The sequence below is a fragment of the Haemaphysalis longicornis genome, unplaced genomic scaffold (assembly GCF_048455015.1).
Source record: "Haemaphysalis longicornis isolate Haplotype H1 unplaced genomic scaffold, Haemaphysalis longicornis Haplotype H1 scaffold_5, whole genome shotgun sequence".
Lineage (NCBI taxonomy): Eukaryota > Metazoa > Arthropoda > Arachnida > Ixodida > Ixodidae > Haemaphysalis > Haemaphysalis longicornis.
In genome coordinates, this window is record NW_027526385.1 from 154,315,706 (window position 1) to 154,459,884 (window position 144,179).

Genomic DNA, 144,179 nt, shown 5'->3' on the forward strand with positions numbered 1-144,179 from the left:
ACAAAGTGACGTGCAGAGGCGGGTGTCGGCGAATTGAATGGCGCGGCGCTTACTCTGCGAACACATATATGTCGGTGTCATCTTTCAGGAACAGTCGAATTACATTCAGTACACGTGCGATCATAGAAGAAAGTCCTAATCTACCGAAAACAGGGCCATACGCGCTCCCTATCAAATAAGATAGCCCTCTCGACGTTCAAAAGAAAGGGAAGGAAACACGCGCTTTGCTTTGAACACAGAGAAGACAGCTGAGCGCGGCCCAACGCTGGTAACAAAACACAAAAACAAAACACAAACGTAAAAGAAACATAAGACACAGCTCCTGCCAATATTAATCATCAACACTCCTGGAAACTGTGTACTGTGTATGGCTTTCCACACATCAAGGGACCACGCGCAAGTCCCGTGTTTTGCGTGTAGAAATGTTATTGGTGAAAACCTTCCCGTCAGTTTTGAACGCAGACACATCTCTTGCAGTTATTTGAGAGAGGAATCGAAGAGAGCTAAATTGTAGCTTACAAATGCGGGCAGTATGTCCCATTAGACGAATATCAAATATGCTCCTTCAAACTACCATGATGGCGTCGAGACAAGCTAGAAAGCCTTGACAAAAAGGGAATCCAGAATAGCTCGGAGCTGTTTTCCCGTTCAAAGGCAGAAGCTACCCGCCGCGGTGGCTCAGTGGCTAAGGCGTTGCGCTGCTGAGCACGAGGTCGCGGGTTCGATTCCCGGCCGCGGCGGCCGCTTTTCTGATGGAGGCGAAAAGCAAAAACGCCCGTGTGTACGACATTTCGGCGCACGTTAAAGATCCCCAGGTGGTCAAAATTAATCCGGAGCCCTCCACTACGGCGCGCCTCATCGCCTGCGTTGCGTTGGCGCGTTAAACCCCCACAATCAATCAATCAAGGCAGAAGCTAAAAAGCTTTCGTCTTTTATGGTTTTGCCAGCGCTATCAATGCCGTTGTTTAAAAAAAAACATGCGGTGAACCTACATGCAGATAGTTTAAACAAATGAAGTAGCTCGTCGCAAGGGCCGCCGTAACCGGGCGATTGCAATTTTTTGCGAGGTCATCTATTAAACTCGTTCTAGTTGCTCAGAGGCTAAGAAATACCTTCATAAGAACTGCTACGGAACGAATGAACAAACATTATGTTGCTTAATTGCCGGGACAATAACAAATATGTTTTTTTGTCTTACGCCTATTTTCAGGAACCGAAAGCATGTATTGTTTTCAGGGAGCTACACTGTTGGCCGCAACCGTTATGCTTGCAGGTAAGCGTGACGCAAGATTTGGCTATAAAGCTTTGCTATCTTATCAAGACTTTCTTAAGGCAAATATACTTACATTAGAGTGCGTCATCGCAAAAGAAATACCTACAGGGTTGCTACCTCATCTTTTGTCTGATGCAAGGAATAAAGTTTAGTGAGACGGTGTGGTACATACAAAATGAATGTTACTGAAGGCGAACACATTATTGCCCACATAAGGTGTAAGGCACGACAGTAGTGCGCACTGGGGAAAATGCAAGTTCTACATCCTGCCGGGATGCGTTCCATCAGGGGCAAAGTAAAAGTTTTAAAATTATTTTCCTTGTGCTACGAAGTGGCGGGTCTTAGTAGCGGTTGAAATTTCAAGCAGTAAATGCGGGCACTTGGTTTAACCGCACAAGAAGAACGATTGCGTGAGAATATCTTTGTATGATGTCTTTAAATTAAACTAAATTAAAATAAATAAAATTAAATTAAATAACTTAAACCATGGTTTAAGGCCGCTACCTTTTATCACATTTATCTCTGTGTATATAGGAGGGTCCGGAATATCAAGAAATATTATGTATCGATATAAAAATTATGTTACCCGGTTTAGGAGACATCAGGGCAAAAGAACACGAATCATTTTAAACTCTTTTTTTTGTTTCCAATATACTCCTTCGGTTAGCCTTAATTGAAGAAACTGAAGCTCAGAACGTGCGCGTGAAAATCCGCCCGCCGCGATCCCTGGAGACGGAATAAGAGTAGGCCTAACCGCGGAGATACGATGGGGGGTGTTTCCTTTCGTGGATATCGGAAACTCTCCTTTACAGAGGCGTAATGCTCACGTGTATCATTGGCTGCGCCCGAGCTTATACTGAAACAAAGTTGCATTATTACGACTGGACAAAACCTGGCAATACTTCAAGAAATACCGTTCGTTGGTACCCATCACTATACAAAATCAATCTAAACGGACTACTGAATCATTCATGGGCAAAGGAACACCTAATTTTACAAGCAAAGGAGCTTTCGATTTAGGAAACGTCGATATCCCTTGCCGTTCGAGATTTTTTTTGCGGCTAAATCGGCAGTCTTTTAGGTTATGCGTTTTACTTTGCATGTGCTTGTTTTAACTCAGCTTGAGACGAAAACCGGGTATTTTTGTTGTTTTGTTTCAAGCGCCCTACTTTCAGTTACCAAACCTACGCAAGACACGTTGAATGCAAATATGTCCTCCCAGGTTACGCCCTACACTACTTAATGATTGTCGTTACCAACAAAACAAATTCTGATGATGCTGATAACCATGTAGTAATGATACATGGCTGCACATCACGGCATTCCGTTTCCCAAGAGCACATACTTGGCCCCCCCTGCAAGGTACAGCGGCCTTGCTAAAAGTTGTGATAGTTTGTGCCCCGTACCTAACAGAAGCTTAAAGTTTCTAAAAACCCCCTATGTATGAAATGATCTGAATAGTACGTCCAATTAGGAGAGCCTATGTTCGTTTAACACTCGATATGTAGTAAAAACATTAAAAATTTCGACTTTGCAAACAAGGGCGCTGCTGTCGGAGCCTTCGGCTGCAACAATGCCGTGGATAACAAACAGGTACCTCATTTTACGTGTTGCCCAGTTAAATACGGGAAAGGATTTAAACGAACGAGTCGATAGCGCTTGGTGTACACAGAAAGTGCAGGTGGTGCACGTTCAAATTCCAATTCCAATTCTATGCCCACCCCCCTTTTTTTCATGCGCTTCGTGAAGAAAGAAAGGAAAAAAAGAAAGTGGGAAATGAGACCTGCTCCAGCTATGCTATGGCAGGTTTAAAGCCAATATAAAATAAACTAAAGGGCTAAGAGCCAACTAAATATTCGCAAAGAAAAGACACTTTGACTATTAAAAAGAAAACCTGAAGCACGCAACATCAGGATATCAAAGCAAATTTTACAAAAACAAAACGAAGCGCAAATGAGCATAAAACGAAGCAGAAGAAAGAAAATAAGACAGTCTGTTGGACGCAACAGTTCGGACAAAGCATCTGTTACACTCCAACCAAAAACGTATTTCTATATGCCGGTCACTGTACTGAGTGCGCAATTTACAATGTAATAAAAGGCAACCTGTAAGCATGCAATACCGAGAACCCATAAACACACGACGAAATAAACAAATATTTTTCACACCAAGGTAATCGTGTCAATGACATAAAGTTACACGCACTCCCGAGATAGAGAATTAAGCGCATAAATTCAAATAATCAGAATCCAAGAGAGCAAAATTTGCCTTCACGGCATATCGCGAAAGATGACTATAAACATAATACGTACATTTTTTACAGGAACAGTGCCAGCAGAAAATAAGCGGTTGGAGTTGTGAGTTTTAAAATACCACTAGGGTGGGTAGTACTCTAAAAAAATCACGAGACAGTGCTGAGACTTCACGGCATTATTTACATATTACGGATACCAGGTCACATGTTGTAGCACTGGGACCTTGGGCACAGAGTATCGCGGAGACGCGGTTCATTGGTGGCACGTAACTAGGTGTTATCCAGTTCAACGCACATTGCGGCAAGTGGGGGAAAATACAAAATAAAACCCTGGAAAAACGCCCTCCACAACGCCGACTATACAAATCCGGAAGGTAGGATCTGGCACGGTGTGCACAGCGGGGCTCAGATTCAAACCACGGAAGTCACATAGGCGTCACACATCGGGTATAGATCGATAAATGGAATCGACGAGCTCTGTGAGAATCTTCACGGCTATCGTGGTGTTTCTGGCGGTGACCATGAGAGCCGACAAAATCTCTGAATGTGGCGGGCCGTTTTCGGGCATTTCATAATAGTTCGAAACAGAAGGGGCAGGCGCACAGCAGTAGCAGTGACCGTACGGCATGTAGACGTTAAACGTACGGAGGAAACCAACCGTGTCCGGTTACCAGGCGAGTAAGCCTCTTGGAAGGCGGAATATAGGAGGAAGGTCAAAGACACTGGGGTACATCGATATATTTTGGTGTCGCAGTTGTTGGTACTGCACGTCTCCTGCCATACCAAGCGACGGACCGTCATCAAAAAACAGCACACCCTGGTTTTCGACAACCTTCCACGAGCCTCTTCACCTCTTGTCGCAGCACTTCGGACGTCAGTATACGTAAGCTCATTCCCCACACAACACAGTTAGCTGGCACGTGGTATATAAACACACACAGTGAGCTTGAATCCAGACAGTGGTTCTGTTTTAGGCGATGAGTGGTAGCGCACTGAATAATGGGTTCTTAAGAGCGAATAAAAGCGAAAAGCTGTTTCAGTCGATGCTAACGAAGGAGGAAGGTTCGTCTTCAAAGAGACACTCTAGGAGTTGTTTCATGGCAATCGCTTCGGCATCAAACGACGTGGCTGTACACACCATAGGGAAATGTCGCGAAACATGAACATGGCCTGCTCCATTCAAAATGACAAGGGCTGCTCCTAACGCAGTGAACGTGTGTGATCAGCCTGTGAAGGCATGCAGAGTGGGAAAGTGCACCCTGTGGTTTGAATCCATGCCAGTGAGACGGTCATAATGGACACGAAGTCGTAGAGCAGATGCGTGTCAACTTTGATGGGCAGGTCAGCGTCGGATGGATCGAACGGCGCTGTGTTGAAGATAACGGGTTTCCCGTCATGAAACAACAAAAATATGCGCACTGTGACGTCCAGATGGATGTGAAGCTGTACCGCATTAAGAGTTAATACGGACTTCAAAGGTGGCGCTTCGCGTCGTTGTATAAGCCCTGGTGACGGCGAACAATGAGGATCTGGGTAAGGAGTGGGCCCCGGTTTTCAGTAGATAGTATTCGTTGATGTGCCACCATGCACGCGCTGCGTATGAGACTGCGGGAAGCACTACAGGATGATGTAACTTAAAGTGGCGATGCAGACAAAACACATGTTTGGTTCATTTGAAAAATTGCCTCGTTAGAATCATACTGACACCACTTTTAACGTACACTTCGGTCATATAAGCCATATAATTAGGAAAAAAAATGAAATTTCTATGCCACACCCTACCTCACTTCCTGCAACAGAACCTATGATGTCATATGTGCCAGTTCTGTGATTGGCTGAGGCCGGCAAAAGCAAACGTCAATTAATCAGGGCTTATAAAGTTGCCGAACGAGCTATCTGCACCCAAAGTTACGGCACATTCTTTTATTGCAGTAACAATAATGGCGTAAACAGAGGAAGTTACGGAAGTACGCGTAAACATATTAGTACCGATGCGTTCTGCTGTTAGTACTGCGTGCACTGTGCTTGTTTTACCCGCACAGCACTGCGGTGCTGTGGCGTTGTCTCTGATGACACTGGCTGATTTGCATAAGCGACGGTGTCTTACTTGACCATATTTGTCGAGCGAACATCATATTTCACAAAACGAATATTTTCTACCTTTACAAAACACGCCATGAACAAATATGGCCAAAAACGAAAACGGCCCGCCCCAGTATGGTGGCGCCATCTACGTTGACTAACAGCAAAAAAAGGCTCCGAGTAGCTTGAAGACCCGTTCTTATGATGTCATAAAAGACGTCATGAAAACACGCAATTCGGCGGCAGAATCGATATGTTAAGTTGGATTGATTATTTTCTCAGTGAACAAGCACTGGGGCACTATAAAACAAGAAATCGTTTGAGTAAAACAAACAAATTTTGTCTGCATGACCCCTTAAAGGAGATTAGATCGACTGACTAGTGTATCCATGAGGGCAAGTCATGTATTCGGAACTGCCATCTTCTCAAATATGAATTTAAAGTGGTTTGTTCGCGCTTGCGCCACGAAGGTGAGGTGTCTGTCGAAAATAACTCCGAGGAGTTTCATTTCTGTCACCTCCTTGACTATTTTGCCGTTGAGCTTGATGGTAGGTTTCTTGATTGCCCCGCGGTCACTCCTGGAGACAAGGATGCAGGAGCAATTAAACGCGTTCAATTTTAATTTGGAGTTCCAGCCGAAGCCGTTATCTTAGATAGGGCTACGTCTAATGAAGAGCGAACGGAATGTTACGCGCAACACCAGCTTGACGCTCAGAATGGTTGTTGTTATCTCCTTCAAATCATAACAATTCCCTCCCATGCCAGCCTGCAAAAGCAAGAAGCACTTCAGTGCTGTTTCCAGTATTAGAATGAGCTCCCTTTCAAGTCTACGTTAATTTATATTTGTCTAAGATGAAAAGGCCGTAAGTTATACCGTTTATTTGCCGAGACATAAGGCAAAATTACGTATACTCTTAGAAGGGCAAGAGCGGGTTACATCAGTAAATGTAAGTATTTCGCATGGACACCAACATACCTAATCGGCGATACCAGCTACTTCTTATTTGCAAACGGTTCTGTCTTATTTTTATTGCATACAGAACGTTAATGAGCTCCTACAAATCAGGAGCACCGATGAATTGCACGCATACTAGACAAAAGATATAACCCTAACTCTTTGTGTTTGCACGGTAGCTATCATTTTCATTGTAAGGTGGCCCTCAATGGCGTAATATTTACAGGTTTACTTTATCTCACCTCTTTTCAACTAAAGAATTACCTTACTCCAAAAGACGCTGGCTCATTATAAACCACCATATCATCACGTAAATCAGAAGCTCCCAATAGACAAACCTCGCTGACGCGAATGTGGAGACCTCAGCTCCTTGTACACCTAAGACGAAGAAGTAAGATGGCTTACTTTGGTAAAATCATAGAGCCACCTGATTTTACTAATGATTACAAAGCTGTGACCCGCCGCGGTGGCTCAGTGGCTAAGGCGTTGCGCTGCTGAGCACGAGGTTGCGGGTTCGATTCCCGGCCGTGGCGGCCGCTTTTCTGATGGAGGCGAAAAGCAAGAACGCCCGTGTGTACGAGATTTCGGCGCACGTTAAAGATCCCCAGGTGGTCAAAATTAATCCGGAGCCCCCCACTACAGCGCGCCTCATCGCCTGCGTTGCGTCGGCGCGTTAAACCCTACAATCAATCAATCAATCAATCGATTACAAAGCTGTGCTCCCTTCCGCCTTCGATATTTTTATAGTACGTCAGTTCAATGCACGCGCCATGCATAAGCTACGGCTGTCGTGCCCATTATTGCACCAACTTGTATTTCCGCTACCCTGTTCTGTCCACTCATCTACCAAAATGGCGCGTCAAGAGTGATTATTAGTTCCCATGGCCGGATTGCAGTTTGCCGCAAAACGCAGCTTTTCCTGTGCAATGGCTGATTCCGACATTATCCCTTCAAGCTAAGTTTTCTATGCCTCACTGATGGCGAGCGTCCCATCGCTAAAAGTCGCTGCCAGAGAGCCCACACAATTGGTTCCTCAAAACGATGATGATGATGATAATCGAAGACACTGACAGCGCCTCATTGAATTGATTGATTGATTGATTGGCTCTTTATTGGAGGAGGTCATAGGACCCTGAAGGCGATGAGGGGAGTGCGAAAAGGGAAAAGTTATGAAAATAAAGGTCATCAAAAGCACATTTGTACTTCTTGTCACATTATAAAATCAGTTCGCACTTGTCACAGAATCGCTGACTCATACAGGGCTTAGGCAATCACGAATCAAACTGCTTTATAGAGACCATTCTGGAGGGAGAATTCAACAACTGTCTCTAATAAAGAAGGATTAGCGCGCATTTGACGAATATCGTCCGGTTCATCACACGGGATAGAGTGTAGTCTTAAAAGTTCCGATCGTCCTTGTGAATTGGCAAGCACGTCCAGATAAGATTGTAAAGATTGGAGACGAGTAATTCCCAACAAAATATGCACTTTTGAGTATATGCTGTACGAGGATATGTCCATTTAAAAAGAATGTCGGGAGCATATGCACAGTTTGCGTAGATCTTGTTTGCAAGAACTTATCCTTTTCTGGGGAGATGCTTTAGAGCTGTGAGGAAACCCACGGCGCAGGATTCCTGGAGGCGCTGACGACAGAGGACCTTTGCTTTGCGGTAGTTTTCAGGCCAGGTCGCGTCCTGTGGAAGTGGGTCAGAAGAAACCATGGGAGGATGTGAGAGACTCTCCCGGGCAGCCATGTGGACTAACTGGTTCCCTGTGTCACCCTCGGTGTGCGCCGGAGTCGAAACCTAACGAAAGGATACGAATTCTTGTTGCAGATCCTGAATCTGTGGCGCTTGGGGTGAAAGAAGGATTTAATTCATGAAGTTCCACGTGGCAGTCTGTGATTACGCGTAGTTTGGTTTGAGGACTTGACGGGCGATTCTCTTGGATGCTTTGAAGGGCACCTAGAATTCCGAAAAGTTCGGCTTCTGCTACTAGGCCATGAATTTGGGAGATATTGCAGGACCCATCCAGGGGTGGAAATTCAGGGAAAGTCCAAGCTACCCCCGCGGCATAGTTGGCCACTGCTGCGTCTGTGAAAACATCTAGTTCGTCAATGGCTTTGTCTTGTCTTGCTGTATACGCCTAATGAGATGCTGTCTAACCGCGGGGTTGCAGCGCCGTATAGGCCGTCGTCTGATGAGTTTAAGCGGCGGACATTCGAATTGAGGGAATAGTACTTTGAAAGGGTTCCCCCTCGAAGCCGCTGTTCAACGCGTCCCATTTTAAGACTGCTTGTCCTCGCGGTGAGCATTCCAGCCGCGTTTGAAAACGTAGCTGAGTTTCCTCCATAAGTTGTCGTTGTGGAGGAAGAGAAACTGCCAACTCCAGAATATCATTTCTGGTGTGTACAGTTAGACCCGTGATGGTGGGGATCATAGAACGATTTAGTATTTCCAAATCGCGCAGACGTCGAGGACTAAAGTTATATATTCGGAAACCGTTTGTTAGCCAGCCATGGGCCATTGCTCTGGCGAGAGTTTGACGTGACCGCCGTACTTGTGTGACATGCTAGTAATAAGATGCATCGTAGCACGCCAGGTGGTACAAAGAAACGCTTCCCGTGGTCGCAATCGAAAATGTGTCACTCGCGTTATGACGCCAGTGTCTATCCGATAGTGCAATTTCATGCAGCCTTTGCTGCGTCGAAATGGTTGTCGCAGCTAAGGCTACATAAAATACAAGCTGCGTCAACCACGTCATGTCAGAATTTTACTACCGGATAGACATCAGCTTCATAGTGCGAGAGATCGACGCACCTAAGTCTGCGTGGAAGGAAGCCTCGTCTGGTAAAGATACTCCTCTTTAAAAAATGGCTTCGATTTTTCTCACCAGCGTACGCAAAACCTAATGGATCACACGAACAGGAGTCTGAATATTATTCGTCAACGCATCATGAAAACGAGGAGGCAGCAGTTGCTTGAGTAGCGTAAGCATGCAACACCGACTCAGAACCACAAGGCACAGTGAACTGTTCTTAGTGCGTGTGAACTGTAGTTTCCTGGAAACCATCTTAACAGCCTCTCTTAAGCCTTCTGTTGTGCAGACATGATGATTAGCCATAAGCTTGAAACCAAGTCTACGATTTCTGCAGGCTCGCAATATTTCTTATATTCGCTACAACCGTCGACTCAAGGGTGTGTCGTGCGTCAAGGGTGGCATTAAGGCTTTTAACCCTTCACGTAATCAAAAGCTTTTCAGGCACCTTGTTCTCGTCATATGAACTTGTTTGCAGTGGTTGACTCTTTTAATGCTCGTTCCGACGTTAAAGTGAGTTCCAGAAGTTCTGTGCCCAACGCGGCTTGTCTAAAAAGTATTTTTCATCTACCCGTGAAGTAGCATAGTCGCGGAATACTAGTGACCGCCGTATACAGCCGTTCTCCTGGATGCCAAGTAGTTACTAGATGTCCAGGCCGCCACTCGGTGTCAGGTTCTCCTACAGATCAGAAAACCATTGAGGAAAAGATGTAGGTCTAGATTTTTACAAACAAAATAAATCCGGATAACGGTGCCTGACTTGCTGAAAGAAGATAGTGAAATGGGCGGAAAATTCACTGTGAAGGATGTGGTCTACGTGAATTTAATTATGAAAGATGTTTGTTTGGATTCAGTGGTGCGACAGTTTCGAGAAACATGCCAGCTTGCTACCGCGAATTGCGGGAAGAGTTAGAAAGGTAAGGGACACAATGCACATTTTGAATGCCAAAATTAAATATCCTCAGTGTGCCTATACGTTTTTTCCTCTATTTTTTCCAAATGAGAACGGCTGGTTTGTGAGATTTCAACCAAAACGTTTAAGAAACCATATAGATTTCTATCGTTTATATTTCAAGTTAGAATTAGGTTCAAGACAATTGCATACAGTAAGCAGTGAAAAATAGCGTTGAACCCCAAAATTTGACCTTAAAATGGTAAGCACAAAACGAGCAAGATAGGTAGAAAAGTTTTTGTCGCAACTACGAAAACCACGTGAATGAAATGAAGCTCACTGAAGTACATTATAAAGAATACGCCGACCACCAGAGAAAATAAAACAACTAAAACAATGGCGTTTCGGCACCCCGAACGGGAGCCTTGTTCACACTAAAAGCAGAGACAGAAAGCTAAGAGTTTAAGTAGTATGAAGCACGTGATCTAAACACCTTGCGTAAGCGGGGGGAAGATTGCCGTCAGTGCGGTTCACGGTGTTTTTTTTCGTCTGTATCATTATGGAGTCAAGATACAGCCTAGAGGCGAAGTACTTCTCAATGGCGAAAACACGTGCCTTGCCCCAGTCTATCTCATGGTTAGACGATTGTGCATGTTCCGCGAGGGCATTAGTGGACACTTTTCCTTTCTTTACGTCATTACAATGCTCTTTTAACCGTCTTTCAAAATTTCCAGATTCCCCTATGTATAATCTATCACAGTTCGCGCATGGCACTTCATATACAACACCGGGAAATCGTTCTTTCGGTAATCTATCTTTCACTTTCACAAGAGCGTCCTTTAGCTTCTGGGTAGGAACGTGGGCAACGTGCACGTCATACGTGCGCAGGACTCGGGCCAAAGTCTCATTCACTCCCGGCACATACGGAATGCTGCATCTTTTTGAGCATCTCTGTGAGGCTGTAGAGGCGCGATCCAACTTCTTTTCCACCGAAGTCACGAAGGAATCCGGGTAGCCGCTTGCAGAAAGGTCGCGACGTACATGTTGGACATCAGCCGAGTGGTCGGCAGCCGTAAAGCAGATAGTGCGGGAACGTTGCAATTAAGAAGACACCACGGACCTCGTGTGCGCTGCAGGGTGCACCGACTTGAAGTTCAAGTAACGTCCCGTGTGCGTGCTTTTTCTAAAAACAGCGAAAGATAGTTTAGTACCATCCCGTTTGATTAGAACGTCCAGGAAGGGCAATTCTCTGTTGTTTTCTTTTTCCACTGTGAACTGAATGGAATCTTCAATGCATGGCACTTCATGTATATGAATTGCCATGAGCGAACTGTGATAGATTATACATAGGGGAATCTGGAAATTTTGAAAGACGGTTAAAAGAGCATTGTAATGACGTAAAGAAAGGAAAAGTGTCCACTAATGCCCTCGCGGAACATGCACAATCGTCTAAACATGAGATAGACTGGGGCAAGGCACGTGTTGTCGCCACCGAGAAGGACTTCGCCTCTAGGCTGTATCTTGAATCCATAATGATACAGACGAACAAAACACCCTGAACCGCACTGACGGCAATCTTCCCCCCGCTTACGCAAGGTGTTTAGGTCACGTGCTTCATAGTACTTAAGCTCTTAGCTTTCTGTCTCTGCTTTTAGTGTGAACAAGGCTCCCGTTCGGGGTGCCGAAACGTCATTGTTTTAGTTGTTTTATTTTCTCTGGTGGTCGGCGTATTCTCTATTATGTACTTCAGTGTCATTCCCGGCCAGACGGGCGTCCGTCGAAGCCTCGATTTCTTCAAATGAAGCTCACATTCGATAACCTCGCTCTTTAATATTTATTTTACACTGTTGACAAACACAGCGCTCCAGAAAATGCTGGTGTTAAAGCAAAACATTTGTTTTGGTATTAAAGAGATATATCAAAACGAACAAACATTAATTTAATCCAGGTGGATCTAGGTAACCAAAAAAAATTCGCGTTCCATAAAAGGGGGATCTGTTCCATGGCAAAGTGTTGAATAAACGATCATGCCATTGACCCCTTGGTAACGCTCATCTTTAAGGAGCCGTGAAGAGAAAATACAACTTCGTTTAATTTGAAAGAACTAGGATTCAGTATCTCATTCAGCTCCATTAGAGCCTCAAAAGATGTTTTTTGACGAAAAAAAGCAAGAAGTATTTAAAAACTTTCAAATTTTGCGCCACAGTGACGTGTTGTGAGCAAAAATGACGTCATGCCGGCCAACAATAAAATAGTATTTTCAGTGCGTTGAATGCACGTTAGCATTCAAGTGATGCGATCAAATGAAACTAGAGGCCCCATTACAGACGTCCAGTCATGTGTCGTCGCGACTGGTCAGTTAGGCGGCCGCCAATCACAAACGAGGTTACGTGACGTCATAGAAAAGTGGCAGAAAATTGGCTAGGAGGGTCGCCACGGCTTCACACGTTTTCTTTTATATCTCCGTTATTTGTTCGAAGATTGCGATGATATAGGTATCATTGTTATCGGGACAAAGCAGTCTTTCTAACAAACCCAACTTGTATTTTGTCTTCATGGCTCCTTTAAGTAGATCTCTTAGGGCTGGAGCTCAATTTGATCGCTGGACACCGCTTTGTCTCTCATCCCCTGTTGGGAATCAGCATGTGCAATGTGTAACTGCCCATTTGTCGCACATAGAGAACCTGAACTTGGTAGGAGGCGCTCCAAACATCGTACACTGCGGCGCAGAAACGTTTAGCAGTACGGTGGCGGCTGATCCTGCCTTGAACGTGCATGTCACGGCGTGAAGGCGGATAATCTATGAACGCATTTTCTTTCGCGTTTGCTAGGGGACAAGGGCACCGGTAATTTGGGAATGGATTTGCCAAGGTGCCATCACCAGCAGACTTTCTACGAGAATGTTTGATGGGGTCGGAAGCTGTGCACAGCAAGCTTCACGTGGAGGAATGCGACCCGCAAGATGCCCGCGGTTCTCGGGTGACTGCCAAGTGTAATGCGCACGTGAAGGATATTTACTACAACCTCACAATAAAGCTGCACAGGTAAATAGGGTTTGTTTTGTTGTTGTTGTCAATGAGAAACGGCAATATTAGGTCCCGGTTTTATTGTGTTATTTGGCTGTCGTTTTCTAGCTTGTCGCTTCTCGCTGTCCCACTTAGGTGCATTGGGCTCTTCTGGGCTTGCGCTGTTCCGAGTTCATGTTGCCCACCTGTGCAAGTAGACAGAATAAAATTTCTTCATTCGTAAAAAGCTAACCCGGAAAGGACAAACATAGTCCCAAGTTCATTACACGACTGGATGATGTTTTTGACGGCAATGTCTGCTCCTGGTACAGCGACATGAAGGACTAAATATGGTAATACCGTCGTAATTTAATTTCGAAAACTTCGTCATAACGATGGAAGATCCGGGAAAAATAAAGGGAGGAGAGGTTGGAAGGGTTCGCACAACAGATGGTCACGATAAAAAGTGCGTGCAGACATTATTAACACAACGACTTTATTTATCGCACAAAGAACTTACCTCTCGAATCACTCCACCGACGATGAAGCATTACAAGGCTTTGCACGGTGGTACGCACCGGACACAATAAGCCGTAATGGGAGAAAATGGCTCCCCATAATCCAATCCTAGGTCGGAGTATACGATGCCCCTTCCAGTGGACGTATCGCCGTACTCCTAGTATTTCAGGAGTTTATTTATTGGTGTATAGCAGCAAAGTTTTACTCTCACTAAAATGAGACTATTCAAGAAAAGCATTGGGAGTATGTTATTTTCTTCCACTAGGAGTTTGCAGGAGGCGCGTTCGGAGTATTGTTCTGATGCATTCGGATTATTTTTGCTGTTTGTAGGTGTTTCATAGAAGCGCTGTAAAGGAATCGATGACTGCATTTTGGGAGTTTCTATTAGGCGCACATTCTGTAGTTTATTTTATTTTAGGAGTGTCGCGTAAACGGCTTAGGCTTCATTTCTAGGGGGTTTTTTCGCACAATTCAATGGCACAACGTGAAGCGTTTCTTTTCTACACACAACACTTATGTGTGCAAGCAGTTGCACACATAAAAAATTTCTTCTGAACACGGAAGTAACAAAACAATATAAAAACATTCAATCAACAAACCATGTACATCTAGAATAGAAGATATATTGGTAATAAGTTTGTCTATTACAATTTTCTTCAACTAAAAAAGAAATACAAACCAATTGTATACAATAAAGTCAGGCCAGGCATTGATAGTTGCACTGTTCGCTTGAACTTGCTTCGCAAAAACTGACTTTGCCGCCACAACCTGTCATGTTGCCCACGAAGTCACGGAATCACCGGCCTTACAAGGAAGACAGAGCTCTTTAAATAAACAACAACAAATACAACGTATGTTGTAATGCCGAGCTGAAAAATAAAGAAACAGCTTTGTAATGAGGCGGCACCTTTTTATATAAAGCTATGCAAAGTTGCACTTGCATCCTTGACACCTCCTCCGCTCACTAGGTCGTCAATATGAAGTGTTGTTCCAAAAGGAACGCGACCCTGGTTGCCTTGAACTTCTCAAAATGGTTATCCATCACCCTCTTGTCATCTTATGTAGTGTTGTGGTATAGGGCTTTAGGTTTTAACCCCCGCGCTTTCCCCTCTCATCCCCCTAAAGTGCCGAAAAGGTTCCCATCGTGGGTACGCGTCCACTGAATGAACATGGTTTCCAGTGCTCCCAAACAAAACACGTCCGTCCACCGTACAAGAATGCTCCCGCAAGTTACACCTGTTGGTTCAATTTCTACCGCCTAGCGCACGGAAAAGCTTCCTTTGTCGACTTCACCCGGCGGCGCACCTACATTCGTCATCCCCAGTGAAACCAACGCGGCCCCCAGGTGGGTTTTGATGGTGATAAAAACATTGGGTATCCTAATTGGAATACTCGGGAGTCATGCGGGGACTGCTCCTTAAGGCGACGACCCTTACAAACACTCATGCGACGGTCATCCACCACGTACGAGGCGCGGCCGCCACCGCTCGTACTTCTCAAGAAAATCGGCTCTGCGGCGCTCGCTCGGCCAATTTCAGCGTATCTTGAATATGATGAGCGATAGATACAGCGCAACAAAACCACTATAGCCTTACATCCGTACTTTCTCAATCGCTGTTCACAGTACTGAAACTTCTTTTTCTCGCGACCCGCACACACAAAATTCAGGTTGTGCTGGTGATATTTGCATTGCTTTATCGTTGTGCCTCCCCGATGACATTCCGGGCATGGCGACCTCTCTCACGCCTAACGCTCTCCTCAACAGGCGGAGAATCGCCGGTACGGTGACGCGAGAAACACACTGAGTTTAATCCAACACTAGAAGGGCCACAGTTCACCGAAGATGTTGGTTACAATAAAAAAATGTGCAACGCTTACGTTGAACCGGCTCGCAAAGAAGCAACCACGTTGTTTTCAACGAGCCACACTCCGTTTGCAGTCACTGAATTTAGGCCTCGCGTTGGTCCGCTAGCGTACATCGTCGACTCGAAGGTAGGTGACTCGGAGGAGAAGACTCAATGCGTCCTACGTTAGTCCAGGTTGGTTTGCCTATTTTCACAACGAGCTTCGGTTGGCGGGAAGCACTTCGCGTCCATTCATGTGGTTGCAAGTTTATACGCACAATAAATTTTCGGGAAAGCTAGAGTTCACACTACACACAACTGGCGGCAATTTTGTAAGGAGCCGTTGCGGAGGAAAAGGGGGAGGAGAAAGAGAGAAGTAGGAGCAGGAGAAGGAGGGGCGGGGTGCTTTTCATACTCCTCTCAGGACCAGCGTGGTATTTCCGGTCAGATACTCCCCTTTTGAGCAAGTTACAATAGTGATAAATGTGCCTACTTACGCGATTATTTGCCACCGGAGTAAACTGGTAGTTTTAGCGCAATCACACTACCGAACGTAAGAGTCAGCCTCCGACTGTGAGGAGTTTTAAACCTATATTTCAGCCAAAATGCGTCCATTCAGGCTACTTCGTGTTTTATGTGTACCTCCTGCATTATGCTCCCATCTTACCGTTCTGATAACTCTTTCTAACGGTAATAGCTTTGCCTCAGCCTTCTCACGTTTGTATTAAAGTAACACTAATTCCCATATCATGCCCAAGCGAGCCAACTCGTACTTTATATTTAAATCTTACGTATGTATCCTAGTAGCGTGAAACTTATGAAACAAACACGACTGGACTCCGCTATCTAAGTCCTTCAAAATCGGGCAATAAATAATAACCTTACTAAATTTTAATTCAAGTTTTCACTTTGCAACTTCAACATGCACATGTAAATGCTTAGCCTAAAGGCGGTAGATGCCTTAACAGTTAACGAAATTCATCCACGCAAGATCACGTGAAGCTCCTAGAACCATCGTAATCATGCGCCTTTAAACAACAAGCGTTCTATCGAAAAACGCATTTTAGCCTCAAAAACCCTATTTCGGTTCAAGCACAAACACGTTGTCCTTCCGGACGTAATTTAACATATGAACGACTGTGTTTACGCAAATACCTTTATTTTAATCCGCAAAGGAGGAGCCAGAAAGAGGGGAACATCGAGAGAGCGAACGGTGGGGGGAGGGGGGGGGGGGGCCGGAGAGGGGCCGTGTATCGGGTGTGACGTAGCCGAGAAGTCAGAAAACTTTCGTTTTTTTTTTTTCGAGCTATTTGCAGCGAAGCGAGCGTGTACGCGGCCAGCTTTTTAGATGACGTTTTTGTTTTCTTCCTTCATTTGTTCTTTATGTCTTTAGGTCGTAAAATTAGCTGAAAATTTTAAGATAAGCGCGGAGCTTCGAGTTAAGTCAAATGCAGAAAATTTGTAGCGAGGTCCCTGAAATAACAGCTAGTGGTGCTAACAACAGCACTATTGCACAGGGGAGATTTCGTAATAAAGGCAAAATAATTCGCAGGAAAAAGAAACTTTTATTATTGCAGAACAAAGAGCTGTGTGGTGCTCGGCTGTTTCGCGTTCGCATCTACATCCCAGAAAAGCGTACCCGAGCTTCTCAATGCATCGCATGAATTGGTGCACGTCGACACCGCTACATGCTACCTTGTTACACAGCAGACGCAGCATGTATGTTGTTTCTGGAGTTGTAGGCACGCACTTCTGGACGCTCCTCCTCGTCCGCATGATCCGCTGCATCGTCCACAGCAATGATGTACGCGCCAGACAGCATTCCAGTAACGGGGACGTGTAGTCCACGTAAACTTGCACTTCACGACCGCGTTCGGCGAGTAGTGGGAGTAAGCATTCGAACGGGGACTTTGTCAGCTGCCTGCAGCGGATTTTGCCTTGTGTCCTCTCTGCCAGTATTTCGAGACATCCGTGGTCCTCCGAAAAAACGTTTCGAGATTAAGCGGGCAAATGCGTAGCGCGTATGGGAGGTAAACAAATGGTGAGAAAAAGTTTCGAGAAGATATTTTGAGACATAGCAGAGTTCGAGTTAAAGAGGGATTAATTTGACAGACAGGCACCAGGAATGTTTTTCCCTTCCCCTTGTTGACTCTGCGCATGAAGCAAAAGCGGCGGGGCGCACATTATAAGGCTGCAAAAAGTTTACTGCTTTTTACGTTCCTATTTGGAACAAAAATACCAAGAGCCTTCTTCTGGGATACCCCTACAGTTGATGCTTGTACTGTCGTTAGTGGGCTTTCTTATTTTATTCACCTGCTATGTCGCATATTGCAGGCACTTTGTAAGAAAGTGTGTACTGAAAACGAAGTGCTAAGTCTGCAGGACCAATCCTGCATGCCAGGGGAGGATGCCGCTGTATTTACTACATGACCAACTTTACTTTGGTCGTGGTTTACTACCTCTTGTAATTTGGGGGGACTTTTGAATCCTTCCGTGAATTTTTTAAGGTTTATTAGCGATCCCAACGTCACTTTTACGAGTTGCTTCGACGACAAAGAGCTTCACCATGACAGCGTTATGGATGTGCTGCAGTCCTTATTCACAACAAACACCTTAACGGCGTTGGTTGCGACCAGCATGTGAGACCTTGACAGCAAAAATGGTTGGGTTCTGTATACATTGTGACACGGATCAATTTCTATATAAAAGGTTTAAACAAGTTCCGTGATTACATGCGAATGTGGGAGCAACACCTTAAACTTAGCCGTGGCTAATGACAGAGGGCGAGTTATGAAAATGCGTTGGCCAAAAATGTCAATTTCAATCTCAATGTTAGCGTTATTCCTAAACATTTGCCTGTGTAGACTTTGTGCATAATTTCCCGCGTTACATTTTGTTTGCTGCGCTATTGAAAATGAAAACAAAATATGTATTTAGTTCCAGTTCCGTTTATTTGAACATCCATGTTAGCGTTCTTTAACCTTTACCTCTATATTAGACGTGTTATATTTCCTTGTTGTCACGGTCAATATATTTTCTGATCTATGTTTTGCATTTGTTTTATGTGCGTGTAATTGTACTCTACACATACTTGTGAATTAAATTTGTGTTATTTGATTCAACTCCTTTCTTGACCGAATCAGGTGAAAGGTGGTGCGAATGATAGAACGTTGCAGGAATAGTTCTATGGAAGACCGTCATTCGGACAACTGAGCTAACCGCTGGTCTAACCCAAAGCATCGCATTATCATTATCGGTAAAAATCTAGCCTGCATGCCAGTTCCGTCTAGACCGTCCTTTTTGCCCGTTGACTTTCCGTTCGATGTGGTTTCTGTTTTCTTTCGATGTACCCAGGTTGGTGACCACGTTGCTTCTGACGTGTTCAGATTATCATTCAAACAGCGCCTGCAGCCGTTCAGGTAGCCGCTCAGGTATTTCCGCACTGCTCTATCGGTTAGCGAATGAGCTCCTGTCTTTGGCAAATATTGCTGTCGATCTATGGCTCCGCCATCACCAGTCGAAGTCTTCTGCACATCGTATACGTCTGTGGCCTGAGAAGTCTGGAGTGTTGCCGCTGACCAAGTAAACTCTTTGATAGGCGGATATCATGAGTCCGTCCAGTGCCTTTGCTCCCGCACTTCCTGTGGAGCACTTTGTGACGGATGCAACATCAGGCGATAAGGTAGCAGTACTGCTTTGTCGATCCCTAGGATGCTGCGCAGAGTCCAGTCTTGATTCGTCGTTTAGTGATACTTGGACACTCAGCGCGCAAGTCACTCCCGTCCTCTGAAGCGCAGGACTCGGTTTGCTGACAGGACCTTGTAGCGTCCACCCAAGCGAAGTCTTTATCGCCACCAATCCTTTCTGTTGCTCGCTTCTAATAACTTCTCCTGCCACTACTGTCCACAGTTGGTCGGCTCCTATGAGCAGGTCGATGTCTCGGTCCGCACATCGTTGGGGAACAGTTTGTTCGTCCGCAAGTCGGTTGCCTAACTTCCGTAGATGCTTGACGAAATCAGTGTTCATTTCTGTATTTGGGACGTTTGGGCAAATCGTTGGTACAGAAATTGCCTGGAGAGCATGCTCTGCGTCGCCAAACTGGCTACGCAGTCGCAGTTCAACTGTTCGATATCGTCGTACTTCTGGAGGGACGGCCGACGCAAATGAATTTACAGCTAGGCTCGTCTCTCCCACGACTTTTATTACCAATTCGGCCACGAGGTCTTCCTTAATGAACGCTTGCTGGCTGCCACCATCCAAAATGCCTCGTATGTAACATCTACCTTTAGGACCGATAATCCACGACCAGGAGGTCTGGAGGTAAACGTCTTCGCCCAACTGGCAGCTAGTGAGGGCAGTTGATGCTGACTTAGCGTCCTGCGTCTGCACCGGGACCTTGCATGCAGGGTCAGCGTGCACCTCGTCCGTTTTCACGGCGCATGCATAGTCTGGATTGCACATGACAGTTGCATGCCTTCCCTGACATGTTGTGCATGTTACATTTCTTCGGCACTCCGTCGATCGGTGGCCTGTCCTCGTACATCGGTAGCACCGCGTAGATTTTGCCAGTCGCTTCTTCTTTTCTAAGATGCTCATAGAAGCGTCGCAGGCCTCGCTACTGTGCTTGGCCGATCCGCAAAAAAGCACTCGTTTGGGCATCGAAACATGCCAGACGTGGAGAACTGATGTTGACTGGCCGTTACGTTGGAGTAGGGTCGCTCAATTCGGTAGGAGTCCCTACTGGAGAACATTGCTATCTTGCCTCGAGCTCGATTTGCGTGTAGCGCAAGTTGCTCCAGTTGCCGGCAAGCCGTTACGTTTTCGTCCCCAGACGAAGATGATGTCGTTGGTGTTGATATCTTCTGGAGGCGGACGTGCCTGTGAAACGCCACGACGATCTCTTCCGGCAAAACCTCGAGCAAGATGTCATACAGCATCACGGCCAAGCTACTCGTTGGGACGTCCAACACGTTCAGGCAGCGGCTGTTCAGCTGAACGGAGTCATATAGACTGCGCAGCTCTCTCGTATCAGATGTTGACTGGCCGTTACGTTGGAGTAGGGTCGCTCAATTCGGTAGGAGTCCCTACTGGAGAACATTGCTATCTTGCCTCGAGCTCGATTTGCGTGTAGCGCAAGTTGCTCCAGTTGCCGGCAAGCCGTTACGTTTTCGTCCCCAGACGAAGATGATGTCGTTGGTGTTGATATCTTCTGGAGGCGGACGTGCCTGTGAAACGCCACGACGATCTCTTCCGGCAAAACCTCGAGCAAGATGTCATACAGCATCACGGCCAAGCTACTCGTTGGGACGTCCAACACGTTCAGGCAGCGGCTGTTCAGCTGAACGGAGTCATATAGACTGCGCAGCTCTCTCGTATCAGATGCAGAAGGCACGTGCTGAAGCCCGCGCAGCATTCTCAAATGCCGCTGTACGACCCGGCGCTTGTTCCCGAACCTGTCCTGGAGCTGCTGAATGGCACTCTCATAGCACGCCTCCGTTGTTCGCAGTCCAGCGATGGCAGCTGCAGCGTCACCTTCCAGGTAGTTTCGGAGGTAGTGAAACTTGTCGGTGGTGGTTAGAGCCTGGTTGGTGAGGACTGAGCCGTTAAATTGCTCCCAAAACGACGTCAAGTTACACACGTCTCCATGAAAGGGCTTGATGGTGAGCATGGGCAGACGGGGTCCAGTGATCAGGGATGGAACCGTCGTTGGGGCCTGTGGCGTGCTAATCGCAGCCGAGGGGGTAGGTTGCGCCGTGCTGCTGACGCTGAGTTCCTCGAGCCGGTTCGTAAGTCGAGTCAGACCCTCGAGCGTCTGGTCACTGTAATGCGCCACTGACTCGTAGTCCCTATCCAGCTCCTCGACAGGAATGGCGTCCTCGACCTGGGCGTCGATCTTGCTAAGCTCCTCGCGGCTAGCCATGAGCTTGTCCAGTACCTTTCGCAGCGCGAGCCGGTCAGAGCAGCCGCTCTCGATGAGCGCTCTTGCCTCGGTCGAAAGTTTTGTTGCTTGGGCTCGCCTGGCAGCGCGTTTCGCTTTCAGCCGGTCCATCGTTAAGCGAAAAAGTCCAGCTTACTCGCTTGGCAGGCAGCCCTGTCCGCGCGTTGTCTCGCTGGGTGTGGTTCGGATGAGGGCGAAGTGCTGTGGCGGCCGTTTTTCGGTGAAACTCGGCGTCGCCGTCACCCGTTGTCCACGTCGTTGGGAGCTGCTCGTTTTCCCTTGGGGTTCGGCACCAAATGTTGCGGATAGGCCACCTCGTTGCGGGTGCGCCGCCAGGAAACGAAGCCGTGGGAGCCCTGTTCGAACGACTCTTTAATGGCGATGACTGACTTATGTACAATGATAATGATACTCGTGCCCTCGAGCCAGGCGCCCTACCTTCTTCCTCTTCTTCGCAATTCCCAACACCCTGTTAGGTGGAGATGTAGGGGTACGTTTTGTGCTCTGGGATATGTTGGGCCGAATTCGGGAGTTAGGAAGTTATTTGAACGTTGGCTTTGATATTGTTTTGCTGTCTAGCTGAACTTTAAGCTCTTGATTTTCCTTTCGTATTTGTTGGTTCTCGTTCCGAAGCTGCTGAACAGCCACCCAGAAGACAGGAAGTTGGGAGAGAATGGCTGCCATGCTCGGTTTCTTTTCAGACTTGGCATTTTTTCATTGAGTCATGTTTAGTGTCGACGCATCCGTATGAGCGCCACGGCCCCTATCTGCCGAGGTTACCTCTTTGGTGGCATCCTTTTGTGAGTTGGCTGGGGGGTGTTGGTATCCAGCTGAGACAAGTGGGGTTCAGCGTAATGTGCCCGTATTTTTTACAGGCCACGCAGTATATCCAAGGGCCGAACTTTTAACTCTCGCTGTGTGGTTTGCACCAAGCGTTGCACACGGCTTGCGCGGACAGGAGCGGGTCAACGTTATGGCACTTGTAGCAAACAAGTCGTTTTGTGTGGCAAGACAAAACTTTGATGATGGTCATGTGATATTTAACAGCCTTGGGAAAGGTAGGTGTATCAAATGTGACCACTGCATGGTTGTGCATCCCAAGCCATGGCCTGGGTTTATTTTGGCCTGCTCACATATTAGCCAGCGAAGGGTCTCCTCGTTGGATTCATGTGGTTCGATTGTGATGCCATCCCTCGCCGTGTTTGGGTTGTACGGAGAAAGCTTTATCTCTACTGGTATACTTTGCTTGGCACCTTGACGGACAAAGGAAACTGATCCAATCTGAACGAGCCGAGAGGCATGCGTTTCGTCGTAGGCGCTAATGTAAATGCAGTTGCCAGTTGTGTCGTATTTTTGTTAGGCTAGTTCAGCTAACTGAATAAATTTGAGGCGCTAAACAACGGGGACAAGAAGAAACACGTTGACACAGACAAGGCGTCACTTCCAACTAAACTTTAATAGTGAAAAACGCTGGATTAAATGCACTGTTTTGACGTCATGCAAAAAGGTCACACCAACAATGTGTGCCAACCTACACGTGTCCATCTAAAAACTGGAGTTCTTTGAATGATAATGTAACCGATGGTGTTCTGATGCACTTATCTCCCGCTTTGTGAATGAAGTACGCCTCCATAATTTCTCTTTCTTGCCTATCTCTCACCTATTTTAAAAACGTGGCCTGTTTGAAGAGCGGAGTGCATTTAGTTCCCTGCTGAGTGCACCTTTTGCAGTGCTCAGCCATGTGACCCCCTGCGTTGTTTTTTACAGCCCAACAATGCTCGCCCGCTCTGTCGTTAACACATCTGCCTGTTTGGCCAATATAACTCTTATTACAACTCATGGGAATCTTGTATACAACTCCCATGGTGCATTCCGTGTATAATTCGCCGTGCTTCTTTGAGCACGATTGCCGCTTCCTTTCCTTCATGATAGGACAAACCTTTGCCAACTTGCAGGGCGCGCTAAACACCACATTTATGTCGTACCTTTGAGCAACTTTTTTGAGGTTATGCGAGATCCTGTGCCAATACGGGATAACGTGAACTTTCTTTTTTTCTATTTTCTTCTGCATGTCACCTTCCCTGTGTTTTTGTTTAAATTTTTGCAGCAAAGCTTCGCAAACGGCAGAAGCAACTGCAGAAGAGAATCCGGCAGTGCTCAGCCGGGCAATCTGTTCATTAAATGCGTCTTGTACCTTGTGCGCGCACGACTTGTTTAAGGCTGCCGTAAGGCTGCCACACCCCTTTTGATTAATTTTGAGTGAGCGCTATCAAATGGAATCAGCTGCTTCTTAGCGCGCGGCTTGTATTGCCAACACACGTGCGTGTTCTGAAAAGTCAGGATCAAATCTAGGAACCGCAGGCAGTTATTGTTTGGTAGCTCCCACGTAAACTTAAAGGAGCCATGAAGAGAAAATGCAATTTGGTTTTATTCGAAAGATTTCGTGTTTTATTGTGCCCCCAGCGCTTGTCCGGATACAAACGGTGCTTTATTCACTGAGAAATTAAACAATTTAGGTTAAAATTTTGATTTTCCCGCTCAATCGTGCGTTTTCGTGGTCCCAAGTGTCATCACTGAAACCGACCGCTCTGCAGCCTAGAGTACCTTCATTCACGCATCCGCCGTACAGGGTAGAGACACGTATACGCTGGCGCCGCCATTTTCGGTTGCTCGCTCGCCGCCGAAGCAAGTCATTGTGTCAAAACCGCGCTAAAATTATCGCCGCATTGCGGTTTACTGAAGAAGTTTGAATCATATTGTCTGTTTCGCGTTGCTAGGTCTCGTGGGAAACGAAAAGAATAACGCGTCGAGCCCGTTGGCCCAATTGCGGCGGCACGGGACCGTTCAAAGGTTGGCTCCACCCTGTACAGTGGTGTCGGTTTGTTCCCGCGTTTCTTTACGTTCCGTAACCTAGATGGCGCCACCATACCGTGGCAAGCGTTTGGTTTGTTTTTGCCCGCATTTAAACCTCGCTTGTTTTTGTTCTGAGAGAAAATATTCGTTCCCTGAAACAGTGCTCGCTCGACAAATGGGGTCACGTAAGACACCGTTGCTTGCGTCAATCGGCCACCGTCGTCTGAGACAATCCCAAGCCACGTAGTGCTGTGCAGCGAAACCAAGCATGCTGTGCGCAGTACGAACAGCAGAACGCATCAGTACTTCTATGTTTACATGTGCTTTCGTAACTTCCACTGTTTGTCCCATCATTCTTATTGCTTTGTAAAGAATGTGCCCTAAATTTAAGCGCAAATCGCTCGTTCGTCTAGTTTGTAAGTTCTACCTAATTTGCGTCTGCTTCTGCCAGCCTCCGCCAATCGCAGAGCTTAGCTCATGTGACGACATAGGTTCTGTTGCGGGAAATGAGCTGGTCGGTCGCATGACCATTCCCGTTTTTCCTAATTATGTAGCTTATTTGAGCGAAGTTTACGTTAAAAGTGGTGTCAGTATGATTCTAACGAGACAATCTTTTGAATGAACCAAACTTGTGTTTTCTCTTCATGGCTCCTTTAAGTGATTTTGAAGAGCTGACAAACATTTCAATGACTCCATTTACAACATCATTCAAGCTGGTTCCAGCCACCTGATTAACCACAACAAGATAGTCATCCACATATATCTGTACGGTGAGGTGATGTGCATCTGCCAGTTTTGTCTTTACGCTCTTATCAAAGTCACTCAAATAAATAGCAGAAAGAATGGGGGCTAGCGACGAACCAATGCAAATTCCTCGCCGTTGAACATAAAACCTGTCTTCAAATTTTACAACAGTACTCTGAAGGTAAAAATGAACAAGTTCTAAAAAACTGTCACTGCTAACACCGGTTTTTAGGTTAAATTTGAGTTCACCGAAGTCATCTATTTTGTCTCTCAAGACACTGAACAACCCATCATGTGGAACACTGTAGTATAAGTCTACAACATCTATAGAGAAGGCATGCACTCTATTCCAGCGACCATCTTCCAGTAGTTGTACGACTTCATCGGAACTCCGTACCAGGAAGGGGTCTTGTAGTGGCAAGAGGCGAAGATGCCGCTGCAGGTATAGTCCAACCTGAGCCTGCCACCTCACCTACCAAGCTACCTCTCCTACCAAGCTACCGAGCTACCAAGGAAAAACTGCCTGCTGTTCCTAGATTTGATCCTGACTTTTCAGAACACGCACGTGTGTTGGCAATACAAGCCGCGCGCTAACAAGCAGCTTATTCCATTTGATAGCACTCACTCAAAATTAATCAAAAGGGGTGTGGCCAAGACATGCATCACGGCAGCCTTAAACAAGTCGTGCGCGCACAAGGTACAAGACGCATTTAATGAACAGATTGCCCGACTGAGCACTGCCGGATTCTCTTCTGCAGTTGCTTCTGCCGTTTGCGAAGCTTTGCTGCAAAAATTTAAACAAAAACAGAGGGAAGGTGACATGCAGAAAAAAATAGAAAAAAAGAAAGTTCACGTTATCCCGTATTGACACAGGATCTCGCATAACCTCAAAAAAGTTGCTCAAAGGTACGACATCAATGTGGTGTTTAGCGCGCCCTGCAAATTGGCGAAAGTTTGTCCTATGATGAAGGAAAGGAAGCGGCAATCGTGCTCCAAGAAGCACGGCGAATTATACAAGGAATGCACCATGGGAGTTGTATACGAGATTCCCATGAGCTGTAATAAGAGTTATATTGGCCAAACAGGCAGATGTTTCAACGACAGAGCACGCGAGCATTGTTGGGCTGTAAAAAACAACGCAGGGGGCCACATGGCTGAGCACTGCAAAAGGTGCACTCAGCAGGAACTAAATGCACTCCGCTCTTCAAACAGGCCACGTTTTTAAAATGGGTGAGAGATAGGCAAGAAAGAGAAATTATGGAGGTGTACTCCATTCACAAGGCGGGAGATAAGCGCATCAGTACACCATCGGTTACATTATCATTCAAAGAACTCCAATTTTTAGATGGACACGTGTAGGTTGGCACACATTGTTGGTGTGACGTTTTTGCATGGCGTCACAGCAGTATATTTAATCCAGGGTTTTTCACTATTAAAGTGTAGTTGGAAGTGGCGCCTTGTCTGTGTCTACGTGTTTCTTCTGGTCCCCGTTGTTTAGCGCCTCAAATGTATTCAGTATGTTCAACCAACTAGCCCTGATCAAGCTTTTGTTACTAGTCCAGCTAAATACGATTGTGGGCAGTTGCACCAATTAGATGGGCAAACGTGTGCTTAGGAATGTCATTCACGTTGTACTTAATGAGTGGTCTGAGCACGAGTTGGTACCGAGAGCGACTTACTCTGTCAGAACGGGTCACTTGATCTGGATCCCGCATTGCAGGGCGGTTACACTGGACGTTCGTTGACGCAAGTCGAGGGTTCGTTTGGGGGACCTGTATCTCCGGAGGAGAGGCCGAGGGTGGCATGGAGGTGTCTTCTTCCATTGGAGACACTGTTTCGTTTCGTGACGATTGAAGCACCGATGAATCACTAGGTGACGGGTTGCTCAGAGGCATATATGACCGACTTGAAGGAGCGGCGGTGCCACACAGGGTAGGCATTTCTGACAGTCGTTCTTCACAACGAGGCGGTGTTGGCGTAGTAGCGCATACCTTGGTCGGCACCGATGGTGGCAGCAGCGTCGCCGCTGCGCTGCTTAGGCTGGGCCTCCGTGGGCTGGGCTATTACCGCCCTCTTCGTCGAGGTAGATGGGGCCCTATGCCTGTCCGTCGACCAGGTGAGAACCGAACAATTCACGAGTCCGTTGACAGCGAAAACAAAGAGTTATGTAGTAATTATCTCACGTGCTGAAGCAAATACTGTGCAGACGATGTGGAGCCATGCGGTCGGGTTGGATCGAGAATATGTCGCTTAAGCAGTCAGTAAGCGTCATAAGCAGCCAACATTAGCAATATAACCACGCATTGTAACACTGTCTGCCTACTTTTGACCCATAGCCATGCCTCGTTGTGTTGTCGAGAATTGTCAAAGTATAACATAGGGCCAATAGTAGCAATATAAACCCGCATGAACTATACGAAAAAATATTAATAGGGCTTTTTATTGACTCCATCAATTCATCAAAGTAAGCTGAAGGGGTTGTGAAGAACGACTGAGGGGTAAATCTAAAAACAGAGAAAACAACACTGAGGCCCACTGGGCCTCTTGACGCGTTGTACCTGTTGACGCGTTGTACCTCTTGACACAAATTGGACCTGTTTAATCAAATCTTCTGACAAGTGGGACCGTTGGATTCAGATTGGACCTTTTGACTCGTTGGAACTCATGGCTCGTCTGTAACGTGACTACTGGACCTCTTCCATAAGCGGGGCCAAAGCGAGAGTGTGTTCCGAGACGGGGAAGGCAGAATACTATCTTATTTCGACTACATTTGCAACAAAGCGAACAGATACGTGAGCAAACAAAATAGCGATAGGAGAAATACCCTGTTTTTGGTAGGCATATAAACAGTTTGGTTAGCAGTCAGCGCTGTCTCTTGTGTGTAGCGTCTATCTACACCCCATCCTGAGTGCTGGTTTGTTTCCTTCATATGAACCAATGAGCCCAAACACGGCTCTTAGTTCAGATGCGTCTGCGATTTTTTTAACTTTTCGCTGGATTTAGACTGTTCATTGAATGCAGTTCGAAGTCTGTTTCGAAGCAAACGCATACTGCTAAGCTCTGCGATGCTCTGATGTGTTGACTAAAATGTGCGGTAGCGATATTAATGCATGAGCCTTCAAAACACTGAAATAGTTGCCCCAATTTCCAGCCTATAAATACCTCGGTTGTGGCAGCAGTGTTTTCTGCAGTGGCACGCTGCCCGCGAGCTGAAATAGACTGCAATGGAGGGTGGAAAAACCGGCGCCAGAAACATAAGATACGCGACAGCTGCCGGGGTTTAACAAGGCACTGGTTGCATATAAAATTCACCGAATTTTCTGGTCTTCGTTGTAAACGGCAGGGAAGAGAAATGGAAAACAGTATATTACATCTGAACTGTACTCGGAAAACAAATAAACTTCAACTTCAACTTCAAAAAAAAAACCCGGTGAAGTTCCTTTAGTAGATGAGAGCCCCAGTGTTGCACAGTGTATTTGTGGAAAATAAGCACCCGTTCGATTTCAAACGATCATTGTGCGGGTGAGGTTTGGCTTCAGCAAGGTCAAAAAAGCAGGAGGGGGAGAGAATTCCGTCATGTGTTGTGAAACACGGCCTACAGAAGAGCAGAGCTCCCGCTCACTATCATCGTTTTGGGTCGCATAGGTTTTTCTGTTACCCCGCTAAACGTGCAGGGTAGCTTGACTCAAGTTTGGGTCTATAGACAACTAAATGTGCTTAAGATTATGTCATCTTGTTAAGAAGCCTTCCTTCTGCAGAAATGTTGCACTTCAGTTTCCAGGAGATAATTGCGCGCAAAATGAGCGCGTGGACCCAAAAGCCTTTTTGCGTCGATATGGTGTACCCTCTCAACCTACCATTTCTCCGTAACCAGGCGCGCACCTCACGCGGCCAATCCTTTTCATTCACCAACTCTGCGTTGTGAGGGCACCCTTCACAGTTGCGGCGCACATCGCTTAACACCGGTGTGTCGCCCGTAGCTGGCGCCATAGCTGAACCTCCGTACCAACGAAAGAATTAGCAACATACAACTCTAAATAGTCAATGTGTGTCTCTTTGGCTAGTGGCGTCATGCACTGCATTGCTTGAAGTTTTATCATGCGTTTGGAGTGCTACCATTCAATTTACCATCTACTACACCATCACAACTTGGAGAGTCTACACGAAGCTCATTATAAATCTGAACGTTTCTATCGTGGGTTTCAGGTACGTGAATTTGCCTGTAAAACTGATGTGTTAAAAAATCGTTTTTCCCTTAAACCACTAGGGAGTGGAACCGTCTACCTCGCCAAATTGTTAGTACACAGAAATATATGACGGCTTCTTTTCCATGCTGTTCTGCTCTTAGGTGTGTGATTTGCGCGCTTGCCTGTTTTCTTTCTTCTTTTTGTTTTTCAATGGCTGTCGAAAAGATGTTGCCTTACCCATGCTATGTTATTTTGTTTGCAATACCCCGCTCAATAATAATGCCTCAGGTGCTGCTGGTACTGCATAAACAATTATAAATTAACAGAAACTCCGCTGGTAAACCACCTGCTGAGAGTGTAGTGGCACTGACTTTTTAGTTTCTCCGTACCACTTCCAAACGGGAAAGATTTTTCTTAACTCTTAGGGAGCGGCTCTCCTGGGAAAGCGCGGTGATTGTTTTTCGGCCGCGTGCCTGCATCGCCCCCTTCTTGAGTTCTAAAGGCAGCGTTGTCGAACGTTCGCTTGTCCCGCACGGTGCTCGCCTCCGAGGGAAGTCACACCGCCTTTCAAACACCAGGCTCCCCTTTCTGTGGCAAGAGCGGTTCTGTTCCTTTAGATTCCATTCCCCTCTGGTGGGTAAAATACTGTAGACTCGCGACAATTCAAACTAGGATAATTCACACTTTCAATTATTTGCATTAATTTTTCAAATGTTCATTGGCGGGCTATCTTTTCAATGTACTTTAAAGCCGCCAAATTGAATATACTCCATTGCGCAAATTCGGTTAATTTGTACTTCTTGATTGAACTTCCGGAAAATTTCTGCCTCGTTTGCCGCTTGTAGCTGCACATTTGCGTCCTTACGTCACTAACAGTGACAAATAAAGCCGAGTAATTGCACACAAGTGTCAAAGCGAAAACGCGCGCGCCAACAACAATGAACTGGCTCCCCTTGCTTGCATCGAAAACTTCCTTTTGAACACTCTTGCATAAATAAAGAAGAAGAGGAAGACGAAAGAAGAAGTTCCCTTATCTTTCTTTAGATGTGTGAATAGCACTCCAGTATTGTGTGTGAATCACGTATTATTAAATATATGTGAATATTTTCTTCGCACGCTGAAAGAAGAAGTTGGTATGTTACCCTGAGTGATATTTATGAGAACGTCTTACAATTAAAACTTCTGATAATTTAAAAAAACTTCTGTGGTCTAATCGATATTGAATTATCGCGAGTTGATTGTATCCTGCGCCCAACAGTATTTTCTTGAACGAACTGGAGCCTTCTATTTTAAACTCTGCATTATCTGGCTTTGGTACTTCTTGTGTATTAAGAACGGGCTGAAGCTAAGAAGCCTTCTCGATTGATTGATTGTCGGGTTTAACGCGCCGACGCAACGCAGGCGATAAGGCGCGCCGTAGTGGAGGGCTCCGGATTAATTTGGACCACCTGGGGATCTTTAACGTGCGCCGAAATCTCGTACACACGGGCGTTTTTGCTTTTCGCCTCTATCAGAAAAGCGGCCGCCGCGGCCGGGAATCGAACCCGCGACCTCGTGCTCAGCAGCGCAACGCCTTAGCCACTGAGCCACAGCGGCCGGTTAAGAAGCCTTCTCATAACAGCCCCTAAATCGGAACGCCAGCATGTACTTTTTTTTTTGTCTCCGCGGATGTAAGAACGTCCCTCACTCAATAAACATTTTCTGGCAGTTGTACCGCCACACTCCGGGAGGCCTTCTGTAGTCAGCTTGTTTCCGCCAAATATCCCTGATAGTTGTTCCTTTTGTGTATGTGTTAAATAACACAGAAACGGCAAAGAAAGTATGTGATGTTGGCAGGCCTCGATCTGTGGTAAGATGCACACTATCATTGGTGGTTTCGTGGTCCTGTCCCCCGTGCCTTAGTGGACTTGATAAGGGGTGGTAATCTCGTTCTCTTAATATAACACCACCCACTAAGCCCGGAGGCATATTTTAATCCGCAGAACAAACACTGTAACGTTGAAATGTGTACGTATCAAATGTTAGTGAATGAGACAAGGCATTACAGCAAACTACTGCAACCTTAGAAACTTATGAGGTCTTTATCCCGGGCAGCGACACAAAATCATAGCGGAAATGACCAAACACTCGGCTGCAGTGTGAAAACTTGTGCATACAAAGGCCTTTCAGCCCGCATTTATTCAGCAAAGTGACATTTTGGGGCTCTTATTTCATATGCTGGCAATAGAGTGCCCGCTGACAGCCGTATTGAGCTCTATGTAAAGTATTCTGCTTTACAGCAAGGTTGCTCGATCACATCTGGGGAATGTGGAACCGCATGCAGCTGCTTTATTGCAGGAAGTGTGTCGTTACACTGAAGGACGCCAATGAGTCCCACGAAGCCACATCGCTAGTGTCATCCTCAAAAGCCGTAGTCTCACGGCTTTGGCATAGGCTTGCGGACGACGGCTCTCTCCAGCGCAGACCGAAATGGGCCATTGAGAAAGGCTTCCGTAGACAGCTTTATGGCGCTATGCACGCCTTCCACGAGATGCTTCATTTCATCCGTCTCGAGTACTGCACCACGCAAGAATAAATGCAGTCACGAGTGTTAGAGTGCGGTTGCGTATATAAAACACCGGAAAATGTGGTCGGTAGATGGCTTTACTCCCAACCGGAGGAGCCAAGCCGCAATAAAAACACACAAGTGCCCTATCTAGCGGGAGGGGAAGGAGATTGCAGTTTCCGTTTCTGTGTTTTTCCGCATGTCGTTTAATGTATCACCGCTCGAATGTAGCTGCGGCTCGTTAAAATGGCCGCTAACAAGAAAACTTCTCAATCAGCACACACACGCCTCCCACAAATCAAGTCGCGGAACGTATGAAAAACACCATTCTAACAGCACAGCTGTTATTGCTGGCCGTAATGTGTGCGGCGTAATCACAAAATCTCTGGTAATAGTTACTTGCGTTGTTCACCACATACGTGAGCAGGCGCATTACGAGGAGCGTCCGGCGTCGTCCAGGCTTGAGCGCGGCAAAGAAAATAGTTCACGTGCGTCCGCGCCTCAAAAGGCAGCACAAGACAGTCCGCGCTACAAACGCCCTGTTCCCGGAACCGGTTGCCTCCGTTTCTAGCGCGTGCCGACGCGTTCCACTTTGGAAGAAATGTGAAAGCCTGCGGACTAAACGATCCGAGCTCGACAGTCATGCATGAGGAAGACGATGATATAGATGGATATGACGATGACTACTACTACCACAGTGTAAACCGATGACGGAACCTGTAAATAAACCATTTCAAACCTACCGTAATGCGTGATGGTGGGTCCTTCAGTGCTAAAACAGAAAGAAATCCTCCATCTCCGCTATGGTTCAAGCCCTGCGCGACTTAGTGCGAGCTTCGCCAATGTTTTTTTTTTTTTATCTAACGAGAAAGATGGTTAAAACGCGAAGCTTTCTCCAATGCAACCTGAGTCCGAAATCCAAATTGAATCCGAAGTCAGTCCGAAGTCATTCCGAAGTCAATGCGAAGTCAGTCCGAAATCCAAACTGCTTCTACCGTGTCGGAATGACGCGAACGGATAGTCGTCGGCTTCGTAACGCGCGGAACCCAGGTGCAGTTCCGACAACTGGAAACGTTTTTTTTTTCATGCGCCTTCGCCTATCATCATCAACATTTTGTGAAACCAACTGTGTAAAGTTGGCCTTCCTGCAGTGCGTTTTGACGCAACATCGAACGCCACCCGCGAGGCATACAAAGCGTGGCTTTAACATATCGTAATGATATTCTGTCTCGTTCTCCAGAGCGCAAGGGAAGGCGGCGGAAGGGGAAATGACGACGCCCCGTCCAACGGCTACCAACCTGTTCATCCTCGTATAATCCTCAGAAACTCTTCTAAATTTTGTCCGTGAGGTATTGCATTTGTGGCTCACCCTCGTGCTCACAGGATAGACAAAACCTATACTTATCTTACCAAACTTGTTGTATGGTGTGCTCTGCGCAAGCTTAACCTATTAGCGGAGACACATCCGTCCAATTCTAATGTGGGACATCTAATCATTATGTTTCCGCAGTTATTTCGGTTGATCACTGTTGCTTCCGACTGACTCCACAAGAACTAAAGCACCGAAATAGGAAACGAGACCGTGGAAATCGATTCTGTAGTTACCGCTGGGTTGAGGATTTGTAGGGCCTGTGTGGGTGTGCTAGTTGCATGTGTACCCAAACGAAATTGGCCCAGTTTGCACTAGCGGTACAAGGCTGTAGGAACAGCAGAGCTGGCGGCCCCTCTCCGTTCGTCGGAGACCCGTCTTTGGCACCTCACACGGCTTTCCGAACTCATCGCTGAACGTTCTCCACGACTGGCACACCAGGATCGTTTTGTCCGCAGGGTTCCACCTCTGTCACAGAGACGGGCGCGTTAGCACGCACTAGAACTGGCGGCAACCGGCTTCGCGACCTCGGCGTCTGTAGCGCGACACCGCTCCCTAACTCGGCGATCTCGGCGTCTGCCCTCCCCACATCAGGCGCGAACGCATGTGAACTGGCGAAGAGAAGAGCACACGAGAGATCACGCCACAAACGCTGGGCAGAGTGTTCTCGAATGTGAAGTTAGACGGTGCTGGGCGCTCGTCACAAGGCGCACGCGGACGTCTGCTTGGTATTTTTTCTTTTCTTTTTGCGAGCCCCTCTCTACGACGCCTGGCACTCATCTCTAGGCGCACGCTCACAGGAGCTCGGCATATTCTTGGTATTTGTTTCTGTCAATAGACGGCTAAACCAAGAGATTAAACACCTCTCCTGTTAAAATGAACAAGCAGAAGGTTTGAGTCGCGTAAAGTCAGTGCATTTTGCACGCGAACATAAAATCAGTGCACAAATTGACGTCTAAATGAACCAGTTGCGGATGCAGAACAAAAGGGGGGAGGCATCGCCTTTTTGTCAAAGTGCATCGGAACAAGCAACGCCAAGGCGGCACTAGGAGCCCCCTCTGACAGGGCAGTTTGGAGCCGTCACTACAATATACAATTTTCTGACCTTCAAGGTTATCGGCGAGACCCGGGTGTAGCGGTTGTGAAGTTGAAAAACGGGCGCCAAAATCTCTGTTTTGGTTCCGTCATTATAGGCAAATGGCGCCTTTGTGTGCCTTGCATTGTTCCACGCAGGAGGCATTAAGGTGTATATTATATAATGCGACTTGGTGCTATGGCTCCAGATGACTGGAACGTAAGACCAAACCTTGCGAACTTCGGATTTTCGTCAAACCCTACTACGTTCGCATGACACCGTCCTAGGGCATCATAAGGGCAGAGGGGACAACAAGCTATCAGCGCTATAGGCATACATGGACAGACGCCAACTTCATTCACAGAAACGTACAGCTTTTTGTAGAGATACGTGTGCGGCAGTGTCAGAAAAAAATTGGCCGCGTATCTGCTGCTTTCGTTGCAAATGCCGTCAAAAGACGATAGTCTTTATCGGCTTTTGCAAAGTAAATGCCTCCCTTCGCTTTCCCGCTAACCTCTCATGTTGTTCCTCTTGCGTCGCGCTCCTCCCAAGGTAAAGACGCGAAGGTTTGCTTAAAGCATTTTAAATTTCCCGCGTTCCACTGCTCCAAACCGGCTGTCTCAATGCGAACGCTGCCGTACGGCGAAGACGCGCGTTCTTCGAGGCGCCCTACTTCAACGTTTATAGAACCGCGTTTCCCTACTCCGCGTGCGTTGCAAGCAGAACGTGGAACCTATCTAGTGGAACCTTGCGTAACTGTTGCCGGTTGATTTCTTAAAATGGCGCCAGACGCTATAGTGGCGCGGGCGACAGCAGGCGACGGTGGAGTGAATTCTTTTTCTGCAGTTGATGAAGTATTTAATTTCGCAAAAGTCCAGCATGTTTGATTTTTTTATATAAGAACACTGCAAATATCACTTCTGTATTGATTTGTTGTCTCATATTTGCGTAATGTCTTGTTCTTCTTCAAAAATGTTGACAAGTATGAACATTACACCAGACATAGACGGGTAGATTTAGCTGTGACTATATAAAACTATTGCGCAGGCATTGTTTTGCTTTGGCCGGGTGGCTGAATCGAGTCACAGACAGACAGACGGACAGACAGACGGACAGACAGACAGACAGACAGACATACAGACAGACCAAAATTTCTGGGTTTATGTAGCCCAAGAAAGACTATCGTCTTTAATTCTTTGTTCCTTTTCGTCTCATGGAGCGGCGCAATGTACTGAGGGAAACGCTTCAACCGAACGCAATCGCAACTTTCGGCACAAGGAGAGGAAACAAAATACAATACGCGGTCGTGTGAAGCAGCGCTTAATTTAAGCAATACGGAATTTTAGTTTTCGACTTCCTCAATTGACCGCTTAATGACGCGGCCATATTGAAGCAGAAGCGCTGCTTTGCAGTCGGTTGCCGCCAGGCGCTGGGCTGAAGGATGGATCGCGTTCACTGGTCTTATTCCGCACAGTGTTCCCTATATACAACGAGTTTTATATGCGTTTAGGCACACACCTGGTACCTGGGGTATGACCGCGGTCATGTTGGCGCCTCCGTGCAGAAGCTGGAAGGTGAGCAGGTGTGGGTGTTCAGGCGGGTAGGCCATCACCTCCACCAGCGCCACCGTGTTCTTGAGGAGAAATCGTAGGTCCACGAGCTGCGAGAATTGCGCCCTACAATCGCCAGACAAGTATATAACTGGTCAGTCTAATTTAAGAACGCTTTTTTAATTACTTCTAACAACATGTCGGCCGCCAGAGCAGGAATGATTACATGTAGAATTCAAAAAGCATCGATTATTATTAAGTATGCACATGCTAGAAGAAATACCACAACGTTGGTGACGTTACAAGATCCTAACGGGTAAAAAAAGAAACAAGTTCAGAGGGAAAATTTTAAATTGCTGTGATGGGCACGTGAGATAGTGGAAACGACACTTGAGCTTTGACAATTTGTGTGAGTCAAAAAAGTACATGCAAGTTCACTTAAAATTGTTCTTCAATGTGCAGGTGTACCCTAAGCGGCTATGGAACCCAATATAGAGAAATGCTTGCGGAAAAATTAGGTCGCCGAAAGGTTTTTAACGTGCGTCGAAATCTTGTGCTTTTGTGGTTTAGCCCCGCCGGAAAATATCCTCCCCATCCGGGAATTGCGCCAGCGTTTATTCTGTGCCGCAGCTCGACACCTCTACAATGCGTCGGTATGAAATTCTTATCACGACTTCAAATTTAATGCAAAATGATGGCGAATTCTTTCTTACACTGGTAACTAAACAATAGCGGTACAAACGGAAATGAAAACCGCGGTGAGAAGCACGCGCAGACTAAAGGAAGATGCTTCGATTACGATTTGTTCTTCATATTAGTTGGAAGTGCGTTCCACTTTCGCTTTCGGCAAGAGATGCGGCTGCCATGAGACTGATGTTGAAGGGTTTCGAGCGATTTCACTCTGTTTGTATTCTGTTTAAATCAACGCAGCAAATTGACTATCGAGATGAAGTGCCCACCAGTACTACTGACCGTAAATATGCCACCGTCAAAATCATGTTGAGAGGACCCATCATAAAGGTAGGCTTGCGATAGCTTGAACGGAAAAAAGGCAACTTGCCCTTCCTTCCTGACCCCCCCCCCCTTTTCCCACTACCCCTTTATTCCCTGCCCCTATTTTATTTGAAGGTTGCGAGAAAGAAAGCGAAAAATATTGATTTTGTAGAGAAAATATAAGCTGTAGAATCTTTAGAAGCTGTAGAATAGAGGCTCCTAAGAAAATAGAAGCTGGCTACTCCATACTTGGGAAATTACGGAAAGGGATAGTGGATTTTTTTTAAGATTAAATTAGGTAATAAAAATTACATTAGGACAGGCTACTACTGAACATGTGTGCGCTCACTGAGCTGTATGAGCATGTAAACCAAACATGCATCAACAGTATAGTGCCCGCATATCTTTGTCGATATATAAAGAACTCCCGGGGTCATTGAGGTCCTTGGTCTTGCTTCTTAGATCGCCCCACACGCTCAATAGTTTCTGCAAAGATCGAGTGCCCCACACAATTGGTTACAAACTGCCGGAAAGCGAACTGTTCGCTGATATGTGCTAAACATTGCCTAAGCACGAATCCCGAATGAAAAAACGGACCTGTATCAATGGTGGAAGTGACAGAAGTCGCTTTGACTGCTATTTGCACGCGAGAAATTACGTGAAGAGATAAAAAATACTAAGAGCATTTGAAACTAGAACACGTGAAATAAATGAAGTGTGAAAGAAACCTAAAATATTCATACAAAGAAGTCGGTGTAGAATAGCTTTTGGCTGGTGAAAGGTGGAGCTTCATCAGGTTGCATTCGGCGTGAAAAAATTTTACTATACGCTGTTTCTGTCCAGGTGCGGCTGCTATTTTCCTGGTGGAGGCGAACAATGACCCTGTGACCAGATTTTGGCGCATGTTAGAGGCCACCACGTGGTCGAAATCGATCCACAGCGCGACCACACGGTGCGTCTTAACGGTAGTCATAATCATCATCACCAGCCTATCTACGCCCACTGCAGGGCAAAAGCCTCTCCCATTAATCTCCAATTATCCTGGTCCTGTGTTAAATACGACCAATTTAACCCGCAAACTTCCTGGTCTCATCTGCCCACCTAACTTTCTGCCGCCCCCTGCCACGTTTGCCTGCTGTCCGGATCCACTCTGTTCCTCGTAATGACCAACGGTTATCTTGCCTTCGCATTACTTGACCCCGCGACCATTGCCGGTAACGCACATCCTCACCAGACCAGGATTTGCTACCCTTGTGTAGTAATGACCAAAACCTCCCGTAAATACGCCAATTAACCACGTGTAGTTTCTGGGCCTAAATAAAGTTTGGGAACAAAAATCTATTGTATTCTTCTGCGCCGCCACGACAGCGCGTTAGGATTGTTTCCTATTGCTGCAATCCAGGACAGCCCAATGCAAGTTGAACGCAGAACTGAGATTAGTCGGTAGACCGGTTACAAGCGTAAGTGGCACGTTTTGACTTTGATCAAAAAACTAATTTTTGCACTTGTGCAAATAATTGCGTCTCTTAATATACACCTCCCTGAATGTTTACTCCTCCAAATGCATAGTACTAAATGTACTGCGTGATGAAGTTCTGGTTTTATAACAGAGTAACCTTTCCGTCATCATTCGCCAAACTCAAATTTAATGCATGACCGGTATGGTAGAGCTTTCTGGATTGATGTGTACCAGTTTAGATCGTGATGTCGAGCGCCCACAGCGAGCACCGCAGCCTTCACAGGCAACACGGGTTAATTTCCTGGTTACCGTATTCTGTTGCATTGCCAAACGTGTGTTGGCAGACACGTTAAGGCTATTAAAAGATCCTACCCAGTGGCTCACCGGCTAACGTGTTGCCCTGCTAAGGACGACGTCGCGGATTCTATTCCGAAGAGTGGCGGCTGTTTTCTTTTTCTGGGTGGAGAGGATAAGAGCGCGCTTGGGTATGCACGAAGTTAAAACACTTCCGGGGGTGCAAATTCATCTGTAGGCATCTTGTGGCGCACTCCGCAGACCGCAAGTATATATAGATCATCCGCGTCATGTCCCGAATCTGAAATTTATATTTTGTTAGTTGCTTTAAGGAGACACCGATGACTGCTGTTCTAGCACCAAAGCCAGGGTTACATTGGTGCTACGGAAGCTGATCGCCGCGACCTAGACAGCGGCGGGGGAGCGCATCCAAGCATACTAGCGCTGTGACGGCACTCCGCTTTCCGAGCGAATGCTGCCCTTTGCATTACCGCGACACCATGGCAACAAACGCGGCTCAAAATAGCAATATTCGTAGCATTGACAGTGTTTGAACGGAAAGAACTGCTTTGTTCAAGGGTAAAGGTTTTTTGTACCCGACCTCCTTAAAATTGTTTGTCCTTGACGCAAAAAAAGACTGAGTGAGGTGAGAGTGAACCTTTCTTCGACTTCGAAAAAACCGTATGATAGAGCTCGCCATCGACGCTTACTTTTTAAATTTTCTTGCGTCAACCTACACCCATCCGTGCAAGACTGGATTCGTGGATTCCTAACCAACCGATGTCAAACTGTTTACGCTCACTCTCAGGTATCCTAGCTTTCCCCCGTATCTGCCGGCGTACCTCAAGACAGTGTCTTGGGGCCTCTTCTCTTCCAGGACCTACCTCTCAACATCACATCTAACGTTCTCTTTGTAGGCGGCCGATGAGGCGGTGTGGCCGAGCCCACGTTTATTGAGGTTGCGTTGGCCGTGCCATTGTCAGGACGAGGCGAGTAGAACCGGGGTGCCCTTCCAGACCGGGTGCCGGGCGCTGAGTGTATTCCGTGCCAGCTTGCCAATCTGCTGGTAATGATGGTGGCGCCGAAGAAGATGATGATGGTGGCGCTACAGGGCCCCCCGCCTAGCGCGGAGCGCAATAGAGAGAGCTGAGGTGGGTGTTAATTTGTGCAGTACTGTACGCTAAAGCGGGGGGTCGGCGGAAGGAGCAGCACTTATCGAAGTTCACAGGCACACGTAATGTTTGTCCGTAGCCAGAGAGAGTCCATGGACAGTCAGTGGTGTAGTGGCAGGGGTTCACTAAAGGGCATGGCCCTGGTCGTCGGCGAAGTAGCGTTCGGGGAAGGGGCAACCTCTGGTGGTCGAGGCTGGGAGTGCGGCCGCGGACGCGTTGCGGGGTGCGAAGCGGCTGCTGCAATTGATGGTGGCGCGAACGGCAGGCGTAACTCGAAGGACAGCGACAAGGTGAAGCGTGGTGCAGCAGAATGACGACCGGAATGCGAGCTTGATTGTGCCCCGCTGTGGACTCTGGGGCTTCGTCGCTGTCTGGGCTGCTTTCGCAACCGCGGTGGGAGGTGGCATAGCGGAGCCTTGCAATGATGAGCTGCGCGTGAACTCCAATGACGTCGGATTCTTATCCTGCAAGCTGGTTTCGTCTGTTTGATTTGCAAACAGACGGCTGAGCTCCGGTCACTGCGTCTACCGGGAATCGTACGACGTCTGGGGACCGGCTTTTGACACGTCTGTTGATTGCATGTGGTCGTGGGATACTTCTTTCGGCGACGGTCGTTGGGAGGGGCGTCCCGCAATCTTTGCTCCGGTATCACCATCGTAGCACTGCAGTGTGTGAAGATATATTCAATAGCAAGCTGATGTGCTTCAAAGGTAGCTTCGACTCCCGGAGTCTCCGATCTGTCTTTGGCTGCTGGAGGCTGTTCCACCTGAGGCGAGGAAGACGGCTGTCGTACACCGGGAGTACAGCATTCATAAAGATCCCTCTCACTTGTGCCGTGCAGAGAAGTTTCGCAGCCACGAGCGGCAAAGCAGTCGACAGTTGCTGGGGTCGGTGAAGCCGACGCAACAACCTGTGGCGCTGCGGCATGGTGTTGCGCAGATTCCACTAAGCTGAAGGTCGACTCTGTAGTGCTGCAAGCCGTAGCCGACGCTGGCGTTTCCTGGCAAGGCGAGACTGAACACTGCGGCGAAGTTGTATGCACAGTTGGCGTTGGAAGGTGTGGTGGTGTAGAGGATGGCGTCGACATGGGCGTGATGAAGGTGGGCGTGTCATCACAACCATCGCTGTAGTGTTGAAATAAACTGTCTGAGACGCCATAGTGCTTAAGAACAGCCTTCTTCAAGTCGTCGTAGGTCTGTGGGCCAGGTGGTGGGAGCCGGAGCTTCGCGAGGAGACCGTCAGGTAGCCGTGTCGCTGCGAGGTGGTAGTGCAGTGGTTGGCTCCTTACGTTGTTGATGAAAAATGGGCTCCCGAGCTGAACAAACCATATGTCGCAGCGAGGGGTGTAGAAGTCCGGAAGACCGCTGAGGTGTGGGAGTTTGAGATACGCGCCCATGATCGCAGACCCATCACCTAGTGAGGGTTCGGGTACATGGGCCGAGGGCGGTGTCGGAGGACGACTGGTGGTGGTAACGGCTGCACGTTCTGTTGGGATTGTCGTCTGCCGGGTTTTCATGCCGTAGGGGTCGAGGGAAGTGTCTTTTAAGTCGTCATACGCACTGGGGCCTGGGGTCGGCAGCTGGATCTGCTCAATGGAATCAGCAGGTAGCTTCAGTAATGTCACAAGGTACCTGATTTCCGGGGACCAAATTTCGTTAACATAAAAATGGCTCTCCAGGATGAAGAACCATGCAGCGTGGTTTGTGATGGAGTCAAACGGAATCGGCAAGGGAAGGTCTGGGAGGGCGGGGAACGTTCTTCGCGTGCCGTCGTCCGCGTTGCGGTTGGGGAAGCAGCGTTGCGAAGCCATGGCGAAGCCGCTTGCCTGGGACACCAAATTCTCGGCGGCCGATGAGGTGGTGTGGCCGAGCCCACGTTCATTGTGGTTGCGCTGGCCGTGCCATGGTCATGACGAGGCGAGTAGAACCGGGGGGACGTTCCTGGCCGGGTGCCGAGTGCTGAGTGTCTTCCGTGCCAGCTGGCCAATCTGCTGATGATGATGGTGGCGCTACATCCTATTTGCTAATGATTGCATAATCTACAGCTTAATAACTAATCCATCCGAAGCATCCTCCCTACAAGACTACCTCTTCCGTGTTCAACAATTAATGTATGAAACATCTTCCTTCATATGAATAAAACCGCCCTAATTTGATCCCACCGGCGTCTCAATTTTATAACGCCCACTTACACAATTATTCACTGTCCTGCAACTTCACCGGTCGAACCTATAGTGCACACATGCCGCAGTAGCTTAGTGGCTAAGGCGTTGTGCTGCTCAGCCCAAGGTCACGGGTTTGATCCCGGCCGCGGTGGCTGCTTTTTTGGCGGAGGAAAAAAAGGGAAACGTCCGTGTCTTGGATTTCGAGCACGTTAAAAATCACAGGGGGGTTAAAATTGTCACGAGCACTCCATACGGCGCGCCTCAAGGCCCGGGTCTAACTTAGGCGCGTTAAACCGCACAGTCCATCAATATATAATGCGTTTGGGCGTTCACATTTCTAGTCATTTATTAGGCATTAAAGACGTAAATTGCTTCGCTGTAAAAACGTGCGTTTCATACTTTTTTGTTCTGTGGCTCGTGTCCCACTCCAGTCATGTCCCACACTCACTTCTCGAGTTTGACGTGCCCACCGCAGTCGACGGTGACGTTCGCAAGGCGCACGTTCGCGCCGACCGTCAGATTGCCGCGCAGGAATCCCGGAGCACTGGCGTCTCCCACGCGCTGCAAGCCACCCGCCAAGCCCGTCACCTGCGCGCAGCAATCCCCGGCAGATGATATGGGTCCGCAGCTCATTACACTACATGGCTGCGCTGGTTGATCGAATTAACCGACCGGTCATGGTCATCTCCATCATCCCAGCGAGAAGGGTTAGATGTACTGTTTGATTATTTACACGACATCGGCGTCGCAGAGACAATGTAGAACTATGCGTCGTCATCCTGTGAGACCACCTGGACTTTTACGTGACCCACGGGACACTCCATGTTACATTATTTTTTATCTCTTCCTTTTTTCTCCTCTCTTTCACCCCGCTTCCTTTAGGGCGTTTATTCCCTTAACCCCATCCCCGCAGAGTAGCATGTAGGCGAATACATGCCTGCAGACCTCTCTGCTTTTTTCTAATAAAGAGCTCTCCGTCTCTCTCTCTCTCTCTCTCTCATCGGTTGCACATTCATGTACGAAAATCATAAGGGCCCAGGTGCCATTGTCTCAAAAAATACCGCAGGAAGTAGCGGCGTAGCCTGCCGCACTCCTATGAATGCCCACCAGTATCGGCATGTGTAATTTCGAAAAAATAGAAGATATATTAGAAGGTGTCTGAATTTTGGTTTTCATGTTCTCTTAAAACTTGCGCGCCCATTGCATTTTAACCGTATTTTCTGCAGTTGTGTTACTCGGTGTGTTTGTCTAGACATGTAAGTAGCACCCTTGAGTAAAATTGGAAAGTTGTAACTTCAGTACCATTTGTAAAATCTGGGCTCAAAGTACGAAAATAAATGGGCTCTGAGTCGTATTTTCAATTTTATATGAAAATATTATATTCTTGTCAGCAAGAAATTTTTCTCAGAAATTTACGCAAAGCGTAAATTGAGGGTAAAATTTACTAATTGCCCCTCATGAATATTATCGCGAATAGGCGTCGATAAAGTTGGCCGAGGCTCATGGGCGGCTAGCGACGGTCGTCCACCTTGTCGCGTTCCAAAATCTCTTTCAGCTAGACAAAATATTTCCAGGCAAAATACTTGGGATTCAGAACGCTTCTATAATCAGGGAATGTCGTAAAAAAAAGAAAATTGAAGAGGTCGACCATCCACGCTTTGTTCGATCTTCTTTGAAATCACCCACGTACAGCCTGGAGAGAAGGAGCCCGTCTCGCATCCCAGATGGTTCAACCCGCCCGTGTGAAAGGCAGACACGTCATTTATCTGGGTAAATTCCCCGCACAGGCTCACGTGTGCAGAGCCACCAACAAATCAAGGAAGATGCACCAAAGCAGATCGCCGCCCGGTACATCAAATGGAAATGAACCATTCGTGTGAGCCCGCCAGCCAGCAAGCAAGCAAAGTAGCAAGCAATATAACCGACCCTCCCAGCTTGGTGATAGGTGAGATTCCGTACCCCTGTAGATACACGCCCGGCAACGTGTTTCCAATCATTGCGCTGCACAGAGCACTCACGTGACATGCATGATGTCACTGCGCGCGTTATTCTTTTGAGCAGCTGCTAAAACGAGCCCACCGTTCGCGCTTGTAGAATACCGAGTACTGGCTCTGACTTCCTGGGTTCGAGCTCCGACAGGTCTATATCTTAGTTTGTTTTTTCGTTGCCTAATTTTTTTCTAAATTTAATTTTCTTTTTTAAACTGAAATCTACGCGTTCGTTTTGTTAATATTGGTGATTTGGTATGTTTTAGGTCACTTTAGGTTAGGGGCGCAGCCGAGAACTACGTTGAATTTCCATACATTAATCTTAAGCGCAGAAAAAAAAGGACACAGTAACAAGGACAAGCGCTTGTCCTTTTCTACTGTGTCCCTGTTTTTTTCTGCGCTTAAGATGAACGTTATGGAATACCAACTAGCCCGAACGCAAGCCCTTCTTCATGTTCAATTTCCGTTGTCCATCGCGCGAACAGGCACGTCAGGGGGGTGCTCTGTACCGCGAAGCGTTTGGAAATACGTAGTCCGGCACTTTCTGTGCACAGCCAGCGTCATCTACTGGTACAGTTGGGACATCCTATTCTTTTGAGCAATTGCTAAAAGAACCCCGCTACTCGGCCTCAGTAGCCTAGGGCACAATCGCGGGTTTCGGAGCGAGCGTCCGGTTTCGAGCCCCAGCAATGTGAACACATTTTTTCCAAGACCCGCGATTTTGTTAGCGTACAGTGTTCCCAGTCGTTTATTCCCACGGACATCATTAGAATGGAATCGCCTTCCCTCACCAACAGCAGCCATTGTTAACCATACGCTTTACAAAAATGCCCTACCAACAATGCATAAACCATGCCTTGTTGTGTGCTATAATGCTTGCTTGCTGCGTTTCTTTTCTTTTCTTCTGGCTAATTTTGTGTAAGGTGTATGCTTTTTGTGTATTACCTGTGCTGCAGTTTTGTTGTACTCATGATTGTAAACACTCCCCTCTATAATGCCATTGGCTTTGAGGTTATTACTAATAAATAATAAATAAATAAATACATAAATAAATAAATGTTCCCTCAACCAAATGCTGCACAAAAGTTTGTAAATAATTATCCTCCCGTATCTTTTACTTCGGTTTATAGGGGAAGCACGGCATATCAACACGTTTGACACGTGGGAACCGAGCGCGAACTAAAGGGTCCAGAATAGGACGCACACTCACAGTGTTGAGTGCGTGTGCCTCCTACTCTGCATCCCGCTAGTTTGCGCTGTGTCCTCGCGTGTTAACGTACACCAACCAGCCCACTTTCTTCCTATTTCAAGCTTAAAGGAGCATTCACACCAATTTTCGGCGTTAATATTATTGCACAGTTCGCTTCCTTCACTCAAAAGAATACCCTGGCTGAAATATGAGCGGCCTGTGACGCGAAGAACATAGTTCAATTGGATCTCATTTGTCGCGCCGACTGAGTAGCGCGCGGAGCGGCACTCAGCAAATGGACATCAGCGTGACATCACTCCAGGAGAGGAAAAAGAAGTGACGCAACAGCGCTCGTCAAAAACTCGTGACGTCAGTTCACGCGCGTGGCCCCACGAGCGGCGAGCGGGCACAACACCCTCTCAAGCGGGCGCCGGTGACGTCCGCACAAAGCGGTGAGGTCAGGCAGGGAGTGTGTGATATGCGCCGTGCGGGATGAAAGCGCGGGAATTTGAAACAAACGACTTTCAGGCCGTTCAATGTAATTATCTACCGCGCGCTGAAGTATTTGAAGTGCTGCTTCAGGTTGGCCAGATCATTAAGCACCGATGAAAGCAATAAAAGTGTAACATAAATTTTTCGTGTCAGTGCTCCTTTAATTAACGTTCTGCATCGCTCCGAGAGTGCCGGACCTGTACTGACCTTGGAATGGAATACCGCGGTGGACAAAGCTTTTAATGACTCATGGTAAATCGGGCGCGTACGCTTAGTTTTTCTTTTGGAAGTGGGAACCAGTGTTAAGACGTTACACAGGGAGAGAAGACAGACACGCTTAACCCTCATCTTCAGAAGCGTGGTTGCCTTCATGTTATTACGATCACCAAGGCTAAGCAGCGCTCAAAAAGTCAGCACCTGGCAGGCACGATGGAGAAAACCAAGGGTCAGTAGAGCGTACCCAGTCTCGGAGTGCTGCCTGGTCTGAGTGAAAACAAAACAAATAAAAAATTGGCTGGCGATTTCAACACTTTCCGATGCGGTATTTGGGAGCAGATGTTTAGCTGTTTTGACTGCGCAAAATATGTTGAGGCAAAGAATTTCACACGGACATATTTGTATGGTTACAGAAAACTTGTATTTGCAGTGGCTGACGAAGCACATGCACCGGTTCCCTGTGTCATTGTTCAGACCTCGCTCGGGGTGCTGGCGTCGGCAGTGCGGAGCCTCCGCTCTGGCAGCTCGTTAAGCAGCAGCGGCTGACGAAGCGTACGACCGGTTGCGTCATTCGTAGTTTCGCAATTAAGCACTCACTCCTGATGGCTGCAGTGCGCTGAGGCAGCACTCACTCGCGGGTTCTCTCGACGGTATCTATGGTGAGCCTTTGCGTCGGGCGCGCAAAGTGCGTCTCAGGAAGGGACCGCGAACTGCGTAGAAGGGGAACGCATATCATCGTCACGCGAACGCCCTCCTCACGTTTTTGCCACGCGTCACGTAGTCGAGCGCCTCGAACGGCCACATCGTGCTGCCCCCTCCCCCCGCATACTTTCGGAGAAGCGTCTCGTGCCGCCATGGCAGAACTCCCTCCCCCCCCAATTACGCGACAGCCTCCTCCTTTGCTTTCTTTCCCTCTTCGATCTTGCCATCGTTCCCTCGGTAACAACGACGGCGACGCGGCTCAGCCCAGGGACGGGCGCCAAAGGGCTCCGGTCTAAAACCGTTTCCTGCCAGGAAGGCCAGTCTACAAAGTTAGAATCACATTAGGAATTCTACCGTGCACACATATAGTAATGCCCGAAAGGATAGCACCTGTCCACGGTGTATAATCTGCGGCCAAAGCCTCATTATGCACTGCCCGCCCATCTAAGAGATAGGAAACTTGCTTCGAGGATTACGGAACAAATTCGTGTAGAAGAGATCATAGTACAGCTTTGCGAAACGGCACCGCGGTTAATTGCCGCAACACCATTTCTTTGTGACGTGGAGGACTGAGAACAAGGCGGCCCCAGTAGAAAGATGGTTGCCAGAGTACAAGGCAACAATGCGTAAAGATAACTGGGTGGAGGTGTGACGTACGAAAGTAAGAGGCGGGGAGGGGGGGGGGGCGGACAAATAATCGATGACGGAGGATGGGAGCCAAAGGACGTCTATGGGTTCCAGCTTCTTGAAATATTGGAGATTTATTAAGACCAGCGCAACTTTTAAAGTTGATGCATATGCTAGTTTTTCATACCTCCAAGATACAAAAAAATTGCCCGCGATTTCATCGCTTCCCCGAGATGTGATCGAAACGGCTTCCTCTGCACTTTCCAAGTAAATGCCTCTATTCTCTTCCCCCGTCCTTCTTTCACGCTCTCGCCTTCCCTTCTTGCTCGCATACAATAAACACAGAAGAGAATTGCTCATGTACATTCAATTTCCCGCGTTCTAGTGCTTGTGCGCGATCTATTTCATCCTTTCGTTATTGTTAAATTTGCTACTTCGCATCGAAGTCCACACTCCAGCGCGAGCGCTTTTTGTATATCTTTGTCGAAACGTTGTTTTCACCGGCTTCATTTATATTTCCCATGGCAAATATTAACGCTGCTAGAACCAGTAATGAATTGATATTTTCCCTCAAGACATGCCTAAAAGTTTTTTTATACTAAACAGTATCGACAAGTATCGACACGATTTATTACGTAGGAAAGGTTTTGCCTATGTGAAAATTCTGTTCAAGAGTTTTTAACTTTTGGCCGGGTGTCTGAATTGACGGACTGACAGACAGACAGGCGAACCATATATTTTCGATATTAGGTGACCCAGCAAGGTCTATCGCCTCTAAAAAAGATAGACGGTACCCTGATGCGCGTGAAGTTGGCAACGTGGCGGTTTCCTCGGCCAAAGGCGAAGGCGAACGTCGGCAGCGGACGGGCATCGAGGCCGGATGCCTCCTGCTTGAGGACCACGGCGAGCAGCTCGTCGAAGTAGAGGTTCGAACGCTGTGTACCAGCATTTGCAGTCGTCTGTGACCGTGCGAAGCCTGCAATAGCGGACAGAGCTCACAGTCGTGACCGTTGAAGGGGCCATCAAGATAAAATACACGTTGAGTTTCATTAAAAGGGCCGTTTTCTGACAAAAACGCACCAATTTTATCGCCAACGTAAAATAAATAATCGATATATACAAAAACATATTCAACAGTGACGACTCCCTGGCCACTTCCCGAAAGTTTACGCCGGAATCTTGCTGCTGCGATTGACCGCCGCCGATCTAAGCCTCCGCCGACAGAGAGAGAGAGAGAGAGAGAGAGAGAGAGAGAGAGAGAGAGAGAGAGAGAGAGAGAGAGAGAGAGAGAGAGAGAGAGAGAGAGAGAGAGAGAGAGAGAGAGAGAGAGAGCAAACTTCTTTCTTAGCAAAAAATTTGCGGAGGGGTGTCCTTATTTCAGGACACCATTCATGGTGCCTGCACGGACGGCCAATATAGACGCTGGTATACGCCTCGCGCTTCGCGATCACTGCGCGGCCTGCCACAGCTTCTCAGCGGCGTTGACGCCATGTGCGCTGCGTGCCTGATAGGGGCTCGTGCACTGTTTTGGTTCTGTTTCGCTTCTTTTCGCCTTTCCGCGCCCTAAAAAAACTTGTTATGGGGACGTCTATAAGCAAACAGTACGTTTAGGTCACTTCAAGAGCAGCTGCGTCTTCGCAGAGCACGCGATCGCCTGCAAGAGCTACCCGGGGACGTGATTCTGCGCGCATCGTCGGCGCTCTTCCGGGCGTCGCCGACGGTAGCAGCATATCACCCCTGTCACCTCAAAATACGTCAGGAACAAATTAATTCTCTGTCGCCTCGTTTAGATCTAATATTGGCAGAGTGAGAGGTTGGCTTCATTTTGCAGCGTGGGCAGCGAATGCGGCTTCGCTTCAAATATATACGTCGCAGAAAAAATATGTTTCGGGTAATGTGATTAGCCAATGCCGGACAATAACTTATGCCTTTTATAAGAATATAAACCATGCGAAAATGTTAAGTATATTCCAAGGCTGTACGCAATTAAATATGTGCCCACACACGCCTTATAGGAAGAACCAAGGCAATATAATATGAAACCATGGAAAAATGCCTCCTGTGCAAGTGCGGAAGAAACATAATAGCTTTAACAGAAATGAAAAAAAAAAATAGTGCAGCTTCTGACACGCTAAAGACCTTCGTCGAAACTATACCCGAAATGCACTGCTATTTCGCGAGATGTAGGAGGGGGGGATGGAGCGGGGGGACGCTGTGTACAAATGCGGAACGGAATCAAGGAATGAACGTTTTAGTAATCGCACACACAAGTCTTGCGTTCAATTTAGTTTTGTTTTTCGACTTCAACGAACAGCTAATCGTTCGGCGGACGCATTTTTGGAAGTATGCAGGGTAGGCAGTTCACAAGCGATGAAAGGTGTCGTTGGAAGAGTGTGGTATGTGATAAGGCCCTCTGATTTCAGTTTCTTATTTATTCTACAGGCACCCTGTGCCATGTGACGATATTTAGAAGCGTTTAGTCGCGGACGCCGATTATATTTTAAACCCGTCTGCGCACTGCTCGCAGAGGATATATGTAGCAGATGAATGTTTGCAGGCGCTCACCTCACGACAAGACGACTCTTTGTCGTGCGCTGATCCCCGAGTATAGTTCTGCATTATCCATCTTACTCACGTTGAATATTCCGGAAAAAACACACACGTGCTTGTAAATGGTGGTGATCAATATCTGAGGTATATTATTGCAAAAGTAACTGGCTTGCTGTCAGGTATGAGTGTTCCGCTGAATATGTAAGCGCACAAAACTGATTTACATCGTAGTGTATACCCGTAGCATGAACATCTGAGGAACTGGTGGTTACGCGTAGACACTGCTAGTAAAATCAGGGCAGTGTAATTACAACCAGGTCCATGCATACGCCGGTTCCACGACACTGGCCTGGGGTACACACCTGGCGCTTATACAGACCGAATATACCACGCTAATATCGCGTCAGAAGTATTTACACTCTCGTAAACACACCCCATATGCGAACACAGTGACTGCTCCACAGAAACATGAATTTCCAACGCCCGGAAACGCTAAATCCCAGTCGTGTACGTGCCGCAAAAGCAGCGGCAACAGTGGGGAGCGGTACGGAGACTCCCGCGCCTGCTTTCAAAACGGGCCGCTAGGGGGATTTCAGTGGCGCCCCTACAGGCCGCGCTCGAAGCGTATACAAGCTGGTCATCCTGACTGAACTGGAGGGAAAGAAACAAGGCTAGGAGATTGTAGAGGGGCCTCTAGTTCCGTTTGATCGTAATGCTTCAATATTAATGCGCAGTTAACACACTGATAACCATATTTAGTGCTGGTGCATGTTACGTTACCCTTTTACAACACCGCGTAGAAGGCAAGGACATGCGCCGGCCCTTGTCGTCCACGTCCTTCGTCTTCTTTGCTGCGCTTAACCGTGTTCTAAATGGAGTACCAACTAGCTCGCACTTATACCTTGTTAATTATTACGTTACTTCTGCCCTGTTAGTCTATGTCGCTATGACGCAAAATTCAAAAACTTGAAAGTTTTTCTTGGGTTTTGTGGTTAAAAAATGTCTTTCGCTGCTGGAATGGAGTTGCGTTAGCTACGAAAATGAAGTTCTTTGGATTGAAACAAAGCTGTATTTTGTCTTCATGGCCCCCATTTAATAGTTATACGCCCGCAGTGTTGCGGCGTTTCTCGGTTGAGGCTTCCTTGGATGGAAATGCTTACTAGGCATAGCGGATTTTTAGAAGTTGAAAGTTCCTAGAACGGGTGAGATAAGACTTCTGCCTCTGCAAGAAAGGGGGGGGGGGAACTAGCGTTTAGGCCCAATACGCCAGCAATATGACTACAAGCCTAAATGCCTAACTATCGATGCTCGAAGCATTATTGGCGTACTTGATGAATGTTTTCTTTTGTGCTGGTACTGTATAGTGACGCCGCTTCTCAATCACTTGCTAATGTGAAAAAATTTATGAAATATAATAACTCACAATGTGCAAAAACGCATGTCAAGCGCTCGTGGCTCGCAATGAGCCATATATGGTCCGCAATAATGCCAAAGCCTGTCGATTCTCTTTCTTGTAAAGCACGATGCCCCGCCGTGTGTAAAATTCACGGAAAATTGCTTCTATATTGAACCACAGTTAAACTAGAGCTCTAGAATCCGGTCAGTGAATTTGTAAAAAAATCTTAATGAAATATTGACATTACGCGCACGCATCCACGGTTAATCCCTGTGCGAGTAATACCCACGAATACTGACAGTGGTAGCGTAAAATTGAGACAGTTGGCAGAAGCTTTCGGGCCTTAGTATTCTAGAGGAGGGCGTTTTACTTTTTTACCTCTCCGCTCCTACCAATCCAACAAGTAGCACAAAATGACGCGCAACGTCGATGCGGGAGATACATTTGTCGAAACGTATTTTGAATAACGTTCCACGGACGTAATACGTTTGCGGATAAAACCATTTGTTTTCTGCTCGTAATTTGATGGAAAGGCCCTCGTTCGAGCGCCTCTTTTATGTGGGCCCCGTTCAAATCGGGTTCTCGACGTCAGAAACGGTGCCGATTAATTTGGTCTGGACAATGTCTAAAAAAACACATTTCCTGAAATGGGTGTTCAGTTCTTTAGACCGTTTGCACCCCGGCGCCCAGGGCGCGGTCATATTGGCAAGCGGGGCGTCATTCGGCATGGCTGTCCTTAGAACGCGTTTCTCGCCGTGGCCTTCGCTGGTGCCCGTGCGATTCGCGAGTGGCGGCGAGGTGCGCTCGGCGAATTTCACAATTGTTGAGAGTGTTGCTATGAATGGGTGCTTATTTCCAAAGTAGGAAGGGCGTGCCGACGTGCAGAGATTACTTAATCACAAAAAGTCCACGTAAATGTTGTTTACAATACGAAACATGACCTAAGTCATGGCCTAGGTCATGTTTCGTACTTGTAAATGGACAGTCTTCTCTTTCCTATGAGGCCACCAGTGGTGTCCCTAAGGGCTCAGTTCTCGGGTCACTTCTCTTCTCAATCTTTATAAATGATCTCTCAACAGGTTTAATGACTTTTTTTCTTTTATATCCTGATGATGTAAAAATATTTAAGTCTCTTTCGAACTCTGCCAGCTGTTCCGCTCTCCAGAGAACAGTCCCGTCCTTTTCGCATTGGTACTCATGCAACAAACTCTTCATCAACACATCCAAAAAGGCATACACAAGAAAGACTGACATCGCGTTCTCATAACACCAACCGTTAACTACTACTACTACTACTATTATTATTATTATTATTATTATTATTATTGTTGTTGTTGTTGTTGTTATTGTTATTATTACTATTATTAATTACTTCACCACCACGCCGCCTTGCAGGAAGGAGTGTGTCACAGCTTGCGGAAGCCTTCTTTCGCCCAAGTTGTAAACAAGGGAATGTTGCCGTCGGCTACGTCGGTTCCGCTGCAGTCGGTGTCTTCGGCTTCTGCGGCACTGCCTCCCACTCCGTACCCACTTTCCCCCATGCATTCTGTGCCTCAGCTTGACTGTGACCCGTCTACTATTCAGAAGAAGCACCGAAGCCGGGCATGTGTAGGTGCATCGGACACATATGGACTCGACGTGGTTCCGCAGCCGAAGCGCCCCAAAGCTATGTTCGTCTTAGAGCTTTCTGCGTCCACCACCTCTGCTAGTCTTATGCCCATCTGTCAACCTCGGGTGTCTCGCCCTCGAGCTGCCGGCGACTGAAGGCTAAATTTGACCCGTACGCATTCTTTTATATTTCCCTTAGTGAAGAGTTTTTCGAGCGCATGAATGACCCCGCTCTTTGACCGAAAGACTGCCTCTTTAAGCAGTTTCGAGGCATGTTTCGCGAAGGCATGCTTCACAGCTCTGAGCGCATCACATAAGAAAAACAATAATGACTACTTTAGATGTGTTTTATCAGAATGTGTGCGGTCTTAGTACCAAGGCAACTGACTTCTTCGGTAATGTTCTGGCTTCTTGTTTCCCGTTAATAGCTATCTCTGAAACTTGGTTGTGCCCTGACATCCTGTCCGGTGATTATTTCCCTCAAAATTACCATGTATATCGTAGGGATCGGCCTTGACGGGAAGCAAACAAAAAGGGGGTGGGGTCCTTCTTGCCGTCAACAAATCTCTCCCGTGTGCTACGTAGTGATAGTGAGAACGCAGATGAGTTTGTTTGGGTTGAAATTCCTCTCTCTAAAACTGAAAAACTTCTAGTTGGTGTTCTTTACATTCCCCCTGATGTAGCTCCTGACGTGTTCTATCGGTTAATCTCCTCCATTGAACAGAAGCTTATTACTCATTGCAACCGCAAGGTACTCCTCCTTGGAGACTTCAACGCTCCTGGCGTACAGTGGAGCCATCTAACCCACTATAACCACCACATTGAGCAGAAGGGCAATAGATTACTAGATTTTTCGTGTTTCACTTCCAAGGCACAGCGTAATCACATAGAAAACTGCAGTGGAAACATTCGGGACCTGTGTTTTTCGAACTTTGATGACGTTAGTGTGTCACGCTCTGATTGTTCTTTAGTAATACCCGACAGATTTCATCTTCCTCTTTCTATTTCCTATTGCCGTCCTACAATGCCCCACCGTTTCCTTAAGTTCTAGAAACACGCAACCTAAAACCTAAAGCAACTCATCAACCGGGAGCCTTCTGGAAGTACATTCATTCTAGATCTAGTAAAACTAAAGAATCTATTCGTTTACTAAACTCCAATGGCAATGAGGTTGCGGAGGTGGCCAACTGCTTTGCTCGTCAGTTTTCTTCTTTTTTCGAATCGGTGGTGGTAGTGATAACAGCAGCGTCCCTTTACACCAGATCGGTAACTCTGGTTGTTTCCAACTAGATCAGAACATCGTGCGGACCAGCATCAAGCGGCTAAAGCGCTCGCTTTCTTGTGGGCCAGATAGTATTCCTGCTGCCATTCTAAAAACATATGAAAATTGTGATGAGATTTCGGGTTCGCCGAGCCACGTGCCAGAAGTCATAAGGGTCGGAGACATGGCATGGATGAAGAATGCGGTGGTTGTATTGTCGGAACGTGAGACACGTGGTGCGCGGAACGAAAGAAAAAAAAAACAAATAATAAGACTGGGAGAAAGGAAAGAGGACAGCAGTCCTTGTCAGTCCTAGTCGCGCTAGTCCAGTAACCTTAGTCGGGTGCGGCGTCAGCGCATAATGCCAACCGAACGTGCTCACGTTGCTGCGCAGCGTCCGATGAGGTCCAGTAGCGCCAGGCACGGTAGAAGCGGCAGCAGGCACAGGTAGTGGGGTGGATCCAACGGGTGGTCTGCCCGAAGAGGTTGCGGCCCCCTCCTGGTTGGCCCGACGACCAGGCGACCCGGCGCAAGGCGCGGATGCCCGGCGCAGCGACAGACACGGGTATCCGGCGCTGTGGCGATGGTCCTGTAGCCCCAGCAAGAGCTGTCGACGTCCCGGCGTGGTAGCACGGGCGCCGTTAATGGGTTTCTTCGCGATTCCAAGCGCGGCCCCGAGCTCGAGCCGATGTCGCCGTTCCGTCCCGCTTCTCGCACTTCCGCTGCCTTCTCATCATCAGCGCGCCTGACATCGTGGCACATACCCGCGCACGGGGGATTGATTTGGCATCTCGTCACACTACCCCCGGCTTCAGAAAGTTGCTGGGGCGGAGCCGCACACACTTTCAAATGACACCGGTGGGCGGGATGCGGTGAGGAGGAAAAGGAAAACAGAAACACTGTTCGCACAGTCAACAGATTTCGTGAACCGGCAGTGAGCATCGTCTGGACAACGCAACACTGCCGAGACGTCAAAACAAGGTTGAACAGGTTGACCTCACAGCACAGATGCTTCTATTCGGCGTGGCCTGTCGGTGCGCTACGGGCTTGTCGTTTTGCTTGAAAGCAGACTTTCTGTTACGCACAGGCCAACAGTAGGCATCTTTCTCGAAAGAGCAATGCTCACCTCGATTTTCGGATTTGCCGTCTTGCATGGCTGGCAAGTCCTCATAAATCTTCGGAGGTCGGCGTAACTGGTTGGCCAATAGAACTCCCGGAGGATTCTTTTAGTTGTTTTTAAAAATCGGTGATGATCTGGGACTCCTTCATGGCCCTTCCTCATGACCGCTTCTCTGAAAGGATGTGGAACAAGTTGCTGGTTGAAGCGGCCAGATGGTAACGCGTACCGACGGTACAGCAGCCCCTTTTCACAAACAAACTTGCAGGGGTTCTCCTTATCAGAAGACGACTCTGTCGCTGCCATCTTCATGCAGTTGGCCAGAGTCTTGTCCAGCTGCTGCTGTTGCCGCATCTCTTTTCTGGTAACCCCGGCGAACATGATGGGACTTGCCGGCCGGTTACGCTGTACCTTCTGATGGACACGGCTGGTGTTCTCGTCGGCCGAAGAAGGATGTGCTTCTCCACCGAGCACCGCTGGAGTTGCTGGATGCCTTGGTTGCTTTGGCTTCCATGCAGGGTTAGGACTGTTGGGATCCCTAACACCAGGTATGTTCCCCAGTATCAGATCATACAGGGGGTCGGCCATGCATTTCGCCAGAACGTGTCCTGTGAAATACGGCGTGTCCACGTAAATGTATGCCTCCTCAAGGCGCCGCGTGGTGTTGTCTACGAACAGGACTGTCGACGCCTGGCCTGTGAGGCAACTGTTTGGAATAAGTTCCCGACGCACGATGACGGAGTCGCAGCCGGTGTCTCGTAGAACGGAAACCAACCGCCCGTAGACCTGGCCGGTGGCCACAGGCATGCTGCTTGCCAGGCTTCCTTTTTGGAGCTCGCATTCTTCACCCCCTGAATGTGTGGGGGCCAGTTTGCGTTTGCCTTTGCCGCCAGTGTCCGTATTCACTCCTCTGCAAGGGCGTTTTGCAAAAGTGCAAGCGGAGACCTGTTTGTTATTTGGCGGTTTGGACCGGCAGCTGTCCGTCTTGTGCCCCCGTTTTCCGCAGTTTTCACAGCGGGCAGCCCGGGCTGCTATCCTGCAGTCAGGAGAACAATGTCCGGTTTTGCCACAGATGAAACATGTGGGGCCTCTTTTGGTAGGGGTGTCGACATGGGGCTCTTTCCTTTCGTCCCGGAACTTGCCCAGGTTTGCGACCCTCTGAGCTTCAAGGAAGCGGTCACATGCTTCGGCGATCTCTTTTGTGGACTTGCATTCCCTCTCCTTGATGAAGATTGCCAGCTGGGAGGAGCAGCACCGTAGAAATTGTTCAGCGATCATCTTGTCGCGTACTGCCTCGTATGTCTTGGGCACCCCAGACGGCTCCAACCACCGGTCGAAATATCCAGAGAGGCGGGAAACAAGCTGGGTTCCGGTTTCTCCATTCTCAGCTTTGGCCAGGCGGAACTTGTCGTTATACCCTTGAGGGGTAAAACGAAACCGCTGAAGGAGAGCCAGCTTGACCTTCTGGTAGTCCAGCGAATCTTCTGGCGTCATCCTTCCTATCACGGAGAGGGCATCACTGGTGAGGCAGGTGCTGAGTCCTACGGCCCATTTGTCCTCCGGCCATTTTTGCGCGCGCGCGACCCTCTCAAACCTAAGCAGGTACGCATCAAGGTCATCTCTACGCTCGTCAAACGGAGGTATGAACTTGTGGGGGCTGGCAAAAATCGTTGGTTCTGCCTGAGCCGCGCCTGCAACAGAGCCATCAGCTTGCGGATTATTTCGCGCGCCTTCCTGGAGCGTTAGGTTAAGCAGCAGGTTCTCGTGCCTAGCACGCTCCAGATCTGCTGCTGCCTTCACAACCTCACGTTCTGCTGCCCTTTGGTCTCTCAACCGGTCTTGTTCCGCTTTCACCCACTCTCGCAGCTCGGCGTCACGGAGTCCTAGCTCCTTTCCACTTGCTACAAGCTTTTCAACCTCCATTTCGCTTCTCAGGCCGGAACAACTCTGGCGCAAATCTCGTCGTCCTCTCTAGATGTTGTTGAGAGGTCCTCTCGCGGACGCCAGTTGTGATGAGATTTCGGGTTAGCCGAGACACGTGCCAGAAGTCATAAGGGTCGGAGACATGGCATGGATGAAGAATGCGGTGGTTGTATTGTCGGAACGTGAGACACGTGGTGCGCGGAACGAAAGAAAAAAAACAAATAATAAGACTGGGAGAAAGGAAAGAGGACAGCAGTCCTTGTCAGTCCTAGTCACGCTAGTCCAGTAACCTTAGTCGGGTGCGGCGTCAGCGCCTGATGCCAACCGAACGTGCTCACGTTGCTGCGCAGCGTCCGATGAGGTCCAGTAGCGCCAGGCACGGTAGAAGCGGCTGCAGGCACAGGTAGTGGGGTGGATCCAACGGGTGGTCTGCCCGAAGAGGTTGCGGCCCCCTCCTGGTTGGCCCGACGACCAGGCGACCCGGCGCAAGGCGCGGATGCCCGGCGCAGCGACAGACACGGGTATACGGCGCTGTGGCGATGGCCCTGTAGCCCCGGCAAGAGCTGTCGACGTCCCGTCGCGGTAGCACGGGCGCCGTTAATGGGTTTCTTCGCGATTCCAAGCGCGGCCCCGAGCTCGAGCCGATGTCGCCGTTCCGTCCCGCTTCTCGCACTCCCGCTGCCTTCTCATCATCAGCGCGCCTGACATCGTGGCACATACCCGTGCACGGGGGATTGATTTGGCATCTCGTCACAAAAATATATTCGTTCCTGTGTTCACTTCCATATTTAATAACTGTCTCCGGTTTGGCACGTTCCCTTGCTCATGGAAAATCTCTCGCGTATTACCTGTATTCAAGTCAGGCCCAAAAACTGACGCCATAAACTATAGGCCAGTCTCGATGCTTTGTTCCGCCTCTAAAATATTCGAGTTATCTCGTCATATGGTCTTGTCTTTCTTACTTAAGCACGTCCTCATTCCTGATCAACATGACTTTATGCGTGGTCGTTCAACTTCCACAAACCTCGCGTGCTTCATGGAGCAGGCTGTCCCAGCAATCGTTGGTAGAAGGCCGCTTGATGGGGTCTACTATGACATGAGCAAGGCCTTTGATATAGTCAACTACTCGTTATTGCTTGCCAAGCTCATTCTGTTAGATGTCCACGCTTCTTTGGTGGGTCTTACACGTTGCTATCTCCAGGACCGATATTTCTATGTAAGTGTTAACGGTCAAACTTCATTTAGGTACAGAGCAACTAGTGGTATACCCCAGGGCTCCGTTCTGGGTCCCCTTCTTTTTTCCATTTTAATTAACGATGTTGCTTCTGAAATTCAAAATCCTCCTTTTTTGCTGATGATATGAAAATCTTTAGAAAAGTGCGTAATGTTCACGACTGTACTTATCTTCAGGCTGATATCGTGTAATTCCATCATTGGTGCACCAAAAACGACCTAATTGTGAACCCCTCAAAAACGAAAGTTGTCTCCTATACTATAAAAACTCAACAGCTCCTATAAAACTGCAAGCACTGCATTGCCGGGGGCGACAGAAATTCGGAACTTGAAAGTACTATTTGATTCTTCTCTGACTTTCTCTTCGGACGTTATACAAATCACCCGTCGCTCTCTTCTATGTCTGGGTGCTGCTTGAGGTATTCTAGAGAGTTTAAAGGTCCTCTTCCTTTCTTAAAGTTGTATTCGGCTCTCTGCTTACCTCTTCTTGAATATGGTTTTGTTGTTTGGAATGGAACTTGCAAGTCCAATAGTGGCCGTATCAAAAGGGTTCAAAATAGGTTCCTTTCTATCTATAAGTACGGTTTCCGTCATGTGCCAGAAGACGCAAACGGCAGTTTGCCTTTTCTGAAAAGTCTTCCTTCCCTTTAGTGTCGACGAATGCGAGCTGATATTATCTTTCTTTAAAACTTCTTAATGGTGATATTTTGTGTGACTTCTAATTTACAATAATCAATGTCAACTTTCCGAACAAACTTTTCCTAACATTTCGAACTTTTAGAACAGATGCTTTAGGTAGAAGACGCTCGTGCATCTGCAGAATACAATGTGCCTAAATGAATATTCCGATCGTGTTGATATATTCCAGAGCCCTTTTCCTTTGTTCTCTAATGACACAAAAACTGGTGTAGCTTTAGTGCCTTTACGTTATTCCAAATTTATGTGCGTATTATTTTAGGCAAATCATTTTCTTGCTTGTTTGTTATTCACTTTTCCTAGTTTTGCGTTGCTTAAATTTCTGTAGGTTTGAGTGTCAGTGCTTGTAACGCTGAATTTCTTTCCATTTTGAAACTCCCTAACATTTCGTTATAAAACCTTCGTTTTATGCGTATAACCTATCTCTGTCATGTTCATTGAGTACTTACTTGTACATTTCCCTTTTTTCACGTGCGTTGAACGTTTCGCTGTCCGAGTGTCATGGCTTGCAACACTAGGCCTCCTGTTTCTTTTTTTTTTATTTGTTAGTTTCTGAGATTTCTGTAACTATTTTTACTTTATTGTTTCTGTAATGCATATGGTTTCGTGTGTTGTGTCGTCTTGATTTTAGTTTGTTGTTATGAATGTTTTGTATATGGTGTACCAGTACGAAGACACTAGGGTTGTTGCTGGGCACAGAAAATAAAGGATTGTTATTATTAATAATTTTATTATTATTATTATTATTTCTGTCGGTTTAAGTGTCAGTGCTTGTAACGCTGAACTTCGTTTTTCCATTTTGAAACTTCCTAACATTTTGTTACCAAACCTTTGTTTTATGTGTATAACCTATCTCCGTCATGTTCATTGAGTATTTGCTTGTGTATTTTCAATTTTTCACGTGCCTTCAACGTTTTTGCTGGCCGGGTGTCATGGCTTCTAACACTAGGCTTCCTTTTTTTTGCTGTTTTGCTTTCTGGGATCTCTGTAACTATTTTTACCTTATTGTTTCCTTCATATATATGGTTTTCTGTGTTGTGTTGTCTTGATTTTAGTTTGTTTTTATGAATGCTTGTATATGGTGTACCAGTACCAAGACCCTAGGGTTGTTCCTGGGCACCAAAAATAAAGGTTGATTGATTGATTGATTGATTGATTATTATTATTGCTATTATTATTATTAGTAGTAGTAGTAGTAGTAGTAGTATGTTAAACATCTAGGATATATCTGTCATTTTTTTTCTAGAATTTGGTTTCTCTGCGGTTGTGTCTATCCAACTGATAGTTGCCTATTTTTGAAACTGTTGACTGTCATTTGTTCGTCTTATCATTCGTCTATACACTCTTGCTGTTGTTTTTGTTGTATTACTGTCAAAGTTTGTTGCTCTACCTGTCGTGTGGCCTTTACGACACGCAGAGCAACATAGGCATCTCGTTTTTTTATTTTTTACCTGTACCCAGGCTCCGCCTGTGCTTTATTTCTGTCATTTTCACTACTTCAATTTGTGTGTGTCTTGTCGCTTGTTTGTTTCTTGCTATATGTTTCTTGTATTTTGTTTTCACGTGCGCCAGCACTCAGGCTGTTCCTGGGCACGTAAATAAACATGATTGATTGATTGATTGATTGATTGATTGATTGATTGATTATATTACTATTATAATTATTATTATTATTATTACACTAATCCCTCGTTATTACGAACCGGCTTTACTCGAAATATCGCTTTATTCGAAATTTCTTCTGGTCCCAAACCAAACGCATGCATTTTAGGCCGCATTACTCGAAGTGCACGAAGAGCTTAACCCGCTTAGAGCGAAGTGGTGAGCAGAGGCATGGCCGAGCAGCGGCGACCTGGCGGTGACCCAGCGGCGAGTCAGGCTGCCAACATGGCGGGTCAACGCAATCTGGTTTTTGCCCGGCGATTTTCTCGAGCCGCTCATGCTCGATTCACGCCATCCGACTTTGAACAAACGGTCCGAATGCGTGGTAGGATCACTGAATTTTGTTCCTAGACATGTCAATGGCGTGGACGCGACGCTGCGTGAACACCTACACTCGAACCGTAGAATTAGCCTTGTGGCCGACAACGGAGCGCCAAAAAATTGTTGTTTTGCAAACGTCACTGCTGTACACCTCGAAAAAAAATTTTCCAATGATCATGCAAAGCCCCTAGTGCAAAACAGGTCACTTTTCATGATTGCGCTGCGTACCCAGAATGAGCGGTTAATCGTTTTTTGAGTGCGACAAACACCACCTCAGACTCGAGCCAAGGCATTTGCAGCGCAAACTCGCGTAGCGTTCCATGACGCCCGCACGCCCCCCTGTAAATCAGCCACAGCCTCTGCCACTTTTATGGTCGCCGACCATGCACTCATGCAATGTTTGGTCAAATTGGAGCAGGGGTTGCCAGTGCCCGGCAAGAACTTGAAACAGCCAAACGTCACTGCCTTTTTTGCACCTGAATAAAGCTTTGCTTCACTGAATACATTGTGATTTGATTCCTTGCAGTTGTGGTACAATTAAAGCTCAACTACTTTACCTTTTCTCGAGTGGACTCTTATATCGAAATACTGCTTATAACAAACTTTATGGCCGTTCCGCTCACGTCGTTATAACGAGGGATTAGTGTATTATTATTTTATGACGGCTTGAGTACATAGGTAAGCTTGGTGAAGTTTTCCGAAATGGAATGGTACGAATGGTATTGCATGCCATACAATATATGTGTTATTGAAAACGCCGCAAGAAAAAAATTGATTGATTGTGGGGTTTAACGCGCCGACGCAACGCAGGCGATGAGGCGTGCCGTAGTGGAGGGCTCCGGATTAATTTTGACCACCTGGGAATCTTTAACGTTCGCCGAAATCTCGTACACACGGGCGTTTTTGCTTTTCGCCTCCATCAGAAAAGCGGCCGCCGCGGCCGGGAATCGAACCCGCGACCTCGTGCTCAGCAAAGAACAAAAATTTACGTCGGAGATAACAAGGAGCTGAGCGCCACTAAATGCCTGTAAAAGCAAACGCAACGGGAAAAACGAGCAGCGAGATAGCTGTAGTGAGCAGCCCTGGTAGGGGCAGCGACATCGTCCTTAAGGAACTGCCGTCCAAAGAAACATCAAGCGAAGGCGCGCCTAGCACGCGTCCCATCAGTGCTCAGATTCGGATGAACGCCGTTTGGGAAGGGAAATGATTGGCTGCTGTGCCTCCTCTTGATACGTCACGCGTCCCACAATTTCAGCGTTTGTGGTCGTATCTCGCAGCTACTGTTAAGAAACCGTTTTTATTCTCTCCCTCTCCCTCTCTCTTCCTTCCGTGGTCTTTCAGGCTGCATTCTTAGTGCCACCAACTGGATTTATTCGGTCTGTATTTTCTTCCTTTAATGTCTGATTTAGTGTATTTGAGTGCAGTGTGTGGCTTCTAAGGTAAAATCATTTTGTTTTGTATGACCAGGATTTTCATATACAGCTGTTCAGCACTGCTATGCTGAATCAATGCCGAGTTTCAGGCTCAAGCTTGGAAACTACGTTGACAGTATGTCGTATGCGTAACATGTACGACGTGAACACAGGAGCGCAGCCTGCTCACGTGGTAATTAGAAAAGTGGTGAGCGAAAATTAGTATAGCGCCAAAAGAAAAAAAAACACTGGCCCGCGCAGGCATCGAACCTACGACCTTCGCGTTATTAGCACGACGCTCTAACCAACTCAGCTCGGGGGCCGGGTTACTTCTCCTTATTAGCGGCTTGGTACAGTGAACAAAAAACAAAAGAATGGCGGTTCAACACAAGATAATGACAAAAACCTCTCCCGCTGGTACGGGTGGTGCGTATTAAAAGCGTTTCAGGCTAGCTTGTTGATCCAAGCTGTTAGCCCAGTCAGGTTGTTCATCACATCTCTGATATAAGCACTGCTTTCACTAAACTACTCCTTAGCCGGTCGTGCATCCGGGTCTGCATCTCACAGGGCCATACGAGGTTTCCAGCGACTGCGCAGGCTCAAGGCTATGAAAATGTCAATTGGCATGCCTCCATCATTACGTTTGGAAGAAAACATACTCCGTACGGACATACCGGCAGACCTTTCTTTAGTGCCCGCTGGGGAATGTCCCAGTGGACGACTGTGTCAGAACAGTCGAAAAAAATGTGTTCCATGGTCTCCAGTTTACCACAATGTCGACAATTCACTGACCTCCCTACAAATATTCATTTCTCCCGCAGCCATGGACTGGCGGGTAGCGTTCCGGTATGTAGTTGGAAGAAGAAGCTTTCGACTGATGACCTCACCGACATTTGTTTAACTCCACTTAACAATTCTTTCCCCGAACCTGCACAGTATAAAGAGCAATAAACCACATCCGTGTAGCGCCCTTAAGTATTATTTTAAAAACGGTGCAAAAAAATTGTACCATAATAAGAAAAACACTGGCCCCCGCAGGGACCAAACCTACATCCTTCGCGTTATTAGCACGACGCTCTAACAGAGCGAGCTAGCTGGCCGGCCTAATCCGCGTAGCGCCTGGTGCTGCATCAGTTTCGGCGTTCAGACTCGATCGAGCTTACAAAGTATTTCTGAGCAATTTCTTTCTTTCTTATTTCTCAGCAATCTGTGAATACGCCGAATAAGAACACGAAAGTTGTTTTACAAATCGGGAGGAATACGTCCAGCAACATTTTCCTTCTTAAACTTGCAACTGGTCAAGGAATTCTCACTTCATACTTGGGAACGTCAGGCAATAAAGTCAGGCATTTGCTTCCTTGTCTAAACAGCCTTAAGACATTAATCATAGACCCGGTAAAACAGGTGCAATCAACAAACAGCATACGGTCATCTACATATTTGAGGACAGATTTTTACTGCGTTTTAAATACGCACGTTTAATACCGGTTTGCGATTTAACATCAGCAAAGGAAGCAAAATCGGCGAGATTTTGTGAGAAGCGCCAAAGGCCTTTTCTTTGATTTCGCCACAAGGACATAACGATCTGAATTAAGCTTTTTTTATGGCTATGAACACAAAAACGTTGTAGAGATAGTTCAAGTGCTTCCATATTGTTTCGAAGAGTGTGCCGAAATGAAACCGAACTGGAACAGAACCGATATTTCCGATGAACTCGACCAGAACCACTACGATTATTTCTACCGCAGGCGGAGTCCCAAGCTGGACTGTAACGAAAAAATAGCTTTGACAGGGTTACGACAACATGCTTTGAGTACGCGGTGTTGAAAAACCGCAGTCAATTTCGTACGTCTTTCTTCATCATGTATTATCAACGCAGGGCTTTCTCACACAAGTCTTCCCCTGTGATTAATCGCAAGAACGCAAAGGCTTTATTTTCGAGCATGACAAGGCAAAATAGATCTTGATAATGGCGCTGCAAGTCTATGCAACAGACGCATGTACAGGCTGAATTCGGCACGAAACAATGGATGTAAACTTTGCTAGCATACCGGGACTCATTTATAGCTAGGGCTATGGTGCTGCATGCTGCATCTGCTATGGCCTATGCGCTAAATTTGCCTAGACAATCTCAGGCCTATTTCCGTTACCTCTTGCGTAGGGAAGCTACTGGACGCCTCCCTACCACCCCTTTCCACCAGTTCCTTTTTTTAGCTGTGGGAAACACTGTTGACCAGCTGTCAACCGGAGGACGAGACTCTCCTGGTGAGACGGGCCAAGACAGCTATAGGGCAACGCGTATATTCCAGGACTAGGGTTCCACTCTCACATTGGAGCTCATTAAAATGTTTCTCTCTCTCTCTCTCTCTCTCTCTCTTTCTTTGCCTCCTCGTTGCATTTTATATGTCGTTTAGAAACCACGCACTCCTGAACAATTCACACGCTGGGGGTGCGTGTTTCCGCGTGAAAAGGAAATTGAACAGTAACACACTTGGAGACTGAACACTAATAATTTATGCTACCCTTCGCTGCCTCCAAGCATCGAATCAGTATGAAACCAAAGCACCGTTTTTTTCCGTGAGCATTCATTCGCTCGTCCTTCATATCGTCATTGCAAAGGTAGTGGGGCTCGTCGAGCATGCTATTATCGTCGATTTTTCAGGACGGATGCAGTGGAAGAGAGTGTTTCCTGAGGATGCCAGATAATGACAATACACATAGCACACAACTATTCATTACAAAGGGCCGTTTGTTGCTTCATTAGAGCGGCAGCGTTTGTCTTAGGAAGAGTACTTACAGAACTGTGCTTACCTGGGATGTAGAATATGAGAAGCGTTGGTAGAAGCATAACTAGTCCACTGTTGCAGTCGTCGCCCGGGAATGGTATGTAGACTATTGCTAGCTCTTCAACCTCCTACTCCAAGCACGAATTCGCCAGTTCAATGCAGGACCAACAGAGATTTGAACTTGCTTTTAAAGTTTCCTGATTGAAACTCAGGTTGCGAAAGAACGAAAGCTTCAGATACTGATTGTTTCAACCCTGCCTTAACATGACAATCACGCGAGCGCGGCAATTTTCGACTTGGTTAATGGCCGATATATATTTGTTACATTCTGTTTTACAGAGTTCGTTCGTTGTGGAATTGCTTGGTTGAAGCATCCAGTGAAGTTTGAGAGTAAACGACAGAAACGTCACATTTCGTCCCCTAGCGACAATCATTTGACGTATAGCGGACATTTCCCATGTCGTATGTGGACACGCCCGCGCACATTTTTTTTGTCTGCCGCTACCTCTTGTGAGCTTTACGCGGAGACCTCCGAATGTGGCCATGTGTTTGCGACAACTGTTAAATCATAAGCAGATCGCGTGCTGTTACAGAAGCGGCTAGGGAGTTCGCGTGACGACTGGAGGCGTTGCGCTGCCGCCATCTTCGTTTTCTCGAACACAGCTGCGCAAGTACGTGAGGCTCAAGCGACGCCTGTGACCACGTGAGCTGAGCAGAGGCTTCAGAAAAGCGTTGAAGCTGATACGTGTGTTGAACGTGATGATGGTGATCATGATCATCATCACGACAATAGTTATGATTGTGATGCGTTTTTGTATGCTATGGGGGCACCTTTTGATCAATTCCCATTTTTCTGCTTCGCATATCTTAATCGCGGCAACCTCTCACCTTTTATTTTCGCATACTGGTGGAACGGAAAACAGAGTGTCTTTTCTTTCGGCGTGTGAGTAGTTTTTCATAGACACTGGCTTGACTTTTGTATCTGTATTTTTTCGAACACCCTTCAGTTAAAGTTAACAGCTTTTTAACTGCAGAGGTGTTTCGGCCCACGAAAATCCGTCCGGCGGAGACAGAAATCCCCGAGCGAACGTGAGCGCGTGCCTCGCGGCGAACGCCCTGCGTTGTCCAGGCGTACGCGTGGGCTTACGCCACATGAGGAGATCAGGCACATGTGAACACGTGCCTCGCGGAGACCGACGTGCCACGGGTCCGCCGCGGCGGAGATGACGACGAATCTGTCAAGCCATTCTTCACAATGCACATGTGGAGACGGCCACCTGTCCAGCTGACGAATAAGTGGGGAGCACCCCGCCATAGTTCGTGGCGGGATCTGTGGCGTGATCTACTGGTAGTGCACGTGCGCTCACGCCTAGAGTGACAAGCATAGACAAGTTCGCGCTCCCGGTGCCAAGTTTGCACTGCCGGTTGCAGGTGATACTAGCTAGACCGAAAGACGGGTCTAGAAAAAACAGCAAGGCCAATTACTGGATGGATGGACCAAATAAGAAAATTCAGAGGCAAAGAATGGACTCGAGCGGCGCGGGACAGGAGCCGTTGGAGGTCGAGGGGAGAGGCCTTCGTCCTAAAGCGGATCTAGTGGGCTGCAGCTGATGGTGATGATGCAGCAGCGGGTCTCCGACCAAGGGGTCGCAGAGGGGGCCAGCTTTGCTGTTTCGCCAGCCTTGCACCACTAGTGCAAGTTGGGCCAATTTTTCGTCAACTTCAAAAACATCCTGCCTAATGCAACAGTTATAGCTGCCGTTTGTTTGGTTATGCTAAGGCGGGAGGTGCGTTCTAATGTAATGACTCAGTTGTGTTAAGCCTCGCACTTCGGATTACTTCAGCCATTTTTGGGGTAGTTTGGAGCTATAAACTGTGCAGTCGTGTCACGGCAAGGGGAGGTTGAACAATTCTTTTTGACAACGTAGGAAAGGGCTCGAGTTGGTGAAGGAGAGGCAGCGGGCGGGAAGGCACTGATAGCAATTATCATAGACGCTGGGAGGTTTTTAAGGGAAGCACGGCATGGCCATCTGGGGGATTGCAAAGGGAGACAGCCAGATCCCGAAATGCATAAGTGTACTTGCAATGGTGAAGGCTTCAGCGCTCGTGGTTGCCACTTTGTTCATGTGTTTTGTCTGTGTTGCGCTGTTCACCTCTTTGTAATAAGTGTACGCCGCAGGAAAGACTTTCGCGGCTAAAACCCGCACCTTCGCCCTGAACGATAAGATTAAAGGAACAGACAGTGGGAGGGCCCATTGGTTAAACCTGGTTTCCAAGTATCTTTTTTGTATAGAGAAGTGAGAGTAAACAATGAGAGTAAAAAATGTTCCGTTGCTTCTTATTTGTTACAAAAATCACAGAGTGGTGAAGGGGCAGATTGCAGCGGTACAGGTATTGATTTAAATTTGGGACACCACAGCGGAAGCTGCTGAGGGTAGCTTAACAAGACCGTGACTGACTAATCTGGCACTTCCCTGAGTGCCGGAGGTGGTCGAGGTCAGAACTTGCGTACGCAGATTCAGACAAGCATTGTATCAGACCTTATCTTCAAAAGCGTGCCTTTTGTATGTAGTGAATATTGAAAGAAAGTGATAGAAAATACGCACCAATCCACCTTGCGAAGGTGGTTGGAAAGCAAAGCTGTAAACGACACCAACAATGTTGACCCATGCGACGTCACTTGAATTCACAAACGCACGTGGCTCTACAAAAAAGTGAATCCAGAGACAAAATTAAATGCATTGAACCACACCTTTTATTACTTCAAAGAGATAATTTTGCTAAAGTTAAATCAAGTCATGATTCACGAATGGTGGTTGGTTCAGTTGTATTGGGGAAGCACATGAGTGGAAACTTTTTTTTATAAAATTAAAGGAAGCTCAAACCCGGTGTTAGACGATCTAACTTCTCCTTCGTCTCTGCAGCCGCCGAAAGAGGCGACGAGATCGGCGGCAGAGACGGAAGAGCAGTGAGATGCCATGCATTGGTTTGAGCTTTTTTTAAAGTTTACTAACTCGTAGCGCATGCGCAAGGCGCGCACGAACTCTACACGTGCCGTTGGTGGATCGCACAACAACGCGAGAGGTTGCGTCACTTTATCACGTGGTATTCAGCGAGAACGCAGGGCGTAATGCTGCAGATGTGCTTGGCGAGTGCATCGTCTGTCTCACCTGTCTCCGCGTGGGCTCGTGGCTTAAGCGGTAAGACAACAGGCTCTCGCCCCATTTCTCTGTTCCTGTCATGTTCGATTCCTGGCGGTGCCAGCAGCTTCTTTTATATGTTCGCGAGAGTTTTCTGTTGACACCAACGGTCGCCACAGAGCCCTTGGGGGTAGAGGTAAAAAGCTTTGCTTTAAAAGAGGGTTTGATATGCTTTCCAATATACGTCGGAAAAACGTGTGCTTTAGTGGTCGGAAAAGTGAGAGAGCGCGGCATGGATAGATAACCAGTCTTAGCTTTTGCACGCCGAGGATGAGGAGGAAAAAATTATTCCAGAGCATGTAAGCGCCAAGCGCGTTGGATGAGAGTGGCGGTTCGTAATTCAGAGTCAGAGAAAGGCTTGTTCAAGACCTCACTTGGGAGACCGATGCAAGGTCCAGGTTGCTCCACACTCTACTTCGTTTTCAGATACCTGTCTTTGAGGTGTTCTATGTGTCTCTTCACCTCTTATGCGTAGTTTTTTTTTTCATATTCGCGCATTGCCTCAGTTGGTCGCGCTTTTGCTGGCCAATAAGTCTATGATCTGCTGCTGGCTTTGAGAACTTCTATGAAGCTTAGTCTTACGATTAGGGAACGCAAGGAAGCTTCACTGTTAACATAAGTTTTTGCGACGTTAGGTCAGTGAAGCTGGACTAATACTTTTTTCCTTGTGCGTCTTTTTAAGGGCAAATCCCTACGACCAATTATTCAAAAAACAAACCACGTTGAAAGTTTCCATCGAGCATCTAATAAATCCAAGGTGACAAAAGTGTAGCATAATAAAACACACTCCAAACACACATAAATGGAGCGCGAGGAAGTAATGTCACCCTGTATCTTCGAGGATGCTATTTACGGACGCCTTACATCGTTATGAAGCGCAGCCACGCATCACAACGAGCAAAATTTTGAGATTTACCTGCATACGCGAATACTTTTAGCTGCCCGCGTACGTCATTGCACTTGAAGAAACGAAGCCCCGTTGCTTTTCAAGTTACATGGCCGTGGCCACGGACACCTTTGATTTCGATAATGCGCTCTTCTGGCAATATTGATAATTTCCAAAAGCGTGGGGATGGCGTGTATTAGACCAAGGTATTCCTTTGTAACATTTAACCATGGTGCGCTATCCACTTAAGATAACGTTATTCCGTACACGGCTATCAACGCGCACTACCGCCTCCTTCGGCCGAAATGCCCCACAGCCCACCCCTCACTTTCTACGACCGAGTAACGCTTGTGGCGGCTTCCTTTAACGAACACGCTTCCGTGACGCAAATACCTTCATCGCGTACACCCTGATCAGCGCTCATCGCCCCTATGCCCCCCATGCGGACATGAAGGCATCATGTGCCAAACGATGAGGCCGCATCTTTTGCGCCTTGCCGTGGACCTGTGTATTGATCTAAAGTAGCCGGGGTTGGGCGCCTCTCGCTTCCGGGTCCAAGAAGCAACGGTAGAACGTTTTGCCGAAGTCATTGCTGGGCTTCTCCCTGCGGTCACCACCCGCCCCTCAATTGCATAATGCAAATAAAGTTTGACCGTGTCTAGAGTGCCGTCCGACGGTATTATAAGCATTCCACTACATCGACGTCCACTGGCGTTTTATAACAAAATTGCCGCGTCTGGCACTACACGTCTCTAGATGATGTAAAGCTAGACAACCGAACCTAAGAATAACATAACATGACCTAACGCACATAAAGAAACCATTTAAAACACCAAAACTAACCTAAGCTATAAAAATTACAGTTCAATTTAAAAATGAAAAAAAAAACAACCGACGCCGAGCCGGTGTCGACCCTCTGTCCATACGATTACGAAGCTAAGCCGGATCCTCTACAATAAAACTACCTCTTTTCTTTATCGCCTGGATTCGACAATTCACTGCACATTGCAGATCAACAGCGTAAATGATATGCAACAACAACGTGCTGAGGCGGCCCGACGTAGGGCTAGTGGTCTCCTTTAAAATTCTTCGAATGACGTAAGGTGCTCTATTTTTAGCAGCCACACAGGCGAGACCTTTTGAGATTTAATAACCTCCACAAAACGAGCCACACTAAAACTACCGACGCTTTGGGCGGAGCTTGCCTAATCTTATATGTTCTATTGTCGTCGCACGGCACTCTAGACAATACGATTAAGTTTTTTCCTCATCCTATATGCTTCGATTCGCTGTAAACGCGGTGACGCTTTTGGTGCGATAAAAATACTCGAGCGTCTTTGGTCCCACATTAGTTTCGCTTCACTGAGTATATTTATGCATAAAAATCGAAACAATTCGTAGAAAATGTTAAGGATCATATATACGAGCATATAAATTTGTACAACTCACAAAAACTGTATAGGAGGTTCAAATTTTTCGAAGTTCCTATGTTACAAAAGCCTCCATAATATACATCCAGTTTCGGCACGGTAAGCATAAGAAAACGTCCATCCTCAAGAACTCCTGCGGCATTAGTTGTGGCAACGTAGTAGAAGTAAACGCCCATGAAACAGGGTTCATTAGTACCGTAGAAGAGCTTCTATTGTTGTCTGTTACAAGAACAGCACACTTCGGCGAACGCGGCGCACCAGTCACAAGAACCGCTGGTAGCGCGGTCCCCGCATCATGCCGGCCCTCTTTACGCGTGCGAGATGGATGATGCCAGCCACTATAAATAAAGACACTGAGACACCAACGACAACGTCACGAGGTCCCATGCCGGTTCGTATGATAGCACGGTGGTGAATGCCAGGAAGGCGGCTGTCACGACCCCGTCCAAGACAGGTCTCGTGGAAAGGCTTTCGGGATGCCAGGATGGCACACAGATAAGCCTGGCGGCATCCGCTGTCGCAAGGACCCAAGTACTTAAGCGCCGTACTGAGATTTATATATCGCAACAGCAGGTCTTCTGATCCAGCAGTCCGGTAGCCAAGCTCTACCATGGAGGGCGTAGTCAGGTCCGATACGCCTAGGTGTCGGCTGGCCGAGAACAGCAACTCCCACTGAGGTTTTTGTCCGGACAGCGCGGCCTTGTTCGCCTTGACCAGGTCCAGATAATACACGCTGTAGTCAAGCAACTCGCCCGTAGAGCGGCGGTAGCTGTAAAGCCGCACACACGGGTTGTTGGCTTCCACGAAAGATTGGCGGTCTGGGTGACGCTTACCGATAGGCGTCACAGACGCTGCGAGTTGTATAGCGCTCACTGGTGTGCCGGTCCTGTTCGACAGGATGACGAAGCAGTTGCAGTGTTGGTGACCAAAGAACTGTCCCGCGACGACATCTTTGTACTCGGAAATCAGATCCTGGTAGCCGTCGTTGACGTCCCCGTACAACACCACGGAGGGTTGACCGCCCAGAGAGGAACGGCTGAAGTAACCTGGCCCCACGTGACCCGAGATGAAGACCTTCTGTCCCCGGTGCTGCGCATCCTGCAGTTGGCCTCTGAGCCAGGTCATCTGCTGATCATTTGGCCAAAGCCGTTCACCCTTGTTATAGGTGTACCACACAGCTGTGTTGAGGCTTATAAGACGAATCTTCCCCGACAACTGCCGACTGTAGTAACCGCCACGCTGAAAGGTTGTCCAGGCGTCCTCTGGAAGGAACCGGTTCAAGCCGGCCTGTGTGAGGAAGTCCCGGTAGAAGATGGCGTCCTTGACATTTAAAGCATTTTGTGGTACCCAGTCATGGTTACCCAATGTCGGCACTAGCACCGTGCCATTCCGTTGTCCGACTCGCCACAGCAGGTCCCCAATCCAGCGCGTCACGTTGTAGAGGTCGGCCCACGTGGCATTCTTCACGAGGCCAAGGTTGTCGCCGGTCCAGAGTACGAAGTCTACTGCTGGCTCAATGCGCTTCATCGCCTCGACAGTTGACTCAACCAGCAATCTTGGAGAGTCGCGGGATATGTCGCCGTATGGCCCAAGGCCATCCCGGACGGTACCGTTATCACGGTGGCTGCCTCGTTCCGGGTAATTGTAGTCCAGGTGGAAGTCAGTTACGTGCCAGAAATAGCCGGTATCGCGCTCCGGTCTTCTTGGTTCTAGATTCATGAGCAAAGCGTACGAAACAAGCGGCAGCAGCAGCAGCAGACCAAGAAGCAATATTTGCTTTTCGCACCCCATGTAGATCGAACGACTAAACCGACCGCGACAAATAATCATGATGATAATGCCATGGATCTGTTAAATACCTGCCACAAGGGTGATTGACCAGGGCAAAAGCGTTAAATGCGCTCCGATTAAAGACGCACTAAAAATATGACAAGTTTTGCCAATTTCTTAAGTTGTTTTAAAAACCTGAGCGGCTCTTTGACTTTGCAGTCATTTATTACGTCCTATTGCTTATGCCTATCAAACAGGGCACTGCAATGGAATTTGAAGCCGGCTACAGCTGGCTTTACCAATATCCGTGCGCGTGGTGCATGAGTTTCTTCCGGTGCCTGAATTGTTTTTTTTTCCTCCAACAATGGCACATACAAAACTTGCAATATTGACCCTAATTCGATATTGGCGGTTTATTTTCTTGATAAAAGTGGTTGATTTGCTTGACATACCCTCCCAGGTGACTGGTCCAAGAACTATGATCTACCAAAGTATACGTGTTGGGAAAACACGAAAGCGAAATAAAACGGAGCTAAGGCAAAGAATGTTTCATACCCTTAATACACCAGCCCAGCATGATTTAAAAGTTAACGGCGGTCCGATATTCTTATAGTAGCATGTTTATATTGAAGCTACAAAAGAAAGTAAAAAATGTTTAAAGGTGAAACATGAAGTCGATGAATGGTCGGGTATAGGCCCACTTGTTGCGGTCGGAATGAACTGGGACAAAATATGAAGAATTGATCACAAGTTCAGCGCGCGTTACAAAAGACATTAACTCGACGAAAAAGGAGCAGATATTTGTTAGTGGAAAGTTGGAAAGTTAACGTTGGAATTTTTGAACCAAGTCTTGCGTCTGCAACTTCGCACATACGTGTTTCAAATGGACGTGTTTAGAAAGTAATCGGAGTGGTTAAACTTCGGCAATAAAGCTGCGTCTGGTTGCCGACTGCACCGTAAAAGTTCAAAACCCCAAGACCTCGCCCCCCGAAAAAGCGAACAAACGGGAATGGAATCACAAGAAGGATAGGAATAAAGACGACCAAATTTAAACAAAACTCCTCGTCTGATGAGCTACAATGTACCTGATGGTGTGAAGAGCACGCTTAATAAAAGGTAGATGGGGCAGAGAAGGGGTGACAGATTTCCCAATCTATGCCAGAGGTGCGACTCCTTGATATCGTCAGCGGTTTGCATCCGCGCCCTGTTCAGCACTGTGTGCATGCCCATGCCTTTGAGCATGGGTGTCAGAGTTGTGGAGGGAGTTTTTCCAGGGTTTTTCATGTTTGCCCTCCGTTGCTGCACTTAGCGTTGAACTGAATAAGACTTACGCGGAACCAGTGTACTGCATTTCTGCAATACTGTGTGCCCCGGGTCCCAGTGCTACAACGTGTGACCTGTCATCTGTGATGTGTATAATGCTTGCCTCAGCTGCGACTAGTGCTTTCTTTAAGAGTGCAAGCCACCCTTGTGGTAATCTTTTAAAAACCCCACAACTCGGACCACTTGTGTTCATGTGGTACTATCTCTGTAAATGCGGTGCATATGTTTATAGTTTGCTTTTGTGATACGCAGTGAAGGGTTTTCGTTATCGTTGTGAGTGGTTACCTTATATTATGTACTTATTTCTTTATTTGGGCAATTTAATGTGCGTTATGTCATAGAAGTGATTACCTTGGTGTACAGATTGTTTTCTCATGTTTTTGTGGGTTCCCGTGATTACACGCTTACAAGTCGCCTTGCATTATACATAATGTCACGGGACGCATATTTTAGCAATACCCCACAGCGCGATTCCAAACGACCAGCGAAGACGACGACAACAAAGGTGCTGCCGGACCCGGCTTTTTCTTTTTTTTTAATTCGCATTTTTGCCGTGCGGCATATAAACAAAAGATAAGACATTAGGTAGAATAAAGAGAACGGGTACAAAAGCACAGGTAGTCAGGAAATTATGTTTCTGCTTGAGGTCATTTGAATGGCTGAAGGGTGCTAATTAATGGGTAGTTCGGGTTTTACTCATAACTAAGTTTCCATTCACGGCCTCTTTCCGGAAATACTTTAGTATTTTGCGGTCCCCACGTATTTCAACAACCGATTTAGCCCTGACCAATCCCCCTTGTGGGTACGTGCCCAAATCTTTGAGGAAACCATCATCATCATCATCACCATAGTTGGTCTCATGTGCTCTGCCGCCCCGTTACAATATAGTGAGTGGTGTACCACATATTTTTTTCTCCTAAACTCGAACAGCTGCTATAGTGGCGAACTCCAGTCTGGAACAGTTTTACGAATTTTCTTGCTTTCCATTTGCTTTTTATTCATTTGCGCTCAATTTATTTAAGCTTTGCTTTAATATCACACGCATTTCATTGGTTTTCCCAAATCTTCAAATTGACTTTGCCTTCAATATGTTTATTCTGCTGTTAGCTTCATTTGTTTTTTAAGGGGCGAAACCCCTAAGGGCTCGGGCTGGCGGCGTGTAATGTCGTATCTGCAACCGTAGTTTCATGTAGTCACGGTACTAAAACACCAAGACACTCATTTACACCGCGTGCTAGAACGCTTCGTGCTTTAAAAAGACACGAGACTTTTACAGCACAGCTGTATACGGTTTCACCTCTGTTGGCAAAAACGCCAAGGCGTCAAGAATACGCTTATACACTGCATGCTTCGCCCCTCCCCAGGTTTCACGTTAGTGGAGTTGGACCCGGATTTTTTAAGTTGGCTTTAAACCATACCATAGACTAGCTGGAGGAGGTCTCTTTTGCAACATTGTATTTTTTTTTTCACAAGGGCCTGGGAAAACAGAATTGTAATTAGATAGGGGAGAAAGAAATACAGAGAGAATGTGAAAGAACCGTAACTGGGTATTTGTACTGAATGTTCGAAAGACTAAACAGACTAATTCAGGCTCAGAATTTGTAGCATAATGAGGTAACCGAACAGCAAATAAGCCGTCGAGGAGAAGGGAATGAATTCTAAAAAGCATCTTTCCACTCAGCGAGGAATCCTTATCTCGTATAACATGTATCTGCAAAAGCGTTATCTAGGCCATTTCGAACTCTCTTGGTCGATTTGACTCACAGGCTACGATCACACCACGGATCGCGCACAATTGTTCGCGTGCAATTATTCGCGCAGGGTTGTTCACACTCTTAATTATTTTGCGGTTACTTCAACTGGGCGTCACAGCATGCTTAATCTTCAGTTGGTGTGTACCCAATTTGACATTAGTCCCTCAAAAAATTAGCCGTTTTTGTGATAATGTACGCAGACCAGGAACTTCAACTTGGCTTCCACCTGGTGGCCGTCCACTTGTTTAAAAAATTTACTTCCTTTACACTTCGTGAAGAAATATCACCAGCGAAGGTGGGCGCAGTTCAAGAAATGCACAAAAGAACACACCCTCGTTTCTTTGTGATTGAGGATAACGTTTGGCGATTAGCTGCATGAAACTTGCAAGGACTAGAGTTTTAGTCTAGCGGACAAACGTGGGGCCATCCGCTTCCCCCACTCCCGTCCTCCACCCCCCCCCCCGCCCCCATTGAAGCCTATGTACTGACAGCCGACGCGAATTCCTTAATATCCATTTCGCTGGAACCTACGCAATTGGGAACATTAAATTATGCTCTACGCAGTGTTGGAGTCCTCTATTTGTTTCCGGATAGTTTCTATTAAGCAAGAGGGACAGCCGTTTTTTGTAACCATGCATCCTGCGTAGATGGCCAGGTATTGATAGCTGATGGCAATATTATAACTTTTACAACTTCGCTATAATCTATGTCATGTAAATAAAACTCAGCATAGCGATAGAATGGTCCTCGCTGCGAAATTCATTATGATTTTTCACAAGATGCCTACATTAGACCGATAGCTACAGAGCATTTTCCAAAAAGTTGGCTTTGCCGCCGGGTTCAAAAATATTTGTCGAACCGACTTTGTACACGGTCGCTATATTGGAAACCAAAGCATAAACAGCTTTGCTGTAGACTTGCTCTATTTTAGCACGGACGTTTCCTGATTAGTTTCGTTACTAGTGCTGACATGAAGGCTTCAAACGGACCATGTCGGGCGTGAACCCCGCCGCACTCTTCGATTATAGCTCTCCACAGCTATATTAAAGAGTTATACATACCTGGGAGCCACGACGCTGTGGCACAAGGTATTGCGCAATGTTATACGCCTCGAGCTTTGCGATCGCTGCGCCGCCTGCCGCCGCTTCTCCGCGGAGTTGACGGGATTAGCGCTCCGCAGCCCATACGGGCTCATGCAGTGTTTTGGTTCTCTGTCGCTTTTTTTTTTTTTGCCCTTTCAAGCGCTAAAAAAACTTGTTCTGGTCACGTCTCTACGCAAACAGTGCGTTTAGGTCATTTCAAAAGCCGCTCCGTCTTGGTAGGGTGCTCAAGCACCAACAATAGCTATCCGGGAAAGCGGCTCTGCGTCCTTCTCGGCCGCTGTTACGGGCGTCGGCGAATTGCAGCAGCATGCAACCACAGTCACCTCCGAATACGTCCGGCACAAGTGAATTTTATTGTCGCCTCATTTATACCTGATACTGGCACAGTGAGTGGTGTGTTTTGGTTTGTAGCGCGGACAACGAATGCGGCCTCATTACGAATATATGCGTCGTAGAAAAATATATTTCGGCGATGCGATTACCCAATACCGGATAATAACTGTGCCTTTTATAAGAATATAAGCCACGCGAAAATGTTAAGTATATTCCAAGGCTCTGCGTCGTGAAAGATGTGCACTTATGCCTTATAGCCAGAACCAAGAAAAGTGAATTAAACCACTGAAAAATTAATGGTCTGCAAGTCCGGAAGAAACAAAATAGCTCGTACAGAAATGAAAAAAAAAACTCAGTGCAGCTTCTGAAATGCTTAAGACGTTCGTGTAAACTTAAGCCGGGTAGGACTTACGAGACCAACTAGTGTGCGAAATGCACTGATATTTCTCGAGAAATGCGGACGGGGGAGGGAAGGGGGACGATTACGTATCGTTGTGTACGATTGCGGAGCGAAATCAAAGAAAGAACGTTTTAGTAATCACACACACAAGCTACTCGTTCACGTCGCTTTAGTTTTTAGACTTCAACTAACAGCTGATTCCTCGGCGAACACATTTTTTCAGGTATACAAGTTCAAAACGGATAAAAGGCGCCGTTAGAAGACTGGGATGTCTGATAAGGCCTTCTGATTTCCGTTTGTGCTATATTCTACAGGCTCCCTGCGTCATATGACTAAGCTTCGAAGAAGCGTTCAGCCGCGAACGGGCATTACTGTAGAAGCCCTTCTACGGCCTGCTCGCGGAGGGCATATATAACATATATGAATGTCTGCGGGTGCTCAGCTCACGACAAGACGCCCCAGCATTTTTGTTTTGTCGTGCGCTGATCCCGGGTATAATTTTGGATTATCCATCGCACTTATTTCGTAGAATATTAATACAATTTATGTCCAGGGTAGTGATCAATATCTCAGGTATGATATTGGCAAGCACAACTGGCGTGCTGTCAGGTACGAGCGCTCCCCTAGGTTATATAAGCGCACAAAACTGATTTAAATCGTAGTGTATAGCCATGGCATGACCATTTGGGGATATTATGCTTACGGAGACACTGTTAGTAAATTTCAGGGCAGTGGAATCACAATTATCTCCATTTGCATATCCATTTGCGACGCCGACCTGAGACGCACACTTGGCGCTTGTACAGACCGAATGTACAAGGTCTAATATCGCGTCACACACATTTACACTCTCGTAAACACACCACATTTACGAACAGAGTGACTGCTCTACATAAATATGTATTTCCAACGCCTACATACGGTAAATCTCAGTCGTGAACGGGCCCCGAAAGCATCGGTGACAGTAGGGAGCGGGCCGGCGACTCCCACGGCTGGTGATGATGATGATGATGATTTCTATCGGTTTCCCCTTTGTATCGGGGTGATGACATGTCATCTTACCAAAAAGGACTAATATACCTATGTTTTACACTTTTGGTTCAATACTAGCGCTGCTTAGGGCAGGCACAAAACGGGCCGCTAGGGGATTTCAGTGGCTCCCCTACTAATGTCCCTAAAATTACTAAGGTAGCGCCAACGGCTCCCTCCTTCTCCGCTGCCCTCCTCTTTTTATTCTTTCCCTCACCCTCGGCGCCGTGGTCCCTTTAACTCCGCGGCGGGGCCGCCATTTTTGTTGGCTTCCTCAGAGAAGACGCCCTCGCAACGCTTCGGGCCGCTCGCTGCAGTTTTTCGTGCAGTTTGCTGTTGTTTTCGCGCCGCAATCGCTCTTAGGTAGCATTAATAGTATTTCTAGAGCCCCGTTTTACCAACACGCATTAAGTGAGGCTGTTTTTTTTTTAATATTTTTGTCTAGAAGGGGATATTTGCGGGGTGGATGATGTGGGCACATACGGACAGCGCGGTGTTTGTTTACGTGTGCGGCATGCTCAGGGTAGTTTGTGAACGCGAAAGGATCGAATTGGACGTTTCGAAATGCTCTGTTACATAGTATTTCTAGAGCCCGATATTACCAACACGCCCTAAGTGAGGCTGTTTTGCTGTATATTTTTGTGTAGAAGGGCATATTTGCGGGATGGATGCCGCTGGCGCATGCGGACAGCGCGGTGTTTGTTTACGTGTGCGGCATGCTCAGGATAGTTCGTGAACGCGAAAGGATCGAACGTGGACGTTTGAAATTGCTCTGTTACAGTAATTCCGTTCTTGCATTTGCGTGATTAAGTCGTGGTCGTGCAAGCGCTGCACAGAGGGCTTGCACATGGTTCGCGATGACCTTGGTTCGCGGCAGTTCGAGCGCTGCGCTGGCTTTTTTGCGTTCGCGTTTTTTGCGTTAGTTGTAGATCATTAGGCAGCGCTCAGTATGCGTCCACGTCGTTATAGGCTGCTGTCAGGGTCAAAGTTCTCACGTCTCCTCGTTGGCCTCGCCCATGACGGCTGTACTTTTGGCAGTGCGTCCGTGGCATAGCAATGTTAGTGCGATTGGCATTCATAATTACTTCGAGCAAGGCCCCGTCGGGCATATCTGGAAAAGGCTGGCACAAAGAACGCGCAGTTAAAGAATGCGCTCAGCTTACAATTAGCTGTAGTGCCCAGTTCTATAACAACTACCGTATTCCAATGCCAGAAGCGCGCTAACAAGCGCAATTGTGAATCCTTTTTATGCTGTACAGCTAACATTGATTCATGTGTCGGGTTTGATAAATTACAGCTTGCTACAGCCGAGCTGGCCGTGACTGCACTGCTACACGATTTAGCAAGCGTGGATCGAGTTTTGCATCGTATTGAAGAATTAGGGCGCACTGCGAAAACACTTTTCGACACGTCGTACAGGACACGCGTCCTATAGTTCATCGCCGTATTTCGAAATTTCCTCAACTTGTTGCACACCATTTGTGCGTACGTATACATTGTGGCGTGAAAGAGAGAGATAGAGACACGTTTTATTCCTGGCCAGGCTAAGTTAGTTCGCACGGTGTAGCCACGGAAGCGCAGCTCTATAGGCCCGAGCCCTGTCGACCAGGGCGCACTGGGACTGGGCGTCCAAGCGCGCAGACAGCCAGGAGTCGAGGGGGGGGGGGTTGGGTAGGGGAAGAGGAAGCAGGGCAGGGCAGAGCCAGATGGCGTGGGGGGTGTCTTCGTAGTCCCCGCAGTGTGAACAAGCTGGGGTGGGAAAGAGGGATGGCGATATGTGGGTGAGTATGGATCGAGTGGGGAGGGAATGGGTTTGGATCTGTCTCCAGAGGGATGATTCAACCGGGGATAACGAGGGGTGAGGGGGTGGAAGGGTGGTGCGTGAAAGCCTATGATGAAGGGAGATTTCACGGACGGTGAGCAGTGGCTCTAGGTGAGGAGGGGGATGTGAAGCGAGGAGGGGGCTCTGCTGAGGGGTCCGGTATATCAAAGCTCGGGCCGCCTCATGTGCCTTCTCCGCGCCGCCAACGCCCAAATGGCCAGGAGTCTACAAAAGGGAGATGGTGCGGTCAGGAGGGGGTGGGAGCAGAAAATTTTGTGTGCGCTGGGCGAAATGATGCCTCTGCAGACATTTCTAACGGCCGTTTGTGAATCCTTTAATATGAGGCTAGGGGTGGGGCGGAGGGTGGTGGCCAAGGCAATTGCGGCTTCATCCGCCTCGTGGGGATGGGCAGCGCGGATGGTGGCTGAGGTAGAGGGGGTTGGGGTGTGGTTCACTGCTACTATAATGTATGTATGGCGGGGTTGCTGTTCTGCAGCATCAACGTATACCGTGCTCGAGGAGGGAGGGAAGTGCTGGGCATGGTGTCGTGCTCGCGCCAGGCGACGGTTTGTGTGATAAGTGGGGTGCATGTTGTGGGGGATGTGGCGTGAAATCCCTGCTGCCGAAATTTTCAGCCGGATACACTATATTGCACGTGCCGCCACCTGTTCAGGGGGGAACTGTGTAAAAAATGTAGGCTGTAATCTTGGGAATAGGCACGAGAGACGACTGCAGCAATCGATGGATAGACTAAAATTCGATTGTGCTCTCTTGGTTACACCAGTACAATAAGAGATCAGTTTCTGCGGGATCTATGTTTATACAAATAGGTCATGCAGTTAATTACTGAAGTTAATTGCTCATGCAAAACCTGTTTTACCCTATAGGACGTGATTGTATGCAGGCATTATTAAAAGAAGTAAGGACACACAATTGTTTTGTACTGGGATATATTCTGGGATATTTGTACATGGCACTAGCACAAGAATACGTCCAAAACAAATTCGAAAGAGAAACCATATCACAATGTTTGAGGCAAAACAATAAGGTGCACTACAAAAATGAACCGTTGTCACTAAATCAGGATTTTATTCGAAGTCTGCAATGAACCCTCATTGAATTGTAAAGATTTTAACAACAAGCTGTATCGTAGACAAACATCTATACTAGGTCATGATTGATAGAATTCACAGCTAAGAACTGCAAAGCACTGAATACAAAAGAACTGTACATTGACCATGACTAAGAAAATGGCAAAGGCTTTATATCAACGAAAACGCTACTAAGGATAAAGATCAGAATGCGCCGTAACAAAAATGATAGGTTTTTATGAAACAAAGGACCACAACAATACATTAATCAACCCTTGCTTGGAATGATGTTACAATGACTGCATAATTGCAGCAAACATACAGCGCACAAGATTATAGGACGGTCTTAACATAATGTTCATTGATTTGATTGATTGTAGGGTTTAACGCGCCGACGCAACGCAGGCGATGAGGCGCGCCGTAGTGGAGGGCTCCGGATTAATTTTGACCACCTGGGGATCTTTATCGTGCGCCTAATGTGCATTGGGAACAAACAAAATTTACATGAGGAGGGTGAACAAGCCTAACACAAAACACACTGCAAGGGAGTATGGTGTATACAGGATAACTAAGACCATGCCTATGAACAAAAACTGGTGAAAGTGATGTGAAAGTGAAACTGTTGAACTGATGAAAACTGATGAAAGAAATACATGATGAAAGTACACTGGAGCACCATCCAGTAGCAGGGTATGGAATCTGCCACTCTGATGACTGCAAAACTGCATGAAAGCTGGAAAAAGTAAGCTGCGAAACTTGTCAGAAACTTTGGCACACATAAGTGCTGGAAATTACGTGTACTCACCAGCAGCAAAAGACTCCTTAGATTGTTCGCGGCCTCGTGAGCAACGTTGATTGTAGAATGGTGCATCTCCTGTATGCATAGGTAGGATTGCCGAGGCAAAGGTGGAAAGGTATTCAGTAGACAAAACCGTAAAATGGTGCACTTACGTCAAGCAGGTGGCTGGCGCTGCTGAGGTGGCTTCCTGTGTGAAAAAATGCTGGGAATGGCAGTTTGTTTCAGCTTTTTAACGCCAAGCTTCTCCAATACCAGTTTCTCAAATTGGTCTTCCGTGGAATGATCCTATTGAGAAAGACCAAATTTGCACCACCGAGTATCAGATCTGCCACAAACGCTCCGCAAGTATAGGTATAATGCCAGAGTGTAGCGACCGTTGAAGCGTGGCAGGGTTGAATTCGCATTTCCGCATTTGCTCAGTGCCACATCCAACGTCAACTTGCGGCTAATAAATGCTGAACAAAAATAGGTCAGCTGAAAATACATTTATATCGCGTGTTTTGGGTCACATGACAATGACCGGATATGCTACACCGTTGACAATTAAAATGAAGTAAGCGCACAACCTGCAAGTTCACGCCCTCACATGTAGAGCAAGCGTTAACACGTAATGAACGGCCCTCTGTGCGCTAGCATACGCGGAACAGAGGGTACGTGTACAACCATTGCGGGGCAAATATGCATTTCAAGTGGCCACTCAAATGCGCACGAATTTAACTAAGCGACAACAGAAATTACGAATGAACGCTAGTGTAACGACGCGGTCACTAAATTAGGTGTTTTTTTTTACCTAGCCGCAAATTTTAAACGCAGAGCATTTCAGTAACTCACGATGTCACCCGCGTTGACGTCCGTAGTCGTAGTCCGCACCCCTCCCCCTACACTATATGAAAAAATACTATCCGGCGCCTGGTTTCGATCCGTCGACCTGCGGGCGGAACGCAATGTACATGGTGCTCTACCCACTGCGCCACAAAGCCGACACAGAAAGGGAGGCTTCGAACGCGCCTTATATCCTTGTCTCATTCAAATTACTGCTGACGACCGCTCTCTCGTCAGCAGTTGCCACAAGTGCAACAACATTAACGTAACGCAAACTACTTAATGTCGTGCGCCCCCGGAAATGTTCTGCATTTGATCGTGCCCCTCGCGAGGGGGATGTTTGACGCTACCTCTTGCAAGACCGAGTGCAACCGCCGAGAACAAGGTCCCACGAGCGGCGCGCGCATCGTGGACTGGTGGCGCCATCTGTCAGCTGCGACGCGAACTATCATCAAGGCAGTCAGAAAACCGAACGCGCGAAATACAAACTAGGCTTTTTGGAAGGCCTGCACGTCGGCCTAAAAATTTTTTTCCCTCTAATTGCCCCAATGTGCGCCGCACGTTACACAGCAAATCGCTTCAGTGTCATAACAACGGGCAATTATAATACTACCGGGGTGCCTACACAATACAAGATTCCACGCAACAGAGCCCACACGCACTCTGAACACATTCGCTACAGGGTCGGACGCAAGCTGTCATCGACCAAAACGAGCGCGAATGCAGCTGAAAGTCCTTGCGGTACGGCAACCGTACGAACACCGACTGGAGATGCTACGCCCTTGATTCCGACAAAGAGTAAGAGCGCACACAACAAATGCACGGCCTCAGGCCTTAAGCAAAGCTTACGACGTGACGAACTTCCCGCAGTGCGCAATGCCTGCTTAGAACAAAGGGTGGACGACCGTTGCGGGGCGAATACGCATTTCTTCGTAAGTGAACGCTTGACAAAGTTTGACAAAGGAGGAGCAAAGTGCAAAAACGTACTTACTGGCCGAGAGGGAACATCCGCACGCTGAACACACATTCGCTACATAGTAGGACGCAAGCTGCCATAGAACAAAACAAGCGCGAATACGGAATACGGGTGAACTTAATTTCGGCACGGCAACCTTACGACAACCGACTACGCCCCTGATTCTGCTGGAAAGTAAGCGCGTACACAACAAATACGCGGCCTTAGGTCTAAAGCAAAGCTTACGACGTGAAAAACTGCCCGCAGTGCGTAATGCCTGTTTAGAACAAAGGGTTGACGACCGCTGCGGAATGAATAGCATTTCTTCGTAAGTGACCGCTCCAACGTGCGCAGAATTTGGCAAAGCGGGAACAAAAAGTGCAAAAACTTACCTCGCAAAGTCGTGATGATAGCGTGGGCTTGACGTCTGCCCGTCCAATTCTGTGCAGCCAAACTTTTCTCCTTTCTGCGTTGTGTTGGCCGGTCGGAATTAAAAAAAGTCTTTTTCCATCACTGACCTTATTTGAGCAGCAGAAGACACAATAACTCGGCATCGCGAAGCTACATAAAGTCACGCCGATACGACACTTGTTTGAGACGAGCAGCTGACTCTTCGGTTGTTAATCGGTTGTTATACGCTGGCGGCTTCGATAAGGCCTGCTCCGAGGCAGCTGAGCCTAAAATGGCGAATTTAAAGGGACAGTGGCAGCGGAGACGAAAAAACAAACAACGCGGGGACGAGGTACTACGTCACTGGCCGTTGGCCAATGGCGCGCGGCGTTCGCCGGCGAAAAAGAAAATGGTAAAAAATGAAGGAGGAAAGGAGCGCGAGCGAGGGTGAAAGGCGGCGAGATTTAAAGATGGCGCTACCTTAGTAATTTCAGGGACCTTAGCCCCTACAAGCCGCGCTCGAGGCGTATACGCCTCGAGCGCTGCCTGTAGGGGCGCCGCTGAAATCCCCCTAGCGGCCCGTTTCGAATGCATACACGGGAGTCGCCGGCCCGCTCACAACTGCCGCCGTTGTTTTTGAGGCACGTTCGCGACCGATATGTTCCGTTTGTATGCGTTGGAAATACATATTTATGTGGAGCAATCACTCTGTTCGCAAATGCGGTGTATTTACGAGAGTGTAAATGCTTTTGACGCGATCTTACTGTGGTACATTTTGTCCGCATAAGCGCCAGGTGTGTGTCACAGCTCGGCGTCGCGAAACCAGCCTATGCATGGAGCTGATTGTAATTCCAGTGCCCTGAAATTTACTAGCAGTACCACCGTAAGCAGCGTTCGTTCAGATGCTAATTCTACGGCTATACGCTACGATGTAAATCGGTTTCGCGTGCTTTCATAATCCCGTGGAGCACTCATACCTGACAGCCCGCCGCTTACGCTTCATATCCCGGATATTGATCACTACCATGAACAAGCCAATGTGGCATAAATTTCACGGACATTCTACGCAATAAGTACGATGGATAATGCAACATTACACCCGGGAGTCAGCACAAATAATTTACGGCTGGGTCATCTTGTCGCGAGGTGAGATTTCCCTAACAGTCATCGGTGCCGTGACTAAACGCTTCTTCAAAACATCATCAAATGACACAGGGAGCCTGCAGAATTTAGCACAAAAGTGATATAAGAGGGCCTTCTCAGATACCACACTCTTCCAACGACACCTTCAATCGCTTGTGTACTTCCGTACTGTATACTTCAAAAAATGTGTCCGCCGAGTGATCAGCTGTTCGTTAAAGTCGAAAAACAAAATAAAGGTGAACGCTCAGCTTTGTGTGACTGTCACCCCTTGATTTCGCTCCGCATTTCTACACAACGACAGTTAAGCGCCCCTCCTTCTCCTCCGTGTCTTGGAAATATCAGTGCATTTCCCATCTAGTTGCTCCAGGGAGTTCAACCTTGCTTAAGGTAAGACGAACGTCTCTAGGATATCCGAAGCTGTACTGGGTTTTTTCATTCCCGCTCCTTCCGGACTTGGCAGACCATTTATTTTTCCGTGGTTTCATTAACTCTCCTTGTCTATGCTATCCGGCGGGAGTGGGCACGTATTTAACGACCCACAGACTTGGAACTTACTTAACATGTTCGCGTGGCTTCTATTTCTATAAGGGCACAAGCTATTGTCAGGTATTAGGTAATCACCTCCCCGAATGATATTTTTCTACAACGTATACATTCAAAACAAGGCCGAATTCGTTGTCCGCGCTGCAAAACAATACCAACCTCTCACTGTGCCAATATTAGGACTAAACGAGGCGTCCATAGAATTCACTTGCGCCTGAGGTATTCGGGAGTGACAGTGGTGATATGCCGCTGCCGTCGCCGACTGCCGTAAGGACGGCGAAGAAGCGCGCAGTACCGCGTCCCCGGTTAGCTGTTGTTGGCGTTCGAGCACTGTAGTCAGGACGCAGCTGTTTTTGAAGAGCCTTAAACGTACTATTTGCTTGCAGACATCACCGTAACAAGATGTTCAGGGCGCGGAAAGGCAAAAAGAAGCGAAAGAGAATCAACACATTGCAAGAGCCGCTATCAGCTGCGCAAAGGACATCCCGTAAGCGCCGCATCTCCGCGGCGTTGACGGGATTTGCGCTGCGTGGCTAATAGGGTTTCGTGTAGTGTTTTGGTTCTGTTTCGCTTCTTTTCGCCTTTTCCCGCCCTAAAAAACTTGTTATGGGGACGTCTATAGGCAAAGAGTACATTTAGGTCGCATAAAAAGCAGCTACGTCTTCGTAGAGTACGCGATTGCCTGCAAGAGCTACCCGGGGACGCGGTTCTGCGCACTTCGTCGCCGCTCGTCCAGACGTCGGCGACAGCAGCAGCATATCACCCATGTCCCCTCCAAAACATCCGGCACAAATGAATTCTACTGTCGCCTCGTTTAGACCTGATACTGGCACAATGAGAGGTTGGCTTCATTTTGCAGCGTGGACAACTAACGCGGCTTCGTATCGAGTATATACGTCGCAGAAAAATGTGTTTCGGGGATGCGATTACCCAATCCCGGACAATAACTAATGCCTGTTGTAAGAATATAAACCATGCGAAAATGTTAAGTAAATTCCAAGCCTGTGCGTCGTTAAATATGTGCCCACACAAGCCATATAGCAAGAACCAAGGCAAGTTAATGAAACCACGGGAAAAAATGCTGTGCAAGTTCGGAATTAAGAAACATAATAGCTAACAGAAATGAAAAAAAAAACAGTGCAGCTTCTGACATGCTAAAGACGTTAGTCGAAACTTAAGCCAGGTAGGGTTCACTAGGCCAACACCTATACGCGAAATGCACTGCTTTTTCGCGAGACATCGGTGCGGAGAAGGGAAGGGGGACGCTGTGTACAAATGCGGAGCGGAATCAAGCAATGAACGGTTTAGTAATCACACACACAAATGTCGCGTTCACTTTCCTTTTGTTTTTGTACTGCAACGAAGAGCTGATCGTACGGCGGACGCATTTTTGGAAGTATACAGGGTAGGCTGTTCAACAATTAAGCGATGAAAGGTGTAGTTTAAAAGAGTGTGGTATGTGATAAGGCCCTCTTATTTCAGTTTCTGATTTATTCTGCAGGCTCCCTGTGCCATATGACGATATTTCGAAGAAGCATTAAGTCGCGGACGCAGGTTATATTCTAAGCCCGTCTCCGCACTGCTCTCAGAGGATATATGTAGCAGATGAATGTTTGCGGGCGCTCACCTCACGACAAGACGACTCTATCGTGTGCTGATCCCCGAGTGTAATTATGCATTGTCCATCGTACTTTTGTTGAATATTCCCGAAATTAACACAGACTGGCTTGTAAATGGTGGTGATCAATATCTGAGGTATAATATCGGCAAACGTAACTGGCGTGCTGTCAGGTATCAGTGCTCCGCTGATTAAGTAAGCGGACAAAACCGATTTAAATCGTAGTGTATAACCGTAGCATGAACATCTGAGGAACCGGTCGTTACGGAGACACGGCTAGTAAATTCAGGTCAGTGTAACTACAATCAGCTTTATCATACGCTGGTTCCGCAACGCTGGCCTGTGGCACACACCTGGCCAGCGTCGCGGAACCGAATACACCACACTTCTAGACAGAATATACCACACTAGGATCGCGCCAGAACCATTTACACTCTCGTAAACACACCCCATTTGCGAACAGAGTGACGGCTCCACATAAACATGGATTTCAAACACCGGCAAACGGTAAATCTTAGTCGTGAACGTTCCGAAAAACAGCGGCGGCACTGGGGAGCGTGGCGCGGACTCCCACGGCTGCTTTCGAAACGGGCCGCTAGGGGGATTGCAGTGGCGCCCCTACAGGCCGCGCTCGAGGCGTATACAGTCTTACAAACTTATTAAAGAGTCCCGGTTCAGCTTGTTCGTTTACATCTGACGGCAATATTTATAGGGCACATCATGTCAGTCAGAAAGGACTTTTAATAATCCAAGGCCAGCCTGGTGGCACTGATTTTTACAAAGGATGCTTTTGCATGGGGTAACTGTTGGGAGACGGGTATAACCCATTCGTTACCATTGTCATCATGAAAGCACCCCTGTCAGGTAATTGATCAGCCCTCTAAGGGCAGCCACGGCCCGGTTTTTCGGTTAATATTTTGGTGCCATTAAACCAGGTATAATGACCGCACGCGACGAAGGAGACCACCGACGTCCCCTCCGGCTTGAGGTTCCTAGAACCACGCAATTTGGACTGTTGTTTCCGATGACTCGCCGTGCACTCCGCCGGAGGTCGGCATGGCCGGGCCTAACCATCCAGTGACGGCCGAAAGTAAGTGTGGATAGGAAAAGCTGGGCCGGCAGTTATGCATCCTTCACGGCGCCATTGCAAGAATGCTCAAGGCAGCGAATGAGCTTCTGGAAGCCCTCTCTTCATCTTCTCACGATTTGCGAGGCCATTGACCTCCTTGCAAAAAAAGACGCCACACTGTACAAGATCAAAAGGAGAATCAGAACTGCTTGAACGTGACAAACTTGACTAGGACTACCTTGACGCGTTGGCGTGCCGAGGAGAGATATGTCGTACCCTCATGTGGCTGCGCGAAGCTTTGAAAGTTTCAAAGTAGTCCGGCGTGACCGTCGCCATCAGCGGCACGTCCGTCCAGCCATTTTTTTTTCGACATTTCACCATCATGTCCAACGGCGTTTTGACGGCCACCCGTCCAGGCGACCCTTCTGACGCCTACTTACATACATCAACCTTGCAAGTTGTCCCACCAACACTGCAGGTTTGCACGGGTAAGGGTACGCCGCCTGAACTGCAGAGGCTTGGGAACCATTTGCAGGCGACGTTCCGTGACCACGCTGTCTTTTCCGACATGCAGCGGCCACAGGCTTTGACGTTCACGCCCATCACGCGAGGAATACCTAGCGAGAACCCATTCTGCCGTTCCCTGCACATCGCGACCTCGGAACCTCGACTAGCAATAGCGGGAGGCCAAGAGCTCGTCCGCAGAAGAATGGCTCCAAGACGGCAGTGCAAAACTCGGTTCAGCCCAACGTGACTTGCGACGAGCGGAAGCTCTTTTTGCCCCTACCAGATAAGGAGAATACGATACAGACCAATACCCTGAGCATTTTGTCCACTAGCGCACCTGAAGTGCCCGTCAAGGAACAAGACATCGTAATAGCGGGAGCTTCACTTTTCCGAAAGGACGTACATTCGAGCGTACGAAGAAACGACAAGCGTGGTGAACATGATGAAGCGCCTGTCGCCGTCAAGGAAGGTTCAGAGACAGTAACCTGAGCAGACGACCGAAAACGTGAGTTCGAGGATATCAAAGAGAAGGTAGCATGGCTGCCGTATGGGTTCGACTTCGACTGCATCTTTGTTCCCGAGTTCATGAAAGGTGAATTTTTACCGGACCTTCCTGAAAGCAAGCTAGCTTCGTTCGTAGTAGTAGCCCGGAAAGGTGAACCCAAACGGGAATATGAGTTCTTCCACGTTCGTGAAGATGGAAACTCCGAACCACCCTCGATGACCTTTTCTCGTCACATCGAGCGGACAATGAGGCCTGGCCCGAAAGCAGCCGAGCCATATCTTGGCTTGATTCCTATCAAGAAAATGCGCTCGCCAGACTCGGAACCTTCTATAACGCAAGCACGAGACAGGCACATGACCGATCAGAATCCACCGACCGATTCGATGCATGAGAGCTGAAGGCACAATGTACGGTTGAACCTTTTACAGCAACAGCTTCAGCAAAATACGTACTTGACTGAACGACTGGAGATGTCTCAGCGGCCTTCGAGCCGAGTTTGAGTGTCGGCTGCTGCACCTTCGCTGCGTTTGGCTGTACTGAAACCTTCGAGACGGTGGATGCACCGCTGGCGACGAAAAAGGACAGCGTTTCTGGGCATCTCCACCAGGATTGACATTATGTACCGGGAAACGAATTGTTAGGATGATGGATTGATTTTTCGGCGTGCGTACATCATTTCTACTTATAGCCAGAAACGCACGTTTCGGGCTCGGGAGTGTGATTAATCTCCTGATGCGTATGAGACAACCATTACCATTGAAATGAAAACACCCCTGTCATTAAAGTGATCAGCCCCGCTAAGGGCAGCCATGGCCCCTGTCTGCCTTGCGTCATTCTTTCATTAACAGTAACTTCTACTGAAAAACTCTTGTCTGTTTGTGCGTGTGTTGGTTCTATGTGCTACTTCTATGTACTACTGGCAGCAGCCGACCAAAGCCACCGCCAAGAAACTAGTGGGCTACGTGGGACCTACAGTCCTGTTTGGTCGTACCACATCAGTGCTAACATGCAGTTAGTAACTGTTTTTAGTGCTGTCCCTAATTACGTTACTGTTGCCCATATTGCGCCACTGTAGCGCGATCTTCGAAAGATTTTCATTATGTCCCGCCTTCTTTCGGTTATACAGCATCTGTCGTGGCTGCGGTATACCAGAGTGAGATACCAAAGGCTACTTCTATCAAACTGAATAAGGTCGTATTTTGTCTCCATTGTCTCAGCAACTGCAGTTTTAGTGCGAGTATTTTGTCTCAGCAACTGCAGTTTGCGTTGAAGTATTTTGTATCCGCAACTAACGTTTGAGTTGAAGTATTTTGTTTCAGCCACTGAAATTTGAGTTATCCCACTTAATGCCGCTTTTCTTGCAATTCACATCAACAGCAGCGGCTCAGGTTGAGGTGTCTCGCCTTCTGCCGCTTTCCAGCCTTGACACTGTTCGCGTCTTTAATTCACTGTTTAAGCCGCTAATTGTCTTGGCTGTGAGGTAATAAATATACCGGCAGATTTGACGAGATCGGCGACACCGCTTAAGCACTGAGAGTGGGTTTCCCACGCAGAATCCTTACTTCTTTCACTTCGATAGTGTGCCCACAGCCCTTGCTCACGTAACGTGGTCCAAAGGGAAGCTGGCACACTACGCTGTTGTCGTCCAGGGGCTTGTTGACTCTGTGAAGATACTTTTCCCAGAGCATCCGGCGTGTTTCATCCTTCGGTACGCCTAACAAGGAGATCTTCAAAGCGCCCTTGACGAACACGTAACCTGTCTGCCGTCGGGGCGCATAGCAGTGGCTATGTTGGTTCCTCGAATGCCTCATACATCGGAAGAGTATGAAATTTCCGTGAATTAGGGCGCGAACGAATGTAAACTTGCGCGTTGCTTCATACACGACGACAGGGGTTTGACGAGTGTAAATTTGGGCTTGTTGGTGATGCATTCTTGAAGGCTAAGCGCGAGGCATACACAGGACGAGACTCATCTCTTGTCTCGTCCTGTGTTTGCCTAGCGCTTAGCCTACAAGGACAGGGGTTTCCCCAGGAATCGAATAAAGAGGTGGGGGGTCTCAAGGGCTTTAAGGGGGAGGTTCATAGGAGGCGGAAGGCAAGATAAACTACAAAAACTGTTTGATTTTTAGTCCACTAGTTTAGTAATAGACGTCTATTAAGGAAACGCTCATTCCCGTGACATTTTTTTTTAAATTCAATTTCATTACAAGTTGCTGTAGGCTGTATCACTTGCGCGAACCACATCCCTCCCTTTTCTTTCACCTGACGTCCAGTGCAGCTAAAGCTTCCTATAAGGCTTCATATTTTCATAGAAATTGGGTCCCTGGTTGCAAGTAGACCCCCTTAAATTGAAGTATACAGGTGCGTATCTTCTTTGTCTGTCTCGCTTTATATGGTAACCTGATGTCTTACTCCTTTCTTGGGGCTTGACCAAACTCCCCAGATGTTAAATACAAGAATTGGCATGAGTAAAAGTTACAGCAGTGGTTCTCAAATGGGGTTCCGCGCACCTCAGGGTGTGCGCAAAGCCCTTTCGGGGTCCGCGAACCCCTCGCTCGCAAAAGAAACGAACTCGCATGTCGTTAGTCCTGTTTAGCCGTGAATAAACCTTAATTCCGCAGCAGTCCCCACATCGTTTCGGCCAACTCCTCCCCGTTCCACGTACAGCAAACGGCATGCGGTTGACGCCCTGTAGCATTAAATACAACCTGCCTCGCCCCCTCTGAGCACGCGCAGTGGCGCCGGTCGGCTCCACTGCGGGCATTCTACTGGGCCAGTTTTCTGCTCTGCTATACCTCTGCAGTCCCGACAATTGCACCACAGATTCCGATTTCCAACTGGCGTTGGGTGGCTGTGCCATGCACTCCCACCCGTTCGGCCTGCATCGTGAAGTTACGTGTTCGTCAGAGCCGCGTAGCCATGTCCAAGTTACGTGGCTACAAAGAAAGTTATTTGAAGATTGGCTGGGGCAATACTGGCAGCAAACCGTTATACGTTTTGTGCGGTGAAGTACTTGCTCAAAGCTGCATGATGCCGACTAAGTTGACACGCCATCTCCTGAAAAAGCACCCGAGCTACCAACACAAGGACATAGAGTTCTTCCAAGCCAAGAAAAGAATTTTAGAATCCCAGAGGCTGGATAACCCAAACAAGCTGACGTTGAAATTATCAGAAGGTAGTTTTAAAATAATTTACTGATTAACGGAATCGCCTTTTTCATGGACAATTATCAGAAGGTAGTTTTAAAATAATTTACTGATTAACGGAATCGCCTTGTTCATGGACGTGCATGCAGTGTCCGATCGGTCTCCGAATGCTCGTGCGACGTGTTGTCCGTTAGCTGTGCTTACGGTGGTCGCTGCAGTCGGTAGGCTCGATCTGTCGCCGAATGCTTGTTTAAGGTGCTTCACGTTAGTTCCCATATGATCTCCGCGACTGCCACGTTGTGCGTTCTGTTCTCTGTGCGTACGCTGATTCTCACTTCAGAGGCTCCGGCCTCGCGGTAAGGTTGCAGATTTTCCTGGTTCGCTTTGGTAAATTTGCAACGACTTGCAAGATAATGCGTTGCGGGATGGGGAAGGCGACCGGTTGAGTACCAGTTTTAGACTGCAGAGGCAGGTTTTGGATCTTCGGTTCAGCGTACAAAGCTACACTTTTTTCTCAGCTCAAGGCAAGCTACATGCTCAGCTACCCTATGGCTACACAGATGGAGCCTCACAAAACCTGTGAGTCTCTTCTGATACCCTGCATGAAGGTTGTCGTCGGAACTGTCGTCGGCAAAGAGCACGTGACAACGTTGCCCGGAGGATATGAGAAATGGCGTCTGATGTGCAGGACAAAGTAGTAGAAAACGTTGGTCTGCTGGGAAGTTTCCCTTTCCATTGATGAAAGTTTAACGTGTCTGCGAGCCCACAGCTAATAGTGTTTGTGCGCTTTGATGGCTCTGTCATTGGTGAAGAGTTCCTTTGCTGTCTGTAATTTGAGACCAGAGCGAGAGGAGTTGACACATCGGACGACATTAACAATTTTTTTTATTCGCACGGTCTTCGGTGGGACATCTGTGTAGCTGTGTGCCCCGACGGCGCTCGAGCTATGGTTAGAAACTAAGTTTTTTGGGACTCGTTAAGAATTTTTACAGTGCAGTAAGATTCACACATTGTATGCTTCATAGGATTGCTTTCGCGCAAAGGAGTTGTCTAGAGCTAGCGCGTGTTATGCAACACGTCGTCAAAGTCGTAAACAGTGTAAAGGCAACGCGTACGGCCCTTGGTCTCTTCAAGGTACCTTGCGAAGAGATGCGTGCGGAGCACCAGCACGGTGCTTCTGCACACCTAGGTGTGCTGGTTGTCGCGCGGAAAAGGGCTCGCAAGAGTGTTCGAACTTGGAGAGGACCTGAGTGTTTTTTTGGCAGAAGATAGGGCACTCTGACTTCCCTTTCAGGGCGCATCTTTTCTAACAAAATCTTGCCGGTCTGTGTGACCTGTTTCATTAGGGTAGGAACACTACCATTGCCTCTTCAGTAGAGAAGGTGAGAGGCGTTTGTAAAAAAAAGTTCATAATTGGGTGAGCAGAAACGACTATTTTGCTATCAAGCTTCTCAGTGAACTTGTAGGCACAGGGAAAGTATCGGGAATCTTGGCCCATCTGAGAAAATTAGGCCACCACCTCAAGGACTACTCACCAGAATCTCCCCAGATAACTGTCTCGCGACCCCTTTCAAAGCTGATGTAGATTGTTTTGCACATGAACATGTCGAAATAGAAATAAAGTTGATGGAGCTTCAAGAAAACTTAGCGATGAAGGCAAAGTTTTTTTAGAAAAGCTGGAAAGCATCACCACAAAGACAAAGTCGTACAAGCAATTCTCTAACCATCGCATACCTCGTACGAGCAATTCCATAACCTACAGATATATAACTAATCAGTTGGGCCGCGGTGTGAGGTATCACTTTCAGACTTTGTTAAAGTGGCTTGTCACTACCATGTTCAGTACGTATGGGGTAGGGTGCCTGAGTGATGGTAAGCCTAATACAAAATCATGCAAAAACTACTGACAGTTATCTAAATTGAAAGTAAGCATGCCAAATTCAATTATTTCGGCAACTTAGCCCTAAACAAAGATATCAAACTAAGAAGTAAGGTTACCTTTCGGAAATACTGGCACACAGGAAAGTCGGCTAAAACAAAAATTGCAATAAGCATAAAAACCACTGAACATTACAAAAAGTGACAAAGTATATATATACCCACTAACTCTTGTTAGATGAAAGGAAAATTCTAACCATAGCTGTAGTGTCCCCATGAGCTAGGAAAGATATCGTGCCAGCCGATAGCGCAGCCACACTTGAATCACGGAAGCGTTTTACATTTTGTGAAAGTAAAAAAACGGACCATTTTTTGTTATTGAAAGTATTTCTTTCAGAAGACAGGTTGACAGGACAGGTCCAATAAAAACATACAGTAAATATCAGGTTGTAATACATGCCTCAGGTCGACCAGAGAAGCATGGAAGCATTCTTTATTTTGCAAATCTTTAGTATAAAACGAAGAAGCAATGGATTTGCTAGCATTCTCCCTACAAACTGTAACAATGCCTGACACAATAGATGTTCAAGAAACATCGAGCACACTTGCCTGGCATCTTTTTTATGCGCTAGAGCTGTGCCTCACATTAGAGCACTGCACGGGCCTGATTTTAAGGCCCGAGCCTGACCCGGGCCCGTAACATCTAGCCCGAGCCCGTCCGGGCCCAGACATTCATAAGTGAGCCTGGCCCGAGCCCGGCCCGGGCCCGCCATGTCAAGCCCAGGCCCGGCCCGGCCCGGTAATTTATTTTTTTGGCCTAGGGAGTGCCCGCGGGTGTGTGACCAGGCCCGGTCTTTGACGCTGAAGAATGTTTGTTTATTATATTCCGGGCGATCAGACAGAGCATCTAGTCTGTACAAGCACGACCTCAATTCAAACGCAAAAAATAAGGATTTAAAAGTGCACATAGTTAACTTTCACCGTCTGCAGTTCCCGCCACGTCGGCGTAATAATAGCTCGTATTGTTACACGAGAGACACCATCACCTTTGGTGACCAGACTCTTGGCAACTTCACGTGGTTGTCTCGGCCAGAAGTTGGTATTGCTGAAATTTCTGATACGCATTTGAATCAACGAGTATGTACGCGCGTTGAAATACTTCACCTGCACTGGTTGTTAAGCGGCGGTGTTTCTCTGTAACGCAAGTTTGATTCCCCACCATGGCAGCCACATTTTGATTGGTGCGGCATCTAAAACACACGTGTACATACATACACATAGGTGCACAGCTCCAGAATGTCTGAATTAAGTCCTTCCCCTCTTGGGCATCCCTTGTAATCGTATCTTTGGTATGTTATACAACAAAATAGAAAAATCTTAATGCTGTACAAGAAATGTCATTAAAATTGCAGTATAGTGACCATCAAACCTAGCAAAACACGTTTTTAAAACAACGTGTACAATTAACAAACAAGAAGTGCGCAAAAATAAACCAAGCATATTCATTTTGATGCTCTTTTCTACACTTCACGTCGGACATATTAACGGCCGTACCTATAAATTCAAGCCCGAGCCCGGCCCGGGCCCACGGCGTCGAGCCCGAGCCCGGCCCGGGCCCGCGGCATTGAGCCGAAGCCCGGCCCGGGCCCGCCAATAACCGACTTCGGGCGGCCCGGCGCGGCCCGCGGGCCGGGTCGGGCCTGGGCTTTCAGGCCGGCCCGGGCCCTTGCAGTGCTCTACTTCACATTGGCCTTACTCAATCTGCACTCTAAGTCAGCCTTGCGGTCCTGTTCATCTCGATTCTCTCGGATCGGTTGTGTGGCCATCTTCTATGTCGTGGTACTTGAAAAACAAAGTAGCACATTCCTGGGAACGCACCTGTTTCCGTTACTGAAATGACCAGCAGCAACCCACATCAATAGGGGCTACCACCAATCTTCATTGGGGGGATATCCTTTAATGGTGACGGCTGATCCCTTGAAATTTACTGTTATCACAAGTGGCAGCTGTAGGTCGAGGCCTTCCGCTGGAGTTTTCAACATTTGTAGATGGAAAAGCGGGTAACCATCCACTATATCTGAAACCAGTCTACACAGTAGGCCTCAATAACATTTCCCCAAAAAGAATCAACATCTTCTGCCAGTGAACATGGTACAGGATGAACCCATCGAACCTGAAAATGGAAGGAGGCCTTCACAATGCCTTTTTGTGAGCCTGACGGTTTGCTTTTGCAAGGTTTTGAAGAGACAAACCAACATTGCCCTTACTGAAGATAGACTACATGTCAGCCTTGGGTCCTCTTCCTCTCGATGCTCTCGTGAAGGTTGTCGAGGTTGTCCTCCGTGTAGTGGTACTTGGGAAACAAAGCAGCACGTTCATGCGAAGGCACCTCTGCAATAGTTATTGAAACGACCAACAGAAACACACTGCAATAGGGGCTGCCAGCAAGCTTCATCTTGGGATATATCCTCTATGGTCACGGCAGGTCCCTCAACGGTTAGTCTAATTATAAGCAGCAGCTGAAGGACGGGGCCTTCCTAAGGAGGTTTCAACATTTGTGGTTGCCTCGCTTTTCTCAAAATCCGTGAAAGAAAGAAAATTTTCAAAAAACGAAACGAAAACTTTGAAGGGCAATTTCTTAGAACACCATTTTGGCTGAGAAAATGAACATTTTATTACAACTGTTTGAATTTAGGAAGCCATTTCTCAGGAGTTTTTCTTCAAACCCACTCAGCCATTCGGAATCAGACTGTGCATGTTCTCAAGGAAATTTCCTTTATTCACACTGTCTGTAAAAATACATGATTTGTATTCTATGCATATTGTTTCAACATCAATGGTTATGGCCAATATTATTATTCTCGTTCCCAAGAAAGGCAGAGGCGGTTAACACATATAGAGAATTGTTAACCCTGTGCCTGCAAAGTCATTTCTGAAATAGTACTTAAGGGCCAGAAAGAAAGCTAACAAAACTTTGGATTTCTCTTTTAAAGGAGCCATGAAGACAAAATACAAGTTGGGTTCATTAGAACGACTGCTTAGTCCCGATAACTATGATACCAATCTTCGAAAAATAACGGAGATATTAAAGAAAACGTGTGAAGCAGTCGCGACCCCCTAGCCAATTTCCCGCAACTTTTCTATGACGTCACAGAACCTTGTTTGTGCGTTTGGTGGGAGCCTAACTAACCTATCGCGACGACACAAGACTGGACGTCTGTAATGGGCCTCTAGTTCTATTTGACCACATCACTTGAATGCTAACGCGCAGTTAATGCACTAAAAATTATGTTTATTGTTGGCCTGTATGACGTCATTCTTAAAATTATGTTTATTGTTGGCCTGTATGACGTCATTCTTACTCATAACACGTCACTGTGGCGCAGAATTTGAAAGTTTTCAAAAAACCCTTGCTTTTTTTCGTTGAAAAACATCTTTTGTGGCTGCAATAGAGCTGAGTGAGATACTGAATCCTAGTTCTTTCAAATTAAACAAAGCTGTATTTTCTCTTCATTGATCCTTTAAGAACCATACAACATTTCTGTATCAAATTCTGCACACTAGAAGACATTTTATATACATGCCCTTCAAAAGATCAAGTGACTGCTCAAAAAGCGGCCACATTACCCGGAGACGTAGATGTACGCCAACGGCCACTATCCAACCCCCTTAAATGGTCATCGCTGATCCATCAAAAGAAAGTCCAATCAGATGTGGCAGCTTGAGCACAAGAATTCTTGCAACCGTCTCAAACACATGCAGGCGAAAAAGCGTGTGCAAACCCACTGTATGTAAAACCAGTCCGTAATGTTGGCATAAATTTTGTTGAACAAAGTAGCCATGTCTATCGCAGGTTAGGCTAGAGCTGGAAGGCCCTGTCATACTAGAAAATGCAAGGCGACACGCACCAAACCCCTTCATGGAAATGACGCATGCCTTTTGCGAGATCATGAAGAGACATCTCAACGTTGGCCTTGCTCAAGATGCAGCACAGGCCAGCCTTGGGCTCCTGATTCCCTAGATGCTCTCGCATACGTTGTTCAGGTCGTCTTCCCCGTCATTGTACATGCAAAACACCGCATCAGGGTGCTGAGAATGCCCTCTGCATTATTCAAATGCCCAACAGCAACCCACTCCAACAGGGCTGCCAGAGAGCTTCATAGGGGAATATCTTTTAATGGTCAAAGCTAAACCCTCAACACATTTTCTTATCACAAGCGGCAGCTAAAGAACGGGGCCTTCTGGAGGAGATTTGAAGATTTCAAGACGGAAAAGAAAACATATCACTATATCTGAAACCAGTCGATATTATTGGCCTAAATATTGTTACTCATAAAGTACCGATGTCTAGCACCAATTAAGATGGCGCAGAAGGCCACGTCATACCACAGCTAGGAAGAAGACACTCACCGTGCTTCGTTTTTGGCCTGATGCTTGGCTTTTAAAAGGTCATTAAGAGACAGCTCAACGTTGTCCTTAAGATGCACTGCAAGTCAAAATTGGGCTCCTGTTCCCCTCGATGCTCTCGTTAAGGTTATCCAGGGGCCGAATTCTCTAAAAAACGGGCGTCGCTTTGAAACGACGGGGTGGCGCCATTGAAATGCATGTGTTCTGTGGTTGCGGGCGTCGCTTTGAGGGAGGTGTGCTCCTAGTAAGTGCCGCAGAAAAGCATTGTGGCAAGGGCGCGAAGCGACAAGTGAAACGATGGGGGCCAGTCGGCGTCGCTTCGCGCCCTTGCCACAATGCTTTTCTGCGGCACTTACTAGGAGCACACCTTCCTCAAAGCGACGCCCACAACCACAGAACACGTGCATTTCAATGGCGCCACCCCGTCGTTTCAAAGCGACGCCCCGTCGTTTTAGAGAATTGCGCCCCAGGTTGTCTTCCATCTCGGGTTACTTGGAAAACAAAAGCAGCACGCGCCAGCGAATGCACCTGTGCCTTATTATTCAAATGACAAACAGCAACCAACGGCAACAGTTGCTGACGGAGACCAGAGCTTTATTGGGGGATATGCATTAATGGTCACAGCTGATCCCTTAAGAGTTTGTCCAATCACAAGCGGGAGCTGAAGGACGGGGCCTTATGCAGGAGGTTCGAAGATTTGGAGATGAAATAGAGTACATATCGCTTTACCTGAAAGCAGTCAACATTATTAGCATAAATACTGTTACAGATAAAGTAGCGATGTCTACCACCAGATAAGATGGTGTAGGAAGGCCCCGTCATAACAGAAGGGAGCGGAAGGAGACTCCTGCCTCGTTTTGGGCCTGAGTCTAGGCTTTTGCGAGGTCATGAAGAGATGCCTCAACGTTGCTCTTAAGATGCACTGCAAGTCACTGACTCTATGCTTTTGCGAGGTCATGAAGAGATGCCTCAACGTTGCTCTTAAGCTGCACTGCAAGTCAGACTTGGGATCCTTTTCCCCTCGATGCTCTTGTGCAGATTGTCCAGGCCGTCTTCCATATCTACTTGGAAAACAAAGCAGCACGTCCCTGAGAATGCACCTGTACATTATTATTCAAATGACAAACAGCAACCAACTCCGATAGGGGCTGCCCGAGAGTTTCATTAGGGGATACCGTTTAATGGTCACAGCTGATCCATCAAGGGTTTGTCTAATCACAAGCAGCAGCTGATAGACGGGGCCTTATGCAAGAGGTTCGAAGATTTCGAGATGAAACAGAGTACATATCGCAATACCAGAAGGCAGTCTACAATATTCGCATATAAAGTCTTACAGATAAAATAGCGATGTCTACAACCCGATAAGATGGTGCAGAAAGGACCCGTCATATCAGTGAAGGTAAAGAGAAACTCAAGCTGCCTCATTTCGGGCTTGACGCTTGGCGTTTGCGAGGTCATGAAGAGATGCCTCAACGTTGCTCTAAAGATGCACTGCAAGTCAGACTTGGGCTCCTGTTCCCCTCGATGCTCTTGTGCAGGTTGTCCAGGTCCTATTCCATGTCGTCAATACTTAGAAAACACAACAGCGCGTTCCTAATCAAACGACAAACAGCAACCCACTGCAATAGGGCTACCAGAGAGCTTCATTAGGGGATATCCTTTAATGGTCATGGCTTATCCCTCAAGTGTTTCTCTAATTACAAGCAGCAGATGAAAGACGAGGCTTTATGCAGGAGTTTCGAAGATTTCCAGATAAAAAAGAGTACATAAAGCTATACCTGAATGCAGTCTACATTATTGACATACATACTCTTCCAGATAAAGTAGCGATGTCTACCACGCGACGAGATGATGAAGGAAGGTCCGTCATACCAGTGAAGAAAAAGAAAAACTCACCCTGCTTCGTTTCGGACCTGCCGCTTGGCTTTTGCGAGGTCATGAAGAGATGCCTCAACGTTCCTCTTAAGATGCACTGAAAGTCAGACTTGGGCTCCTGTTCCCCTCGAAGCTCTTGCACAGCTTGTCCAGGTCGTCTTCCATTTCGTGGTACTTGCAAAACACAGCAGCGCGTTCCTCCGAATGCACCTGAGAATTATTATTAAAATTACAAACACCAACCCACTGCTATAGGCCTCCAAGAGGGCTTCATTAGGGAATATCCTTTAATGGTCACAGCTGATCCTTCAAGGGTTTGTCTAATCACAAGCAGCAGCTGATAGACGGGGCCTTATGCAGGTGGTTCGAAGATTTCGAGGTAAAAAGAGTACATATCGCTATACCTGAAACCCGTCTACATGTTTGGCATGTATACGCCTCGAGCGCGGCCTATAGGGGCGCCACTGAAATCCCCCTAGCGGCCCGTTTAGAAAGCAGGCGCGGGAGTCCGCGCCCCGCTCCCCACTGCCGCCGCTGCTTTTGAGGCACGTTCACGAGTGAGATTTACCGTTTGTGGGCGTTTGAAATTCATGTTTGTGTGGAGCAGTCACTCTGTTCGCAAATGGGGTGTGTTTACGAGAGTGTAAATGTTTCCGACGCGATCTTAGTGTGGTATTTTCGGTCTGTATAAGCGCCAGGTGTGTGTCACAGGCCAGCGTCGCGGAACCGGCGTATGATGGAGCCGATTGTAGTTACACTGACCTGAATTAACTAGCCGTGTCTCCGTAACCACCGGTCCCTCAGATGTTCATGCTACGGCTATACACTACGATTTAAATCGGTTTTGTGCGCTTACATAATCAGTGGAGCACTCATACCTGACAGCACACCAGTTACGTTTGCCAATATTATACCTCAGATATTGATCACCACCATTTACGAGCCACTCTGTGTTAAATTCGGGAATATTCAACAAAAGTACGATGGAAAATGCATAATTATACTCGGGGATCTGCACACGACAGAGTCGTCTTGTCGTGAGGTGCGCGCCCGCAAGCTTTCATCTGCTACATATATCCTCTGCGAGCAGCGCGGAGACGGGCTTACAATATAATCCGCGTCCGTGACTAAATGCTTCTTCGAAATGTCGTCATATGGCACAGGGAGCCTGCAGAATAAAGCAGAAACTGAAATCAGAGGGCGTTATCACGTACCACACTCTTCCAACTACACATTTCATCGCTTGTTGAACAGCCTACCCTGTATACTTCCAAAAATGCGTCCGCCGTACGATCAGCTCTTCGTTGAAGTAGAAAAACAAAAGGAAAGTGAACGCGAGATTTATGTGTGGGATTACTAAAACGTTCATTGCTTGATTCCGCTCCGCATTTGTACACGGCGTCCCCTACCCGCCCCCCCCCCCCCCCGATTTCTGTCGAAATAGCAGTGCATTTCGCGTATAGTTGGTTCCGTTGAAACCTACCTGGCTTAAGTTTAGACGAACGTCTTTAGCATGCCAGAAGCTGCACTGTTTTTTTTTTTCATTTCCGTTAGAGCTATTATGTTTCTAAATTTCGCATTGGCACAGCATTTATTTTTCTGTGGTTTAATTTCCTTGGTTCTTGCTATATGGCGTGTGTGGGCACATATTTAACGACGCACAGGCTTGGAAAATACTTTACATTTTCGCATGGTTTATATTCTTATAAAAGGCATAAATTATTGTCCGGGATTGGGTAATCACATCCCCGAAACATATTTTTCTGCGGCGTATATATGCGAAACGAAGCCGCATTCGTTGTCCACGCTGCAAAATGAAGCCAACCTCTCATTGTGCCAGTATCAGGTCTAAACGAGGCGTCAGTAGAATTCATTTTTGCCTGATGTTTTGGAGGTGACAAGGGTGATATGTTGCTGCCGTCGCCGACGCCCGGAAGCGCGGCGACGAAGCCCGCAGAACCGCGTGCCCGGGTAGCTCTTCCAGGCGATCGCGTACTCTACGAAGACGCAGCTGTTTTTTAAGTGACCTAAACGTACTCTTTGCCTATAGTCGTTACCATAACAAGTTTTTTTAGGGAGCGGAAAGGCGAAAAGAAGCGAAATAGAACCAAAACACTGCACGAACCCCTATCAGTCACGCAGCGCAAATCCCGTCAACGCCGCGGAGAAGCGGCGGCAGGCGGCGCAGCGATCGCGAAGCTCGAGGCGTATACTGTTACAGATAACGTACAATGTCTACCTCCCGATAAGACGATGCAGGAAGGCCCCGTAATACAAGTGATGGGAAAGAGAAACTCACCCTTCCACGTTTTGGGCCTGACTCTTGGCTTTTGCGAGATCATGAAGAGATGCTTCACCTTTGCTCTTAAGATTCACTGCAAGTCAGACTTGGGCCCCTGTTCCCTTTAATGCTTTTGTGCAGGTTGTCCAGGTCGTCTTCCATATCGTGGTACTTGGAAAACACCGCAGCGGGTTCTTGCGAATGCACCTGGGCATTATTATTCAAAAACCAAAAAGCAACCCACTGGATTAGGGGCTGCCAGAGAGCTTCATTTGAGGATATCGTTTAATGGTCACAGCTGATCCCTGAAGGGTTTGTCTAATCACAAGCGGCAGCTGAAGGACGGGGTCTTATGCAGAAGCAGAGTCCTTCAATTCGTTACTGGTCACGAAACTGCTCCGTAACTCAATGGGAGAGCTTCATATGCTGCGTTTGGCCGCCGCGCGGTGGCGCCATTCTCTCACTGAGGTCACTCCTCGGGCGGCGTTGCACTGGCTGGAACGGCGGAGCCGCGGCGAGTTGTGTTTGTTTTGTGCGGAAAAAAAATGTAACGTGCATTTCGCGCTCTTGTGATGCGACTTAAGTAGTGCAACGACGATTCCGAACATAAGTTGCGTCCCGGGATGTCGTTCCTTGTACAACGATACCACAGAAAACGTTTCCTTGTTCTGTTGACCGAGCGACTGGGAGCTGCGTGAGAAATGGAGGCGCGTCATTCCAAAGCAAGCAACGAGAGATTTCAGCTTCGATTATAAGTGTATGACAGTGTGTGGAAATGCACTGTGTGTAAGAATGGAAAAAGCAATGTACCCTTTTGAGAGCATCGTGGACCTAGAATTGTAGAAGGCTAACATAAAGCCGGATTTTTGTCATATCAGTCAGGTTGTAGCGGTGCTTTATTACCTGTTTGCAAACTTGTATTACGTTCGGCTCAGGCTCGCGTTTAAAAAAGCTGTGGGACGTCCTTGTGCTTTTTTACTTTTCATATTTCCGCGAATTATCCCTTAGGGTTCATTTTGTTTGTTTTGTAACCGCGCGTGGCCGATTCCAGTTTTTTATCTGGCGTTTCAACCCATTTGCTCTTTTTGTCGTACGTCCCGTCGGACAATATTGTTTGATATGGAAAGGGTGCCACCTTGTCGCTAACTTGATTTTGTGTTTCTTCGACAATGTTCTCGATCCTATTTCCATGGATCTGAAATTAATAACGTTCCGAGAGTAATGCATGCATAGCAAACGCCCCGCAACTCACTTATCGACGTTCATCTGTGCACGTCATACTGCGGACTGCTTCTTCGACGTTTGTGTTTCATTCTAGTCTTTTGTAGAGCAGGAGCTCGCTAGCTCACTGCGTTCAGAAAAGCTTTGCGTCGTTCTTGCCTACGTGGCAATATTCTGTTTCCTCCGTGTGCTGCACATCGCAGCGCGAAAAAATAAATTTTTGTACGCTGGACCACACTCTTTTGTCTCCTTTCGTAACATTGAAACTTTTTGTTGCGTGTGATAAAATCAGGTTTGTTGTTTTTTCGCTTCCTGTTTTTGCAAGGATTGCAAAGCGTGGAAGCGGAAAGACACATAGTGCAACATATATCTCTCGTGTTTTGATTCTTCGTGTTTCTGCAGCGTTTTAGATGGAACGCATCTCTTTAACTCGCCTTGTCCCTCCGGCGTCTTCCGGCGTCCGTAGTCCGCATCCCTCCCAAATTCTCCTCGCCGCGCCAGCTGCGCTAACGCCGCTCTCACCGCAGCGCCATCTGCGTGTTAGCGCTCGCTCCCGTCGCCGTGCCAGCTGTGCGTCAGCGCTCGGTTAAACATCTAACACATGCGCATGCGCTGCTCTCTCTCATTCCCCTGACCGTTAAAGCGCGGTACATATAAACGCGGTAACTGCGCCGCTCCGCGTTTTGCCGCTCCGATGACATCCGATGACCACCGATGATTTGAATGGAGACTAACAGGCCTGCTATCACGATGGTCGGCGCAATCATACGTAATATAATGGAAACAACAACAAATTGACACGCTAAATAGAAACAACATAACGGAAACGCAACGAAAACCCCACGATGCGTCGCATCTACCCATGGTTCCCCTCGCGGGAAGTTGGTGTAAATTTCTTTTTTTATGTTCTCAAGTATGTACAGACTCATCGAAACGACAATACTTTTCGGCTATCTCTTTTAGCGTTCTGTGCATTCCAGAGCAATTAACGGATTCATTAAGCGTAGTCTGAACGACGCGCACTTAGTTTCTTTCAGTTTTTTTTATTGTATTATCGATAGGCCCGCAGCAGTCCGTGACTACGCAGCTACCGTATGTGTAGTATTTACAACTTTTGCTTTAAGAAAAGAAGCAATAGAGATTTAGAAGTCCTTAAACACGACGGCGCAGCGCTTGTGCCAGAGCACGCAGAAGCCGTTGCCGTTCGCGGCCGAAGTCTACGGTGATTTACTTCGAAAAACAAAAACCCCATTCAAGGCAGGTGATATACACAATGACTGTACTATTCATCGCTAACTACTGCGAAAAAAAGCACATTTAATCAGCGCGCAGACACCAAAAAAGCAGCGAGCGTTTGCACGCCAAGAGCTGGCCAATACGCCGCACGCGGGGCGGCTGGATGCCCTTCGTGCGGCGGTGGCGCCTGCAGCGGCGCGCGCGGTCCCTATATGAAACGAGCGCCGAAGTTTCGTGACCAGTAAAGCATTGAAGGACTCTGGCAGAAGGTTTGAAGATTACGAAATGAAAAAGAGTACAAAACGCTATACCTAGAAGCAATCAACATTATTGACATAAATACTGTTACAGATAAAGTAGCAAGTGTACCACCTCCTAAAATGGTGTAGGAAGGCCCCGCCATAACAGTCAAAAGAAGGAGAAACTCACCCTGCCTCGTTTTGGGCCTGCCGCTTTGCGTTCACGAGGTCATGATGAGATGCCTCAACGTTGCTCTTAAGATTTACTGCAAGTCAGACTTGGGCTCATGTTCCCCTCGATGCTTTTCTGCAAGTTGTCCAGGGCGTCTTCCATGTCGTGGTTCTTGAAAACACTGCAGCGCGTTCCTGCGAATCCACCTGGGCATTATAATTCAAATGACAAACAGCAACCCACTGCAATACGGCTGCCAGAAAGCTTCATTGGGGGATATCCTTTATTGGTAACAGCTGATCCCTCAAGAGTTTGTCTAATCACAAGCGGCAGCTGAAGGAAGGGCCCTGATGCAGGAGGTTTGAAGATTTCGAAATCAAAAAGAGTACATTCCGCTATACCTAGAAGCCATCAACATTATTGATATAAATACTGTTACAGATAAAGTAGCAAGTGTACCACCTCTTAAAATGGTGTAGGAAGGCCCCGCCATAACAGTCAAAAGAAGGAGAAACTCACCCTGCCTCGTTTTGGGCCTGCCGCTTGGCGTTCACGAGGTCATGATGAGATGCCTCAACGTTGCTCTTAAGATGAACTGCAAGTCAGACTTGGGCTCCTGTTCCCCTCGATGCTCTTGTGCAAGTTGTCTAGGTCGTCTTTCATGTCGTGGTACTTGGAAAACAAAGCCCCACAACCCTGCGAATGCACCTGTGCAATATTATCCAAATGACAAACAGCAATGAACTCCAATAGGAGCTGCAAGAGAGCTTCATTGGGAAATATCCTTCAATGGTAACAGCTGATCCCTCAAGAGTTTGTCTAATCACAAGCGGTGGCTGAAGGACGGGGCCTTATGCAGGAGGTTCGAAGATTTCAAGAAGAAACAGAGTACATATAGCTATACCTAGACGCAATCTACATTATTGACATAAATACTGCTACAGATAAAGTAGCAAGTGTACCACCACATAAAATGGTGTAGGAAGGCCCCGCCATAACAGTCAAAAGAAGGAGAAACTCACCCTGCCTCGTTTTCGGCCTGCCGCTTGGCGTTCACGAGGTCATGATGAGATGCCTCAACGTTGCTCTTAAGATGAACTGCAAGTCAGACTTGGGCTCCTGTTCCCCTCGATGCTTTTCTGCAAGTTGTCCAGGTCGTCTTCCATGTCGTGGTACTTGAAAACACCGCAGCGCCTTCCTGCGAATCCACCTGGGCTTTATAATTCAAATGACAAACAGCAACCCACTGCAATACGGCTGCCAGAAAGCTTCATTAGGGGATATCCTTTATTGGTCACAGCTGATCCCTCAAGAGTTTGTCTAATCACAAGCGGCAGCACAAGGACGGGGCCTTATGCAGGAGGTTCAAAGATTTCAAGATGAAACAGAGTACATATCGCTATACCTAGAAGCAATCTACATTATTTACATAAATACTGCTACAGATAAAGTAGCAAGTGTACCACCACATAAAATGGTGTAGGAAGGCCCCGCCATAACAGTCAAAGGAAGTAGAAACTCACCCTGCCTCGTTTTTGGGCCTGCCGCTTGGCGTACGCGAGGTAATGATGAGATGCCTCAACGTTGTTCTTAAGATGCACTGCAAGTCAGACTTTGGCTCCTGTTCCCCTCGATGCTCTTGTGCAATGTTCCAGGTCGTCTTCCATGTCGTGGTTCTTGGAAAACACAGCAGAGAGTTCCTGCGAATCCACCTGGGCATTATTATTCAAATGACAAACAGCAACCCACTGCAATACGGCTGCCAAAAAGCTTCATTTGGGGATGTCCTTTATTGGTCACAGCTGATCCCTCAAGAGTTTGTCTAATCACAAGCGGAAGGTGAAGGACGGGGCCTTATGCAGGAGGTTCGAAGATTTCAAGATGAAACAGTACATATCGCTATACCTACAAGCAATCTACATTATTGACATAAATACTGTTACAGATAAAGTAGCAAGTGTACCACCTCATAAAATGGTGTAGGAAGGCCCCGTCATAACAGTCAAAGGAAGTAGAAACTCACCCTGCCCCGTTTTGGGCCTGCCGCTTGGCGTTCGCGAGGTCATGATGAGATGCCTCAACGTTGCTCTTAAGATGCACTGCAAGTCAAACTTCGGCTCCTGTTCCCCTCGATGCTCTTGTGCAAGTTCTCCAGGTCGTCTTCCATGTCGTGGTTCTTGGAAAACACAGCAGCGCGTTTCTGCGAATCCACCTAGGCATTATTATTCAAATAACAAACAGCAACCCACTGCAATACGGCTGCCTGAAAGCTTCATTGGGGGATATCCTGTATTGGTCACAGCTGATCCCTCAAAAGTTTGTCCAATAACAAGCGGCCGGTGAAGGACGGGGCCTTATGCAAGAGGTTTGAAGATTTCGAAATGAAAAAGAGTACATTCCGCTATACCGGAACACACTCTATATTCTTGACCTAACTACTGTTACAGACAGATTGGCGATGTCTGCAATCCCAAAAGATGGTGTAGGAAGGTCCCGTTATACGAGTGAAGGGAAGGATAAACTCACCCTGCCTTGTTTCGGGCTGACGCTTGGCGTTTGCGAGGTCATGAAGAGATGCCTCAACGTTGCTCTTAAGATGCACAGCAAGTCAGTCTTCGGCTCTTGTTCCCCTCGATGCTCTTGTGCAGGTTGTCCAGGTCGTCTTTTATGTCGTGGTACTTGGAAAACAAAGCCGCACATCCCTGCGAATGCACCTGTGCAATATTATTCAAATGACAAACAGCAACCAACAGCAATAGGAGCTGCCAGAGAGCTTCATTGGGAAATATCCTTTAATGGTCACAGCTGATCCCTCAAGAGTTTGTCTAATCACAAGCGGCAGCTGAAGGACGGGGCCTTATGCAGGAGGTTCGAAGATTTCAAGATGAAACAGAGTGCATTTCGCTATACCTAGAAGCAATCTACATTGTTCACATAAATACTGTTACAGATAAAGTAGCAAGTGTACCACCTCATAAAATGGTGTAGGAATGCCCCGTCATAACAGTCAAAGGAAGGAGAAACTCACACTGCCACGTTTTGGGCCTGCCGCTTGGCGTTCTAGAGGTCATGATGAGATACCTCAATGTTGCTCTTAAGATGCTCTGCAAGTCAGACTTGGGCTCCTGTTCCCCTCGATGCTCTTGTGCAAGTTGTCTAGGTCGTCTTTCATGTCGTGGTACTTGGAAAACAAAGCCCCACAACCCTGCGAATGCACCTGTGCAATATTATCCAAATGAGAAACAGCAATGAACTCCAATAGGAACTGCAAGAGAGCTTCATTGGGAAATATCCTTCAATGGTAACAGCTGATCCCTCAAGAGTTTGTCTAATCACAAGCGGTGGCTGAAGGACGGGGCCTTATGCAGGAGGTTCGAAGATTTCAAGAAGAAACAGAGTACATATAGCTATACCTAGACGCAATCTACATTATTGATATAAATACTGCTACAGATAAAGTAGCAAGTGTACCACCACATAAAATGGTGTAGGAAGGCCCTGTCATAACAGTCAAAGGACGGAGAAACTCACTCTACCTCGTTTTGGAAGTGCCGCTTGGCGTTCACGAGGTCATGATGAGATGCCTCAACGTTGCTCTTAAGATGCACTGCAAGTCAGACTTTGGCTCTTGTTCCCCTCGATGCTCTTGTGCAATGTTCCAGGTCGTCTTCCATGTCGTGGTTCTTGGAAAACACAGCAGCGAGTTCCTGCGAATCCACCTGGGCATTATTATTCAAATGACAAACAGCAACCCACTGCAATACGGCTGCCAAAAAGCTTCATTTGGGGATGTCCTTTATTGGTCACAGCTGATCCCTCAAGAGTTTGTCTAATCACAAGCGGCAGCTCAAGGACGGGGCCTTATGCAGGAGGTTCAAAGATTTCAAGATGAAACCGAGTACATATAGCTATACCTAGACGCAATCTACATTATTGACATAAATACTGCTACAGATAAAGTAGCAAGTGTACCAACACATAAAATGGTGTAGGAAGGCCCCGTCATAACAGTCAAAGGAAGGAGAAACTCACCCTGCCTCGTTTTGGGCCTGCCGCTTGGCGTTCACGAGGTCATGATGAGATGCCTCAACGTTGCTCTTAAGATGCACTGCAAGTCAGACTTTGGCTCCTGTTCCCCTCGATGCTCTTGTGCAATGTTCCAGGTCGTCTTCCATGTCGTGGTTCTTGGAAAACACAGCAGCGAGTTCCTGCGAATCCACCTGGGCATTATTATTCAAATGAGAAACAGCAACCCACTGCAATACGGCTGCCAAAAAGCTTCATTTGGGGATGTCCTTTATTGGTCACAGCTGATCCCTCAAGAGTTTGTCTAATCACAAGCGGCAGCTCAAGGACGGGGCCTTATGCAGGAGGTTCAAAGATTTCAAGATGAAACAGAGTACATATCGCTATACCTAGAAGCAATCTACATTATTTACATAAATACTGCTACAGATAAAGTAGCAAGTGTACCACCACATAAAATGGTGTAGGAAGGCCGCGTCATAACAGTCAAAGGAAGTAGAAACTCACCCTGCCTCGTTTTGGGCCTGCCGCTTGGCGTTCGCGAGGTCATGATGAGATGCCTCAACGTTGCTCTTAAGATGCTCTGCAAGTCAGACTTGGGCTCCTGTTCCCCTCGATGCTCTTGTGCAAGTTGTCCAGGTCGTCTTCCATGTCGTAGTTCTTGAAAACACCGCAGCGCGTTCCTGCGAATCCTCCTGGGCTTTATAATTCAAATGACAAACAGCAACCCACTGCAATACGGCTGCCAGAAAGCTTCATTGGGGGATATCCTTTATTGGTCACAGCTGATCCCTCAAGAGTTTGTCTAATCACAAGCGGCAGCTCAAGGACGGGGCCTTATGCAGGAGGTTCAAAGATTTCAAGATGAAACAGAGTACATATCGCTATACCTAGAAGCAATCTACATTATTTACATAAATACTGCTACAGATAAAGTAGCAAGTGTACCACCACATAAAATGGTGTAGGAAGGCCCCGTCATAACAGTCAAAGGAAGTAGAAACTCACCCTGCCTCGTTTTCGGCCTGCCGCTTGGCGTTCGCGAGGTAATGATGAGATGCCTCAACGTTGTTCTTAAGATGCACTGCAAGTCAGACTTTGGCTCCTGTTCCCCTCGATGCTCTTGTGCAATGTTCCAGGTCGTCTTCCATGTCGTGGTTCTTGGAAAACACAGCAGCGAGTTCCTGCGAATCCACCTGGGCATTATTATTCCAATGACAAACAGCAACCCACTGCAATACGGCTGCCAAAAAGCTTCATTTGGGGATGTCCTTTATTGGTCACCGCTGATCCCTCAAGAGTTTGTCTAATCACAAGCGGAAGGTGAAGGACGGGGCCTTATGCAGGAGGTTCGAAGATTTCAAGATGAAACAGTACATATCGCTATACCTACAAGCAATCTACATTATTGACATAAATACTGTTACAGATAAAGTAGCAAGTGTACCACCTCATAAAATGTTGTAGGAAGGCCCCGTCATAACAGTCAAAGGAAATAGAAACTCACCCTGCCTCGTTTTGGGCCTGCCGCTTGGCGTTCGCGAGGTCATGATGAGATGCCTCAACGTTGCTCTTAAGATGCACTGCAAGTCAAACTTGGGCTCCTGTTCCCCTCGATGCTCTTGTGCAAGTTCTCCAGGTCGTCTTCCATGTCGTGGTTCTTGGAAAACACAGCAGCGCGTTTCTGCGAATCCACCTGGGCATTATTATTCAAATAACAAACAGCAACCCACTGCAATACGCCTGCCAGAAAGCTTCATTGGGGGATATCCTGTATTGGTCACAGCTGATCCCTCAAAAGTTTGTCCAATAACAAGCGGCAGGTGAAGGACGGGGCCTTATGCAGGAGGTTTGAAGATTTCGAAATGAAAAAGAGTACATTCCGCTATACCGGAACGCACTCTATATTCTTGACATAACTACTGTTACAGACAGATTGGCGATGTCTGCAATCCCAAAAGATGGTGTAGGAAGGTCCCGTTATACGAGTGAAGGGAAGGATAAACTCACCCTGCCTTGTTTCGGGCTGACGCTTGGCGTTTGCGAGGTCATGAAGAGATGCCTCAACGTTGCTCTTAATATGCACAGCAAGTCAGTCTTCGGCTCTTGTTCCCCTCGATGCTCTTGTGCAGGTTGTCCAGGTCGTCTTTCATGTCGTGGTACTTGGAAAACAAAGCCACACATCCCTGCGAATGCACCTGTGCAATATTATTCAAATGACAAACAGCAACCAACAGCAATAGGAGCTGCCAGAGAGCTTCATTGGGAAATATCCTTTAATGGTCACAGCTGATCCCTCAAGAGTTTGTCTAATCACAAGCGGCAGCTGAAGGACGGGGCCTTATGCAGGAGGTTCGAAGATTTCAAGATGAAACAGAGTGCATATCGCTATACCTAGAAGCAATCTACATTGTTCACATAAATACTGTTACAGATAAAGTAGCAAGTGTACCACCTCATAAAATGGTGTAGGAATGCCCCGTCATAACAGTCAAAGGAAGGAGAAACTCACACTGCCACGTTTTGGGCCTGCCGCTTGGCGTTCTAGAGGTCATGATGAGATACCTCAATGTTGCTCTTAAGATGCTCTGCAAGTCAGACTTGGGCTCCTGTTCCCCTCGATGCTCTTGTGCAAGTTGTCTAGGTCGTCTTTCATGTCGTGGTACTTGGAAAACAAAGCCCCACAACCCTGCGAATGCACCTGTGCAATATTATCCAAATGACAAACAGCAATGAACTCCAATAGGAGCTGCAAGAGAGCTTCATTGGGAAATATCCTTCAATGGTAACAGCTGATCCCTCAAGAGTTTGTCTAATCACAAGCGGTGGCTGAAGGACGGGGCCTTATGCAGGAGGTTCGAAGATTTCAAGAAGAAACAGAGTACATATAGCTATACCTAGACGCAATCTACATTATTGACATAAATACTGCTACAGATAAAGTAGCAAGTGTACCACCACATAAAATGGTGTAGGAAGGCCCTGTCATAACAGTCAAAGGACGGAAAAACTCACTCTACCTCGTTTTGGAAGTGCCGCTTGGCGTTCACGAGGTCATGATAAGATGCCTCAACGTTGCTTTTAAGATGCACTGCAAGTCAGACTTGGGCTCCTGTTCCCCTCGATGCTTTTCTGCAAGTTGTCCAGGTCGTCTTCCATGTCGTGGTTCTTGAAAACACCGCAGCGCGTTCCTGCGAATCCACCTGGGCATTAATTTTCAAATGACAAACAGCAACCCACTGCAATACGGCTGCCAGAAAGCTTCATTGGGGGATATCCTTTATTGGTCACAGCTGATCCCTCAAGAGTTTGTCTAATCACAAGCGGCAGCTGAAGGACGGGGCCTTATGCAGGAGGTTCGAAGATTTCAAGATGAAACCGAGTACATATAGCTATACCTAGACGCAATCTACATTATTGACATAAATACTGCTACAGATAAAGTAGCAAGTGTACCATCACATAAAATGGTGTAGGAAGGCCCCGTCATAACAGTCAAAGGAAGGAGAAATTCATTCTGCCTCGTTTTGGGCCTGCCGCTTGGCGTTCGCGAGGTCATGATGAGATGCCTCAACGTTGTTCTTAAGATGCACTGCAAGTCAGACTTGGGCTCCTTTTCCCCTCGATGCACTTGTGCAGATTGTCCAGGCCGTCTTCCATGTCATGGTTTTTGGAAAACACAGCAGCGCGTTCCTGCGAATCCACCTGGGCATTATTATTCAAATCACAAACAGCAACCCACTGCAATACGGCTGCCAGAAAGCTTCATTGGGGGTTATCCTTTATTGGTCACAGCTGATCCCTCAAGAGTTTGTCTAATCACAAGCGGCAGCTGAAGGACGGGGACTTATGCAGGAGGTTTGAAGATTTCGAAATGAAAAAGAGTACATATCGCTATACCGGAACGCACTCTATATTATTGACATAAATACTGTTACCGACAGATTGGCGATGTTTGCAATCCCACAAGATGGTGTAGGAAGGTCCCGTCGTACGAGTGAAGGGAAGAATAAACTCACCCTGCCTCGTTTCGGGCCTGACGCTTGGCGTTTGCGAGGTCATGAAGAGATGCCTCAACGTTGCTCTTAAGATGCACTGCAAGTCAGACTTTGGCTGTTGTTCCCCTCGATGCTCTTGTGCAGGTTGTCCAGGTCGTCTTTCATGTCGTGGTACTTGGAAAACAAAGCCGCACATCTCTGCGGATGCACCTGCGCAATATTATTCAAATGACAAACAGCAACCAACAGCGATAGGAGCTGCCAGAGAGCTTCATTGGGAAATATCCTTCAATGGTCACAGTTGATCCCTGAAGAGTTTGTCTAATCACAAGCGGTAGCTGAAGGACGGGGCCTTATGCAGGAGGTTCGAAGATTTCAAGATGAAACAGAGTACATATCGCTATACCTAGAAGCAATCTACATTATTGACATAAATACTGTTACAGATAAAGTAGCAAGTGTACCACCTCATAAAATCGTGTAGGAAGGCCCCGCAATAACAGTCAAAGGAAGGAGAAACTCACACTGCCATGTTTTGGGCCTGCCGCTTGGCGTTCGCGAGGTCATGATGAGATGCCTAAACGATGCCCTTAAGATGCTCGGCAAGTCTGACTTGTCCTCCTGTTCCCCTCGATGCTCTTTCGCAAGTTGTCCAGGTCGTCTTCCATGTCGTGGTTCTTGAAAACACCGCAGCGCGTTCCTGCGAATCCACTTAGGCATTATTATTCTAATGACAAACAGCAACCCACTGCAATATGGCTGCCAGAAAGCTTCATTGGGGGATATCCTTTATTGGTCACAGCTGATTCCTCAAGATTTTGTCTAATCACAAGCGGCAGCTGAAGTACGGGGCTTGATGCAGGAGGTTTGAAGATTTCGAAATGAAAAAGAGTACATTCCGCTATACCGGAACGCACTCTATATTATTGACATAACTACTGTTACAGACAGATTGGTGATGTCTGCAATCCATAAGATGGTGTACAAAGGTCCCGTCATACGAGTGAAGGGAAGGATAAACTCACCCTGCCTTGTTTCGGGCCTAACACTTGGCGTTTGCGAGGACATGAAGAGATGCCTCAACGTTGCTCTTAAAATGCACTGCAAGTCAGTCTTCGGCTCTTGTTCCCCTCGATGCTCTTGTGCAGGTTGTCCAGGTCGTCTTTCTTGTCGTGGTACTTGGAAAACAAAGCCGCACATCCCTGCGAATGCACCAGTGCAATATTATTCAAATGACAAACAGCAACAAACAGCAATAGGAGCTTCCAGAGAGCTTCATTGGGAAATATCCTTTAATGGTCACAGCTGATCCCTCAAGAGTTTGTTTAATCACAAGCGGCAGCTGAAGGAAGGGGCCTGATGCAGGAGGTTTGAAGATTTCGAAATCAAACAGAGTACATTCCGCTATACCGGAATGCACTCTATATTGAAATAACTACTCTTACAGACAGATTGGCGATGTCTGCAATCCCATAAGATGGTGTAGGAAGGTCCCGTCATACGAGTGAAGGGAAGGATAAATTCACCCTGCCTCGTTTCGGGCCTGACGCTTGGCGTTTGCGAGGTCATGAAGAGATGCCTCAACGTTGCTCTTAAGATGCACTGCAAGTCAGTCTTCGGCTCTTGTTCCCATCGATGCTCTTGTGCAGGTTGTCCAGGTCGTCTTCCATGTCGTGGCACTTAGAAAACAAAGCCGCACATCCCTGCGAATGCACCTGTGCAATATTATCCAAATGACAAACAGCAACGAACTCCAATAGGAGCTGCCAGAGAGCTTCATTGGGAAATATCCCTCAATGGTAACAGCTGATCCCTCAAGAGTTTTTCTAATCACAAGCGGCAGCTGAAGGACGGGGCCTTATGCAGGAGGTTCGAAGATTTCAAGATGAAACAGAGTACATATCGCCATACCTAGAAGCAATCTACATTGTTGACCTAAATACTGTTACAGATAAAGTAGCAAGTGTACCACCTCATAAAATGGTGTACGAAGGCCCCGTCATAACAGTCAAAGGAAGGAGAAACTCACACTGCCACGTTTTGGGCCTGCCGCTTGGCGTTCGCGAGTTCATGATGAGATACCTCAATGTTGCTCTTAAGATGCTCTGCAAGTCAGACTTGGGCTCCTGTTCCCCTCGATGCTCTTGTGCAAGTTTTCCAGGTCGTCTTCCATGTCGTGGTACTTGAAAACGCCGCAGCGCGTTCCTGCGAATCCACCTGGGCTTTATAATTCAAATGACAAACAGCAACCCACTGCAATACGGCTGCCAGAAAGCTTCATTGGGGGATATCCTTTATTGGTCACAGCTGATCCCACAAGAGTTTGTCTAATCACAAGCGGCAGCTCAAGGACGGGGTCTTATGCAGGAGGTTCAAAGATTTCAAGATGAAACAGAGTACATATCGCTATACCTAGAAGCAATCTACATTATTTACATAAATACTGCTACAGATGAAGTAGCAAGTGTACCACCACATAAAATGGTGTAGGAAGGCCCCGTCATAACAGTCAAAGGAAGTAGAAACTCACCCTGCCTCGTTTTGGGCCTGCCGCTTGGCGTTCGCGAGGTAATGATGAGATGCCTCAACGTTGTTCTTAAGATGCACTGCAAGTCAGACTTTGGCTCCTGTTCCCCTCGATGCTCTTGTACAGGTTGTCCAGGTCGTCTTCCATGTCGTGGTTTTTGGAAAACACAGCAGCGCGTTCCTGCGAATCCACCTGGGCATTATAATTCAAATGACACACAGCAACCCACTGCAATACGGCTGCCAGAAAGCTTAATTGGGGGATATCCTTTATTGGTCACAGCTTATCCCTCAAGAGTGTGTCTAATCACAAGCGGCAGCTGAAGGACGGGGCATTATGCAGGAGCTTCGAAGATTTCCAGATGAAACAGAGTACATATCGCTATACCTAGAAGCAATCTAGAATTTTGAAATAAATACTGCTACAGATAAAGTAGCAAGTGTACCACCACAGAAAATGGTGTAGGAAGGCCCCGTCATAACAGTCAAAGGAAGGAGAAACTCACCCTACCTCGTTTTGGGCCTGCCGCTTGGCGTTCGCGAGGTAATGATGAGATGCCTCAACATTCTTCTTAAGATGCACTGCAAGTCAGACTTGGGCTCCTGTTCCCCTCGATGCTCTTGTGCAAGTTGTCCAGTTCGTCTTTCATGTCGTGGTTCTTGAAAACACCGCAGCGCGTACCTGCGAATCCACCTGGGCATTATTATTCAAATGACAAACAGCAACCCAATGCAATACAGCTGCCAGAAAGCTTCATTGGGGGATATCCTTTATTGTTCACAGCTGATCCCTCAAGACTTTGTCTAATCACAAGCGGCAGCTGAAGTACGGGGCTTGATGCAGGAGGTTTGAAGATTTCGAAATGAAAAAAAGTACATTCCGCTATACCGGAACGCACTCTATATTATTGACATAACTACTGTTACAGACAGATTGGTGATGTCTGCAATCCCATAAGATGGTGTAGGGAGGTCCCATCATACAAGTGAAGGGAAGGATAAACTCACCCTGCCTTGTTTCGGGCCTAACGCTTGGCGTTTGCGAGGACATGAAGAGATGCCTCAACGTTGCTCTTAAAATGCACTGCAAGTCTGTCTTCGGCTCTTGTTCCTCTCGATGCTCTTGTGCAGGTTGTCCAGGTCGTCTTTCTTGTCGTGGTACTTGGAAAACAAAGCCGCACATCCCTGCGAATGCACCTGTGCAATATTATTCAAATGACAAACAGCAACCAACAGCAATAGGAGCTGCCAGAGAGCTTCATTGGGAAATATCCTTTAATGGTCACAGCTGATCCCTCAAGAGTTTGTCTAATCACAAGCGGCAGCTGAAGGAAGGGGCCTGATGCAGGAGGTTTGAAGATTTCGAAATCAAAAAGAGTACATTCCGCTATACCGGAATGCACTCTATATTGAAATAACTACTGTTACAGACAGATTGGCGATGTCTGCAATCCTATAAGATGGTGTAGGAAGGTCCCGTCATACGAGTGAAGGGAAGGATAAACTCACCCTGCCTCGTTTCGGGCCTGACGCTTGGCATTTGCGAGGTCATGAAGAGATGCCTCAACGTTGCTCTTAGGATGCACTGCAAGTCAGTCTTCGGCTCTTGTTCCCATCGATGCTCTTGTGCAGGTTGTCCAGGTCGTCTTCCATGTCGTGGCACTTGGAAAACAAAGCCGCACATCCCTGCGAATGCACCTGTGCAATATTATCCAAATGACAAACAGCAACGAACTCCAATAGGAGCTGCCAGAGAGCTTCATTGGGAAATATCCTTCAATGGTAACACCTGATCCCTCAAGTGTTTGTCTAATCACAAGCGGCAGCTGAAGGACGGGGCCTTATGCAGGAGGTTCGAAGATTTCAAGAAGAAACAGAGTACATATCGCAATAATTAGAAGCAATGTACATTATTGACAAAAATACTGCTACAGATAAAGTAGCAAGTGTACCACCTCATAAAATGGTGTAGGAAGGCCCCGCATTAACAGTCAAAGGAAGGAGAAACTCACCCTGCCTCGTTTTGGGCCTGCCGCTTGGTGTTCGCGAGGTCATGATGAGATGCCTCAACGTTGTTCTTAAGATGCACTGCAAGTCAGACTTTGGCTCCTGTTCCCCTCGATGCTCTTGTGCAATGTTCCAGGTCGTCTTCCATGTCGTGGTTCTTGGAAAACACAGCAGCGAGTTCCTGCGAATTCACCTGGGCAGTATTATTCAAATGACAAAAAGCAACCCACTGCAATACAGCTGCCAGAAAGTTTCATTGGGGGATATCCTTTATTGGTCACAGCTGATCCCTCAAGAGTTTGTCTAATCACAAGCGGCAGCTGAATGACGGGGCCTTATGCAGGAGGTTCGAAGATTTCAAGATGAAACAGAGTACATATCGCTATACCTAGAAGCAATCTACATTATTGACATAAATACTGCTACAGATAAAGTAGCAAGTGTACCACCACATAAAATGGTGTAGGAAGGCCCCGTCATAACAGTCAAAGGAAGGAGAAACTCACCCTGCCTCGTTTTGCGCCTGCCGCTTGGCGTTCGCGAGGTCATGATGAGATGCCTCAAAGTTGTTCTTAAGATGCACTGCAAGTCAGACTTTGGCTCCTGTTCCCCTCGATGCTCTTGTGCAATGTTCCAGGTCGTCTTCCATTTCGTGGTTCTTGAAAACACAGCAGCGCGTTCCTGCGAATCCACCTGGGCATTATTATTCAACTGACAAACAGCAACCCACTGCAATACGGCTGCCAGAAGGCTTCATTGGGGGATATCCTTTATTGGTCACAGCTGATCCCTCAAGAGGTTGTCTAATCACAAGCGGCAGCTGAAGGACGGGGCCTTATGCAGGAGGTTTGAAGATTTCGAAATGAAAAAGAGTACAAAATGTTATACCTAGAAGCAATCTACATTATTGACATAAATACTGTTACAGATAAAGTAGCAAGTGTACCACCTCATAAAACGGTGAAGGAAGGCCCCGTCATAACAGTCAAAAGAAGGAGAAACTGACCCTGCCTCGTTTTGGGCCTGCCGCTTGGCATTCGCGAGGTCATGATGAGATGCCTCAACGTTGCTCTTAAGATGCACTGCAAGTCAGACTTGGGCTCCTGTTCCCCTCGATACTCTTGTGCAAGTTGTCCAGGTCGCCTTCCTAGTCGTGGTTCTTGAAAACACCGCAGCGCGTTCCTGCGAATCCACCTGGTCCTTATTATTCAAATGACAAACAGCAACCCACTGCAATACGGCTGCCAGAAAGCTTCATTGGGGGATATCCTTTATTGGTCACAGCTGATCTCTCAAGAGTTTGTCTAATCACAAGCGGCAGCTGAAGGACGGGGCCTGATGCAGGAGGTTTGAAGATTTCGAAATCAAAAAGGGTGCATTCCGCTATACCGGAACGCACTCTATATTGACATACCAACTGTTACAGACAGATTGGCAATGTCTGCAATCCCATAAGATGGTGTAGGAAGCTCCCGTCATACGAGTGAAGGGAAGGATAAACTCACCCTGCCTCGTTTCGGGCCTGACGCTTGGCGTTTGCGAGGTCATGAAGAGATGCCTCAACGTTGCTCTTAAGATGCACTGCAAGTCAGTCTTCGGCTCTTGTTCCCCTCGATGCTCTTGTGCAGGTTGTCCAGGTAGTCTTTCATGTCGTGGTACTTGGAAAACAAAGCCGCACATCCCTGCGAATGCACCTGTGCAATATTATCCAAATGACAAACAGCAACGAACTCCACTAGGAGCTGTCAGAGAGCTTCATTAGGAAATATCCTTCAATGGTAACAGCTGATCCCTCAAGAGTTTGTCTAATCACAAGCGGCAGCTGAAGGACGGGGCCTTATGTAGGAGGTTCGAAGATTTCAAGATGAAACAGTACATATTGCTATAACTAGAAGCAATGTACATTATTGACATAAATACTGCTACAGATAAAGTAGCAAGTGTACCACCACATAAAATGGTGTAGGAAGGCCCTGTCATAACAGTCAAAGGACGGAGAAACTCACCCTGCCTCGTTTTGGGCCTGCTGCTTGGCGATCACGTGGTCATGATGAGATGCCTCAACGTTGCTCTTAAGATGCACTGCAAGTCAGACTTGGGCTCCTGTTCCCCTCGATGCTCTTGTGCAGGTTGTCCAGGTCGTCTTCCATGTCGTGGCTTTTGGAAAACACAGCAGCGCGTTCCTGCGAATCCACCTGGGTATCATTATTCAAATGTGACAAACAGCAACCCACTGCAATACGGCTGCCAGAAAGCTTCATTGGGAGATATCCTTTATTGGTCACAGCTGATCCCTCAAGAGGTTGTCTAATCACAAGCGGCAGCAGAAGGACGGGACCTTATGCAGGAGGTTTGAAGATTTCGAAATGAAAAAGAGTACATATCGCTATACCTAGAAGCAATCTACATTATTGACATAAGTACTGCTACAGATAAAGTAGCCAGTGTACCACCACATAAAATGGTGTAGGAAGGCCCCGTCATAACAGTCAAAGGAAGGAGAAACTCACCCTGCCTCGTTTTGGGCCTGCCGCTTGGCGTTCGCGAGGTCATGATGAGATGCCTCAACGTTGTTGTTAAGATGCACTGCAAGTCAGACTTTGGCTCCTGTTCCCCTCGATGCTCTTGTGCAATGTTCCAGGTCGTCTTCCATGTCGTGGTTCTTGAAAAACACAGCAGCGGGTTCCTGCGAATCCACCTGGGCATTATTATTCAAATGACAAACAGCAACCCACTGCAATACGGCTGCCAGAAAGCTTCATTCGGGGATAACCTTTATTGGTCACAGCTGATCCCTCAAGAGTTTGTCTAATCACAGAAGGCAGCGGAAGGACGGGGTCTTATGCAGGAGGTTTGAAGATTTCGAAATGAAAAAGAGTACAAAATGTTATACCTAGAAGCAATCTACAATTTTGACATAAATACTGTTACAGATAAAGTAGCAAGTGTACCACCTCATAAAATGGTGTAGGAGGGCCCCGTCATAACAGTCAAAAGAAGGAGAAACTGACCCTGCCTCGTTTTGGGCCTGCCGCTTGGCGTTCGCGAGGTCATGATGAGATGCCTAAACGTTGCTCTTAAGATGCACTGCAAGTCAGACTTGGGCTCCTGTTCCCCTCGATACTTTTGTGCAAGTTGTCCGGGTCGTCTTCCATGTCGTGGTTCTTGAAAACACCGCAGCGCGTTTCTGCGAATCCACCTGGGCATTATTATTGAAATGACAAACAGCAACCCACTGCAATACGGCTGCCAGAAAGCTTCATTGGGGGATATCCTTTATTGGTCACAGCTGATCCCTCAAGAGTTTGTCTAATCACAAGCGGCAGCTGAAGGACGGGGCCTGATGCAGGAGGTTTGAAGATTTCGAAATCAAAAAGAGTGCATTCCGCTATACCGGAACGCACTCTATATTGACATAACTACTGTTACAGACAGATTGGCAATGTCTGCAATCCCATAAGATGGTGTAGGAAGGTCCCGTCATACGAGTGAAGGGAAGGATAAACTCACCCTGCCTCGTTTCGGGCCTGACGCTTGGCGTTTGCGAGGTCATAAAGAGATGCCTCAACGTTGCTCTTAAGATGCACTGCAAGTCAGTCTTCGGGTCTTGTTCCCCTGATGCTCTTGTGCAGGTTGTCCAGGTCGTCTTTCGTGTCGTGGTACTTGGAAAACAAAGCCGCACATCCCTGCGAATGCACCTGTGCAATATTATCCAAATGACAAACAGCAACGAACTCCAATAGGAGCTGCCAGAGAGCTTCATTGGGAAATATCCTTTATTGGTCACAGCTGATCCCTCAAGAGTTTGTCTAACCACAAACGGCAGCTGAAGGACGGGGCCTTATGTGGTAGATTCGAAGATTTCAAGATGAAACAGAGTACATATCGCTATACCTAGAAGCAATCTACATTATTGACATAAATACTGTTACAGATAAAGTAGCAAGTGTACCACCTCATAAAAGTGTGTAGGAAGGCCCCGTCATAACAGTCAAAAGAAGGAGAAACTCAACCTGCCTCGTTTTGGGCCTGCCGCTTGGCGTTCGCGAGGTCATGACGGGATGCCTCAATGTTGCTCTTAAGATGCACTGCAAGTCAGACTTGGGCTCCTGTTCCCCTCGATGCTCTTGTGCGAGTTTTCCAGGTCATCTTCCATGTCGTGGTTCTTGGAAAACACAGCAGCGCCTGCCTGCGAATCCACCTGGGCATAATTATTCAAATGACAAACAGCAACCCACTGTAATAGGGCTGCCAAAGAGCTTAATTCAATAGAGTAGTGACGTCTGTCCCTTGTTAACACGCTGCAGGAAGGACCCTTGAGAACGGAAAATGGAAGAAGCCCCTCAGCATGCCGTTTAGGGACCTCACACGACTTTTGGAGGCCCTGATGAAACACCTTAGGGTTGGCCTCGCTCAAGATGCACTACAAATCAATCTTGGGCTCCTGTTCCCCTCTATGCTCTGGTGCAGGATGTCCATGTCGTGGTACCTGCAGAACGCAAATTGCAGCAAATGCACCTGCGCATCACTTTCATACGACAAGCAGCATCCCACTGCAATAGGGGCTGCATCAAGGCTTCATTGGGAACTATCCTTTATGGTCCCGCCTGATCCCTTAGTAGTGTAAACCGAAGTGACAGCTGTTTGATGGGGCCTCCTCCAGGGGAGTTGGAGATTTTGAGAGGGAAAAAATTGTAATCATGCTATAGCTGAAGCCGGTCTACATCGTTGCGATAACTTTCATGCTACAAATGAAGTACCATTGTCGTCTACTGGTTAAATTGGAGTATGAGGGCCCTATCCTACTAGGAAATGGAAGGAAACACTAACCGCCCCGCTTTATGGGCCGAACGCTTCACTTTTCCCAGGTCCTCAAGAGACGCCTCCATGTTGAGCTTGCTGACGATGCAGTACAACTCAGCTTTGGGCTCCTGTTCCCCTTGATGATCGCGTGCAGGTTGTCCAGGTCACCTTCCATGTCGTGGAAACGGCAGAACGCAGCATGTAATAGCAAATACATCTTTGCCTCAATTAGTGAAATGCCAAGTTGCAACCCATGACAATAAAAGCTGCCAGCAAGCTTAATGAGGGTATATCTTAATCATCACAACTAATCCCTGTAGAGTTAGTCTAAATGCAAGTGGCAGCTGTAGCAGAAGGCCTTCTGCAAGAGCCTTGAACATTTGGAGATTGAAAAAGAGCATAAATCCAATATATCTGAAACCAGTCTATATTATTGACATGAATTTTTTACAGGTAAAGTATTGATACCTACAACCGGTTAAGATGGTGCAGAACGGCACCGTCATACCAGGAAATGGAAAAAAACACTCACCGTCCCTCTGTGTGGGCTTGACTCTTGGCTTTTGCGAGGTCCTGACAGGACACCTCACCATTAGCCTCGCTCAAGATGCACTGTAAATGAGCCTTGTGCTCCTGTCCACTCGATGCTCTCGTGCAGGTTATTTAGGCCACCTTCTATGTCATAATACTTGGAGAATAAAGCATGGAATTCCTGCAAAGGCACCTGCGCATCATTTATTCAAACGACAAGCAGGAACCCGCTGCGATAAGGGCTGCCAGCACGCTTCACTGAGAAATATCGTTTACTGGTCACGCCTGATCCCTCATAAGCTAGTTTATCACAAGCGGCATCTGTAGAACAGGCCCTTCCACTACAGCTTTGAAATTTTGCAGAGTGAAATAGGGCAGAAACGTCGGCGATACCTGAAACCGGTCTATATTTTTGGCATAATTTTGAGTTACAAATAATGTACCGTCATATTACTCCGTTTATGGTGGTGCAGGAAGGCCCCGTCACACGATAAAATGGGAGGAGACCCACACCATTCCTCTTGATGCCCCAGACACTTGGTTTTTGACAGGTCCTGAAGAGACGCCTTAATGCTGACCTATCTGAAGATGCAGTGCCACCACGGCATCGGCGTTTGTTTTCCTCAATGCCCTCGTGTAGGTTGTCCAGGTCGTCTTTCATGTCGTGGTATTTACAAAACATAGCAACATGTCCCTGCGAATCCACCTGTACATCAGTTATTCAAACTACCAGCAGCAACCAAATAGAATAGGGGCTGCCACCAATCTTTATTGGAAGATATCCTGTAATAGTCACGGCTGATCCCCCCAGAGTTAGTCTAGTCCCAAGGTGCAGCTGTTACACAATGATTTCCACAGGAGCTTTGAAGGTTTGGAGATTGAAAAGAGTGCGCAAGTTTGATACAGTCAAATCCCGCTATAACAAAATTGACGGGACGTCCGAAAAATTTCGTTGAACCGGAAATCGTTGAGGTGAAATCGGCCCCAACGTGCCACACAAAGCCAAGAAAAATAGTCATGTACATCACCCGCAACATTGACTACATAACGCAATCCCTAAACAAGCAGTGACCCGCAGTTACGTTGTGCTCGAATAACTAACGCACCAATATTTGTCTTTTTAACCGCAGATAAAAAGCACCTTAACGAAGGTACGGGTGGAGAAGGAAGTAGGGAGAATTCCAGTGGCTAAACCTGATGCTGTACCACAACGCATATTTGCCAAGCTGATTACTTGCAAGGAGCTGCGATGTCGACGGAAGTCCCCGTCTCGCTTGAGGTATTAGCGGAGCCCGCTATCTTATCCTCTGGCTCGGCATGGCGACATCTGTCCTTTGCAGACAAGCTGAGTGCGCTTGAATTTGTCGCGAGTGCGCCCTCACGACTAAAATAGGATGATGCGGGCTCAAACTACACACGGAAACACGATTTTTGCTCTTTACTATGAAGAATGGTAGGAAAACAGCAATTCCAGCTGCTCAAAAAGCACCATAACGGCGCAATGCCAGCACGGCGCATGTGTCACAGTCATGCGATTTCAACTGGATACAGATTTGCTATATTTCTGGCTTGGCGAACCGGTCCTGCACCTCATGTAAGAACGGTCAGCCACATTGAAATCACCAGTTTTTGTTTATTGGTGGTGTGGGTGCATGATGCTCGCTTTTGGTGAAACTAAGCGCCCTGTGTGTTTCAAAACGTACAGATAGTTCGCATTATCCTTAATTTACTGGGAAGTATATGTACAAACCCAGTTTTTCCGAGCAAAAATTTACCTGAAGCGAAAACAAGCCAGACTAACGGTTTGCTGTTGCGAGTACTTTATTGCATTCACTTGTATGGCAAGGAGACAGGGATTTCAAAATGTCTTGTTGAAGCGGCAATTTCTTTAAGGCGGAGTTCGTTGTAGTGGATTCGACGGTAAATATGAAACCGGACTGTATTTTCAGGAACAATTTCATGTTAAAAATACAGTACAACGTCTTACGCCAGTTAAGATGCTGCAGGACGGCCCCGTCGCATCAAAAAGTTGGACACTGACCCGCGCCTCTTTGGGGACATGGTGCTTGACTTTTGCGAGGTTCTGAAGGGACTCCTCAATGTCGGTCTTGCTGAAGACACATTGGAAATCAGCCTTGGGCTCCGGTTTTCCTCGATGCTCTCGTACAGGCTGTCCAGGTCGTCTTTGATGTCGTAGTACTTCCAAAACAAAGCAGCACAAACTTGCAAATGCACATGAGTGTCAGTTATCCAAAGGAAAAGCAGCAACCTTCCGGAATAAAGGCTGCTAGCAAGCTTCATTGGAAGATATCTTTTAATCGTCACGCCTAATTCCTCAAGAAGTAGTCTAGTCACAAGTGGCAGCAGTCGGATGGGGCCGTCTGCAAGAGCTTTCAAGAATTTGGCAGGGAAAAGAGTACAAACATGTACTATACCTGGCGCCAGCCTATATTGTAGGGAAACATTTCATGATCAACCTCTTGCATCGGTTGGGACGGTGCAGGGAGGCCCTGCCACACCCGAAAATCAAAGCAGGCGTTCACCCGTGCCTCTTTGTGGGCCTGATGCTTGAATTTTATGAAATCCTGAAGAAACCCTCAAAGTTGGCCTTGCTCAACATGAATTGCAAGTCAGGTTCTGGGCTCCTGTTCCCATTGATGCTTTGTGCAGGTTGTCCAGGTCATCTACTATGCCGAGGTAATTGAAGGATAAAGCAGCATGTCCTTGGAAATGCACCTGCGCATCAGTTATTCGAACAACAAGCAGCAACACACTGCTAGATGGGCTGCCAGTAAACCTCCATTGCAGGATATCCTTTAATGGTCAATGCTGATTCCTCAAGAGTTAGTCTAATCACAAGTGGTAGCTGTAAAATGGGGTTTTCTGCAGGAGCTTGGAAGATTTCGAGAGGAAAAAAGTTTAAATGTGTGATATACAGAAACCCATGCCGGTCTATACTGTTGAGATCAATTCTATGCTAGAAATGAAGTACCAATGTCTTCCATCGTTTAAGATGGTGCAGGAAGTCCAGTTGCCCCATAAAATGCAAGGAGACACCATCCCTCTTTATGACCCTGATGATTTGTTTTTGTGAGGTCCTGAAGAGACTCCTTAACTTAGACCTTCCTGAAGAAGCAGTGCAAGTCAATATTGGGCTCCTGTTCCCCGCGTTGCTCTCTTGCAAATTGTAAGGATCGTCGTTCATGTTGTGCTACTTGCAAAAGAAAGCAGCACGTTCCTGCGAATGCACTTATGAATCAGTTATTTAAACGACAACCAGCAACTGACTGTAATAGGGGCTGCCAGAAATCTTAATTGGGAGATATCCTTTAATAGTCATGGCTTTTCCCTCAGGAGTTTAATCACAACTGGCAGCTGTAGGACGAGGCCTTACGCCGGCGCCTAGATGATTTCCAGAAGGAACGATAGCAAGGGCATAACACCCAACGCGTTCGTTATGAATGGGAGTAGAATCAAAGTAGTAGACAGGATCAAAATGCTGGGTATAATTTTCTCTGAACTAATGCTTTGGGATTTGCAGATCGATCATGTTGGCATTGGCATTTTCTATCGAACTCGGAACTTGCTTCCTACGAAAACCAAGCGCCTATTATACAATTCACTGTTCGTGTCATACATAGGTTACTGGTTCCTCGTACGGGGAACTCCAACCTCTTCAAACATTACCAAACTCGTTAGCCTTCAAAATAAAGCAGTTCCCATAATTTCAAATGCCCCTTTCGACACTTCAGCCGGTCCTCTTAAAAAACTCAACCTGGTTAGTGCAGACAATTTTTATGAGTACCGCCTAAGCATAGCTTTAAGAAGTGAGGCAAATTATAGCGAGAAATTCCTGACTAGTTTTGCGCAAATAATTCCCAATCTACCTGTGTACAACACTCGACATACTGAACATTGGACGCTTCCCTGTTTCAGAACTATGGTATTCAAATGTTGTCCCACACTGTCCCCAAACTTGTAAATCAATTTATTGAATGTGGCGTTGACTTTCATTATTCGTGTATTCCAGAGCTTTTACGTATGTACCTGGAATAATAATTGCTCTTTTCTCTTTTTTTCTTCCGGAGAGTACGAGTTCTGGCTATGTATGCAAGCAATGTTCCACTAGACACTGTATAAACTTGTTCCTTTTCTCATTTCTGTTTATTTAACAACATTTGTTGTAACAGCAATTTGTTTATTATTCTCTTATAGCATTGTACAGGAAAACACTGTCTTATGGAACGTGCAGTGTATTAATTACACGCAAACCCTCTAGGATGTACACCGTCAGGCGCCGTCTACTGCCCATACACCCGTACGGGGCGAGAGCTCGTCAAAACTGTCCACAGTAGCTTTTTCTGCAGCGCCGTCATGTCTTATAAAGAAACTGAAATAAACTTCTCTTCTATTATTGGCATCAATTATATTTTAAAAATAAAGTACCGACGTCTTTCCCTGGTTAAGATAGCGTAGGCCCAATCAGAACCGACCAGATTGGAAAGTGGAAGCAGGAACTCACCCGTGCCTCTTTGTGGTTATGACGTTCGAATTTTGCAAGGTCTTGAGGAGACATCTAAGGTTGGACTTGCTCAAGATGCATTCCAAGTAAGCGCTGTGTATCCCGTGCCGTGGTACGTGGAGAACAAAGCAGTGTGTTTCTGCGAAGGCACCTGTGCAGAAGGTATTCAAAAGACAAGCAGCAAGACACTGATATAGGGGCTTCCAGGACGCTTTGAAGATTAGGAGAGGGAAACAAGTACAAACGTCTGCTACATATGAAGCCAGTTTACATTGCTGACATAAATGTGATGTTACAAATAAAGTAACGACACCTTCCTCCAGTTAAGATGGTGGAGGCAGGCCCCGTCGCACCGTAAAGTAAGTGGAAGTAGGCACTCACCCGTGCGACTTTGTGGGCCTCATATTTGGCTTTTGTGAGGTCGTGAAGAGACTCCTCAACGCTAGCCTTGCTCAAGATACACTGAAAGTCGGGCTTGGGCTCCCATTCCCCTTGATGCCCTTGTGCAGGTTGTCCAAATTGTCTTGCATGTCGTGGTACTCGCAAAAGAGTGTTCATGCAAATGCACCTGTGCATCAGGTATTTAAAGGACCAGCAGCAACCAACCACAATAGCGGCTGCAAGCACGCTTCTTTGGGGGATATCCTTTAATGGTCACGGCTGATCCCTTAAGAGTTAGTTAATCACAAGTGGCAGCTGTACGACCGAGCCTTTCGCGGTGCTTTGAAGACTTGAAGAGGGAAAACAGTATAAACGTCTGGTATACTTGATTGTATACCTTTGTTCGGTGTACATCTGGCGTTGTAAATAAAGTGCCGACATTTCTACTATCTTTAACTTGTACTGTTTTGTATAGGTTGATCACAACGGTTGCGACGCAAGACTAAGTGCGGGAAAAAAATAACGAAAAGGGAAAACAACAAAGAAATACAAAGGGAAAAATGGTGGTGCAGTAGGGAGGGCGAGCCTGCCGAGGTCTTGTGTTTCACAGGCCTGTTAGCCTGCAGTGAACCGCAAATGGTTCATTTCTGCCCGTGGGCCTACAGGGCCAAAACGGCCGTTTTGTTCCCTGAATATCGCAAAATCAGCGGCCGATTGTGAAGGCTACGAAGTTCGGGCAACACTCTGCTTTCCCACCTCGTGCAAACATGACAGGGAAAAACGGTCACAAAAGTTGGTATTTCCTAACCTTTCACATGGAAACAAATTACATATCCGTGTATCCCTTGTTTCGATGGTTACAATGATAGGTTATACTGCACTATCGGACAAAATGGAGCTAAGTTATTGAAATATTTGTGCGCCGCGCTGCCCCACCCTGGGTCGTACGCAACTCGAAGTTGATTCTGTGCCGTGCGCTTCGGACGTTACGCTGAGCGTATTTCGGGTTTTCTCGTTTGTTAACTTACTTTCTCATGCTGCTGGAGGTCTTGGAACCTTTTACAGCTGTTTTCTTACACCTGCTTAGTGATTTAAGTTCTTTCTCATGAATGTTTCCCACCCGGCTCGGCCGTATGGGCAAGTCATCGTTATATTTACACTGCGTTCGTACAGAGCTCTGTTGTTAATTCGCTCTTCTGAAGTTCTTCCATGCAAGCCCGAGGGATGGGTTAAGTTGTTTTACTCTTTTCAAATGTTTACAGGTCATCGTAGAGTGTTTTGGTTTGTTTTCTTGCAATGCTGCCCTTGCGGCTTGGTCGGTACGGTTGCGGTAATGTAGTTGCGGTCACTGCGTTTTGTTTACAGTACGGCTTGGACGATAACTTTACAGAAAATGCGTCTATAGAGCTGATTTATGTTTCCGAACAATCGGAAAGTCCTCGCGATCAAGCGAATAACAACCTTTAGATGACCACTAATTCAAACAGTTTCTTTACTCCATGCCCTAGTGTGGCTCAACACGGCCACACCCGGGCGTTTCACAACACTACTGATGCTTCAAAGCACACATTTAAGCGTTCAAAATAAACAGGACAAAGATTCTTTGGGGAAAAGTGTCCGGAACCTCCCAACGTTCTTTGTCAGTTATTCGAACGACAAAAACCGCGGTCGGGTCTGCCAGCAGGCTTGATTACACGATGTGATTCAGGCCCATCACAAAAGTATTTAAGACTGGGAGCGTATAGGGGGTGCAAGCAACAGCTTTACCTAAAACAGTGCTTTCTTATTAAGCGATTTGAACAAGTTAAATAGTGATGAGCGTTAGTTACTATTGTTTGCGTAGACTTTTACCCCCGTATTCTGAGTCCCTCCTCCCCTCGAGCCTCCCCTCCACAAGACCCTTGAAAGCGAGTTTCGGTTTCATAAACTAACCTCCACTCGAGAGTCTACTCCAACGGAGGAGCCGCTCGGCGATTTGTAGGAGCCACTCCAAGGTGTCGTCTGTGCTACCTTGAAACAGCCCTCCAGGGGCGGTATTCTCGTAACTGTCCCTTTTGAAAACGTCCCTTTTGCGTCCCTTTCACCGTGACGTACTTCCGGTTAAGCAGTGGGCGTTGGCAGTAGGTTTGCCGCGCTTGCGCTACGTCACTTCCGGTTGTTTGCTTTTGGCCAATCAGGGCTCGCCAAAAGGGACACTTTTGAAAGGGACGCAAAAGGGACAAAACTCGAGAATACCGCCCCAGTACTATTTTCAAGATGGCCGCCTACACTCCTCTCGGGTCGAGCCGGCTCTGCTATGATAGCTCTGCTCGCTCGCCTCTTTAGCAGAGTTGGCGGAGCATGTATCCCGCATTGACGAGGCATTTAAGGTTTAGGGTGTTTCCGCACCGTGAATTTGCCATGTCCGCGCATAAGGTACCGAGCGGAATACGCTTGAGCACTTCGGCAAAGGCGAATTCGTGTCGCGGTGCCGCTTTACCAAATCGATCACTGCTGCAGCGGCCGAGGTGGCTACCCTTCAAGCCAAACGCCAGCAACCGCGGCCACCAACTGTTCCCTACGTTGCGGCTGCTGGGTACGTTGCAATGTTATGTCGCCGAGACATTTAAAATTATGATCAATGCCTTCGTAAACGTTTTGCCGCCGACAAGCCTCTCGTCAGGTGTTGGTTGGAATTCGTTATTCGAAGCGTCGTGATGTTTACTGCGCCGGCGGGAGAGCTCCGAGATATCGGCGCGGACTTGTCTTTATCCTCGCAATGACAAGGTTGTCGCTGTCATGTACCGCAAGTCATCACTCTGAGATGGAGGTGTTACACTAACCTATGACACGGCTACCGTAATCTGCTTACAGTTCGTATCAAGCAGACGATCGCCGTAGGGAAGCGAGCGAGCGTCTCGTCTGCTCCAAAGCGCAGTCTTTTTTTTTTTTTTTTTTCGCGTCGCCAGCGCTGCGAGGCTCCGGCCCTCCAAGTGGCCGTCGCTTTGTGCTCGTCTGCTACCTCATGCTTTCATGCTGTCGAACGCAAACATCTCTACTGGGTTTACCGTGGTGCCATCGAAATTACAAACGCAGCCCTTTGTAATCTGAACATTATGTGGCCTTTTCGCTTAGGATAGTGGCGTGAACAGCAAATGACAAATAAGCGCTCACTGTATAGGCAATTCCGGCCGAAAATATGGGCTCGTCACGCATAAAACAAAACCGCGTACACCTCCATCCCTTCCGCTGACATCGGTATCTTGGCTGTCATCCGGAGTGGGGGCGCTGAAACACATAGTGATTTATAAGATCAGAAATAAACGGGAGACACGACAAGGTACGGGAAGCAGCGTACACAAAAATAAAACAGATTCATCGTCTGCTACCGAAGTGTGTGTGCAGCGTGGCCAGACCAAAAAACAGCTATCTCTAGTTGTGTCCACCTGGCTCCTGTCATTTTTGTGCTCCGCTCAATCACAGAAAGCAATATTTCTTAAAGTACCTACATAGTTATTCAACAGAAAATAAAAACGTTATAGAGCTATATTTTTGAGGCGTACTTTCATGTATTGAATAGAAATTTGCAATAACCTCCCCACCAGATGCCTTTCGCTCCCCTTCAGAAACTGCGATCTCGAGGTTCGCTCGAAATGGAGGATTTCCTCGGAGGATCGGCCTCACCACATTTATGAAATACGTTGAGTCCTCGAGTGGATGTGTTGCCGTATCCCCCACACGACCGAGTGGAGGAAACACATGGGGTGGAGTACCCGCGTCTGCAGCTGGTAAAGCTGACACAAAAGACTCCATCGCGCTGTAAAATGGAACCACACACTCACCCGCTCCTTTTTGTATACCTGGTCAGAGTGATGAGGCTTCGGAGCACACAATCCTTTAGATCGCCGAAATCGCATTGCGTTGCGAGCGTAAGTAACTCGGTCAACCAATCACGAATGCGTTCCCCGCCTCTCCGGTTTGCGGCGCCGAACACAATGTTTGACGAACACAAAGTTTCTATTCGCGATATTCGTCCTTTACTCGGCAATTGCTCCATTACTTGGCAAAAATGCTCGACAATCTCTTCGAAGCGCAGTTCGCCTTAATGGCTCTGCATACGATGGTTCGCAGACTGGCCGCGAGCCTAGCTCCGACCTTCACGAGGAAGGTCATCGCCTTCCACTTCGGCGTCGGCAGCTTAAAGCCCAATAGCCACTGAAAACAGTTCGAACGCACTTGTCCCTTCAGTTCACGCAACTACTGGACATGCCCTGGATATGTCGAGCGCCCAGCCCCCCGCGGTAACCCGCCGCGAATGTAAATTGACGCGTCCGAACTCCGGTGACTTGCTTTGTTCGCTGCATGCCGACGCGCCGATGTTTAACGTACTCACTGTTCTCCACGTCGGTTCCCTGGACCTCTTCCTCAGCTCACACGCTGAAAGTGCTCGCCTCGTACTTTGTTTCTTCTGACTCAATGCAGCATGCGCTGCCGTTCCAGCTTTAAGTTCATTACGTCGACAGGACGCGTTCTATGAGCTCACGTTATGGCGTCCGTGTCAATCTCTGTTCACGTGGCTCCCGCCGTGCCCTACGCGGGCGGGCTTCTTCACAGACTGGTATCGCCATCTCGAGGGCGGCGTTCGAACTTAATAAGCCGTTCCACTGATCTGCGGGAGACCAGCGACGCCTTCTCACACATTACGGAGAGGTGGCACCGAATGCAATTTAAAGTTGCGGGCAAATTTTATCTGTCTTGATTTGTGGTTGTCGTCATCCTAAAGAATTAGACATGGATATTTTACTACCGCTATGGAACAATGTACGTATTGATAACTAAACTACTCAAAATCCATATCCAAAGAGATGAGACGTGCATATCTTTAGGTCCAAATCCAGTTTTTAACGGCGTAATATGTGTTTGTGACCGCTTGGTAATAGCCCGCACACCGGGTGTTCGCTTTCCAAAGCCTCGTGCTTAAACGACACGCGGGGCACCGTGAGGTTTTGCTCGCAGACATAAAAATTCACGGGACCGCAGCCGAATAAGCTTATCTTATTGTAAATCTATTAGGGGATCACTAAAAAGGCACTAAAAGCTGAATAAATGTTTGTTTTAAGTTTAAGATCATACGTTTCGTAGCTCCATCGGCGTTTCTTCCATGGTCAGCGATGCCTTTTCTACTTTCGTTTCTGTCGCCCGGTGCCCTTATCATTTTTCGTGACGTTAACGAGCAGAGCAGAAGTGTCCCACCAACCCGAGACACTATTCTGTTTTACTCCGTCGCCGGTCGGCACCTTCCTTTGTGCCTGTTCTTATTGGCCTTATCTTTCCGGGCAATCATTGGAGTACAATCGGAATGGGGATGTCTTTCGCCGTCTCAGAATGGCTAGAGTGTAATATCCCAGTGTGCTGCAGTAAGGCTATAATGTCTAGATGGCGGCGCACCCACGCACAGTTGGTAGGCGTGACTTGGTGACACCGGCGCCGTTTGCCGTGGACGGAGCGTTCCCTGGAGCAGCTGTCGACAGTACAGGAGCAACTTTTCAAGCAGTTGTCTACCGCTTCATTTCAAGAGAGCCGCTTTAATCATACCGTATTTTGTCACTGGGCGTTGCATATATATGTTGTAGCGGTAGCACGTGCGGTGGGCTCTCGCATTCACCCCCTTGCACGCATGTTTCGACTGTCCTTGTGCGCAGGGCGGATTATTCCAAAGAAATCGAAACTTAAACAAGCCGTCACCTGCGATGAGGTCTCCTTTTTTATAATGTGTATTAGCTGAGATTTCGTCTTATAGAAAGTACGTGCCGAGCAAGGTTAAGTCCCGAAATACATTCATTTACATTTACGTGTTCCTTCTGCTTATAAGTGTTCGTAATCTAAAAACACTTCGGCAAGCTCCATAAATCCCCGCTTCCATTCTCCAGATTTGTGGTTCCACAAAATGTAGTATGGGAACGTGTACGGGGCGGCGAAAGCTGTCAGCCCGCTTTTAGTTATTTCTGCATTAAGAAGCAACTCCTCCAGCGGCTGCTTCTGCTAGAGGTATATTTCTACGACCCACACCCCAATCTACCGGCACAGGCCAAGGAGCTTGTATACTTTAGCGATCCTTTAGGAATGCGTGAGCACCTCGCCCCTCTCTCTCGCGATCTCGGGGCTTAGTACGATGCGCACACCTTACTAGGGCTCCGGAAGCCCGCAACGGGACGTTTCTCGCACGTTCCTCCTACACCGTGCCAGTCGTGCTTTGCGCACCAGCCGTGTGAGTGGCCCCGTTTGTTCGGTGCAACAGTGGCGTTGAGTGCCTGTCTGTGACTCCTTTTGTTCCCAACGGTATCGGTATTTCGTCGCTCTCAGTCCCATTCTTTCCGCTTCGGCCGCCCACAACGCTTCAAAGCAGGACAGTAGGGGAAGAGGCAGCTGGCGAGCTGCGTTTCGACTTGTCTCCATGGCAACGTAGCAAACCACTAAAAATTTACAAAAATAACACCTAGGTGCTGCTGGCAACGGTCTTCCTGCTGGCAATACTAATAAATGACCGCTACATTTACCGGAATTGGAAGAAAACAGGTTGGCAACATTGTGGCTGCAAGTGGGGGGGGGGGGGGGGTGATTTCACAACGCCTACGAGGCCCCAGCCCACATTACATATCTGTATAGCCCTTGTTTTGATGGTTACAATGATAGGTTATACTGCACAGTCGGACGAAATGTAACCGAGGTACTGAAGTTCTTGTGCGCCGCCCTGCCCCACCTCTTCCCCCCCCCCCAGAGTCGAGCCCTACTCGAAGTTGAGTTTCGGCCGGGCGGTTCAGACCTTACGCTGGGCGTATTTCGGGTGTTCTCTTTGTTAACTTACTTTCTGATGCATCGGAAGGTTCTTGGGGCCTTTTCCAACTGGACATTTACGCCTGTCTAATGACTTCAGTTCCGTTTCTTAACTTTAGCCCAACTGGCATGACCATGCGGGATACGTTCACTCGGTATATATACATTGTGTTCGTACAGAGCGCTGTTGCTAATTCAGGCTTCTCAAGTTTCTAAATGCCTGTACGAGGCATCGGGTAAGTTTTCTTAGCATTTCCAACGTTGACACGTCCCCGCATCGAGTGTTTTGGTTTATTTTTTACAGTTCCGCACTTCTGGTTTGGTCGGTTAGGGTAGCGGTGGCTGCGGTTTGTTAACAGTACGGCTTTGACGATAACTCTATAGAGAATTCATCTAGAGAGCTGATGTATGTTTCCGAACTATCGGAACGGCCTCGCGATCCAGCCAATACGGCCTTTAGACAACGACTAATTGACAGTTTCCTTTACTTTACCATACCTCCGTACCGCAAGTATGGCTCAAAATGGCCATACCCGGGTGTTTCACAACACTACTGATACTACAAAGCTCACATTTGAGCGTCCGAAATTACCAGAACTAAACATGCTTTGGCGAGGAGTGTCCGGAACCTCCCAACTTTCCTCTATCAGTGATTTGAACGAAAAAATCGCGGTCAAGTCTGCCAGCAGGCTACATTAGACGATGTGATTCAGGCCTTTCACAAAAGCGTTTAAGGCAGGAAGCGTACACGGGGTGCAAGCAAAAGCTCCGCCTTAAGCAGTGCTTTCTTATTAAGCGATTTGATTAAGTTGAAAAGACACTAGCGATAACCGTTAGTGACAGTATTGTTTGCGTAGAGTGTTGCAATTAAAATACGGCGTCTTCAGCTAGTTAAAGGGAAGGTGAAGCGGTTTTAGAATTAAAAGAAAAGTTGACTAGCAGCAAGTACACATTGAATAGTTCATGTGTACGAAATATTCTCGCAATACATGCAAGAGAAGCGGCGCAATGAGCAAACAAAATGGCCCGATGCCCCGCCCCCATCTCGCCGCGCGATCGCGGAAGACCGAAGAGCGCGGGCAAAAACCGGCTGAAAAACGTCATACCTGGACTTCCGGCCGGATCGGCCGCCTCGGCCCTGCTCTTTTCGCCGTGTTTCCTTGTGAATGATACTTGTTGTTGTTGTGGTTGATAGCACTCATTTGTACAATTTTCGTCTTGAAAAAGTATGCATGAACGCCAAACGAGGCATACGTTATCATGCCGTATTCCTAAGCAGAATAATGCCACGCCGGGATGTTTGATAACATACGGAAGCGACAGCCGAGGTGGCTGTGGTTGATGACAGAGAATATACTACACTGCGTTAAATACTTCGTAAACCGCTCCAATGCGGTTTTTTTTTTTTTTTTTTTGATGCGACGGACGTGAATGTTTACATTAGATTCTAGATTTAGGAAGGATGGGAAATACTGCTGTACTTTGGCCGGGGATGCTTCGTTCCATTCCAGAAACCAAGTCACATTTGTTCAGGAAATACTTGTTTCGTTAAACGCGTCGGTTTTCTTTCCCTATGGGCTCAGGACAGTGTTCAAAAAAACAATTTTTTGGCGAAACTAAAACAAGGGGCCAGTCGTGATAGAAGTTCTCTCCCGGCTAAGAGGTAAACAGTATTCCTAAAAAGTAAAAGAACCAAGACAACCAGATTACTTATTTTGCAAGTATACATGTCACGATAAGGTGATGTTTGTCTGGAATTAAAAAAAAAACACCACTCCGAACCACCACCGTGCCATAATTTGTTTTGACTGCGGGGGCCTAATTTTTTGCCCAAGATTCCGTGTGGCTGCATATTATAACCTGGCAAGCACTTGTCGTCACTGAACCTCAAGTGTGCTCCAGTGATAGTCGGTGATATATATAATGATGATACTAAAAAAATTAGGAGCGAAGAGTAAATATACGGCCTCTGTCCGACTAGCGCGGTAAATGCTTAAATCTAGAAATGCTGAAACAGGCCAACGATTCATTATCAGAAACGTTTGGTGATTGTTACCTAAAGTAACGTAACTACAACGTAACTGCCTTGTCCGACTGGTCTGTTAATTATAACGAGGTGGCCGAAATATTGTAGCAGAATGCGCAAAGCACAAGCGAAAATCAAGCCCTACTACAGCCAATAATGCTGAGCAGGCACTAGTATGCTGCAGTGTTTTCAGAATAAATGCATGTGAAGCAGTAAGACGCTACTCATCGAAGTGCAGCTAGCAATCGCGGAGGCGCCGTAGCAACGCTGCCGAAATGGCGCGCGCGTGTGCGTCTGTGTACGGGGATAAGTAACGGGGCTGGGGTGGGCAACAACGAACAAAGGAAATGCGGAAGAGGAGACAGCTTGTTGGTTTATGCGTGTACCGGCAAGATGTGTCTCGCATATACGTTTACAGCGCATGAACGCTATTTTTTCGCGCAGTGCACGTACGTGCTTTTCGCTGGTAGATTGTTTATAAAACGCCCATTAATCTTCGGCATAAATGGTTTTGTGTATATAATAAGAAACAGTTAAGGCAGTACCTAATATTACCATAAGGTATAAAATCCCCCTATGCTGGTTGCCTCATTCAAAAATATTTTGATGGAACCCACTAGTTGACGTCACAGTCACTGCTTTGGGGTTCTCTGTCGTGTAAAGCAAAGTTAAGCTCCAAGATAATTGAACCAACAGCACAGGAAATTATAAAACAAACTTCCAGTCATGTGCGAAAATTAAACTGCAAGCTAAATTGCCGCAAAGGCAACCGTGCGATCGTTCGCAATGCTTCCGACAACCCGCGCGGCCGAGGGGCGTCCTCCTTTGACGTCATGACGGGCGCAACCAATCAGGGGCGTCGAAAGACGAAAGGCGCGCGTCTTTCAAACGGGGCCGCGCTTTTTGCAAGATAAATGCCACTTGGACTCATGTACGATAAACTTCAATGTGATATTCGGAATCAGCGCGCAAGAAACTATAGAACTGTTAATTTAACTCAAATTTTTTGGAAAGCGCTTCAGCTTCCCTTTAAGCTGATGCAATAAGGCTCCACCACGCAGTAAATGGAACCTCACACTCACCAGCGCCTCTTTGAAGACCTGGCCAGAATGATGAAATTTCTGAGCATACAATCCTCTAGATCGCCGAAATCACATTGCGTTTCGAGCGTATAAGCATCTCGGACAACCAGTCATGAAAGCGTTCCCGGTTCGCGGTGCCGAACGCAATGTTTGCCGAACACAAAGTTTCTATTCGCGATATTCGTCCTTTACTCGGAAATTGCTCCATTATTCGGCAAAAATGCTCGACAATGTCTTCGAAGCGTATTTCGTCTCCATGGATCTGAATACGGTGGTTCGTAGACTCACCGCGAGCCAATAGCTCCGACGTGGCTCCGACCTTCACGAGGAAGGTCATCGCCTTCCACTTAGGCATCGGCCGCTTTAAGCCCAATAGCCACTGAAAACAGTTCGAACGCACTTGTTCCTTAAGTTTACGCAACTACTTGTTCCTTTAGTTCACGCAACTACTGGACATGCCCTGGATATGTCGAGCGCCCAGCCCCCCGCGGGATCGCGCCGCGAATGTAAATTGACGCGTCCGAACTCCGGTGACTTACTTTGTTCGCCGCATGCCGACGTGTCGATGTTTAAGGTACTCACTGTCCTGCACGTCGGTTCCCTGGACCTCTTCCTCAGCTCACACGCTGAAAGTTCTCGCCTCGTACTTCGTTTCTTCTGACTCCATTCAGCATGCGCTGCCGTTCCAGCTTTACATTTATTACGTCGACAGGACGCGTTCTATGAGCTCACGTTATGGCGTCCATGTCAATTTCTGTTCAAGTGGCTCCCGTCGTGCCCTACGCGGGCGGGCTTCTTCACAGACTGGTATCGCCATCTCGCGGGGGGCGTTCGAACGTAATAAGCCGTTCCACTCGTCTGCGGGTGACCAGCGACGCCTTCTCGCACATTACGGAGAGGTGGCACCGAATGCAATTGAAAGGGATGGGCAAATTTTATTTGTCTTAATTTGTGGTTGTCGTCATCCTTAAGAAATAGCCATACATACACACACACATGGATATTTTACTACCGCTCTGGAACAATGTACGTATTGATAACTAAAAAGTGTGTTGGTGCGGGCTTGTTGGTACATAACTGGATATAGAAAAACAGCGCTAAAACGGGACAAAGAACGTGACAAGACTGGGCGCTGACTAACAACAACGAGTTTTATTTCGCCGTGGTGGAATATATACCCCCGGAAAACACCAAAAGAAGATAAAGGAAGACACACAATCAACTAATATACAAGGCGCATAAGCGAAAATAACATTAATCGATCAAGGTATCATGTTTTTTTTTAACAATTCAACGGATGCCTTACTGACGTTCTTCGTCCCGTTTTAGCGCTGTTTTAAATGCAGAGCATTTCTTTAACTCACATGTAGCGTTCGCCGTGCGTCCGCAACAGCTCAGCGCGCAGGTGCGCCCTCTCCCCCACTCCTCCTCTCCCGCATCACGCTACCCTCCTCGATCTCAACAACAGGTCCGCACGCCTCCCCCTACACTATATACAAAAATAATACTTACCGGCTCCTGGTTTCAATCCCATGACCCTGCGGGCGGAACGAATGGTACATGGTGCTCTTCCCACTGCGCCACAAAGCCGACACAGAATCGAAGGCTACGAACGCGCCTTATATCCTTGACTCATTCAAACTACGTCAAGAAGCTGTTGATACATTGCATTCACTACCACCAACTCCCCTAACACTAAACGTTAACGCAATACACCCACCCCCTATGCAACGCATTTACTCGAGTCCCCCTCGCAAGGAGATGGGCCCATTTTTTTCCAGATTCAGTGTTAACTAAACTACTCAAAATCCATATCCAACTAGATGAGACGCGCATAGCTTTAAGGCCAAATAAAGTTTTCAACGGTGTAATATTTGTTCGTAACAGCTTGCTAATAGCCCACAAACCGGATGTTCGCTTTCCAAAGCCTTGTGGCCTCGTGCTTCAACGACACGTGGGTCACCGGGAGGTTTGGCTCGTAGACATAAAAATACACGGGACCGCGGCCGAATAAGCTTATCTTATTGTAGATCAATTAGGGGATCACTAAAAAGGCACTTAAAGCTGAATAAATGTTTCTTTTAAGTTCAAGATCGTACGTTTCGTAGCTCCATTGGCGTTTCTTCCATGGTCAGCGATGCCTTTTTTACTTTCCTTTCTGTCGCCCGGTGCCCTTATCATTTTAGGGGCGAAGCTCGTTAGGGCGTGGGTCTGTACATCCTCGACGTATGTATGTAGCCACCTCTAGTTTAGTTCTTGGATTGTTTACTAGATGGCGTGGCTACCTCTAGTTTAGTTCTTGGATTGTTTACTAGATGGCGGTACTTGTATATGATGAAAAGATGCGCTTGGATTGTTTACTACATGGCGTGGCTACCTCTAGTTTAGTTGTTGGATTGTTTACTAGATGGCGGGGAGCGTTGTAATAAAATCCGTTCGCTGTTGGCGCGCGCTCGGAGTTGCCCGATGGATAAGGCTGCAGATGTGCGAGCCCGCGAGGCAGAAGCGCTCCGTGAAGCTGCGCGACGCCGCCGCCAAGATCCTGCCGTACGAGAGAGGGAGGCCGAAGCGTGTCGTCTGGCTGCTCGACGACGCCGCCAAGATCCCAGCGTTCGAGAACGAGAGGCCCAAGCGTCACGGCAACGGCGCGAGGACCCTGCCGTACGCGAAGCGGCACGGCTGCGGCGCGAAGAGGATCTCCAAAACGTCAGAGAACGGGAAGCGGCGAGAAAGCGCGCGTATCGGCAGGCAGACCCCGATGCAGTGAGAGCTCGTGAGGCGCCTGCAAAACGCATCAGGCGAGCTCAGCCCCAAGGTGCCGCCGCGCGGTTTAAGCGAGACTTTCTAGACGTTACGTTCGGACACAGATGTAGTGGGCGAACGTTCACTGAAGAGTCACGGTTTTACCGATGATTTCCCCTCAGGAGCTTCGCCCACTCATCATCATTCACCCCGTGGATATGCTGTGAATTTTTTTCGCGACGTTAACGAGCGCAGCAGAGGTGTCCCACCAACCCGAGACACTATTCTGTTTTACTCCGTCTTCGGTCGGCACCTTCCTTTGTGCCTGTTCTTATTGGCTTTATCTATCCGGGCAATCATTGTAGTACAATCGGAATGGGGTCGTTTTTCGCCGTCTCAGAATGGGTAGAGTGTAATATCCCAGTGTACTGCAGTATGGCTATGATGTCTAGATGGCGGCGCAGCCCCGGAGAGTTGGTAGGCGTGACTTCGTGCCACCGGCGCCATTTGCCGTGGACGGAGCGTTGCCTGAAGCATCTGTCGACAGTACACGAGCAACTTTTCAAGCAGTTGTCTACCGCTTCGTTTCAAGACAGCCGCTGTAATAATACCGTATTTTGTCACTGGGTGTTGCATATATATGTTGTAGCGGTAGCAGGTGCGGTGGGCTCTCGCATTCACCCGCTTGCACGCATGTTTCGACTGGCCTTGTACGCAGGGCGAAACATACCAACGAAACCGAAACTGAAACAAGTCGTCGTATGGGATGAGGCCTCCGTTTTTATAATGCGTACTAGCTGAGATTTCAACTTATAGAAAGTACGTTCCGAGCAAGGTTAAGTCACGAAATACATTCATTTTGCATTTACGTGTTCCTTCTGCTTAGAAGTGTTCATAATCTAAAAACACTTCGGAAAGCTCCGTCAATCCCGCGCTTCCATCTTCCAGATTTGCGGTTCCGCAAAATGTAGTATGGGAAAGTGTACGGGGTGGCGAAAGCTGTTAGCACGCTTTTTACGTATTTCTTTCTTAAGATGCAACTCCTCCTGCGGCTGCTCCTGCTAGAGGTATATTTGTACGACCGACAGCCCAATGTACAGATACAGGCCAAGGAGTTTGCATACTTTAGTGATCCTTTAAGAATGCGTGAGCATCTCGCCCCTCTCTCTCGTGAACTTGAGGCTTAGCACGATGCGCACACCTTGCTGGGGCTCCGGAAGTCCGCAACGGGACGTTTCTCGCACGTTCCTGGTACACCGTGCCAGTCCTGCTGTGCGCACCGGCCGTGTCCGTGGCCACGTTTGCTCGTTGCAACAGTGGCGTTGGGTGCCTGTCTGTCACTCCTTTTGTTTCCAACCGGTATCGGTATTTCGTCGCTCGCAGTCCCATTCCTTCCCCTTCGGCCGCCCACAACGCGTACAAGCAGGAACAGTCGGAGAAGTGGCAGCTGACCAACTGCGTTTCGACTTGTCTCCATGGCAACGTCGCATTCGCTAATGAAGCGCTCTGCGCTCGCCCTGCACTGTGTCGTCTTAAGCACTTCTATCGTTTGCACTGTTGACAGACTGACGCGAAAATAAACACGGCGCTGCGAAATTTCGCCGACATTACCAATTTGTCACCCACAGAATAATACGCTTCTACAATTTACCTCTAGCCGCCGCGGTGGCTCAGTGGCTAAGGCGTTGCGCTGCTGAACACGAGGTCGCGGGTTCGATTCCTGGCCGCGGCGACCGCTTTTCTGATGGAGGCTGTGGCACCCGTGTTTCCCTACGCCTCGCCTGCACATGCTTTCTCGAACCGGGAGCCGCCATTTTGGGCAGCCGGCGTGTCGCTTGAGTCATGACTTCTCGTGACCCATGCGATGCGCCGAACCGGCTCGCCGCGAATGTGTGCGCGAGGGCACGGGGGGTGGACGACCAGTTTTTCGCCTTCCTTCGCGCCACCCTCTCCCAGACAAGGGGAAGACCTCTTCTCCCATGGAGCTTACCTGCGGGACGAACGGGCAATCCGCCGGGAGTCGACTGAGCGATTTGGTCGGAATCGGTTGGCTCGGGTGGTGCCTACGCCCCGATGACGTGAACCCAGGTGGCTTCTCTTCTGAGAGATACTCTTCTGAGAGATTCTACCCTGATCGGTCACACGGGACGCCTCCCCTGTTTCCGCGGCCGTGATGATGGATATCGAGGTCTGAGTCCCGCGGGTTGAGCGAACGACAGGAGCCACTGTCTCTCCTAAGCGATAGTCGTGTTGTCTGGTATTTGCCCTGTATCTGCCAGGCAATAAAGCCTCACTTTGGATTGCCGGAGCCTGTCTACCGCATGTGAGTACCCGAACTCATGTGTGAGTCTTCGAATTCCGCAGATGCTAGTGTACGGCGCGTACCACTTTCTCTAGCGAAGCTAGCCGGGGTCCTCTGCTATACCGTACGTTAGCCCACAAGGTGAAAAGCAAAAAGGTCGTGTTTAGGAGATTTCGGCGCACGTTAACGGTCCCCAGGTGGTCGAAATTAATCCGGACCGCTCCACTACGGCGCGCCTCATCGCCTGCGTTTCGTCGGCGCGTTAAACCCTACAATAAAGGCCCAACCACATGCAGCGTATTTTCGGCGT

General features: G+C 47.4%; 2 protein-coding genes across 2 annotated transcripts; both read right to left on the bottom strand.

Annotated features, from left to right (window-relative positions):
• Positions 1-31,666: 31,666 nt before the first annotated feature.
• On the bottom strand, positions 31,667-65,582 carry LOC144139472 (uncharacterized). The gene is made up of 5 exons (XM_077671807.1): positions 65,189-65,582; positions 47,993-48,174; positions 42,433-42,572; positions 35,871-36,028; positions 31,667-31,919 (listed from the first exon to the last, which is right to left on the bottom strand). Exons 1-5 carry the CDS (start codon positions 65,223-65,225, stop codon positions 31,780-31,782), a joined length of 657 nt encoding a protein of 218 aa, XP_077527933.1. The 5' UTR covers positions 65,226-65,582; the 3' UTR covers positions 31,667-31,779.
• A 5,358-nt stretch (positions 65,583-70,940) lies between these two features.
• LOC144139960 (acid sphingomyelinase-like phosphodiesterase 3b) lies at positions 70,941-72,398 on the bottom strand. Its single transcript, XM_077672179.1, has one exon. The coding sequence runs from the start codon at positions 72,396-72,398 to the stop codon at positions 70,941-70,943; it is 1,458 nt and encodes a 485-aa protein (XP_077528305.1).
• Between the last annotated feature and the right edge of the window lie 71,781 nt (positions 72,399-144,179).

What these genes read in the sequence shown, in the direction of transcription:
- LOC144139960 (XM_077672179.1), bottom strand. Translation starts at nt 72,398, where the DNA reads ATGAATCTAGAACCAAGAAGACCGGAGCGCGATACCGGCTATTTCTGG.
- LOC144139472 (XM_077671807.1), bottom strand. Translation starts at nt 65,225, where the DNA reads ATGCTTCTACCAACGCTTCTCATATTCTACATCCCAG. An exon ending in CCAACTTCACGCGCATCAGG is followed by an intron (nt 42,573 to 47,992) that starts GTACCGTCTATC and finishes TGCTGCGCGCAG; the next exon opens with GTGACGGGCTTGGCGGGTGG. An exon ending in GGGCACGTCAAACTCGAGAA is followed by an intron (nt 36,029 to 42,432) that starts GTGAGTGTGGGA and finishes TGGCGATTGTAG; the next exon opens with GGCGCAATTCTCGCAGCTCG.